Source organism: Coenobita brevimanus, chromosome 95 (genome assembly GCF_032717465.1).
Source record: "Coenobita brevimanus isolate Jiangsu-jjx chromosome 95, ASM3271746v2, whole genome shotgun sequence".
NCBI lineage: Eukaryota > Metazoa > Arthropoda > Malacostraca > Decapoda > Coenobitidae > Coenobita > Coenobita brevimanus.
This window is the reverse complement of record NC_137048.1, coordinates 33,066,827-33,211,005: the sequence shown is the minus strand read 5'-3', so window position 1 is coordinate 33,211,005 and position 144,179 is coordinate 33,066,827. Positions and strand designations below refer to the sequence as shown.

Genomic DNA, 144,179 nt, shown 5'->3' with positions numbered 1-144,179 from the left:
AACATTCTCTCATGAGTCACATCAGAAAGAGCAGGCAGTGCCCTGACTACTCAACTGCTACAACAGACATGCTGCAGCTGTTCCTACTCCCAGTAAAAAGATAACACCAACAACTGAGGGTCACTGTATATTCAACTGCTGTAGTGCTGCCTACTTCTTCCTTAGCCTTTATTATTCTTTTTCTGTGCATGCCCTCCTCTCTTCCTATTTTTCCCATCTTTCCTGTCACTTCCTATTGCTTTTCTTTCCTTTATAGTTGGTTTTACATTGTGTGACAAGCCAAATGGTTTCCTGTAAGCCAAGAAACCATTTACAACGCTGGGTGGTAACCATATAACCAAACCATACGTGCTCCCTACGTGTCAACAAGTGGGTTAGTGCCTCTCCCCGTAAAACAAATAACTCAAAGTCAAATGGCCACCCCTTACGGAATTATGGCGTCTGGCAATAGATAGATAGACATTCTAGTAACGCCTCTCATACATTTTCCTTCCTCTCCCACCCCTGGACTAATTCCCACTCTTGTCAAAGATGACACTGGCTCAAACTTTCTCAACCCAGCTTCCCACTGGCTGGTCCTGATTTAGCACAAACTATGGTTTGTTGACCCTCCAGCTTACGTAATGCATTATTGGTCCATCTTCAGTTAAAATCTTCCCTCCACTCTGCACCCTTATGGATGCAATCCCTTCACTACTGAAGCTGATCACTGAAAAATATCTATCTATATATATATAAGGATCGGCCGTTTGTCTTGCAGTTAGTTATATTACTGGAAGGCGCACTAACCCTCAGCGAACCCACTTGTGGACACGTAGGGAATGCATACGGGATGAGTTGGTTATACCGTAGTGACCACCCACTGTTGTATATGGTTTCCTAGTTTACAGGAGATAATTAGGATTGTAATTCAGAGTAACGCCACCTGAGGAGGAAAGAAGAGTTATAAAGAGTGACAGGAACGATGGGAGAAATAAGAAGAGAGGTGGACGGACAGAGAAAAGGAATAAGGTGAAGGAAGATAAGTAGACAGCATTATATTTAAGTGTGTGGATGACGGCCACCACCAACTGAAAAATTGCAGTGGAGTGGCATGATGATACTGTGTCAAAAGAGGATAGTATTGTATAACTGTATTCATGTGGTGGCTAACACAATTGTGTAGAATATATGCATGGCTCAGTCACAAGCGATGTATTCTACACTTGATCAGGAAATCAGGGGCATGGTCTCCTGCAGTGCAGTGGTCATGATGATACTGTGTCAACAGAGGGTAGTATTGTATAACTGCATTCATGCGGTGGCTAACACAAATGTGTAGAACACATGCATGGCTCAGTCACAAACGATGTATTCTACACTTGATCACGTAATCAGGGGCATGCTGTCTTTTGACCGGATGATGGACATACAAGGATCCACTGGCTTATTCATGATTACATTGCCTTCCTGTGCCAAGAGGGCATACTTAATTGGGCTGTGCTATTTCTGTGGTTATTTCCAAGGCATTTTGCTGAAGGATGAAACAAGTGAGACCGTTATCTCTCCAAACTCTTCTTAACAATGACATCTCTCGCTTCGTTACCCTTGGCCTTGCTGCTCCACTTCCACCTATTCTCGCGCGTACAGTACATGTGACGGTGTGACCAGGAAGGCCGTTCAAGTACCCATGTATGTCGTGGTGGGAATAAAAAAACGTGCTCAGTCAGAACGAGCGGCATATGTGTTCCTCAAATTAACTCAAATATCTAGGTTTTCCCTACCTCGGGGAAGAAAAATGTCTGACTAGGCTATGAGCAGAGTTGACAGTCCCTTCAGCACTTGGAGGATGGGAATCTTTTTGCTTGCTTGAACAGTTAGCTGACAATTTGGCAACGGATAACAACGTCTGCCAAAGTCGAAGGAAAATTAGTTGCTGGTAAATAGTCTGCATGAACTGAGAACTGTTATTTATTACCATGTTGAGCAAGTTTACATGACTGGCAGTATAGGTAATAAATAATGGAATATCCGTGTTGAAGGTGAATATTGTATAAATAACTATAGGCTTGTATGTTTGTAAACAAAGTGAGTGGACCTGGGTGGTCGACCGCTTGCCTTGTTGGTTGGAGCAGATAAGCCGCATTTTAGGACAGTTTTGTCTTGACAGAGATATAGACCTTACCTTGTTAATCACAAGATTTTAAAGAAAGATGGATGGGGACGAGGATTATTTAGACTGGAGTGACGACGATATTCCTTGCACCTCTAAGTACGTGGTTAGGTAAGTCTGTCAACTTATCTGTCTATTGCCAGACGTCTTAATCTCGTAATAGGTGGCCGCAAACAAATCGCCTCCATGTCGCTCTGTCTCCCACCTTTTCACCGCTCCCCTCCAGCACACTCCTTCCTCATATACTTCTTCATCACTCCATCACATTCTCGGCCTCCTCCTCCCTCTCCCCCCTTTCACTTCACTCACATACACTCGCCTCGTTAGTAGATTGCTCCCCACCCTCACCACATGTCCAAACCACGTCAGTGCATTTCTAACGTCAGGTAAGTAGGAACTTCATTTATTTTTTACAATCCTTAGCATGCTTATGTATTTGTTTGAATCCCTTGATGTTTTCCAGGAGTGAAAACTGGATTAATTTTTTACCAAATGGGTGCAGCCTTTCCATATATTCTATTGAAATGAGTCTTTCACAGGTTGATTGTTATTATTCCAGGATTAGTACAGCTACTGGACATTTTTAAAAACTTGCCTCTGAAAGCTATAAATTAGGATTTAGAATACATAAATATTCTGCCAGTGTCTGTCAGTAGCTGGCATTTAACATTCTGAACACGCATTTTTTATATTTGAAAGACGGTTGTCAAATGCAAGTGAGGTAAGGTTAGGTGTGGTTAAATCATAATGTTTCCCATTGCCTTGACACGAGATATGCTGACGCATCCAGTCAGTGATGGTTGGTAAACAATGCTGCGTGTCGGAGAGACCATCGGTAATCATTGCTGTGGGCGACCTGGCCACTTAGCTACCCAAAAATAGGTATATTTTGTATTTTCCAATCTTTTCTTGCAGTTGTAATTCAACAGTAAACTATCTGTGTTGCATATGTAGCAAAATTATATACCTTGAGATCGTGAACTTGTTATAATGTACATGGAATCGCCATGCCGATTTGGTAAAGAATTACCAAAACTGGTAGTATTATTTAATGCGCTTTTAACATGAATAAGTATTTTTCTAGTATAATATGGTGTACGGTACTACTTTCTTTAAATCATACCTTCAATTCCTTTGAAAATTAATAAATTTCCCAAGAGTTGAGGATGTGACTTCTGTGTGAAATGATCATTTTCCAAAGGAAATGAAGAACAGAACCTGTAAATTTGCAGTTTTAGTCAGTCATGACTTCCCCTTCCCCCTCTCACCTTTTTTTATGCATCGTCTGACTGAATTGAGGTTGGGTTCCCTTCTCTGTGGATTCTCCATCACAGAATGTTAGTCTATAGTTAATACAAGTGCTCGTGGGCCCTTCGGGCCCCTCGCACTTGTTCCTGCGGACGGCTCTCGTGCTGCTATAATTTAGTTATAGCTTTGGGCAAAAAATTCCACAGAGATCCAATGCCAGGCGCCGGGAGTGGCATTTTTTGGTCAAAATGTGATCACTCATTAAATATAGTAAAAGTTTTTCGATCATGATGGGACCAAGTTATTCCACATCAGCGAATTTTTTGTGATTTTTGTGCCAGTTTTGGTTGCGATTTGAATGTGTAGTTTCAGCTGCCCTAAATACACACACACACACACACACACACACACACACACACACACACATGGCTAGTGCTATAGTATATTATGTAGTTAATATAGCTACTCATAACATGTAATTTCTTTTTCATTTTCAGTTCTGATGAGGATGAGGATCTTCTAGTCATACCAGAGGGTAGAAATATAGCAAAGAAAGGTGAGACTGGAGAGATGTGTTTAAGTGGATAATAGTTCAGTATTTTATGTTCATATGTAATGCTGATACGAACTCTAACGTATGGAAGTGAAGCTCAGACCTTGTTGGAGAAACAGAAGTCAAGAGTGAGAGCGGTGGAAATGAGTTATCTGAGAGGAGAATGTGAAGTTACATGGAGAGACAGACTGACTAATGAGGAAGTGAAGGAGCATTGTTGTGTGGATGTGAATGTGATAGGAAGCGTTAGGAGAAACACACTGAGGTGGTTTGGCCATGTGGAGAGAAGATGGAGAGTGAGAAACTGATGAGGAGAGTGTATGTGAGGGAGGAGAGGGAGGAGGAGGCCAAGGATGAGATGGAGAGATGGAGTGGAGAGGTATATGAGAGAGGGAGGTGTGAGCTGGGAACACAAGTAGAAAGTTCACGAAGGGGGGGAAGGAGAAAGATGTCTGTAGATTCTTGAAAAGGTGGTGGGAGGCGATCAAAGCGAGCCTCTGCAGCTGGGGGGTCTAGGGGGGCGCTGTGAGCCCCCCCATGAAAATTTATGAAAATTAAGTACTTCTAGGGGCTTTCTGAGGCCTGTGAGGGTATGTATCGGATAATTTAGATGATAACTCATCAGGTATAATTATTCCCTTGTACAAAGGAAAAGGAGAAAAAGAAGTGTATGGTAATCATAGGGGCATTTGTCTTCTTAGTGTAATAGGAAAAGTGTATGGTAGGATACTTATTGACAAAGTTGGGGAAATAACTGAGGAATTAATAGGAGAAGAACAGGGAGGCTTTAGGAAGGGAACAGGTTGTGTAGATCAGATATTCGTTCTTAGGTCTTTAGTGGAAAAGTTTCTAGAGAAGGGAAAGAAGTTGTATGCGGCCTTCATGGATTTGGAGAAAGCATATGACAGAGTGGATAGACAAGGATTGTGGAAAGTATTAAGAATATATGGAGTGGATGGGAAGTTGTTGAATTCTGTAAAGAGTATGTATGATGGTGCTAAGGCTGCAGTGCGTGTGGATAGTGAACTGAGTGAATTTTTCTCTCAGAAGGTTGGGTTGAAACAGGGATGTGTCATGTCTCCATGGTTGTTCAATCTATACATGGATGGGGTAATAAAAGAGATACAAGGTAGGGCAGTGGATGTTGGAGTGGCCCTAGTGAGAGAGGGTAGTGTTTGGAATTCCCTGTACTGTTGTTTGCAGATGATACTGTGTTGTTAAGTGAAGATGAAGGGGAGCTGCAGGGCTTGGTGGATGAGTTTGGGAGTGTGTGTAAGAAACGGAATCTAAAGGGGAATGTAGGGAAGAGTAAAGTGATGGTCTTTGAGAGAGGTGAAGTCAGTGAATGTACAGTGAGGTTGGATGGTGAGGAACTGGAAAATGTGAGTACGTTTAAGTACTTGGGGAGAGTGATGAGTAAGGATGGAAGTTTGGAGGGTGAAGTGTTTGAAAGGGTGCAACGAGGAAGAAAGGTTGCTGGTTCTTTGAAAGCAGTGATAAGAAACAGGGAAATGAGCATGGAAGTAAAAAAGCTACTGCCTGACAGTATTGTGATACCAACTCTATGTATGAAAGTGAAGCTTGGACCTTGTTGGAAGGATGCAAGTCAAGGGTGAGAGCAGTGGAAATGAGTTATTTGAGAGGAGTATATGAAGTTACATGGAGAGACAGATTGATAAATGAGGAAGTGAAGGAGCATTGTGATGTGGATGTGGGTGTGATAGATAGCGTTAGGAGTAATTCATTGAGGTGGTTTGGCCATGTGGAGACGATGGAGAGGGAGAGACTAACGAGGAGAATGTATGGGAGTGAGGTGGAGGGGCGGAGAGGGAGGGGAAGGCCAAGGATAAATGGAGGGATGGAGTGGAGAGATATATGAGAGGGAGGAGTGTGAGCTGGGAGCAGGGCAGTGAAATGGCGGGGGACCAGATGAAATGGAGGTGGTTTGTTTGTGGCCACCCTGTATGGGATTTTAGCATCTTGCAATAGATAGATAGATAGATATTATTGCCAATCTCAGTATGGCATTTCCTTTAAGAGGGGAAAGTGATGTCCTTTGATTAATTGATTGATATCGATATGTATTGTTTGACAGGATGTGGTGTACGTGGTAAACAAGTTGGCAGAGGCCAAGATGACTTCGAGAGGGAGATGGCTTCAGAATTATCAATGACAATGCAACACCTTGCCTCTGCCTTTGCAAAGAACAAAGCACAGGGGACATCATCATCAGAATTAACTGAAGACTCTGAAGAGAAAGCCAACAAGGTAGAAGATACTAAGTTTTACGACGATGTGTACTTCGACTCAGATGACTCGGACCCAGAGGGTAATGACTTCTATTGTATGTAAATAACATAAAGAACAAATGTGTGGAAAGAGATGAAGTGAGGATTCCAGGTGAATTAATGGTGATAAATGTGTGGTCATTATCATAGGGCAGGCTGTGACTAGTTATTCCTCTTTAATGTTGATCTCATTTCTCACTTTCTGAACCCTACCCTACCCCACCCTTGGGTGGGAAAAAAAAGATCATAATTTTGCTGCAATAATGGTGCTGTAAGGAATACAGATACTGTACATTTTTTATTAATGATATATAGTGCTGTAAATTGCTGTTTTCTCCTTTTGTAATTTTTTTCCCCCAATGAGGCTTGCCTGTTTAAGGTGGAGCCAAGAATATTGAAGGCTTGAATTATATTACTTTGTTTTATTCCTGCTGTCTTTAGACAGTTTTATATAACTTTGAAGATACTGTTGCAGCTACAAGAGTTGGACAAAGTCTTCATTGGTCCCTTCAGTACAAGAGATATTTCCCATGTTCAGTAAATTAATTTAGATGCAGCAAGAACAAAATGAATAAGTCGTCATTTTGTTGAAAAATTAAATTAGGCCATTTTGCCAGGACAGCCTGAAATGCAGATCTATTATATTTCATTCATGCTTGATCTAGAGTATTCTGTTTTGATTAGGAGAGACATTGTGAACATAAGGGGCAAAGTATAGCTGACCTTCAGTACTGTGTTCACTGAAAGATATCTCCCTTGGAAAAAAGTTGTCTGGTGGTTGCCTGATTAGAATGAAGAAAAGACAATAAAACTGTTGGGGTTAGTAATACAGCATCAGAGTCATAACCCAGATGTGTTCACTTATTGATAAAAGCAGTCTATGTTATAAGTCTGGGATGGGTTGGAATTTTTCATAAAACTTGTACTGAATTTGGGGGGAAAATGGCACATCAGCTGTGTAGGTAGCAGTGATACTTTAGTAGACAATTTCCCTGCATAGTAGTATACTCTGGATTTGATCTTCATAGGAAAAAAAGATTACATAAGTACAGTCAGGTCCCAAGATACAATATCCCTAGATATGATACCCTTGCATAGCGATATGGGTAGAAATACAGGCATACCCCTGTTTAACGATGCAGTTGGTTATATAAAAACCCATCTCTAGGTGAGGTATCATATCTCGGGGTAGATTTACATTGTAAGGTATGGGGATGCATTTTAGAGTCTTGGTTTCCCCCCAACCAAGTCCTAAACCCACCCAAATGAGTCCAAGAAAAAGTTTAGAGCCAATCTAAATGGCCTAACAGCTTTAAAAGAAGCCAACCTAAGCCTAAAACTAGTGCCCGCCTCACTTGTACCCAGTCAAGATCACTGGAGAATGCGATCTCCGAGTCATATTCAAACTCGATAGAGAAGAAGCAGTAGCATTGTATACAATGCCACCATCAGACGGTCCCAGGACAATTAAATAAACATCTGTTATGCATAATAATAATGTATGAATGACAGCGAATTGTTCAGGTTGCAAATTGTTGTGACGGACAATCGTTTATCAAAGGGGCATTTGTCTTCTTAGTGTAATAGGAAAAGTAAATGGTAGGATACTTATTGACAGAGGTAGGGAAGTAAAGAGGAATTAATTGGAGAAGAACAGGGAGGTTTTAGGAAGGGAAGAGGTTGTGTACAGTACATCAGATATTCATTCTTAGGTCTTTAGTGGAAAAGTTTGTAGAGAAGGGAAAGAAGTATGCAGCCTTCATGGATTTTGAGAAAGCATATGACAGGGTGGATAGACAAGGATTGTGGAAAGTGTTAAGAATATATGGAGTAAATTTAAAGGCATTCAGCTACCTCAAAAAATAAAAACCCATCACAAAACTGGGGGTAGGCCTTTGATAGGCGGGGCAAGGTGGTATTTCTACCCCCATCAATATTCCCAGGTATCGCATCTTGGGGTATTGTAAATCGGGGTTTGCCTGTACCACCCAACCCCACCAAACGATGGCCAAATCCTGGTATAATGAAGTTTTTTTTTTTTTTTTTTACCGATTTTGATTATATTTTACACTTAAATTTTGTGTTTAGGTTGATTTATAAACTCTTTTTAGACTCAGATTAATGTGTTTTAGTCATAGGTGGGGTGAACATTGTCATTTTGGGGTACAGTTTACTAAGTTTGATTTTTTCCTAAATTATTTTTTATGATTTTCAGATTTTATATTTGGGTTTAGTTGATTTATAAACTGCTTCTAGACATAGTTTAGCTTGTTTTAAAGCTGTTTGGGGGTTTAGGTTAGCTACAAACTTGTTTTTGGACTTATTTGGGTTTAGGGCTTGGCTGGGGGGAAACCCAATGCTCAAAAACGCATCCCTATACTTTACACGTTAAATCTACCCTGAGATAGCAAATGGTTTTTACTTACCCGTGTGCATTGTTAAACTGGGGTATGCCTGTACTTAAGTCCTAGATATATGTAGAAACATATAGGCTTTGCTGAAGTAAAGCATCATATGGGTATTTGCTGGAGTGAAGCACCTTGCATGTAAAAATCCAGAGACATGACTAACTAGGCTGCCCTAAGAGATGGTCCCACATCTAAAAGAATTAAGCATTTGATGAGTACTTACCAGGGTAATTTATTGTTAGCAGGCAGTGAGCCCAGTAGTCAGCCATCAGGGAGGAAGAAAAAGAAAGTCAGACATCGGGTCATGACAAATGATGAACTTCTGTACGACCCAACCCTTGATGACCAGGACCAGGAATGGGTCAACAGGCAGAGGAGGTCATACCAGGTCAAGCAGAAGAGGCGAGTTATTGTATGATATGTCATATTTTATGGTACTGTACTGGGTGAATTTGACGAGTGGCCCCATCTGATAGGTTAATGTGAATCTCCTTTATAAAAAAAGAACATCTCCACACTATGTGTGAATGGTTGTGACTGTGATATGGAGTCAGGGTTCTGGGGTCGTGAATGGTTGATGATTGATTGTTAGGCCCATTTCACTAAGCATGCTGTTAATTACATGTTTATTGTGTTATGCTGTTTTAGAACTAATAAACACTCTTCATTTAATTTTGGGTAGGGCCTGTTTGGTGTTATAGTACTTTCTGATGGGGTAGGTACGTTGCCCACCGGAACGCTCCTCTGTTTTTCTCACTGATTCTTAACTTCACACTTCAACATATCACTTTTCGCGAGGTTTTGGCGGAACATCTGACCCATGAAAAATGAGGAGATACTGTATATATATATATATATATATATATATATATATATATATATATACAAATATATATATATATAAATATATATATATATATATATATATATATATCTATCTATCTATCTATATCTATCTATCTATCTATATCTATCTATCTATCTATCTATATATATATATATATATATGTATATGTACTTGTACCTGAAAAGACATTAGAAATGTTGTAAAGAGCTGTAACACCAAAAATCCTTACCAGAAATAAAGTGAAGACTGGCTTGAGTGGCAGGTGAAGGTGTGTTGAGGGTGGAAGGGCTAGTTACTAGGTGACATAGGCTGCTGTATCAGTAGTCTCAAGATGGCCACCAACAAATGAGCATCGGTACGCATCATCTGATGAGTGTCGGCTGCCAGCTGGGAGCGTCGAAGTCCGGGGAAACCTGCAAAGTGTGAAACAACTCAGAAACTTTTTTCTAGTGTAAAAAATGAGGCATCGAAGTAAAATATGTCGAAATACGAGGAAATACTATATATATATATACAGTACAGTAAAACCTCGATATAACGGACTTCAATAGACCGGAATTCGCTTTTATCGGACTCGAGGAGCTACCAGACTAAATTTCTATATATCGGAAAATGTCTGATAAAGCCAGGAGCAGTCCAGACTGCCTGACCATTTCAGCTGTGTTCACTACAATAAGGTAAATAAAAGACATGTTTATCAGTGTACAGTACAGTATTATTATATATATTATATCATTTAATGAATGTAGTGAAGTTATAACACAGTACAGTACCGCAGTGGTAGTCAAAACAGTTTAAAAACCATTCATGTGATCCGGACTAATGTCTGATATATCAGAAAAAGTCCGGATTAGCAGGGGGAAGTCCGGATGTCGCTTATATCGGAATTTTGCATTTTTCGGGATGGTTTGGGCCCCAATTAGTCCGTTATAGTGAGATCTTACTGTATATATATATATATATATATATATATATATATATATATATATATATGTATATATATATATATATATATATATATATATATATATATATATATATATATATATATATATATATGTATATATATATATATATATATTGTACATATATAAAATGATGCACATCCCTCAGGTACATGAAGGCTGCAGATAGTGAAGGAGGAGACAAATCCAGCTTCCTCCCACCACTTCCTCCTAGCGATGCTGTCCTGAACTGTCCTGCATGTCTCACCACCCTTTGTATGGACTGTCAGAGGTAAGTCTTCAGATGGCAACATTACATATTACCTGCGTGGGAAAGTGAATATCTTTGCAGTACATTTGCCAGAAATTCTATCATACAGGAAGTCAGCGAGAACTTCCCAGTACTAGAACTTGACTCTCCCAAAATTGTTGCACTTAAAATACAGACAAGATACGTAAAATCCATCCTAGACAATTTACCAACCAACAAAGCTCCAGGCCCAGATGGAATTCCTCCAATTGCTCTGAAAAAGTGTTCCCCAGAACTTTGCTCTGTGCTAGCTAAATTATTCAGGCTATGCATACGTACTTCTTCATTCCCTAATTCATGGAAAGAAGCCAATATCCACCTAGTTCCAAAGAATGAAAGTTCCTCTGACCCCTCTGATTACAGACCAATAGCTGTCACATCTTCTCTTGGCAAAGTGTATGAAATTTTAATTAATAAGCACATAGGTATATAGAGGTGAGTTTAGTCACTGACCTGATAAATAGGATTATTTATGAGTGTGTTGTCCCAGATGATTGGCTGAAGAGTGTAATTGTAAATGTGTATAAAGGGAAGGGTGATGCCTGGAAAGAGGAAATTATAGAGGTATAAAGCTTTTAGATCAGATAATGAAGATAATGGAGAGAGTTTTAGAAGGTATGATTAGAGAAAGAGTGAATATTGATGAGATGCAGTTTGGGTTTATGCCAGGTAGGGGGACCAATGATGCCATATTCATTGTTCGACAGCTTCAGGAAAAATATATTGGTAGGAGAAGGGATCTTTATTTTGTTTTTGTTGATTTGGAAAAGGCCTATAACAGAGTCCTTAGAGAGGTGGTGAAGTGGGCAATGAGAAAGCTTGGCTTGGAGGAGTGGCTGGTTAGGGTGGTTATGGCCATGTATGTGGGTGCACACACCCAGGTGAGAGTGAATGGAGATTTGAGTGATGAGTTTTCCGTGAATGTTGGTGTGCATCAGGGGTCAGTCTTGAGTCCCATGTTGTTTATCATGGTACTTGAAGCCCTTTCACATGACTTTAGAAACGGACTCCTGTGGGAGTTGTTGTATGCTGATGATTTGGTGTTGATTGCAGAGAACGAAAGGGAGGCGGAGGAAAGGTTTAGGAAGTGGAGAGATGGTATGGGGCAAAAGGGTTTAAGGGTAAATGCAGATAAAACAAAATTGATGATATCTAGGGTTGGTGGCGGTACTGTCAAAGACGAGGGAGAGTGGCCATGTGCAGTTTGCCACAAGGGCGTGGGAAGTAATTCCATCTTGTGCGGTGTGTGTGATAAATGGATGCATAAGAGATGTAGTGGTATCAGAGGTAGACTGCGAGATAATGCTGATTTTATGTGTGTGGCGTGCCGGGGTGAGCAGGTGGAGATTGTCAGACGTGAAAGGATTGAACTTGCTGGTGAATCTCTTGAGTGTGTGGAAGAGTTTTGTTATTTGGGAGACATGTTGTGTGCTGGAGGTGGGGCTGGAGCTAGCTCTGTGGCTAGGGTGAGAAGTGGTTGGAAGAAGTTCGGGGAGCTCTTGCCTCTCCTGACATTGAGAGGGCTCTCCCTACATGCTAAGGGGTCTTTGTATGCAGCATGTGTTAGGAGTGTAATGGTGTATGGCAGTGAGACCTGGGCAGTGAAGGAGGAAGAGATTCGCCGGCTCAGACGTACAGAAACGACAATGATTAGGTGGATGTGTAGTGCGTCCCTGCGTGCAAGGTCCTGGGGGGGCTGGGTTTACGATGGAAGAGTTGAGAGGTAGGATGGGACTGGAGTGTATTGGTGTTGTGATGAGGAGAGGTAGATTGAGGTGGTTTGGACATGTGGAGAGGATGGGGGATGATAATTGGGTGAGGAAGATGAGAAGTGTTAATATTGGGGGTGGGGTTATGAGGGGTAGACCAAGAAAGACATGGGATGAGGTCATTAAGTGTGACCTTAGGGTTAAGGGACTGAACAGGGAGGCTGCAATGGATCGTGCAGCGTGGAGAGCCGCCATTAGGTGACCAAGGCCGACACATGCAAGCATGTTGGAGCCTTTAAAAACGAAACGAAAACGAAACGTATAGGTAAACATCTTGAATCCGACAACTTAATTAGTGATAAACAGTATGGTTTTTGCCACGAAAGATCCACCATTGACATACTCAGTCTCCTGACTCATGCCATCCATCAATCAATCGACCAACATGGAGAAACTCATGCAGTAGCCCTTGATATTTCTAAAGCTTTCGACAGAGTATGGCACCGTTCCTTGCTGTCCAAACTCCCTTGCTATGGACTAACATACTTTGCTCCTCTGCTTTCCTCATAACTCAGCAGCAGAAAAATAAGAGCAAAAATAGATGATGTATATTCCTGTTTCCACTCATTTAACACCAGCATGCCACAGGGATCAGTTCTGGCACCAACCCTGTTTCACCTTAAAGAAACTTGGATTATTATACAGAGTCCGTACCTTCTTCATTGATGAGCAGTTAGCTGTAATTTATAAGAGTCATGTGCACTTTCAGCTTGAATTATTGCTCACCCTTGTGGAATGGATGTGGAGAGGTTGCACTAAAACAACTAGACAAAATTCAGAACAAATCTGTTGGAATTATTAATAACCCAGCCATTATAAATAAACTACCTCCCCTACAAGTAAGAAGGAATGTTGCCTCCCTTGCATTATTTTACAGATATTTTTATGGCAAATGCTCAGACGAAGTTGCGTACTTTGTGCCACCTTTCCATGCCTTCCCTTGTGCAACATGGGCATCTGGTAGCACTCATGACTAGAATATCACAGCCATATTGCAGAACTTCTGCCTATCAGAATTCATTTATTCCCCAAACTACATCTCTCTGGAACTCACATTCCCGGAGTTGTTTCCCACGAAGCTTCAACCAACAGCTGTTTGACTCCAAATGATACAGATCATTTTATGAATAGATGACACCAGTAATCTGGTGTATGGATTGTTTTTAATTATTAATTGGTTTTTCCTTCCTTTGTTATGTTAAAAAAAAAAAAAACATTACAGGAAGTTCTCATTATATGTTGCTTTTTAAATTTGTTTCATGCTTACTAAATCCACAGTAAATCACTGCAGATCTTTTTTGTTTGAGCTTTACTATTAAGTTTAAAGTGTATTTTACTAGTTATCTCTAGCATATGGTATCAGTTTTATGGAAAAAGTTGAGAAATATTAAAATGCATAACTTTGCATATAACCAGATTCATCATCATCATCATCATCATCATCCAGACCTCCTTTCCCACCCTAGGGCAGGGTGAGGAGTAGCAACGTCCAGACTGGCCAAATTTGCCCTGTCCAATGGACTGCACTTCCATTCACTCACCATTCAAGCCCCCGGAATCCTGGCTCTATCTGATACGCCAAAAACATTCACCACAAACCATAGCTTCACATAAACGTATTCAATGGAGTCAAGTAAATACATAACTTTGCATATAACTAGGACTATCTTTTCTTCCCTCCAGCCACTTCATTCTGACAGAGCAATCAGATGATATAGCATTGTTATTATGCATGTGTTCCAGCATGACTTGGTGGTTAGTTGTAGTCAGATTGGAGGCCTGATTTGACTGATGACTAAGTAGATACCTGTTTCTTAACTAAGCATCCAGTGACCCAGGAAACCATTGATAATGCTGGGTGGTAACCATATAAGCAAATTATGGGATGATGTGGAAGGACTGAATAGTGAGGCTACCAGAGATTGAACAGTGTGGAGAGCAGCCATTAGGTGACCAAGGCTGACACATGCAGGCATGTTGCAGCCTTTGAAAATGATATGATACGATACAAACGATACGACATGGACCCTTCTATGGTGCCCCATTTAACAGGGTGGAGAGACACAAATACAGCATCAGTCCAGGAATCAAACCTTCATGCCCTTCCCTGCACCTTGCTGTGGTGAGGTGCTGTCCACTGCAAAGAAACATTGGTTAACTGCATGGGATGGCCCTGCAAGGGTGGTTGCTTGCCTGCAGTTGATGGATCTGCTCAGCCAGACAGACCAAGATTATTCAGCAACAACAAAAAATGTACCTGTAGTAATGAAGTACAGTCATACATAGTGTGTCCTCGATTTAATGAACCATTTTGGATGTTCAGTTTTGTTGTAAAATTCACACACACACAAAAAAAAAATTACTTATTTACAGTCAGCTACTAAAGTCATTGTATCTTGGAACAGATCCCTGACTTAATGAGGAAGGTTACTCTCATCTTAAATGTCAGGACCAACTTGTCTAGCCCCGGGCTGCTATGCTCCTCATGGGGCAACATAGGATTGGATGATGAATGGATGGATGGATATATTGTTAACTGTAGTTCATAATGCATGTTGCAAGATGTATGTTAATAGTGTACAGTGGTTCCTTAGGTGACCAAGTATCACATTTACCACTTGGTTTGATAAATACGGTATTAGGTCATCATTGTTTTGTGTTCCTTGTGTGTACAGTATTTTTATTTTGCTCCCTGTGTTGTACTTGAGAATCTGCAACTGCATTTTTTTTCTCCAACTCTTTGAACTCTAGGGTGGTTGAAAGATACATGGGAATATAACAGAAGTCATTACAGTGGAACCTCGGTCCTCGAACGTCTCACATGCCGAACAAATCGGAACTCGACCAAAAAATTCAAGAAATTTTTGCTCCAGAGGTCGACCAAAATATCGGACCTCGACCAACCTGAACGTTGCCAAACGAAGGGAAGCTGGCCGACCGACAGTCACGTGTCCACCTTTGTTGTTCGTCAACGTGGTCGTCCTGCTGTGCGTCACATTTTTCTTGATTCAGTGCAGTATTAGCCCCTAATAATGGCTCCAAAGAAAGCAAGTTCATCCAGTACGGCTACTGGCAGTGAAAAGAGGAAAGTAGTGCGGAAAATAATTGAAGAAGTGGAAATATTATTGCTTATCTTCATCAATGAGAAACAGTTAGCAGGAGACAGTGTTAGTGAGTATATAATTTGTGAAAAGGCAAGAGAAATATACAGTCACCTCGTACAGGAAAGCACTGGTACCAGTGCTGAAACTTAAATAGGTAAGCATCTGGGGTCTTGGAACGGATTAAAATGATTTACATTATTTCTTATGGGGAAAATTAGTTCGGTCCTCGACCAATTCGGTCCTGGAACAGCCTTCCAGAACGGATTGTGTTCAAGGACCGAGGTTCTACTGTATTTGATTATATGATGAATGTGAAGCTGCAGAATGTGGTGGATATTTTTGGCGTATCAGATAGAGCCAAGATTCCTGGGGCTTGAATAGTGTAGCCCATTGGAGTGGACAAACTTGGGCTTTCTGGACATTGCTACTCCTCACCCTGCCCTAGGGTGGGAAAGGAGGTTCAGATGGTGATGATGATGATGATGATAATGATGACGATGATGATGATGATGAATGAAATTAATATAACTGAGTAGGCCATGGAAGTGTAGAGTACTCTGTGATGGGATGACTGAGGAGGACTGAATTAATAATGTTGTACTGTATGTAATTCTTTCCCCCTTTACTGTATAATAATGCATATGCTAATTTCCTAGGCATGAAATCTATCACAACCAATACCGAGCTATGTTCGTCTTCAACTGTACAGTGGACATGGTGGAGAGCCTCAGGTTCCCCTGCAAAAATCAGAAGAAAAAGGAGTATTTCAGGAATAAGAAGAAAAATAAGGGACAGCGGGGGCAGGAGACATATCAGAGTCAAGAGGCAGGAATATTTACACAGGAGGGAGCTGACAGTGGTGGTGCTCAGGGTGATCAGCCTCCAGCTCTGTGTGATGAAAGTGTAGCATCTCCCTCAGCTGTTGACTCTAATGCAAGTTCATTCACAGGTGGTGGCATTGATGATGTTTATCATCCAGTTATGTGTAAAATTTGTAAGACAAAAGTTGCAGTTTATGATAAAGATGAGGTTTATCACTTCTTTAATGTTGTTACAAGTTACTGATTAGGCAAAAAAAAAATTCCACACATACATGTAAATTTTCTCAGAAGTTTGATTCTGCATTTTTATTTCTATTTGCCTGTTGCATGATACTGTATCCTGCATTTTTGTGTGCAACAGAAATATATGCAAAATTTTGTATGATACAACTGTATTACAACTGTATCTAATATTCCATCCTAGACCAGTGTTCTGCATACAGGCCAATTCCGTAGTCCAGTCTTTGCATTTTAGTCAAGCTTCCTTTCCTCTCTTCCTATCATTCATGCCACTGTTGTGCATTCGTATGTATAATGCAACAGCAGTTTTATTGCTCTTAGTATGTAGAAAGTACCGGTAGTATTCTTGTGGCTACGCCCCGAACAGTGCATACCTCTCAGTCTACAGTGTCACAATAGTGCTCTATCACTACCTAGTGTATAACGGGACTCTTATACCCGGATTGTGAAATGCGCAGCCCTAGACCAAAATCGTGTATAAACTCCACACACCAATTAAGCAGTGTCCATCCTGTATCTTCGTGACTGGAAGTATCCTGCTAGATACCTATACCTTAGCAGCCAGTCCGAGTCCCTAACCTGTCTAACATCTCCTGACATTGTATAGTGTATTGTGTATCCTTGTATTGTATTCTGGAGAATATAGTAATATACGAGTAAGGTAGTTGCCCAGAGTTTTTATGCTTTGTTCCTCTTGCGGTGTATCCTAGCTCCGGTCTAGACAAAGGACCTAGCTATACAATAGGTGTTTCTAGGCTGGGAAGCCTACCTAAAAACACCTAGCATAACAACAATAATGTACACTAATACCACTAATGTACACTATTCTGCAATATAACGCACTTTGTATTGTATAGCACCTCAATAAACTACCCAATATATTGAAATAACTCAATTATATGAAAGAGAATGCTTAATTCAGTTTATTTTGCGAGTGGCTGAAAGTTAAAAATATGGGTGATGTTAAGGGTGCCGTGGTCGGGCACAAGGTATAATACTCTGCTTATCATGTTTAAAGTACTGAAGCTAGAAATTAGGAAGCAATCAGTAACAACCATATGATCGACACCAATATAGTAATATTACAACGCTGACAAGGGCGACAAAATATCTTAGAAAATGGTGGTAATTTGTCGCAGTTATCCAACCTCTTTATTTGTTTTCTCTGTACCCCCAGGAAGGGTACCCTGTGACGTCACAAAGATGCGCGGGGAGGCACAACAATCTTCTCACTAGACCTTGGTCGGGCCCACCCTTTTAGAGGCTATCGTAACTCCAGCTTCCGTAAGGTCTCCGAAAGTGTTTAGTACATACAAACATCCGAAGGCGCTCCTTTTTCCCTCGCCCACAGTGTAGAGACTCAAACAGTGTGCTCATCTCTGGACCAAAATAAGGTCGGTTTTGTGCAGGTCGTCTATGATTGGTGGCCTTGACCCGTGACGTCACTTGGATAGCTGTCTCGCTCACAGGATTAGGAAAACAGTGTGTTTTTACCAGCCATTTGTGATGCATAGCCTGCTTTATTTTATACATTTCATCAAGTTAAAATACTTTTCACGATGTGCAGTGTGTTCAGGTGTTCAGGGAAGACATCTGATGGCAAGTTTCTGAGACACTTTCGCATGCCAAATGATAAAATCAACAGGCAAAAGCGGATACATTTGTGTGGACAGAAGAACAAGGTTTCTCCCACTGGCCGTGTCTGTGAAAGGCATTTCACCTCGCAACAGTATGCAAGAGATCTGCAAAGCGAGTTGCTGGGGACACCACCACCAATCAGAAGAAGACTGCTAAAGTCAGGAGCAGTCCCTGATCAAAATCTGCCTAATAAGCAACAAAGTATTCAGTGAGTGAATAGTTTTATGGTGAAAAATAACTGACTACAGTAAGATTAATACTCATTAGGGGATTTATGTTCAAGTATGAGCATCAAATGTTCACCTAAGATGCTTAAAGGATTTTCTTGTCCCTGTGCAATGCATTATCACGGAGAACCCAAGGGGTGTGTGTAACAGGCTAAATAAATGAATGTGGACCCAGTCATGTCAAACGTACCTCTAGGGCATTATCAGTGCACCAAAACTATATTTTCATTTAACATACAATTATTTATACAATTTTCATGATGAAATTGTGATAGATCCATTGTAATATGAGTGAAGCGGTTAAGTCAGTAGTTCTCAACTGGTGGTCCATGGACCACTGGTGGTCCACGGTGATTTTTTGGGTGGTCAACAAGACGTTCACTATATTTGGTAATAAACTAGAGATTGGAGCATATATTTTTAAATTTATTGAAATTTCAGTAGAAAAATTTTATCAAAATAAATATTTGGCCATTCATTTTATTGTATTATTCCTATTGATTATTCCAGTATGATTGGTACTTACCCAAATCTGTCAACACATGCAGTCAGATGTCTTCTGCCATTTGCATCAACTTCCACGTGTGAGAGCAGATTTTCACGTTTGTTGCACATTAAGTCCAAACAGAGGAATCGGCTTGCAGTGGAAAGCGATATTCATTGTGCATTATCAAGTACCACTTCTAACGCTGAAAAGCTTGTCAGTGACAAGAGAATCCAAAAGTCTGGTTGCAAAGAAAAATGTTAGTTGTATACTGCTACATAATTTTAAAATTCTGTTTGTTAGAAATAAATTTCACAGCAAAATGTTAGAGAAGTATTCATGTATCTCCTGCAAATTATGTTTGGAAGAAATAAATTAGAGACCAAAATGTCAGCTGTCTACTATTTTATATAATTTCTCGAAATTCTGTTTGTAAGAAATATATTTCTAACCAAAATGTTTGTCATCTATGCTTTATTTATCATTACTCAAAAACGAAATGGTCCACGATATCCATTTTAATTGGGTTGGTGGTCCATGGCCTGAAACGAGTTGAGAACCACTGGGTTAAGTATAACGAAACAATTTGTAAATGCAACAAAATATTAATGCTACCAACCTATATACAGTATGTGACAATAATTCTTGTAACAACTTTACATTAATTCAAACCCTTAAAAATACCGACGGAAAAAACAGAAGTGTTAGGAAATTACAGTGAGAGGGAGAGAGAGAGGTATTCCCCTGACGCTTGAGCTTGGCAAATACCTGCAGGTGAAATAGGTGCAGCATCTCTCTCTCTCTCTCTCTCATGATGCAAACATAGCTTTACACACACACACACAAACATATATATATATATATATACAGTATGTATATATATATATATATATATATATATATATATACAGTATGTATATATATATATATATATATATAATATGACCGCCCCCGCTGCCGGACCCCCCACACTGCTACGGAGCCTCAGCCCTACCCCCACCCCCAGGAGGACACTACAGCAGGCCAGGTGAATGCGGGACCGGCCCAGAACAAGACGGTCGCCCAGACCTTGTGTCCCTCTTCCCCTCAACCTACCCAACCACGACATCGCAGGAATGCGGCACTACTTCTCAACCAGACCAGCCCTCGGCAGGATTGGAGTGGGACTGCACCAGATACAGTCCCAGGCAGTGCCGCAGTAACAGCCATCATCCGTACCGGGGAGGGAATGGCCATCATACGTCCCTCAGCTGTTTCCCCCTGCAGCGCCGCTGTAACGGCCATCGTACGTCCTTCTGCTTTAGCCACATCTGGTGACCGCCTCGGCGAGTTAACTATTGATCGCTCACTGACTGGCACAGGAAGGAGGAGTGGGACCATGACGATGGTCATCATCTGCATCAGGGAGGGAACGGCTATCATACGTCCCTCACCCACTTCCTCCTCCTATGGGAGAAGCCCTGGAGTCGGTAAGTTAGCTATTGAGCGCTCACCGACAGAAGACAGGAGAGGTGGAGCCGTGGTAACAGCCATCGTCCATACCGGGGAGGGAACGGCCATCGTACGTCCCTCCTCCTCCTCCTTCGGGAGTAGCACCGCGGTAACGGCCATCGTCTGTACTGGGGAGGGAACAGCCACCATACATCCCTCAGCTACTTCCTGTAGGGCAGGCAGAGCCACGGTAATGGCCATCGTCCGTACCGGGGAGGGAACGGCCATTGTACGTCCCTCATCTGCCTCTTCCTCCTTTGGGAGCAGCGCTGTGGTAACGGCCATCGTCCGTACTGGGGAAGGAATGGCCACCATACATCCTTCTGCTGCTACCCCAGAGGGCTGTGGAGCCGCGACGACGGCCATCGTCCACATCGGGGAAGGGACAGCTATCGTACGCCCTTCGTTCACAGCTCTTGGGGTTTCCCCGAAGGGGAAGGTTCCTCGCGCGACCGGCCCTCCACCCTTGGGCTGCGTGGGACGCCTGTCTCTCTCTCCCTCCAGGTGTGGTTCCTCAGAGGCGCTGCCGTTTTTGGAGTGGTGGCAAGGTCCTGTCGCTAAAGGTGAGGTCCGCGCCCTGCACCTGGCCCCTGGATGACGCCAGTTCCTGACAGACGCCCCGCAGGCGAGGTGCTGCAGCCAACCCCTGACGGTGCCCCAACCTAAGGGCGGCCGCAGCTCCAAGTCTCCCAGGGCCAGCCAGCAGACCCCAAGGCGGGACAGCTCTGGCCCCACTTGCTGTCGGCCCTCCGCCGGGAGTGAGAGGTGGCAGGCCCGACTCCTGGCCCTGTTCGGCCCTAGTCCCGAGGGCCACCTACCAGGTCGAGGCCCTAACAAGGAAGGGCCTCTTTGCACCCCAGACCAGACATGCGCCTGGGCCACGACGCCCCCGTGAGTGATCCAGTGTCTCCTGCAGGAGGACTCTCCGGAAGGCCTCCCTCCTACGCCCGGGCGCCACCTCAGGTAAACCCAGACCAAATGATACAGTGACGACGCCCTAACTCCCAGTGTCGTGTGAAATTAGTAGTGACAGTGACCTCCAGTGATCCAGGGCAGTGGGACAGAAATAAAACCCACAAGGGTTGCTACTCCAGTCAACGCCGAGTATTGTGCCTATAACTAAGTTCCCTAGAAACAGAGCGGACCCCAAGACTCGGGGACTAACATATTAACAATAGTCCAGTGAAGTAAGTTGTATAAGTGAACGTAACCACAACTCTGTGCTATTCACCCCCACACTAACTCAGGGGTAAAGACTGTGCCCATGATACAGTAATACTAAGTCCCTTGTCATTTTATCCCAATCATATCCATTGTACCTCTGTATGTATATTGAAAGGAAACTGATCCAAGACAATAGATGTGTTAGTATCCTGCCGAGTTTTTATGCCCTGTTCCTTTCTACTTCCGGTCTAGAAAGAGGACCCCGCTCAGTCGCTGGTGTCTGGCGCGAGAAGTCGATCTAAAGACGACCAGCATAATATATATATATATATATATATATAAAGCCTGAGAGGAGCCATATTCTGGGGTCGGAGTAGAGCTGCGAATGAGCACACTGACAGTCTGACTCTCTTCGCTGTGCCCCCGCCTGTAGCGAGTTACGGGACCGCAAGTTCCGCAACTGCGTTAGTGCACACCATTTTTTTTTTTTTTTTTTTTTTTTTTTTTTGCATACCTTTCATGTTCATTACACAGTTGCCGTTCCATTTTTTTTTTCCCCCCCGCGGCGATTGTTAAAAAAAACTTCTAAGAAAACGAGTGGTGTCGATGTGCCGGAAAATTTACATACTTTCGTTGTATTTATAAAATGTTTGCAGCCTTTTTAAGTACCGTCAACATTTCATTTGCAGCTAGTTTAAGATAAAAATCAGTGACTACTCGGAGAGCCATGACAATGAAACGCTCATAAGCCGACTTTTATTGTGCCGAAGGTATCGTTTTCGATACCTCAGTGGAGGTAAACAAAGGAATACGGTGTGAATCTAATATCTATTGTCATCCTTTCATTGGACGGTCAGGCAATGAGGTAATCCTTTTTTTTCTTTTCCTACTAGACAAGCTATAATAGTTGTGGGAGTACCTGTACGTTACTTTTAATAATCTTTGTGAGTTGTGTCCCATTGACCCAGTTTCTTATTTACCGTCGTCAGCTATACATAATAATTTCATTGCCAGGATTTTGGATACAAACACAGTGAGGTTCAAAGCCGGTGTCATATGCACAGAGTGACTATGCAGAAAGTTACCGTTCCCTTCCCTATTTAGCCTAAATTAATCTAACCTAACCAAACCTAAACTAACCTGACCTAATCTTATCCTAGATCAGCCTAACCTAAATTAAACTAACTTTAATTCACGAAATGACTAATTTCACAATCTGCCTGTAACAAGCATATGTACTGTATTTTTATTTATAGATAACTACCGTACATAATGACCTATAGTTACTTATAGGTCGATAAGACTTCCAACTATTTCCCTGACACATATATCACATAAAATGTTGTTGATAAATGGCACAATACTCTAGATAACATGCGGATACTTTCAAAAAAGCGCACTAGCCGCATATGCACTGAGCGAAACAGTAACTTCCAGCATATGTCATTCGGTGCGTACGACACTTTAAGAGGATTACTGAGGAGAAAGTAGGGACTGCCTGACAGGATATATAACATAGGGTAACGTCACAGTACTTACGCTAAACGTCAGTCATTGCCATTGAACATAACATTTATATTTTCAGTGCATATGTGGAATGGGAGTGCATATATGGACTGTAATTTTTGTCTTTTACCGCAGTTTCTTAAGCACAGGGTGCAGAAAAAGAAGTGAACAAAATGAGCATCCTCAGAAAACATGCAAAGCCTACATGTGGTGCTGGCAGGCATCAGTCTTTGAGGAAAGTTTTATAATGTTATTGTTGCCCTCTTATGTGTTATCAAATGAAAGATTTCAAAAACAGATGATAATGGGTAAAACTTTATTACACAGGTGCTTACAGTGTTACAATCTTCAGGAAAGTAATTTTAGTACGGTATAGTACCGGTATGCAACACAGCTAGTTATCTGGTTATTTTATACTGGAAAAGTATAGAGGAAAAATAAAATATACCTATTAATGGGTATTTAAGGAAGCCATTAGTTCACCTGTGGCATACTGTAGCTGAGTGGTCATGGATCCCTACCATCTTGCCAACAGAATGAGTCAGTTTATCGGAGATTGAAATCTGTAGGAAAAGTATATATCCAACTTAATCTAACTCAACCTGACTTGGGGTCTTTGTCCCTCCCAGACCCCCTTAAACTTAACCACCAAGTATTGTCTCTTAACCTAACCTAGAGCGCCCCCAAATACCTATCAGGCCAAACCCCTGGAAACATAATCAGATCTATCTTAACCTAACCTGTCCTAACTTAACTGAAATTATCTAAACAATATCGGTAGAGAATCTTAAATTATGCCAGAAGACGTGTTTGGAGTTTGGCAGCAAGTTTTGCTCCTGGTGGTAACTTCAGCAGTGTGACAGTATTTGTGATATAAACAAGTCTTTATGTGTTTCACAGTTAAAATTTTAAAAATGCCTACTCACTTGTTGTAGTGCTGCCAACTGTGTCCTTCACCCTATCACTCTTTTTCTGTCTATCCTCTGTCTTCCTGTTTCTCCCATCTTTCCTGTTGCTTTTTATTACTTTTCTTTCCTTTTCAGATGGCTTTACATTGAGTGACAACCCAGATGGTTTCCTGTGAGCCAGGAAACCATTTACAGTCCTGGGTGGTAACCATATAACCAACTCATACATGTTCCCTAAATGTCATCAGGCGGGTTGGTGGAGAGTTAGTGCCCCTCCATGCAAAACAACTAGCTAGCTCGAAGACAGACAACAACCCTTTACGGGATTATGGCTTCTGGCTATAGATAGATAAACCTATGGTAGAGGAGGGTGGTGATGGTTTGGGCACTTATTTTTTCCATCTACAGTATCTGTCTATTGCCAGATGCCTTAATCCCATAAGGGGTGGCCACAAACAAACCGCCTCCATGTCGCCGTGTCCCCTGTCATTTTACTGCCCTTCTTCCAGTTCACATCCCCCTCTCTCATATACCACTCCACTCCATCCCTCCATCTCATCCTTGGCCTCCCCCCATTCACCACACTCACATACACTCTCCTCGTCAGTCTCTCGCTCTCCATCCTCTCCACATGGCCAAACCACCTCAGAGTGTGTCTCTTCATGCTTCCTATCACATCCACATCTACACCACAACACTCCTTCACTTTCTTATTTGTCAATCTGTCACTCCATGTGACTTCACATGTTCCTCTCAAATAACTCATTCCACTGCTGTCACTCTTATTTCCCTCCAGCAAGGTTCCGGCTTCACTTCCATACATACGTTAGAGTTGGTATCACAATACTGTCATGTAGTAACTTTTTCACTTACATGCTCACTTCCCTGTTTCTTATCACTGCTTTCAAAGAACCAGCAACCTTTCTTCCTTGTTGTACCCTTTTAAGCACTTCACCCTCTACATGTGGAGAGAATGGAGAATGAAAAACTGACTAAGAGGGTGTATGTGGGTGAGGTGGGAGGAGGAAGAGGGAGAGGTAGACCAAGGATGAGGTGGAGGGATGGAGTTGAGAGGTATATGAGGGAGGGGGGGGTGAGTTGGGGGGAGGGTAGTCAAATGGTGGGTGACAGAGCGACTTGGAGGCGTTTTGTCTGCGGCCACCCTTTGCGGGATTAGGGCGTCGGGCTATAGATAGATAGATAGATAGACCCTCTATATTTCCATCCTTACTCATCACGCTCCCCAAGTACTTAAACGCACTCACATTTAACATTTCCTCCTCGTCCAACCTCACTGTATTCAGTGACTTCATTTCTCTTGAAGACCATAACTTAACTCTTCCCTACATTCACCTTAAGATTCCATTTCTTACACACACTCCCAAACTCATTCACCAAGCCTTGCAGCTCCCCATCGTCTTCACTTAATAACACAGTATCATCTGCAAACAACAGTACAGGTAGTTTCCACACACTGCCCATTCTCATGAGGGCCGCTCCAACATCCACTGCCCCACCTTGTATCTCTTTTATAACCTCATTCATATACAGATTGAACAACCATGGAGACGTGATGCATCCTTGTTTCAATCCAACCTTCAGTTTAGAAAAATTCACTCAGTTCACGGTCCACATGCACTGAAGCCTTAGTACCCTCGTACATACTATTCATAGTATTCAACAACTTCCCATTTATTCTGTATATTCTATCCACCGTCATATATTTTCTCCAGATCCATGAAAGGCGCATACAACTTCTTTCCCTGCTCTAGAAACTTTTCCACTAAAGACCTAAAAATGAATATCTAATCTACACAACCTTTTCCCTTCCTAAAACCTCCCTGTTCTTTGCCAACTAATTCTGCTGTTATTTCCCTAACTCTCAATAAGTATCCTACCATATACTTTTCCATTATATATATATATATATATATATATATATATATATATATATATAATAAAATGTGCATTGAGGTACTGGGTATGCTTTACAAGACTGATTTTCCTTACTTCAGGATTATGGAATAGGATAGATTAGATTTTGTTAATTTTTAGCATGATGATTTGGTGTTGAGTGAAGAAATGATGTAATTAACCCTTAACCCCTTATGGGTGGGCAACTTACCAATTAGCCTATATGACCGTGTGGGGCAGCATATTTTCGGAAAAATAAAGTATCAAGTAATAAGTCTAAACATGCATAAATCAATGAAAAATGGATGCAAAACAAAAGCAAGAGGTGTTATATGTGCGGTAATACATCTCTGCTGGCTGTGGGAGGAGTGAGGGAGGAGGATGGGCAGGCAGCTTATCACCAGGCGCACCTGGGGTGAGGCTGCAAACTATTCACTCATTTGCTTTTTCTTCACCACTGAACACCATATTTATCATTTATGCATTCTTTTTACTATTTATTGTCTTCAAAATCATATGTATGTGTTTTCTATTTTACTTGAACACTTATAACTATAAAACTTACGTGCGTTTATGGTATTTTACTTGAACAATTATAACAATACAACTTATACAGTATACTATGTATATTCTATTTTGCTTGTTTTAAGACTTGGGAGACTAGAGGGCAGGACAATAGGTGACAAGGATGCCTTATCACCCAGTTTCACCAATAATTTAGGACTGAAAATGGCTGGACGTTACGTAACGTCGCCCGCCTCCTCACGCACGGATGTTTTGTGACGTCGCCCGCCTGTTAGGAGTTAAAAGACAGGTGTCCGCATGTGCAGTTCAAGAGTACTAGTGGCAAAGAGATGAGTGTCTGCATATGCAGTCCCACCATTTTTCAAAGTACAGTACTGTAGTTTGGGCATTGAGGGAGATTCTCATGATCTGTGAAAGAGTAGGATGACAATAACAAACCCTCCCCAACACCCCCGCACCACATCGCACCTGCAAAACCAGCGACACACTCAGTCTTTGTCCAGCATTGTGACTGAGAATATGTTGCACTCTACGCCTGTCTTTAGGGGGTTAATAAAAGTTGTTCAGGCTTATGAAGAAAATCTTCTTATGAGCTCGTTTAAAGGCCACCTTTGGTGGCCTTTCCGCTTGATGTCAGAAGGCCAGAAATAAGTCATAACTCGGGAACAGGTGGCCTGATTGGACTGGAAATTGTTTTATTCTTCAACTTGGGGCATTTTAATGATACTTTCCTATAACAAAAATTGCACTACATTCTGTACTTTTGGCTGTGTTATGGTAACTTCAGTGCCCACAAAGAAAATGATCTGCCTAAAGGCTGCCAAGTAAAAGGCCACTAAAGGCTGCCAAGTAAAAGGCCAGAAATGAGTCATAACTCGGGAACTAGTGACCTGATTGGACTGGAAATTGTTTTCTTCTTCAAGTTAGAACATTTTAGTGGAACCTTGTGCTAACAAGAATTGCACTACAATGCACAGTTTATGCTGTGTTACTGTCATGAACAGACAAACTAACAAACATACAGAAATAGGATCATTATAATGTAGAGAGGATTGTTGAGAACAGTCAAGATTATTTCAGTTAACTGTGGTTTGGTTGAAAGAGTAGACTTCCATGAATAGCTTAATTATCATACTAAATCTTTGGTTGTGCTGTAGATGGGTGAGAAAATTCGGCGAGGCCAGCTGAGCTATTGGGTGACTCTGAGTGATGCAGCTGAGGTCACAGATCCGAGGGCACAAAGAAACTCCTCAGCTTTGGAGACTCTGCCTTACTTCTGTACTTCAGCCAACATGAAGAGTGCTATAGTGTACTTGTCACAGGTATGGCCTGCATCTCTGTCTTGTGAATGGCTGGTTGGCTTTTGTTGGTGAGAGGGAAGGAAGAGGAAAAGGTTGGTTGAGAGAATGTGAGAGATACAGAAAGATGAAGTAGCCTGGAGGGTGTTCATCATGGCCATTCTGGCTAGAGCATCCCACTAGAGAGCAAAGCATCAGAGATAATTATGATGGTGGTTGTGGTGGTGTCTTGTGGAAATGTGGATAATGTTGATAAGAAGTAGTTAAGAGAGAACTATCCAAGTTTCATAAATTTCATTTAACTCAGATTTCTTACATCAAGGCATAGTAAAAGACAAATTTTTTTTATGCGATGATGATGGGAGTGAATATAAACTGCTAGTTTATAAAGTCAATTGATTGCAAACACTTGGCTTCATATACTGGTTTTTCATTACCCACCTTTGCCTCATCATTCTGAAGGCCACTTGATTTTAAAGTGTAGCCTTTCATCCTTCATATTCAGTCTCTGTACTCCAGAATATAACCTATTATATTCCAGGAGTTGCAAGGTCTGGGCCTGAGCTGTCCCCTTGTAGAAGCAGGGGGGCAGCGTGTGAACCTGGTGGCTTTGGTCAATGCCAGCTGGGAGGTTACGCAGCTTTATCGTGCTGCTGCACGTGATACATCCACCTTATATGACCAGAGGAGAAGGGACGCTGCTGACCTAAATCACTTTCAGGTAGCTACTTGTTTCTTTATAATAGTGGATGCAGGTTACTGAAATTACTTCCAGGTAGCTACTTGTTTCCTTATGATAATGAATGATACTGACTTAAATCATTCCAGGTAGCTGCTTGTTTCCTTATTGTTGTGAATAATACTGACCTAAATCATTCCAGGTAGCTACTTTTTTCCACAGGTGGTAGGTGGGGACACCCATCATCCACTCACTTGTTGGCATTGATGGAGGGTAGAGTTGTACGCCATGCATTACAGTACAGTGCACGTAATCCTGTGTGGACTTGGTACCATGTGTCCTGTAATATTAGAATCACAGTAGAATACTAGGACACAAAGCACTGAGAGGCCACAAGCTTGCAACAACTAGTGAGTGAGGCATGGGAGGCCACAGCACCAGGGTTTTGCCACCATGTGGTCACAAGAGCAGATTGCATAGATATGTCTTCACTGTCTGAGATCCACAGGAGAGAATGAGAGAGTGACAGAAGTCTCGATGCACTGGGTGGATCTCTCCCACAACACGTTTTGATTGACTGGCATGTTGCAGGGTTTTCCCGGGTGCCAGTTGGCTCCCATGTCTAAGCCAGATCATACACCTCGCCAGTGGATATTGCGTAGTACCGCTTGCTGCTTCTTGTTTTGGTGCCAGACATTGCTTTAATAGAGCCAAGCAAAAAGTGCTGGATATTGCTTTGAGCCAGTCATTGCAATGATGGATGATTGAGAGTTTACTGTATTCATGTTAAAGTGAATCTTTCTCACTTTATCTTGTATAAGAGAACTGGAAATAGGTATTTCCTTTCATCTTTCTAAGTACACTGCCAAGTCTGGATCTTCCAATTTGGGCCAATGAAGAGTACAGTAATCCCTCTATTATCCGATGTAATAGAGCCAAAGGTATGCCTGGGTAATGGTTCCGTCCGGATAATGGACGTCTCCCCTGGCCCCCCTTCGTACATAACCTAACTTTGAAAGCCAGTGTAAAAGGCCACTACAGTACATCATATATTGAACACTTGTTCCTGTTTAACACTGCTCTATCTGGTCAGCTAGACCTATAAACCACAGCCAAGCAGTTACCATGGTCAAGGAGACCCATCAGCCACAGACAAGCAGTCACCAGTGCAGGGCCAAAAAAAGAAAAGAAAAGAAAAAACAGGCTACACAAGAAAAATGCAGTGGGCACACAAAACATAATGGTAAAATAGAATAAAATCGTGGTACAGTACAATAAGCTAGAATAAAATCAACGTCAACACTCATGATTCAACCATCCCACATGAGTCTTACCTAGGATCTCCCACTTCTTCAGAGTCGGCACTACCTTCCTCCTTTTCCCTCATGAAGGGGCCATCATGACACACCCAAGGAAGAGGCATGCAAGGTATAGCAAGGCCTGAAGCAGGTAGGGAACAACCACAAAAGCCACCTTGTACACTGCCATGACAACTGTCCAAGAGGAGCTGTTCACTACACTGTCACTGCACGGGAACTGAGAATGACTGAGGCGGTATCTAGTGGATGTTGGGTGAACTACCCAGCCAGACAGGATGGTGCCACTGGGCTATTCCCGCCCAGCCAGACGATAATGTTCGCAGTAATTTCCACCTGGACGCTTGCATTTTGGCTGGATAAATTGGAAAAATGTATGATTAATGGTTTCAAACAGCCAGACCACAGTGTCTGGGTAATGGATTGTCGGTGTAATGGACATCCGGATACTAGAGAGATTACTGTAAGCCTTTTTTTCAGTGGACTTACTCGTCTTGCTTTTCACGAGAAGTTCCTTGAGCTTGGGTTCCTGGGCCTCGATATCATAAATCATTGAATTTTCTACATTATATTCACTCATCAGTGTTTTTATAATGTTCACCCTTTTTAAGTCAGTTGCATAAGTTCAGCTTCTGTTTTTAGGTGACCACAGTGCACTTCCATTTAGTTTGCACTTTAGACATCACAGAATGTAGAAATTGCCATTTATCATGACAACACAACAGTCAGAGAGTTTGTCTACTGACTGGTGGCAGTACGCAGACTGGTGATTTGTGGAGGATGTGGAGGTGTGTAGGGTGACTGAATTAGAGGGAGGAGAGGGGGTTAAAGTAAGGGATTAACTGGGAAACAACCTTGACTGGAAATTCCTTAACCCCACTTTGCCTGACTTCACCAAGTCTCACATGACAGGTGGCTATCCCATGGTGTGGCAGACATTCATAGTGGCGTGCAGTGATATTTTTACCAGTCCGTGAATTTTCTCACTTATCTGACTTTGTAATCCCAGTTCTCTGGATACAAGATATCCAGGATTGTACTGTAGTAATAAATGATAATAACCTAAGTCAGTTCCAGGTAGCTACTTGTTTGCTTGTAGTACTGAATGATGCTGACCTAAATCACTTCCAGCTAGCTACATGTTTGATTGTAGTTATATATATTACTGACCAGTTTTACTTCCAGGTAGCCATTTTTTGTCTGCACTGTAGTAATGAATAATGTTGACCTAAAACTTTGAGGTTGCTACTTGTTTGATTGTAGTAATGATTGTTGCTGACTTAAATTACTTCCAGGTACAGGTAGCACTTTCCTTCTTTATAGTAGATTAATTTGGAAGATGTATTATTAAGTAGCAAATATAGATTATATATATATATATATATATATATATATATCCCAGAGCAAATAAGCATTTTTTTTTTTTTCCTCCATAGTCCTAGCTCAGTTCTGTGTAGTGTAGCTGTCATGAGCAAGTAGCCCCTTTGTATCATGGATTGATATGAGATTATTTGGTTTGAGAGCTGCATTTTAGAATCACATTCTTCCTTTTTTAAATGACTTCATTTTACTGACTGTAGAGTTGTAATTTTATAGTATTTCCAGAGTAGTCTTATTTTTGTTGCCTTTTTTTTTTTTCTGTGAATTAAACTGACGTTGTGGACAATAAGTCAGGAGTTCCCTATGACCTGCAAGTTCCTGATAGAGTATACCAGAAATAAAATACCAGTTTAAGGTGCTGCCGTTGTATTCTTTATGGCTTTATATTCAATAAAATTATGATTTTATAGGAGGGAAGAATCATTTCCAGTGAAGAGCTTGATAATCTCTTCAAACATACTCTTTACTTATTGAACCCTTGTAATAGTAGAGCATTTCCCAGTCCTTCTAATGGGGTTCACCCATTAAGACAGGGATACATATTCATAGCACAATGATTTTTAGAATTATACCAGTAGCTGTTAGTTCTGTTACTGTTCCCTCTGACACTAACTTGATACACATGTGACAGAGCAGTGTACGGGAACTGCAAGGAAATGTAGAGGACAGGGAGCGGCAGGTGTGTGATGCTCGGGAGAAGGAGCGCCAAGCTGTCTCTCTCAGCAAGACATTGGCTGCCAAACTTAGAGCAGAAAAAGATGAGGTATGTTGCTGATCACTGCTACTATATTATACTCAGATTTTTTTTATCGAGGCGAAGATGCATTTGACAGGCTGGTGATGACAGGGTGAATGCATCATCTCTGAATAACATCATTGCATTTCAAATAATTACCTGTAATGTGAATCAGAACTTACTAACTCAAACACAGTGATGTTACTTGGGCATGTTGCAGTCAGCCAGTCATCACCAACCTGTCAAGTGCATCGTTGCCTCGATAAAAAAAAAATGAGTGTGGTATTCTGTTCGCTTTAACTTAGCCTAAAATTGCCATCTGTCTCTCTTGAATGCTGAGTTATAGTGATGGACTAGGACTGGAATAAGCCTATAGTCATGAAGAAGCGGTATGGAAAGAATGCAGCACCATAGCTGTGTTCATTTCTGACATTGAGCTATGTACAGTTTGCTGCAAAAGGACAAATATGTGGGCCAGTTTAAGATTAAAGAACTAGTTAAGGAGAGAGTTTAGAAAATACCTATATATCATCACTACAGATGTATAAAGTATGTCACCCTGTAAAGCACACTTGCTTTGTTGTAGCTGTAATATTGTTCAGGGTCTCAGAAGATGCTTCAGTTAATGACACTCCTCTGTAATATAAGTGTTCCATTTCTATATTAGTTACACCAGTCATGTTTTCTTCAGGTTCGGAAGCTGAGTAATGTGGTGCAGCAGCGAGAAGCCCACCATCAGCATGAAATCAGGAAGAAGGAGGTAGGTGACAGGAAGAAGAAAACTGAGAAAGACCAAAACCAAACTAAAGAGGGGAAAGGACTAGTTTCATTTTGTTTCGTTTTTGAAAGCTCCCGCATGCTTGAATGCATCAGCCATGGTCACCTAATGGCAACTCTTGATGCTGCTCGATCTCTGGCAGCTTCCCTGTTCAGTCCCTCATCCCTGAGGTCACAATCATTTACATTATCCTGGGTCTTTTTTGGTCTACTTTTCGCAACCCTATCCCAAACATTAACACTTCTCACTTTCTGCACCCAGTTATCATCCCACATCCTCTCCACTTGCCCAAACTATCTCAGTCTACCTCTCCTCATCACAAGACCAGTACTCCCCAGTCCCATCCTACCCCTCAGCTCTTCCATCATAAACCTAGCCCCCCTTGGGCCTCACATTCAAGGATGCACTGCACATCCACCAAATCATTGTCATTTCTGTACACTTGAGCCTGTGAATGTCCTCTTCCTTTACTGGCCAGGTCTCGCAGCCAATAGCATTACACTCCTAACACATCTATCTATCTATCTATCTATCTATATACCTAGGCTGCTGCCCCCAAAGAAAGGGAGGTAGCCGAGACATGATGACGCACTTCGAATTTACTCATCCAAACACACACATTTTTTTGTCTCTTAGCCCTAAGGGGAGAAGGGACAGATCCTCAGCGCACCACACTGCGTGAGAGTCAACTGCGCAGCGCAATTAGCGACATCCTCAGCAGGGCCTGACAGCAGAGCTGGTTTACCCCTGCCACATCATAATGGACCCATCCCCTTACCCACACCTGACCTGATCAGCTGATCAGACCAAATGTGGGAGAATAACCCCTCGGGGCCGTGTCATCATTTATTCATTCACAATTTCTCTCCAGTTATTCCTATCATGCGCAGCCACTCTTCCTTGCTCAACAGACATCCCTCTTGCATCCAGTGCTCACTTCACATTGTCCATCCATTCTCAGCCATACACCTGTCACATCCGATCCAGTTATCTTTTTCACCAGTCACACATCATCCATTCTCTCAGTATGCCCAAACTATCGCAACACTCTCTGCTCAACATGATCAGCCATCTCTCGCATAACTCCAGTTCTCCTTCGCACTTCATCATTTCTCACTTGATCCATATGCGTCACTCCACACATACTCCTCAGACACCTCATCTCCGTTACATTCAAATTTTTCCTCTCTGCTACACCCATATTCCATATTTCAGGCCCATATAATGCAGTCGATACTAGTACAGTACGCTCTTATACAGCCTTCTCTTTACATCAGTTCTAAGCGAACGACATTTAAACACTTTTTCATTCCTCCCAGCACCTTTCCTACTTCATTCTTTCTGAACTTCACTTCTACATTTATTCTTCCATCCACAGCAACATGTGACCTTAAATACTAAAAACACTGTACCTCCTCGAGCAACTCACCATTCAAAACTACAGTATATTCATTCTCCTACCGTCTACCAAACTCGTACACTTCATCGCTTTACTCTCATTCTCATTTACTTTCAATTTCCTCTTTTCACACCCCCTTCCAAAATCCAGTACCAACTGTCTCAATCTCTCCTCTGAATCAGCCACTAGTGCAGTATCATCTGCAAAGCGCAGCTAATTCAGATTCCACTTTCTACCATCAGACTCAAACCTCCACCTAACACTCTCACATTCACCTCCCTTACAACACCATCCATATAAATATTAAACAACCAAGGTGACATCACACATCCCTGCTGCAGCCCCACTCTCACATGCTGCATACAAAGATCCCTTAGGATGGAGGTAGAGCCCTCTTAATGTCAGGAGAGGCAACAGCTCCCTGAACTTCTTCCAACCACTTCTCACTTTAGCTACAGAGCTAACTCCAGCCCCACATCCAGCACATAACATGTCTCGTAACTAACAAAACTCTTTGACACACTCAAGAGACTCACCAGCAAATTCAATCCTTTCATGCCTGACAATCTCCACCGGCTCTCCCTGACACACTGCACATATGAAATCGGCATTATCTCACAGTCTACCTCTGATACCCCTGCGTCTCTTATGCACCCAGTTATCACAGACACTGCACAAGATGGAATTACTTCCCACACCCTTGTGGCAAGTCACACATGACCACTCTCTCTCTTCATTGACAGTACTGCCACCAGCCCTAAATACCATCACTTTTGTTTTATCTGCATTTAGTCTTAAGCCCATGCACACAATACCATCTCTGCACTTCGTAAATCTTTCCTCCTCCTCCCTTTCATTCCCTGCAATCAACACCAAAGCATCAGCATACAACATCTCCCACGGGAGTCCACTTCTGAAGTCACTTGATAGAGCTTCAGGTACCATGACAAACAACGAGGGCTCAAACTGACCCCTAGTATGATAGTAAATTGTACTTTACTTTCTGTAGTGTAATTTTGAGATATACTAAACCCTCAGCATGCAGCAAGACCTTTCTGTTCAATTGGTATTGAAAATTTGAGTAAACTAGAGAAATAACTTTATGCTGGAGCAGTGCAGTCTTGTTGAAATTGTCCTGTGAATTGTTCTTAGTCAAATAGCAAGGCATCTTATAAACAAAAAATTACTGCCCATGACAGCAGTTTTTATGGCAGCTGTTTTTGTGTGCGCATTCTATCTTACAATGTTGTTGTTGCTGGAGGCTCATCTGTATGTGAACCTAGTGAACTGCTGGCTTAAGTTACCCTTTTCCTGCAGTCCATCTTCCTCCTTTCAGAGAATAAAGATGGAGTAAGGAGATGTTATATAACTGCTCCATTACCCAGTTGTATCAGTTCAAATGCATGAAGAGATCCCTCTCCAGCACCTTTTCTTACTCTTCAGACTGAGAACAGCCGATTACGTGATCGTCTTCATCGCATGGTTTCTGGAGAGAGGTCTTTTGAGGTTCGCCAGTCTGGTATTTCTCTGTCATCCTCCCTGACTCGTCACAACCACTCTCGTGCCAAGTGGAAAACAGACTCGGCAAATGCACGGTTAGTTGGGAGGAATGCAAAAATGAATGGAAAGACTGACATAATTATTGTAAATAGAGCCTAAGGCTAAGATATCTCATTTTGAACAGATCTTGATTATGGCTTCCATCTATTTAACTTTCTATGAAGACGATAAATATGTTAGAATCCTAATTGAATTCTTTGCCTGAAGTACCAACCCATGAGCATATGGAACTACTGTAAATGCACATGTCACTCATTGTTATGTTATACTGTGTATATAATGGTTTTATATATATGCAGTATACAGTGTATATATATATATATATATATATATATATATACACACACACATAAAGAATGTGGTGAATGTTTTTGGTGTATCTGATAGAGCCAGGACTCTGAGGGCTTGAATGATGAGTGAATGGAAGTGTGGCCCATTGGATTGGGCAAATTTGGGCTGTCTAGACATTGCTACTCCCCACCCTGCCCTAGGGTGGGAAAGGAGGTCTGGATGATGATGATGATGACTCAGTGTAGTAAATGGCATGTATCCTGGCGTACAGGAAAACATTTGGCTTGTCACTCAGTGTAGAGGCACCCATAGACAGAAGGAAGAGAAAAGAGAGAAGGGAGGAAGGACATAAGAGGAAGGAAGAAAGATGGTGGAGAGGAAAAAGCAGCCACCCAAGAGCAGCACTACATTGAGTGGGTGGGTGGTAGGTGCCCTAAACATATTGATAAAATCCACTACAGTTGAGATTATATCACTTTCTGGGTCATATTGGTCACAATGGATATATATATATATATATATATATATATATATATATATATATACAGTATATATATATATATATATATATATATATATATATATATATACAGTATATATATATATATTTATATCCATCCATCCAACCATCATCCAATCCTACATTGCCCCAAGAGGAGCGTAGGAGCCCAGGGCTAGGCAGTTGATCTCGACATTTAAGATGAGAGTGACCAGCCTCACTCATCCCTGAGTGGCATTACATGGGTAATCAACCCCAACCATCCCTTGGATATAAACCTTCACTGGTTCAATCCGACTGGAGCGCAGTAATTACCCACTAAACCACCAGGTGCCAAAATTTGGTTATATAGTTACCACCCAGCTTAGTAAATGGTTTCCTTGTGTACAGGAAACCATTTGGCTTCTCACTCAGTGTAGAGTCACCCACAGGCAGAAGGAAAAGGAAAGAATGAAGGAAAGAAAGACAGAAGAGGGAGTGTAAAGTCACCCGTAGGCAGAAGGACAAGGAAAGAATGAAGGATAGAAAGACAGAAGAGGATGGAAGGAAAGAAGAGGAAAGAGCAGACACCTGAGAGCAGCAATACATCGAATGAGTGGATGGTGAGCGCCCCCACCTACCACTATTATATATGTAAATATATATATATATATATATATATATATATATTTATGTATGTATGTGTCTATGTATATATATACAATAAAAGTTCATTAATCAGAACACTGATAATCTGAAAATCCCAATAATCCGAATTTTTGAAGAAGGCTGACGAAAACTTCAAAAGCAAAAAGAAAAAATCAAAATTATAAAATTCAAACTGGGCATCAAATGTGCTGAAGTGCCGAGCGGTGTGGTCATGGAAGTTTCATGGAAGGAAGCTTCTGTATACTTTGATAAAAAGGTGCATTTCGTTCAACAAAATAATCATTACAATGGGGCAGAGGTGATCAATTTCCATACCTTGCGAAACGAGTTCTACAAAAAACGTGCGCAGGCTGTCAGGCAGGCAGATATCCGTGACTGTACAGGGCCTTCAAGAACAACCTCTTGAGAGTTACTGATGTAATATGCGGTTGGACTAGAGGCCCACCAAGACATAAAGTAACGTGGTGGTGGGATGAGGGTGTAGAAGCTGCAGTTAAGGAGAAAAGAAGGCTGTTCCAGGAATGAAAGAAGGATGGTAACAAGGAAGAATACTTTGCTGCCAAATGTAGGGCTAGAAGAGAGGTATACAGGGCGACGTCTGAGTCACAGAGACTTTTACCTGATAACCTAAATCATGGGGAAAGGAAAAATATGATATTTAAGGTGGCAAATCTGATGAAGAGGGATAATCGGGATATTATAGGTGAGCAGTGTGTGAAGAATGATGAAGGAAGGGTAGTGGTGAACAGTGGGGATATTAAAGATGCACGGAGAGAGCATTATAACCAGTTGTTGAATGAGGAGTTTGACTGGGACAGGGAAGGTTTGGAGCCAGCGGATCTAGTGTTTGGCCCTTGGCCATTGATTGACGCTGCTGCTGTGAGTGAGGCAATAGGCAGGTTGCAGGTGGGGAAGTCAGCGGGCGTGTTGGGGTTGACTGCCGAAATGTTGAAGGCCGCAGGAGATATAGGGGTGAAGTTAGTCACTGACCTGATAAGTATGAATATATATTTGTTGCCTCAGATGGTTGGTTGAAGAGTGTAATTGTAAATGTGTATAAAGGGAAGGGTGATGCCCTGGAAAGAGGAAATTATAGAGGTATAAAGCTCCTAAACCAGATAATGAAGGTAATGGAGAGAGTTCTGGAAGGTATGATTAGAGAAAGAGTGAATATTGATGAGATGCAGTTTGGGTTTATGCCAGGCAGGCGGACCACTGATGCCATTTTCGTTGTTCGACAGCTTCAGGAAAAATATATTGGGAAGAAAAGGGATCTGTATTTTGATTTTGTTGGTTTGGAAAAGGCCTTTGACAGAGTCCTTAGAGAGGTGGTGAAGTGGGCAATGAGAAAGCTTGTCTTGGAGGAGTGGCTGGTTAGGGTGGTTACGGCCATGTATGTGGGTGCTCGCATCCAGGTGAGAGTGAATGGAGATTTGAGTGATGAGTTTTCCGTGAATGTTGGTGTGCATCAGGGGTCAGTTTTGAGCCCCTTATTGTTTATAATAGTACAGTACTTGAAGCCCTCTCACGGGACTTCAGAAACGGACTCCCATGGGAGATGTTGTATACTGATGATTTGGTGTTGATTGCATAGAACGAAAGGGAGGCAGAGGAAAGATTTAGGAAGTGGAGAGATGGTATGGGGCATAAGGGCGTAAGGGTAAATGCAGATAAAACAAAAGTGATGATATCTAGGGTTGGTGGCGGTACTGTCAAAGACGAGGGAGAGTGGCCATGTGCAGTTTGGCACAAGGGTGTGGGAAGTAATTCCATCTTGTGCAATGTTTGTGATAAATGGGTGCTCAAGAGATGTAGTGGTATCAGAGGTAGACTGCGAGATAATGCTGATTTTATGTGTGTGGCGTGTTGGGGAGAGCAGTTGGAGATTGTCAGGCTTGAAAGGATTGAACTTGCTGGTGAGTCTCTTGAGTGTGTGGAAGAGTTTTGTTATTTGGGAGACATGTTGTGTGCTGGAGGTGGTGCTGGAGCTAGCTCTGTTGCTAGGGTGAGAAGTGGTTGGAAGAAGTTCAGGGAGCTGTTGCCTCTCTTGACATTGAGAGAACTCTCCCTATGTGCTAAGGGGTCTTTGTATGCAGCATGTGTTAGGAGTGTGATGCTGTATGGTAGTGAAACCTGGGCAGTAAAGGAGGAGGATATTCGCAGGCTCAGACATACAGAAATGACAATGATTAGGTGGATGTGCAGTGCATCCCTGCGTGCAAGGCCTGGGGGGGCTGGGTTTACGATGGAAGAGTTGAAAGGTAGGATGGGACTGGAGTGTATTGGTGTTGTGATGAGGAGAGGTAGATTGAGATGGTTTGGGCATGTAGAGAGGATGGGGGATGATAATTGGGCGCAAAAGGTGAGAAGTGTTAATATTGGGGGTGGGGTTGTGAGGGGTAGACCGAGAAAGACGTGGGATGAGGTCATTAAGTGTGACCTCAGGGTTAAGGGACTGAACAGGGAAGCTGCAATAGATCGTGCAGCATGGAGAGTGGCCATTAGGTGACCAAGGCCGACACATGCAAGCATGTTGGAGCCTTCAAAAATGAAACGAATATATATATATATATATATATATATATATATATATACTGTATATATATATATATATATATATATATATATATATATATATATATTTTAATGGTTTCTGTCCCTTATTTGTGTGAATAGGATCTTAAATAGGTGCTGTGCATGTCCAGTAGGGAGTTATTTAGGTGGCTTTCAAAGTGAGGTTGGGTTGGGGTCTGTAAGTACCTGTCCAGGGGGATTTTTCCCAAGTCCCAGACAAAACCAAGTCTCAGACATGCCTTTGGCTCTGTTATGTCGGATCTTGGAGGGATACTGTATATGTATATATATATATATATATATATATATATATATATATATATCCATTATGACCCTTGTGACCCAGAAAGTGATGTAATCTCAGCTGTAGTGGATTTTATCAGTATGCTTGGGGCACTCACCATCCACTCACTCGATGTAGTGCTGATCTCAGCTGGCTGCCTTTTCCTCTCCACCTTCCTTCTTTCCTTCCTTCTCCTTATGTCCTTCTTTCCTTCTCTTTTCTCTTCCTTCAGTCTATGGGTGACTCTACACTGAGTGACAAGCCAAATATTTTCTTGTACACTAGGATACCATTTACTACACTGAGTGGTAACCATATAACCAAACTGGGGCGCCTGGTGGTTCAGTGGGTAATTAAGGCATTCCAACTGGATTGAGCGTGTGTCAGTTTATATCCAAGGGGTGGTTGGAGTTTGTTTATTGCTCACGTAATTTAGGGATGCGTCAGGCTGGTCATACTTATCTTAAATGTCAGGACAAAGTTTCCTAGCCCCGGGCTCCTACGCTCCTCATGGGGCAACACAGGATTAGATGATGTAGGTATGTATGATGTATGTATGTATACAGGAAGCTTCTATACCAATAGTATCAAGGCTTTACGGCATTGTTGGAAGGGTAGGTAAACTTGTGTTAGGTCTGAGTAGAAATGTTAGTTATTCTGGTAGGTAATCATCTCAACAAAGACCATGCTAAAACTGTAAACTTTCATCTAGCGAGTGTCGCTTGTATTTTGCTGATGCCTTTCTCCTTTTAGAAATTTTTACATAGAGATTGGCCATAGCAAAAGACTTCAGGCTGCCATGTACATTATTTTGAAATCTCTCATGGAAACCACCCTGATTTGTAACCTACTTTACCAGAGTTTATATTGTACACTTCTTTTATGTTAGGTATAGACTTGTAAAGAAAAGACTGAAACATTGATGACATTGTTAATTTTTTTATTAAGTTATGAAGAAGACCTGCAGAAGCGAGTGCTGAGCCAGTATGAGTCATGGGTGGGACAGCTAAATGACGAGAATGATCAGCTCAGGTCACTTATCTCTTTGGTGTCCTCACAACTTACGAAGATGACTGCAATGTATGCCAAGGTAAGGAGATGTAGAAATGGAGGAAGAGTACTGTTCCACACATGTGACATTGTTTTCCAGTTCATCATTAGTCCATCATTAGTTCATCATGTAATTTGAATGTGTTTTGATAGCCATTTCTCTGGTAGGAGTTTTTCATATTGAATTTGCTTTTTCCACTAAGAAGCTACATTGATTTTTTTTTTATTTGCACATTATTAATGACTTTGATGTAGGGAAGCTTAATTGTCCACTGCCAGTAGACATGTGTATTGTAGCTCTACTATTTTTTATAATTCGGATTCCTGTGGATGCATGTAAGGTATCCCATAGAAAATAAGAAGTTGAGGAATATTGCCTTATCCTGCCAGGGAGTTTGTAAAACTGGGCAGACAGATATAGCTGTGTGGAATGTAGCAAAAATGTTACTGAAGAATTGAAAAGGATAGAAGCAGTGGGTGTATTAAGTGAAAGAAAATGTTATATAAGATATACAGTAGTTGAAATCTTGCTCTTGAATGTTGCTGACTTAACTCCATCAGTATGGTGACATCCTTTCTCGTTCATTGTCTAAGTCAACTGACGTGTATTTACCTCAGGAGACACATTTTAAGCTAGAGGATTTAGATATATTTCTCATTTGCTCCATCTCCCATAAGCTGAATAAAAGAATCTGATGCTACCAAGAACAAAAAAAGGAAGTAGCTACATCATCAGAGTGAAGTTAATTCAGGGCTAAATTTCGGATCCAAAAATGAATGACAGGGTTGAATTCCATCATCATTGTATTACCTACAGGGTGAGACACGGGCAAAGAGTGATGAGCTCAGCACATCCATGAACTCCTCTACATACAGCACTGACAGCCTGGAGAATCTGGTGGTTAGCCTCGAATTCCCTGCCTTCAAGGATAAGATACAGCACACATTTGACCAGAATCTGAAAACTCTAATGCAGGTTTTGGAGGAGAGGGGTACTGGTATGTGTTATATGTGGAAATTATGTTATTGTTTTGAAAGAATTGTACCCATGTAGATATATGGAAATTATGTACAGTATATTTAGTGACAAGGCAAATGGTTTCCTGTGCACTAGGAAACCATTTACTATGCTGGGTGGTAACCATATAACCAAATTATGGCACCTGGTGGTTTAATGGGCAATTAAGATGCTCCAGTCGGATTGAGCCAGTGCAGGTTTATGTCCAGGGGATGGTTGGGGTTTATTGCTCATGTAATGCCACTCAGGGATGAATGAGGCTGGTCGCTCTCATCTTAAATGTTATGACCAACTTGCCTAGCCCCGGACTTCAATGCTCCTCATGGCGCAGGACCGGATTAGATGATGAGTGAATGAATGTATATTAAGGAGAGACAACAGTTTTGGCCCAACTTCAACCTGATGTACAAGATCTTTTATTGTTTTGGTAAAAAATTACTTATCAGAAAGTAAGCCTTAGAATGGTTTTAAAAAGTCTTTGCTGTTTACAGTGTATACCCAGATTTTTTTTTGTATATATCATTTTAATGGATGCAAGAGCATGCAGAGGTTGCGGGAGTCGACTTTCTGACCACCACTTGGTGATGATGAGTGTCAAGGTTTGAGTGCAATGAAGGAATAGGAGGAGGGAAGGACAGGAGGAAGTAGTCCATACAAGGAGGGTAGAAAGGTTGGAAAAAAGGCAGAATACAAGAGAAGTGGAGGAGCAATCGTGTAAATATAATTTGGAGCAAGTGGGGAGGTGGACGATGTGTGCAAGACATTCACAGAAGAAATCCGTGCAGCATGCGGAGTGGTGTGTGGGGTGAAAACAAGAAGCAAGGGGATGCAAGGAGCAGCATAGTGGAATTAGGAGGTGAGGCAAGCTGTGGTGAAAAAGAAGGAAGCATATAGTGAGTGGATGGGAAGCAGAGGAATGGAGGAAGTTGAGATACAGTAGAGAGAAATGTATGTAGAGAGGAATAGAGGGATGAAAAGATTAGTAAGAAGAAAGTGTATGAGGAGGGAATTTGAGTGTAAAGTGGAGGGAATGTAAGAAAATGTTCTGGAAGGAAGTAAAGAGAGTTCAGCAGGGTGATAAAGAAGTTAGTAGGGAAGTGAAAGATAAAATGGTAGATTGATAATGGAGAAGGGAGAAAAAGTGAGCAGATGGAGAGAACACTTTAAGGAACTGTTAAACATAGAGAATGAAAGTTATGTGAGTATAAGTAGCTGGGGATTGATTGGGAAAATGAGGATAGTGAGAGGGGGGGAAGAGATCAGTAGGATGGAAGTAGTGGAAGCAATGAAGAAAGTCAAAATGGGGAAAGCCCCAGGAATAGGTGGAGTGTGTTGTGAAATGATGAAGCATGGAGGAGAGATAGTAACAGAATGGATGTGGAAAATGTGCAGATTGGCCTGGGAGGGAGGTAGAATCCCGGAGGATTGGAAGTCGGGTATGATTATTCCCCTGTACAAAGGAAAAAGGGAAAAAGAAGTGTGTGGTAATCATAGAGGCATTTGTCTTCGTAGTGTAATAGGCAAAGTTTATGGTAGGATACTTATTGACAGAGTTGAGGAAATAACAGAGGACTTAATTGGAGAAGAACAGAGAGGTTTTAGGAAGGAAAGAGGTTGTGTAGGTCAGATATTAATCTTTAGGTCTTTAGTGGAAAAGTTTCCAGTGTAAGGAAAGAAGTTGTATGTGGCCTTCATGGATTTGGAGAAAGCATATGACAGAGTGGATAGACAAAAAATATGGAAAATATTAAGACAGTGGAGTAAAGGGGAAGTTATTGAATGCTGTGAAGAGTATGTATGAGGGGGCTATGGCTGCAGTGCGTGTGGATAGTGAACTGACTGAATTTTTCTGTCTGGATGTTGGATTGAAATAGGGATGTCATGTCTTCGTGGTTGTTCAGTCTGTATATGGATGGAATTATAAAAGAAATATTATGTAGGGCAGTGGATGGAGTGGCCCTAATGAGAGAGGGCATTGTTTAGAAACCTCCTGTATTGTTGTTTGCAGATGATACTGTATTGCTTAGTGAAGACCGAGGGGAACTGCAAGGCTTGGTGAATGAGTTTGGGAGAGTGTGAAAGAAATGGAATCTAAAGGTGAATGTCTATATACCATAGACATGTTAATGTCTATAGTACGAGTATATAGTATATAGGGAAGAGTAAAGTACTGTATATAGGGAAGAGTAAAGTTATGGTCATCTAGAGAAATGAAGTCACTGAGTGTACAATGAGGTTGGATGATGAGGAAATGGAAAATGAGGGCATTTGGTAGGTGGCAGCACCCACCATCCACTCACTCGATGTAGTGCTGCTCTCGGGTGTCTGCCCTTTCCCCTCTTGCTTCTTTCCTTCCTTCCTCTTCTGGCTTTATTTCCTTCATTTTTTCCTCTTTCTTCTGCCTATGGGTGACTTTACACTCCCTCTTCTGTCTTTCTTTCCTTCCTTCTGTCCTCTTCCTTCTGCCTGTGGGTGACTCTGCACTGAGTGACAAGCCAAATGGTTTGCTGTACACCAGGAAACCATTTACTGTATTTGGTTGCAACCATATGACCATATTATGGCACCTGGTGGTTAAGTGGGTAATTAAGGTGCTCCAGTCGGATTGATCCTGTGTAGGTTTATATCCTAGGGGTGGTTGGGGTTTATTGCTCACAGAATGCCAATCAGGGATAAGTGAGGCTGGTCACTCTCATCTTAAATGTCAGGACCTATGCTCCTCATGGGGCAACATAGGATTGGGTGATGAATGGATGGAGTGCATTTCAGTACTTGGGTAGTATGATGGAAGTTTAGAGGATGAAGTGCTTGAAAAGATAGAACAAGGAAGAAAGGTTGCTGGTTCTTTGAAAACAGTGATAAGAAATAGGGAAGTGAGCATGGATGTAAAAAGTCACTGCATGATAGGATTGTGTCATCAACTCTAATGTATGGAAGTGAAGCTTGGACCGTGTTGGATGGACACAAGTCAAGAGTGAGAGTAGTGGGAATGAGTTATTTGAGAGGAGCATGTGGAGTTACATGGAGAGACAGACTGACAAATGAGAAAGTGAAAGAGCACTGTGGTGCAGATGGGGATGTGATAGAAAGTATTAGGAGAAGTACATTGAGGTGGTTTGGACATGTGGAGAAGGTGGAAAGCAAGAGACTAACGAGGAGTGTATGTGAGTGAGGTGGAAGGGAGGAGAGGGAGGGGGAGGCCAAAGATGAGCTGGAAGGGTGAAGTGGAGAGGTATATGAGAGAGGTGGGTGAGAGCTGGGGGAAGGTCAGTGAAGTGGTGGGGGACAGGGGGACACGGAAGCAATATGTTCGTGGCCATCCCTTACTGGAGTAAGGCATGGCAGTAGATAGATAGATATATTTTTGAATTGTGAAGGGAGAAGGCATTCATGCACAGTGTATGATTAGGCTAGTTGAATGCACTTCCAGCAATACAGTTTTATTTCATTGTAGTATTATTCCATAGCACTAATTGCTGTCCTGACTATGTGTTCAGTTTCTCTTACTGAACTTGTCATTTGCTTGTTGAAGAATATGTACTTCATGGTCAGTGGTATTGTAAGATATTACTTGGGAAATTATGTACACACAAATTCTCTGTCTGTCAATACAAGAAGCTTGGTTGCTGATCTGTTTGTCAGGCTTACTATACAGTACTGTTGTTTTCCAGTAGTGATTGGTATTGAGAGTGCATTTCTCATTAAAAGTTATTTCAGTTTTAAGTTCAGTTCTTTGTTGATTAATTCCAGTTTCTGTTACAGTTGCTTTTGATCAGCTTTGAAGTACTGTAAGATATTTTTTTCATATTTATTTTTTGCCTGAATATCTTGAAACATAAGCCAGAAAAATGTCAGTCACTAAGTTGATTGACATTTATTTTAGACACTGAGTATTTTGTGTAATGCAGAGTACAGTACTTATATTAACCCCTAAAGACCCATGTCTGCCGAACAACAGTATTGGAAAGTGTAGCATCAAGTCCTATGTCTGTTGATGGTACAGAGCCTACCAAATACTGGCGGTAGGTAGCACCGCCTCTTTTATGGCATATATGGGACCAAGCCAATGAGAACTAAGGTATCTGGTGGGCTATGGCCGGATTGGACCTCTAGAGGGAGAGTGATCTCCCCCCCCCCCACCCGGCCATCTCTCAACCTACCTCTGTCCCACTGGCCGTCTCCTAATTATGGCCTCCCAACCACCCATACCCCCATATACCCCCTGGATACCATAGCTGATGTGCATAGCAAACATACTTCCTTTCATCTTCCACTCCTCCTCACCCCCGGCATCGTCCTTCCTCTCTCCATCCACCTCCACACTCCCTCCATCTTCATCCTTTCCCTTTATTTCCAGGCATGTGGAGTTTTCCCATGCTACGCACCACTGTTAACTTTATTTTCTTTTCATGATCATTATTTCACATTGTTTTCTGCCAAGGGATATATATTGTTGACAATTAGGCTATATGTATATGGTTAGTAACCATTTTCTGGTAGCTATAATTTATAAGAGTCATGTGCGCTCTCAGCTTGAATATTGCTCACCCTTGTGGAATGGTTGTGGAGAGGTTGCATTGAGACAACTGAACAAAATTCAGAATAAAGCTGTTAGAATCATTAACAACCCTGCCATTACATATAAACTACCTCCCCTGCAAGTAAGAAGGAATGTTGCCTCCCTTGCATTATTTTACAGATATTTTTTTGGCAAGTGCTCAGACGAGGTTGCGTCCATGGTGCCGCCTCTCCATGCCTTCCCTCGTGCTACACGGGCATCTGGTAGCGCTCATGACTGGAATGTCACTCAACCATATTGCAGAACTTCTGCCTATCAGAATTCTTTCATTCCCCGAACTGCATCTCTCTGGAACTCGCTTCCCCAGAGTTGTTTTCCTCCAAATTTCAACCCACAACTGTTCAAGTCTAACTGTTACAGATATTTTATGAATGGAGGACACCAGTAGTCTGGCTAACTGTTACAGATATTTTATGAATGGAGGACACCAGTAGTCTGGTGTATGGATTATTTTTTTTTCCCCCATTTGTTTTTCTTTCCTCCATTCTGTTATTAAAAAAAAAAAAAAAAAAAAAATTCAAGGGTAGACTTTTTTTTTTAATTTTTGATGGTCGCTAGTACGGTAACCATTTGACATATGAGCATGAGATATACATTTTCAGGTGTGTAAATTCAAGCTCTTGAAATCTGTAAGAAAGAAATTACAATCCAAGAAAGTAAAAAAATTGGACCCTAATTGTGGTTCTTGGGAATGGTGGTCTGAGAAATTTGCAGTCTTTAGGGGTTAACAACAGTATTGTGTGTAATGCAGGGTACATATATTAGTGACAGTATTGTGTGTAATGCAGAGTCCCTATATTAACAACAGCCAGAAGAGATGAAGATGTTACTGGCGAGGTTCAGCCAAAGAAGGAAGTTGAGAAACTTAGGAAGCAGTTATCAGAAACCAAGCAAGAGTTGGCATCCTACAAGACACCAGAAAGTAAAGGTATGTTCAGTACAGGGAATTGCTCTTACTTCAGTTATTTGCAATTTGGTGCTGATGAGGTGTATGCAGAGATAATTAAGTGTGATGGAACGAGCAGAATGAAGTGTTTGTTGGAGATACGTAAGAAGGCATGAATGAGTGAAACTGTGCCAGCATAGTGGAAAAGGCTGTGATTGTACCCCTGTACAGAAATAAAGGTGAGCGAAGTGAGTGCAAGAATTATCGTGGCATAAGTTCATTGAGTGTATTAAGGAAGGTATATGGAAGAATTATTATAGAGAAAGTAAGAGAGATATCAGAAATCCTAGTAAGTGATGAACAGGGTGGCTTTCGGGGTGACAGAGGATATGTGGATCAAATATTTGTAGTGAGACAGATAGTGTAGAAGGCATGTGAGAAGGACTTCAAGGTGTTTATGGCATTTATGGATCTGGAAACAGCATATGACAAAGTAGACTGAGATGGACTGGGAAAGGTTTTGCACATGTATGGTGTAGATGGTAAGCTGCTAGGTGCCATCAAGTGTTTTTATGATGGTAGTGGAGCATGTGTAAGGGTTAATGGGTATCTAAGTGAATGGTTCAGAGTTGGTGTAGGCGTGCGACAAAGTTGTGTGATGTCCCCATGGTTGAATATATATATATATATATATATATGGATGGGGTGATGAAAGAAGTAAAAACACGAGTAATAGAGAGAGGGGTGGCGCTGATAATGAATGGTGATGGTTGGAATATCTCAAATTTATTGTTTGCTGATTATGCAGTGCTATTTGCAAATACCAGAAAAGAACTTGGTAGACTAGTGAAGAGTTTTGTTGTTGTCTGTGAGCGTCGTGCCTCGAGAGTAAATGTAGAAAAGGGTAAAGTAATGATAATGGAGAGAGAAGGTGACTCTCAGTGTGATGTCAGAGTGAATGGAGAGAGATTGGAATTGGTGAGAGAGGTCAAATACCTGGGTACAGTGATAGAAAAGAGAGGAAAATTTGCAAAAGAAGTGGAAAGTAGAGTGACACAAGGAAGGAAAGTAGCTGGTGCTATGAAGGCCTTGATAAGAAACAGAGGCTTGAGTGTTGCACCTGCACGAGGCTTACATGAAGGAATACTAAGTGCCAACTTTACATACGGATGTGAGACTATGGTGTGGCATGAAAGTGAAAAGTCAAGCATGAGAACAGTGGAGATGGGACTGCTGAGGAATGTATGTGAAAAACAGAGAATGGATAGGGTATGAAATAATGTGATCTGTGAAAGATGCTGAGTGAGGAAGTCTGTGGACACCAAAATTGAAGAAAGTGTACTGAGATGGTATGGTCATGTGGAGAGAATGGATAACAATAGATTGGTCAAAAAGGTATATCTGAGTGAATTTGAATGAGGGAGGAGGTGAGGTAGGCCAAGGAAAAGGTGGAGGGATATGGTGGATGAGTGTGTGAAGAAGAGAGGTTTGGAAGTTGATGAGGTTAGGGGACTGGCAAGAGATCAAGTTGGCTGGATGAATTTTGTGAGGAGAAGTGCATGATCAGGGATTTGGCACCCCATTTTAATGTGGCTCCATCCACATTGACTCGATCAGATACGTTTATGTGAAGCTACAGAATATAGTGAATGTTTGTGGCGTATCTGATGCAGCCAGGATTCTGGGGGCTTTAATGATGAGTGAATGGAAGCGTGTCCCATTGGATTGGGCAGATTTGGGCTGTCTGGACATTGCTACTCTTCACTGTGCCCTAGGGTGGGAAAGGAGGTCCAGATGATGATGATGACAATACCTTTAAATAAGGTACTGTTTTCACTCTCACTTGACCCAAATTTTCAACCTTTTGCAGCTTATTTCACATATGCAGGGGAGGAAGACAATACTACAGCGCTGTGTTCTTTCCACAGCACTTCTTCTTGACTAGCATCATATTCTAATGTTAATCTGGCAACACAAATCATCATTCTTGCTGGAGAAATGGCAATTATAGACCAAGCTAGATTGAAAATAAGTTAGTATTTACAGTACTGATATACATCAGTACAGATCTCAGGAAGAGCATCATTTTTGATAACTAAATGTGTACAATATTTTGTTTCTTCTATGCCCTCTTCTGTGTTAGCATGTCCTGTATTACCCATGTTCTGTACTGTTTTTATTTTTCCATCTGCTTCTCCTTTAGGTTTTGTTTTCAGTGTCTTTTTATGTTTAGTAGTTCGTCCCTTTATTTTCCATCTATTTCCTTAATTTTTCATCTCTCTCTCCCTCCCTTTCTTTGATGCTACAGAACGTGGTGATATTTTTTGTGGTCTGTCTGATGGAGCCAGGATTTCGAGGGCTTGAATGATGAGTGAATGGAAGCTGGCTCATTGAATTGGGCAAACTTTGGCTGTCTAGACATTGCTACTTCTCACCCTGCCCTAGGGTGGGAAAGGAGGTCAGGATGATGATGATGATGATGATGTTTTCTTCTGTTTGTTTCATTTCTTCATCTCCTATCTCTTCTGTTTCTCATATTTCATCTTTTGTTTATTTCACTTCTGTATCCCTTTCTCTTCTTTTTCTGTTTTTTTCCTCATCTTTTACTCTTCTTTTTTTTCTTATCTTCTATTTATTTCACTTTCTCATCCCTTTTGCATTCATATTTTTCTTCATTTTACCATCTCTTTTCTCTTTTTTTCCCCCTTTTTTTTTTTTTCTTACTACTAGTTGTTTCATTTCCTCATCTCTTCTGCTCCTTTCCTGTTACCTTTTCTTTTGTTTGTTTTAGTACTTCGTCTCTATTTTTTCCTGTCCTTTTCTCTACCCTACTCATGTTTCATTTCTTCTTCTCTCACATTTCTCTCTCTCTCTGTACTTCTTTTGTTTGTATCGTGTCTTTGCCACTCTCTCTTTCCTTTCGAGCTTTGCTCCCAACTACTGCTTCTGTTTATTTCATTTCCTTATCGTTTTTTGCTTTCCTTTTCAGTCTGACTTCTTCCTTTTTTTTTTTTTTTTTTTTTTTTTTTTTTTTTTTAAATATCCTTTTCATCTCTTTCCTTTCCTATTTCTCATACTTGTGCGTATATATGTCATTTCCTCGTCTTTCTCTTTCCATTCTTTTTCTCCTATGGCTTCTGTGTATGTCAATTCCTCATCTCTGTCTCTTTCATTTCCTGTTTCTCTTCTTTTCATTTGCTCATCATTCTCTCTTTCCTTTCCCAGTTCCTCATCTTACTTCTCTCTGTTTCTGTCTTTCTCTTTGCTCTCTTGTTTCTTATTTCGTTTTCACATTGCCTTATTACCCCATCCTTCTTTTCCATATCTCAGTATCACAGAAGGAAGATGGCTTTGGTCCCTCTTTCTTGGTGGACAGTCAAGGTGTGGAGGAGGGAGTGGCCCTGTCCAAGGCATGGGATGCAGTACGAGCAGAGAAATGTGCTATGCAGCAGGAGCGTGAAAAATTCACCGAAGCCACCATCAGGTTGAACAGAGAGGTAGGTCAGGACAGAATCTGAATTACCAGTACTGTTAAACATTTAGCCACTACATTAGGTGGTAACCATATAAACTGTAAATGTGATGTCTCATATTTTAGTGATTTAGGCTGTCCAACTAGATCACTTAATGCCACTCAGGGACAAGCGTATAAAAGTTTACATCCAAGGGAAAGTTGGGGTTTATTACTCCTACTTCTTCCTTTCCTTCCTGTAACTTTTTGTCACTCTTCTTTCCACTTCAGTTGGCCATACACTGAATGACAAGTCTAATGGTTTCTTGTAAACCAGGAATCCATTTACATTGCTAGGTGGTAACCACATAAACAGATCACGGGGTGAAGTGGAGCCTACTGTGGTGCCCCTGTTAACTGGGTGGAGATTCAGATGCAGCATCCGCCAAGGAACCAAAGCTCCACACACTTTTCCCCACGCCACACAGAAAGGGAACATCGGTACACTGCGTGGGATGGCATTGCATGGGTGATTGCTTGCCTGTGATTGATGGGTCTGCTCAGCCAGACAGAGTGGGGTTGTTTAACAGCAACAACTCGTGTGATTTCACTAGTGGACAAGGAATTGATCAAACTTGTCTAAAATGTCTGAAATGATTAGCTTTACCCAGGATCCTTCTGTTCCTGATGGGGCAATAAAGTGTTGCGTGATGAATTGCTGTACTCATTTCCACCTCTTGGTTTAGTGGTACTAGTCACCTTTCATCCCTGTTATTGTATCTTATCAGATATAAAATGTTTGCACAGTAGCAGCAGATAGAGCCCGCTGCGACCATAATCATATTATATACAAAGGTAAATTGGTGCAGGGACAAATTCCCCTCTATAGTAAGTTTTTGGTGTAAATGCCATTTGCCCCAGCTTCATCCTACAATCCATAATTTATCATAGACTAAATTGGTATTCACAGGCTAACCATTGGTATTGCTTTTTGAAATTAGTATTAAATTGATCAGAGGGTTAGGAATTGGCCAGATTTCAGCATTTTGGTTGTGATGTATGTATTGGTTTTCAGTATGTTAATTTGTGATAATGAGTTGTACATGCAGAATAGTTACAGATAGGTGCTGGAAAGGGATACCTTCTTTATTAGCACCAGTAAAACCAATCAGCTCTACTGTCGGGTTACACGTATGCCCATCAGCTTCCTCCCTGTTCTGTGAAAGGGAGATGGACTGCAGGAGAAGGGAAACTTCAGTGTACAGTCCACCAGGTTCATGTCCAGACTAGCTTATGGTCATAACTACAGCAGCAACACAGCTACAGTTAGATACCTGTATGCAAACTTTGTTTTATCCAAAGCTGATTTTGACTAAATATACTGTTCAGTATAATACTTGTGATACTAGACTTCTTCAGTGGAGCACTGATGTTCGTAACATACACTCATGATGGAGCTTTGTCCTAGTGTGTGATACAGTATAAATGTACAGTGCTTGTTGAGCCTCTTCAGTATGAAAATTACCTGAATTTAATTTGTGCTGCAGTCAGAGTAATTTATTTGTCTTTAAGACCCATGGCAGTGATGATGTCAGTAATACATCAGTCTGACCAGTATTGAAGACTGGTGGTGGTGCTGTCAAAGAAAAGGGAGAGTGGCCATGTGCGGTTTGCTAGAAGGATGTGGGAAGTAACTTCATCTGATGCAATATTTGTGTTAAGTGGGTACCTAAGAAATGCAGTGGTATTAGACTTCGATATAATTTCTGAAAATGTCATTGTATTGAAGGGGTTATTAGGCTGTTTCCCCCATAGTTTACCATACATCAGTAATGGTCAATTACTGTACTTTATAATATGAAATTCTGTTATGGCAAAGGTGGATTGGAGCTACATTATATTTATTATTATTAGTGGTAGGTGGGGGCACTCACCATCCACTCACTCAGTGTAGTGCTGCTCTGTGGTGACTGCCCTTTCCTCTCTTCCATCATTCCTTCCTTCCTCTTCTGTCTTTCCTTCACTCTCATCTTCCTTCTGTCTGCGGGTGACTCAACACTGAGTGACAAGCCAAGTGGTTTCTTGTACACCAGGAAACCATTACTATGTCAGGTGGTAACAGTTGAACCAAATTATGGCACCTGGTGGTTTAGTGGGTAATTAAGGCACTCCAATCAGATTGAGTCTGGGCAGGTTTATATCAAGAGGGAGGTTGGGGTTTTATTGCTTATGTGATGCCACTAAGGGATGAATGAGGCTGGTCACTGTCATCTTAAATGCCAGGTCCAACTTGCCTAGCCCCTGGCCCCTATGCCCCTCGTGGGACAGCACAGGGTTGGATGATGAATGAATTATTATTATTGTTGTTGTTGGTTGTTATTGTTATTACTGTTACTTAGTATTGGAGCCTTCACTTTTATATTAATGGTGTATTTATGATGTGTCTTTACACCAGAGAGCATCATTTGAGGCTGAGAAAGTAGAGCTGTTGAAACAACAGTTCCTGATGGATCTTCCCTCCACACTGTCTGATGCAGCAAAGGATGCACCCCAGACTGCATCTGTGAGTTAGAATTACAGATTTTCTGTTATATTTTTACTATATTTAGATAACCCTAGACTGCTTCTTAGCTGTACACTACAATTGATCTTCAAAAACCTAAATAGTTTGGATATAGCAACAATAGTGTGGAAAAGACATCATCACACTCTTCCACCAAGAAATCATTTAATAATTTGGGTGGTAACCATATAACCAAACTATGGCACCTGATGGTTTAGTGGGTAATTAAGGTGCTCCAGTCGGATTGAGCCTGTGCAGGTTCATACCCAAGGGGTGGTTGGGGTTTATTGCTCATGTAATGCCACTCAGAGATGAGTGAGGCTGGTCACTGTCATCTTAAATGTCAGGACCAACTTGCCTAACTCCGAGCTGCTACGCTTCTCATGGGACGACACAAGATTAGATGATATATGTATGTATGTGCAGGTACACTATCTTTTAACCCGTGAGCAAAAAACCAAATCTCTCTGAAAACTGCCCATTTTCTCAGGTAAACAACAAAAACACATAAATTCGAAGAAAAAATTGAAAATTCAGTGATTTTTGTGGTTGGTATATTTGCCACTTTGTTTTGGTGGCGCTGTGGTGTATCCCAGCTGATTCACACAGTAACTGGGTGACTTCTCTGTTCCCGCCCACTCAGCCACTTCCTCAGTCATTCCCTCCTGCTCCCTCAGTCAAGGCTTGAGTCATTGTGCTGCTTGTTTAACCCCCCTATAGTGTTGCACATCTTGTCAATATTCATGAGCTCACCATGCCTAAAAGACTTGGTGAAAAGAGTGAGGGCCTTGGTGGTGTAGAGAGGAAGCACAAGTCACTCCATAATGGGAAAGGTGGAGATATTAAAGAAATTTGATAGGTGCCTCCGGGAAAGCACTTTTTTTTCTTTCTTTCTTAATTTTTTTCTTTTGTAAATACAGATCACCGCTAACTCTGAATATTTACTACAAGCTGTTACAGTGATTTAGAAACCATAGGTTACATTTTTCCATGGCTACTTTTTTTTCTGTAAGGAAATCACCAAACATTAACACAAGTTCCTATTATCCCAGTCATTTTCATTTCTTATTCTCCCTTTCATTTTCTGATTACATAAAAAAAAAAAAAAAAAAATCACCCTGTACAGTGTTGCAGCAGCTATTTTATTAGGCTGGAATTGTGGTTGGGATTGGTGATGTGGCTGCATGATGATGGAGGAAGCACGGCTTGTCCACGTTGGTGGCCACGCGGCGGTGCAACTAATTACCGAATATGTGGTCATTTACCGAAACGGCACTTTTAACCCCTAAGTGCCGGGTGACAGTTATATCCGAAGCGAAATCGGTGGATTCAGGGGTGCCAGGGGACGGCTATAACCGCAGTTGTTTTCACGCCACAGTTTGAAGTGACTGCCACTTGATCTCATCACCAAAGAGTGGGGATAGCCTCCCAGCACCCGAGACAAGCATACCTCAATCGTCCCTGCGACTCTGTCAGGTGTAGGACAATGGTTTTCTTGAGTCTCATGTCCGATTCCGTTCCTGCCAAGCCTCTTTCCAAGGATACTAGGAAAGGGCTGAGTGATGGTACCATAGGGCATGTCTTGGATACAACTGTATCTAGTTTATCAAGTAATGGAGAAATTATCGTGCTGAGAGCAAAGCAAAAGTCGGTGCCACGCGCACATGCATGAAAACAGCCTGCCTTGCAGCCAAAAATGACGTATATTCATAACGTCCTTACACATCAGTGCAACCACCTACAAACCCGGGGATAGTTTTATTTGCAAGAAGAAGATTTGGTGAGTAATGTGGTTTTTAGTTTGTTTTCCCTAACTGCTATGCTTTCCGAGATATTAAGGTTTGAGAACAAGCAACTTTGGAACAATTGCCCATACTGAGTGGGTGACAATGGTATAAACAGCCCGGTGCGGAGGGGTTAATTTATAATTTTTATCGCCATATAGATTCATACACACCTAATTATCTGAAATCAGGTAAAAAAAAAAAAATGTGCATAATTTAACCATCCATCCATTGATCATCCAATCTTGTGTTGCCCCATGAGGAGTGCAGGAACTCAGGACTAGGCAAGTTGGTCCTGACATTTAAGATAAGAGTGACCAGCCCCATTCATCACTGAGTGGCATTATGCGAGCAGTAAACCCCAACCACCCCCTAGATATAAACCTGCCCAGGCTCAATCCAATTGGGGCGCCTTAATTACCCACTAAACCATCAGGTGCCATAATTTGGTTATATGGCTACCACCTGGCATAGTAAATGGTTTCCTAGTGTACAGGAAATCATTTGGCTTGTCAGTCAGTGTACTGTAGAATCATCCATAGACAGAAGGAAGAGGAAAGAATGCAGGAAAGAAAGACAAGAGGAAGGAAGGAAAGAATGAAGGAAGAGAGGAAAGGGCAGTCACCCGAGAACAGCATTAAATCGAGTGAGTGGATGATAATTTAACTATTAATAAAAAGAAGTCAGGATTTAGACCAAAAACATGCTAAAGCTAGCTGATGTTTCCCTTTTATATTGCCAACATGCCTTGAAAGATGTCTGTTTGCATAAATATTGAATTAAAGTTCAAATAAATGTATGTGCATTTTAATTCAATATTTGTGCAAAACAGAAATTTGTTAAGGTGAGTTGTGAGCAAAAGGCAAAACACTTCTGCTAACTTTGGCAAGTTTTTGCCCAGAATCCTGAATTTTTATTACTGTAATAGTTGAATTAAGCACAAATTTTTAAAACCAAATTTCAGATAATTTGGTGTGTATGAACCTATATGGTGATAAAAATATATTTTCTAATGAAAAGTGCTGAGTCAGTAAATGACCACTGATGTGGTAATCCATTGCGCCATCCAAGCAGGGGATGGTGAGACGCGTGATGTGAGCTGTGCCTGTTAGCTATACACTGCAACCTACCAAACTCATTTCAACAGGAATTTAATCAGTACAGTACAGTATACGGTATTATACAGCAGTGAAATGGCGGGGGACAGGGTGACGTGGAGGCAATTTATTTGTGGCTGCCCTGTATGGGATTAAGGTGTCAGGCAATAGATAGATAGTATAGAGTATTGCACTCTTTCCTCATCCTTCTGCCTATGGGTGACTCTACACTGAATGACAAGCCAAATGGTTTCCCATACACCAGGAAACCATTTACTATGCTGGGTGGTAACCATATACAGTAAACCCTCATTATACAATGCCTCATTGTACGATATTTCGCTTATACAATGTCAAAATTTTAGTACCCTATGCCCACTATACAATGGGAACGATTTGCAACAATGATGGATCATCCGCGGCTCAGTGAACAGCGAATGTGCAAACGCAACAAAAACGTCCTCACACCGTCGGCATTAGACCACACACACTTGTCCACCGGTCCAGCCTCATTAGCTAGCCCTGCCCAGCCAGGCAGTTCTGACATTGGAGGGCTGTGAGTCCCTGCGACTGTGAGGCCGAGTAGTGACAATTTGCCGTCAGGACGATTCCCCATCATTTATTTACGTATCAGTTTATGTAGCAAGTACACTAGTTTTTTAATTATGTAAGTTATAAAAGTGATGGTGGTTTATTGTTTATATAGTAAATGTAAAATATGGCATCAAATCATGGGCATTAAATGAAAAATAATAATATATTGAAACGTGAATCAGCTGATTTATGATCGATCCTTCATCTTAGCATAAGGCTACATACGAGACATTGGCATTTATATAAATGCCTAATTACCTTAAGTGAACAATCGACATACTTTGGAATTACAGTATACAAATAATCTTCATGTTACGTCTATATAAATGTTTCGGGATATTTCGCCATCAAGTCAGTTCGCCATCACAACAATAACAAGACAATTCGCCATCGGGACTTTTCGTCGTCAGGATGATTCCCCGTTGTTTATTTTCATATCAGTTTATTTAGGAAGTACACTAGTTTTTTAGTACTGTACTTGTACCTCTTCAAAGTCGTTTTAAAATATACCCAGGATGTTGTAGTACCAATGGAAATTAATGAAAACAGCTGTGGGTGATGCTAGAACATAATTCAAAGTCAACTACAGCAAGGTAGAAACAAGTTAAATATTGTCTAAAAGTGCAACTTACAAATGATATCCAAAGCCAATGCTATTGAATGAAAATAGACTTTGATAGATCCCCCTGAGAATTAGTTATTAAATTATCAGTTAATCAGTAATAAGTATGTTTATAGAATGACGGGGAATTGTCCTGACGGGGAACGTCCATATTATGACGACGAATTGTCGACTTCATGGCAAATTGTCGACTTCATGGCAAATTGTCTAGGAACCACATAAACAACCGTTGCTTGCTTCAGTAAAGGTAAGATCTACTGTATACTGTAGTTTTCATGCTTTTGTCTCTATTCACTATTAATGTGTTACTTTAAATGTTTAAACATAAGGATATTTCATGTATGTGAGTGCTAAAGTGTGTGTATGTGAGTGTTTAGGCACGTCTGGGAACGTATCCCCATTGACTCCCTGTTATAATGGGATTGCTATACGATGGATTGCTTTACGATGGGGTTTTCAGGAACGGAACCCCATCGTATAATGAGGGTTTACTGTAACTATATTATGGCACCTGGTGGTTTGGTGGGTAATAAAGGTGCTCAAATCGGATTGAGCCTGTGTAGGTTTATATCCAAGGGGTGGTTGGGGTTTCTTGCTCACATTATGCTACTCAGGGATGAGTGAGGCTGGTCACTTTCATCTTAAATGTCAGGACCAGCTTGCCTAGCCCTGGGCTCCTGCTCTCCTCATGGGGCGGCATAGGATTGGATGATGGATGGATGGATGGATATACAGTATTTAAAACCTTTTATACTGTTTTCATTACCCTTGTTGTAATTACAGTATATACATTTGGTAATGATAATACAGGTATACCTCTATATACGATACCTGTAGATGCGATACCCCAACTTACCAATGGGGGTAGAAATACCACCATACCTCTGCCTCCCTTTCATTTTCTACAATCAACACTAAGTCATCAGCATACAACATCTCCCATGAGAGTCCATTTCGGAAGTCACGTGAGAGAGTTTCAAACATCATGACAAAAAATAAGGGTCTCAAGACTAACCCCTAATGCATGCCAGCCTTCACAGAAAACTCATCCCTCAGATCTCCATGCACTCCCACCTGGGTGTGAGCACCCACATTCAGAGCCATAACCACTCTAACCAGCCACTCCATGATTCCAAGTATTGGACAAGACTAGCTGGATGAAGTTGTGACTTGCCAGTCATTAGAGTCAGGGCATTATCTTCCTCACCACCCCTCCTGTTTCCTCTGATAATAGTTATTTCTGTTTTACTGTCATTCAGCTTAAGTTTCCTCTTTGTCATCTGGATTTTAACCCTATGACTGACAATTGTCAGTTTACAAGTTTGCCACGTAGAGTCCTATGACTGATGACTGATGATCATAGAAGGTCTGTCAAAAACTGCCGAGCACTAAGCCAGCCCCTTTTATGATGTAAATAGTTCCTACCCAATCAGAACTAGGGGATGAGGTGGTTGGAAGGAAGATCCCACCCCCTCACCAGGTCTGTGGTGGGACCTCTTCCAGCCATTACTCTCCCTCCCTCTGGCTGATTGGATACAGCCTGCCCTGTCCCCTCTCACCCAAACTACCCACCAATACCACATCTACATTGTATTGGGGGGTGTCTCATGCCTGCAATCCCCCCCCACCTTCACCTCCCTAATCCCCCTCTATATTGAATGACACAGCAATTTACCTGCTATGATCGCTTTGTGTGTTTCCTCCCACCATAATATCCCCACACACCTCCCCTGCATTGGGGGTGTGTCTCACCCCCCCTCACCCCTACCAGAGGCCCTCCACCCCACCTTCACCTTCCTCTCTCCCTGTCCTTAGTCCCAAATATGGTGCAGTAATTTCCTTGCCATGAGTGGCTTGTGTCTCTACTCACACCAAAGTAACCCTCCACACCACCTCTCCCCCGCATTGGGGGTGTCTCACCCCCACCTGACACCCCCCACCCCACTTTCACCTCATTCCCTCCCTGTCCTTTGTACTGAAAATGATGCAGTAATTTCCCTGCTATGATTGGCCTGTGTCTGTCTACTCTCTAAAATTACCCACACACCACCTCTCCCCCACACTGGGGGTATGTCTTACCTCCACCTGAGACCCCCCCACTCTACCTCCACCTCACTCCTTCCCTAACCTGTGTCCTGAATATGACACGGTAATTTCCCTGCAATGATCCACTACTAATCCTTACCAAATGACACTGATGCCTAGAAAGGTTTGTTATAAGTTTATAGTAATTTATGTAAGGTTATTAGCTCTCAGGCTGGCTCCTGCACCTAGTTTCATCAATAGAAACATATTTTACATTGATTTCATTGATTTTGGTAAGGTTCTTTAGCAAAAATTAGTTTTTTGCCAAATTTTTTGGTTGGATTTTTTTTTTTTTTTTTTTCTTCCTCTTGCTGACTCCTACACCTAGTTTCATGAATAGAAACATATTTTACATTACAGTAATTTCATTGACTTGGTAAGGTTCTTTAACGAAAATTAGGTGTCTGCCAATTTTTTCCAGTTTTCTCTCTTACTGCAGTGGGGGGCTTTTATAATCTTTGACGGGCAGGTTTGTGATAACCATTAGACTTAGGGGACTGAACTTGGCATTTTTTGGTGTGTAAATTCAAGCTCTTCAAATCTATAAGAAAAAATTTTACCTTGGTAAATGTTGAAAAATCAACCCTGAATTGTGGCTGGGGTGGAACATAGCTTCAGAAGTATGTGGTCTTAAGGGGTTAATATCAGTCTTCTCTTTGCCATCTAGATCCTAATTTCAGTTTCGTTTTTGCCCTCCAGATTTTTATATCAGTCTTTTAGGTTTCCAGCTTATTCTTGTTATCATTAATATGTGTCATCATAACATAAAGCTGAATGTCATCAGCATAAAAATACTAGAACACATCATGTGCATCAAGAAGAGACAATAAACTCACTATAGGGTGAATTTCTAGTTGAGTGTTAGGCTATATATGGACCACCATGTATGATCCCTCAGTTTGAAAAGTCTCTACTAAGGTGAAATAAATTCACCTGGAGATAGGAAGAATAAAATACAGTATAGTACAAGATGCATCATCAGACTGGAGGGGTTACAGCTTTACTGATTTATTCTTCCCCAGCAGGATAGTGGTGGGAGCTTATCAAGTGGGAGCTTAGAAGCATTTGATTCCCCTCAGCGCTTATTGTACGCCATCCCCAACCTTACCCCACCCCAGGGTAATATCACTCATGTTCAGGGCGCCACACTCCCGGTCGTGGGGCCTTCTGTGCTCCCAAAACAGCAACAACAGTAAGTATTTATCTGTTGTTGTATGAGAAAAGTAACTAATGTTTGTGTATTAATCCTTTAACTGCTTACTTGCTTTGATTTTTTTTTTTTTTTTTTTTTTTCCCCCACCCTGAGTTTGAGAGCAGCGTGATGATGCAAATTTTTGCAGAGTAAAAATAGAGAGAATGGATGTCATTACAGCAGTAGAAAGGATATATGTGAGTGAGTTTGAAGGTGGGAGGAGGTGTGTTAAGCCATGAAGAAGGTGAAAGGATATGAGAAATAACCATGAGAAAGTAAGGTATGGAAGTTGATGGAGGTAGGGAGTTGACAGAGGGTTGAGTTTGTTGAATGAATTCTGTACTGATGAGCACTTGACAAAGGTTTGTTAACCCTGTTTGATTTGACAGTCGACAGATTGACTCTGGTAGTTTCCAGTGCTTGAACTGATTCTTTAGCCCATTTTACAGGGCATGCTTGATAGTTCTTCAATTTTTTTTTTCTTTTTTTTTCCTACTTTACTTCATTTTTAGGTGGAAAAAAGTCCAGGATGATGATGATGATGATGATAATAATTTCATATTTAAATATAATATAATAATAGTTTATTTTATAGCACAATATTTCTGGCTGTGAAAAGTCTCAAGCAGTTCAAAAACTCATAGCTTGAACTAAGTAACTCATGGGAAAAATTACATCCTTGCCAGACCCACTAGAGACTCCAATTTTACACCCATTTTAACACTATTTTCACTCCATGGGCACCACACCAGCAGTGTCATAACATTAGTATTAACCACTTCACTTTAATGAGTTTACCTTCTGTTATTGCCATCACCAGACAGTATCATTCAGTTTGGAGAAACTCTTAGAACTGGAGACTAGTTATAATCTTCATAAACCCGTTAGTACTAGAGGTCCATCCCATATAAGTTTGTGTGGCAGTAGCAAGAATTTTTTAAAAGTCAGTAGATTGACAACGTTAACAAGGGAGACAGGTTGTTAAAAAGATACTATAAGAATTATGACACTGCTAAGCACATGACATGATTTGTTCCTCCTCAGATGCATGACCTCCCACTGCATCACAGCAGAGGAGTGTGGTGTGCTATCACTTTTTAAAAGTTCCCCAACCCTTCCCTGCCAGCTTTGATGATGAGAGGTGTTATGTGAAGTATTTTTAGTTGATGGCAATATTAAGCACACATTGGCTCTCTCTCTCTCTCTCTCTCTCTCTCATTCATGCTACACCAGACCAGACGATATTTTCCTTCTGCCGTTTATTGGATGGAACACACCTGGTAGTAGTAGGTGGTTAGGTTAGCTTGGTGGTGCTATGAAGATTTAATCATCATTGATTTATTGGTTGGGTCAGTGTAGGATAATATAAAATGAAGTGTCAGAAAGATGTTCACTTGCATGTTAACCTCATAACCCCTAGGATACACAATTCGATCAACTGAACTTCCCTGAAAACCTGTATATGGAACTAATTTTTTGACTCCTACAGAAGTAAAGTTTTATACCCAAGGCGTAGAGCTTGAATTTAGACACCTTATGCCGCAAACCAGAGCATTTTAGACCAACCTTTTCATGAGGTATTGCATGTCAGAACTGAAAAAAGCTACCCTTCCTGGCAGGGCAGCTCCAGTTTTCTGTGTTCCCACCCCCATCCCTCCCTCATTCCTCCCCTCCCATGACCTTCCTTACCCACTCCCATCACCCTGCCTCTCTTCTTCCCCTCCCCCTACCCCACCTTCTCCCTACGTGTCGAGTGGGGTTGGTGGAGGATTAGTGCCCCTCCCTGTAAAACAATTAACTCTAAGCCCTTGGCCACCTCGTTTGGGATACATGGCGTCTGGCAATGAATGAATGAATTATTTTTTTTTTTTTTTTTTTTTTTTTTTTTTTTTTTCTCCAAATAAAAACATGCACAATAATTATGTTGGTGTTCCTCACTCCCTCCCAGTACACTTCCCCCCCCAACACTTCTCCCCTTCCCACCTTTCCTCCCCCTGTCCCCTTCCCTCATAGCTGTGTAGCTGTGCAAATAAAAAAAAAAAATGAGCAAAAGCATGCAAAATCTTTTCCTTGGTGTTACTCACACACTCCAGCACCCTTTACCCTCACCCCTTCCCCCTCATCCCCTCCCTTCAGAGCTGTCAAATCAAGTAGCTGTAAGAATTTCGAGGGGAAAAAAACCAAGAGCTACCCCCTTCCTCCCCTACCCCCTTCAGAATTTTCCATCTCTCTCTCTCTCTCTCTCTCTCTCTCTTTTTTTTTTTTTTTTTTTTTTTTTTTTTTTCAAACAACAGCATGCACAATAATTATGTCGGTGTTCCTCACTCACTCCCAACACCCTTCCCCCCAGCACTTCTCCCCTCCCCACCTTCCTTCCCACTGTCCCCTTCCCTCATAGCTGTGTAGCCATCAGAATAAAAAACATACATGAAATAACATACATTCTATGTTCGTGCATCGTTGTATGCAGTTACACAAACAGTAGTCTGGTATTGAATGAAAACTCATGACGTGAATAGTAACAACGACATGTAATACTCTAGGTGGGGGGGGGGGAGGTAAGTGGACTGCATACTACAGGGGATGGGGGTGGGGGCGGGGTGGGGAGAGGCTTGGAGGGGTGGTACGGGGGTGTATAAAGGTGGGAGACAGACACACAAGACAAAGAGGACAGGCAGAGAGGGAGTACAGGGGTGTGGAGGGTGGGTAGAGGGGATATAACCCTCCCCAGGGAGACAGGGAGGGGGGGAAAACGGGGAAACCATGGTGGGATGATATTGGTTGGGGAGGGGGAGGGAGGGAGGAGGAGGTGGTCAGAGGCGAGAGAGGGAGAGAGGGAACAAAAGTACTGGGGTAGAGGAAGGTGGTGAGAGGGCGGTGGGGGAATCACTCCCCCCTACCATGGGTAGGGGCCCAGATCCTCCCCCCTCCCTACTCAGGACTTAGTTCTCATTGGTTTGCATCGATATATGTCACAATCGGGCTGAATCCTAGCATCTGCAGATTTTTTACAAAGGCTCCTCTGTCAATCACTTTCAGCATCTAGCATAATCCTGAAAAAGGATTGATCGATCCTGTTAGTACTTTAGGGGTTAATAGCTGCCGGCATTGAACGACACTTTACTGCACCGGTGCTTGTGACATCGAGTTAGCGTGAGCTATAAAAACCTGTGATCAATTATAGGAAGGGAACAAAGGTCGCTGGTATGTTTACATGACCCTACTCTACCATCCCATGCACTCAGGCGGTCACGTCATCTCGGATGTTTTCGCCCATATGTTTACGGTACATATTAATGGCACCTTTGCCGTAATTTTATGAATTCTTCTGTGAACCATAGGGAATCACACAATAGGTTTAGGGCGCTAAAATACACACAGCCAATTGTGCCAAATGATTCTCTTAACATCTGTAAGAAAAAGAAATTGATGTAAGAAATCTAAAAAAATGGTTCCAGGGCCGGCCAGGAAAGCACGCAAATTTCTGAATGCACGGCCACTGAGGGGTTACTGATTGAAATCCTAATACTGGTGCTTGAAATTTTCATGACTTTGTATAACCCTATTGACTTTGAATTAAATACTCAAATAGCTTTGCTAGCTGTGGTGATAATAAGATTTACGCTCCATTTGCTGTCTCTTTCTGTGCATAGTAAATTTGTGCCAAATCTACTAATATTTATGAAGTGTTGTATGTCTTTCATTTTAGAATTAATGTAGCTCCGTAGTGCAGATAGTAGTTTCATTTTGGAAGATGTAATATATGACACCTGCACACACTTCTTCGTAGAATAACAGCATCTGTTGTTATATGTTAATAGCTGTCTTTAATTAAGTCATCATTAGTAATTAGTGTAATTATTGATGCCACATTTTATGTTATTAGTTTACACAAACACTTACACACATGCACATACATTTATTTTGTTTTCTTTTGTTTATAAAGGCTACATCATGCTTGCATGCATTGGCCTTTGTCACCAGGTGGCAGCTCACTGTACTGCTTGATCTCTTGTAGCCTCAACCCTGTCCTTGACGTTCACGCCTTACCTTCTATACCCAGTTGTCATCTTTCACCCTCTCAGCATGCCCGAACCATCTCAATCTATCGCTTCTCATCACGACACTAATACATTCAAGTCCCATCTTTCCTCTTAACTCTTTAATTGCAGTCCTAAACTACTCAGGCCTTTTATTCACATTCTCATTATTATCATTTGAGTCTATGAATATCCTCTTTCTTTACTGGCCAAGTCTCACTACTGTACAGCAATACATTCCCAACACATGCTGCATACAATGACCCCTTAGCATGGTGTGAGAGCCCTCTCAATGTTAGGAGAGGCAACAGTTCCCTGAACTTCCTCCAGCAACTCCTTACCCTAGCCATAGAGCTACCTTCAGCACATAAAATGTCAACCAAATTAAAAAAACTTCTACACATTCAAGACACCCTACAGCAAGAACAATCCTTTCACGCCTCTCAATCTCTGCATGCTCTCCCCATCATACTGCAGACCAGGGTTGGATCAAATACTTTTTTTTTAGAGGTCAAATACAAATATAAATACTTCTGAAGTTGATACAAAAATACAAATACAAATACTTTTTTTTCCCATTCATCCTTCCATCATCCAATCCCATGTTACCCTATGAGGAGTGTAGGAGCCCTGGGCTAAGCAGATTGGTCCCGACATTTAAGATGAGAGAGACCAGCCTCACTCATCCCTGAGTGGCATTATGTGAGCAATAAACCCCAACCATCCCTTGGATATAAACCTGCACAGGCTTAGTCCGATTGGAGTGCCTTAATTCCCCCAATAAACCACCAGGCGCCTTAATTTGGTTATACAGTATGGTTACCACTTAGCATAGGAAATGGTTCCTGGTGTACAGGAAACCATTTGGACTGTCACTCAGTGTAAAGTCTCCCATAGGCAGAAGGAAGAGGATAATACAGTTACAAATACAAATACCTACATATCAGAATTACATTTTATCATCATTAATGCATGGAAAATTTCACAAATTGCCTGTAAGTAACAACACACAAAACAGTATGAATAAATACAAATACAAAATACTTTTTTCTGGGTGCCAAAAATACATTTACAAATACATATACTTAGTAAATGTATTTAATACACTTCAGATACAAATACAATCATATTTGTTCCACCCCTGCTGCACACACATGAAGTCAGCGTTGTTTCGTAGCGTGTTTCTAATACATCTACCTCTCTTATGCTCCCACTTATCACAAACACTACACAAGATGAAGCTACTTCCCATGCCCTTATGGCAAACAGCACATGGCCATATTTCCTTTGCATTGGCAAAACCACCACCAACCATAGATATCATCACTTTTGTTTTATCTGCATTTACTCTCAAACCCTTGTACCTCGTTGCAGCTTTCCACTTCCTAATATTTCCTCCACCTCTCTTTCATTCCCTGCAGTCAACATCAAATCATCAGCATGCAACATTTCCCATGGAACTTTATTTCTGAAGTCAAGTGAGAGAACTTTGAGCACCTGGTATACAATATGGGGTTCAAGATGGCAACATTCATGGAAAACTCATCTCTCAGATCAATTCTAGAGGCTCGTCAGGGTCCAGGGAGGCTGGAGGCTGGGTGCCTGTGGCTTGAGGAGACTGGTGGTTGGAGGAGACACAGTGACTGGAGATATGGCAGCAGTCAAGGTTGATGAGGACCTGCTTCTGACAAAAGATTTCTTTTAAGACAGCACCCTTGTCCTTGGAGGTTGGAGTCTTCGACTGTGGGATTCCTTACAACTAATGGATGGACAGTTGTGGTTCAAATGGTGGCAGTTGCATTGGAGTGAACAGCTGCATGCATGTTGTCTACATTGTCTTGGCCCTTTTTTGTAGTTATGCACTCGTTGCCTCCTTTTAGCTTAGCCTTGCACTCCAGAGCCCTATCCATTTGTGGGTCGTGGTCCGTCGCCAGGTCAACTGTGTGTTTGGCAGAGTCTGTGATGTCTGCCAGGTGCTTTGTGGTAAGCTCCTTGGCTGGCAGCGGCTCTTCTCCTGACTCTTCGCTTGCCTCTTGGCTCCGCTGCTTGTCCAGGAGGAAGAGATTCTCCTCTGTAGGCTCCTGGGTGTGCAATTTGAGGTCTTCCACATCAAAATTATCCACCTCGTGAAAGCCAGCCTCTCGTGTCAAGGTAGCTGTCTGCTGGTGAATACAAGGGACTTCCTCTTTTGGGAAATCTTGAATATCTAATGCCACCTCAGGCCACAAGGCTCACCACACACCATTCTTATTGAAGGATGTCACTTCCTCCCATGACAGTTTGATGTTTTCAAGGGCTTGCTTGATAGTACACCCCTTCCAAGACACCTTGACTGTCTGCTGCCACCATCAAGTCCATCATACACCTCCTCATGTAGTATTTTTTTTTATTTATTTATTTTTTTTATGCGAGGAAGAAGGAACCAAAGGCTGAGCCCGCAAAACGTTCCTTCGAAGAAAAAAAAGAAAACAATACAAAAGAGAGTCAAATTCAAAATCCATTCATTTCGAGATGAACGTTGTGATAATGTTCAGGTCCGTCGGCTGCAGGAGAGAGGTGGTGTTCAGTGGCAGGAAGACAAACTCAACTTTAGGGTACACGTCCACAATTGTCTTTGGATGTCCTGGGGTGTTGTTGAAAACAAGGAGACTCTTGTTTGCAAAGTTATTTGCTCATGTGACTTTCTCAACAAACAGTGAAACAAAGTCTATTATACAAAAGGTGAAAAGTAGTCATTCATGTAGTCCATGAAAACGACTGCATCATCCAGGCCTTCGCATTGAAACATCACTCGTCCAGTAACCTCTGCTTAATGTTTCCAATGAGTACATATGGTGTCTCCGAATGATAGATGAGCAGCGGCTTCAGTTTAACATTGCCCTCTGCGTTGCCACTGAACAGTTAGGCGATCCTTGATAGCCCTAAATCCTGGCACAGACTTTTATTTCCTGGAGATGCATGTTTGGGATTGCATTTTCTTCCAAAAGAGGCAAGTCTCATCCATAGTGAACACCTGTTTAGTTGATTACTCACCCTTACTTACGATTCTGGTAAACTTCTGGAAACTGGTTTGCTGCCTCAGTATCTGTACTTGCTATTTCTTCAAGCATTTTAATATTGTGCAGATTTGCACATCTCATGAAGTGGGAAAACCAGCTTTCACGTGCTGCAAGCATCTCACTGACTGGGATAACCTGGACCTCTGATGGTGCACCGTATGGCCTTGCACCCTCACCACCCTGACCTGCATGCACACTGCTAACACCTTCTCCCACAGCAAATGTGCATCATGTTCAGCCGTGCACTTGTGCCACAAACTACATGCCTTTTCTTGCATGAAAATCTTTAATAGCACAATATGGACTGCTTTCTGGTTCTGCAGCCACATTGTTAGCAGCCATTCCATTTCCTCCATCACATCAACATGGGAGTGAGTTACCTTCACCCGTGCAGTGGATGCTGTGCCTGCTACCATTTCCCACACTTTTGCACGTGGTTGAAGTATGGTGCATATGGTGGAGGACGAAAAGTTAAAGGCATGGCACAGGCTGGACATGCACTCACCACACTCGTGACGATTCACAGTTCCCAGTTTCACGACTAAAGTAATAGGCACTCGTACATGCCTGATAGGCACTGCACTTGCAGAGGTAAGGGTGCACTTGGAAGGCATTACGTAAGCTTTTTGAGCTCATAGCACAACACTAGAGAACAAGAAAAACTCTTGTTAATGGGTGCATGTAAGGTATTTCTCATGCCCATGGCAGCTGGTGTAAGAGAGTGAGAGAGAGAGCAAGTGAGATGAGAAGTGGAAGGAAAGGGCAGAAGGTGGGGGGGGGGGAGAGTGGATCTCGCAAGTACCTCTGACCCACCTCTGTGTCATGGCCCTGCTGAGACTGTGATGGGACACAACAATCTTCTCGAATTTTCCACACGTACCAAATAATTTTCACACTACATCGGATTTTTGTGCTCACATTATTGAATTTGGGTCTAAGTTGCCTGTTCTCTTATCATTGGTTTCTTGTGTAGCAGATACTTGTGTAACAGTACCTGTCTGTATATTTTTCAAGAAGCTGTTAGACAGTGAATATTGCATCAGTGGTCCCTTTGCCTGGCATAAAACCAAACTGCATCTCATCAGTAATCACTTTTTCCCTTATCATACCTTCCAGGATTCTCTCCATTACCCTCATTATCTGGTCCAAAAGTTTTTCGCCTCTGTAATTTCCTCTTTCCAGGGCATCACCCTTCCCCTTCTCCGCATTAACAGTCACACTCTTCAGCAGATCATCTGGAACAACACAAATATATAATCAGATTTATCAGATCAATAACTAAACCCACTCCTATATCTTCAAAGGCCTTCACCATTTTAGCATTCAACCCAGACACACCCACCGCCTTCCCTAGCTGACTCTTGCTAGTATCCCTGCTTACAGTAACAGCATCAAAGGCCAGGGTCTGAACACTGGATCTGGTGAATCCCAAACTTCCTGTATGTGTGTGTGTGTTTAACATAAAATTTTAAACATGATATGCAGTTGGCTTCAGTGGATGATTTGTCATAACCCACAAGAAATTGTACATGTTTTTATTTATTGGTTTGTAAAGGCCTGTAGAAGCTTACATGTGTCAGCTCTTTCATCATTTGCCGGCTGTTCAGAGTTTCTTTTTTCTTGTGAGTTATTGTGGTATCAGTTAAGTGGTTTCTTTTTAATAATTTTCCCAAAGGGAAGAATGTTGAAGACCCACTTCATGACTGTTTTAGAATTAGATTTGTGGTTGGGCATATTGACAGGGTGAAAACAGAACAAAAATTTTATTTAGTGGATTAATGTATTGAGAGTTTGCATTGTTGTGTTACTAACTAGCTCTTTTGATTGCAAGGTCATCATCTTGTACTAAACCAGCCTGACCCCTTCTCTCCCCCCTGCAGTTTTAGCGATACTAAAAAGGGATGGCGAACCTCCAGACGGCTGTAGTTAGTAGCGGTAAGTTTTTCACATGTAGACTCTCAGACAGTGCTTTTTTGCTCTCTTTAAAGTATTACACAAGCATTTATTTTGGGATTCTATCTGTGCAGGTTGTAAAAGGAAACTAAATGGAGATGGGGCCTTGTATTCTCCCAAACATAAGTTGTACATAGGATTGCTTTTTCATACTTTTTTCATTAATAAAGGAACCAAACACTGCACATCAAATATTGAATATTGGAGTGGAAAGTATGAGAAGTAAAACAGCTTATAATAATAGTTAAATGTTATGGGGACAGTCTTGTAAATTGTTGGATCAGGTATAACTATGACACCTGGGCTTTGTACTGGTGTAAGAATGCAGTGACCCTACTACTGAACACTGGTATGCCTTGCTGTTGCTGTACTCAACTCATTTGAATATGGGAAGATGATGATGGAGTATATCAAGTGTGATAAAAAAAAAAGTTTTGACGGTGATTGGCAAGCTCAGCTTTATTGAAGATTAGGCACATATTTCAATATCCCCTTCAAAGTAATCACATTCTGTATCCACACACTTGTTCTCATGTTCTTACCTGTGATGGAAGCATCAGTGAAACTCTTCTCTTCAGGTTGCTAGTGAGGTCCCATTTCAGATTGGATACCTTCATTTGTGTCAAAGCTATATCCTTTCATAATGAACTTCAGTTGTGAAACAGTCAGAAGTCACAAGGTTGCTGAGTAAGGTAATTAAAGTGGATGTGGAACTTATGGAATTTTTTCATGGGCCAGATTCTGCAGAGTAATAAGCATTATATCACTGGGTGTATTGCAGTTAAACAACCACCTGCCAATCCATATATCATGTTGGTTGCATTTCATGCCCCAGGCAAATGTTTCAGAACTTTCAGGTAGAAAGCTGCAGTAACAGTAATGTTTCTGGGGAAAAATTCTTTGTGCGCAGTTTCTTCCATGTTAGAAAATGCAAGTCACCTGACCTTTCCCTGCAGTCATGACCGATGAGCATTGGTAGTTTCCACTGAAAGTACAGTAATGTCTTTTGGTCTCTGAGTCATTCCCATATTCTAAAGTGTCATCCTGTTATAATCTTAGATAAGAACATTGAAGCTAATGTACATTGACCAGTCAAGTGGGAGGAAGAAATGTTTTTAATGACCCTCTTAGTTATCTGTGATGCTGTGATCATTTTGAGCACCAAAAAAAAATTAGCAGTGAATGGGTCATGTAAATTTCACCTTGACCATGCTGTGGTGCACTGGAATGTGTTATTGTGTTGTGTGATACTAAATGACAACTTGAAGGGGGCAGGCAGCAGCATGAATCACTGGCCACTTATTACATAATTGGTGAGTCCATTATCAAAACTCCTTAATCACATATTCTGTTTTACTTTGGTGTGGTAGTAGATTCTTTTGCAACAGTTTACATATACAGTTCTTTTCTTTTGACTCTGCTGACATTTAACTTTTGGTACTGAAAATAGTTATATCAGGTACTATGTATATGCTCCTATTATGATTTCCAAGTCAGTAGATGATACTGTCGTATTAAATAAACAGCGCTGAGCATGACATTTGGCAGATAAGAAGTTATGTGAGGTCTGATTGAAAAGTATCCGAGCATTAGCTGGTGAAATAAAACAAGCTTACACACTCAGTTCAGACTTTAATCCCATTCAAAGCATGTCCCTTGAGGCTCAGCACACTTAGCCCAGTGGTCCTTTTATTGCTGGAAGCATTTTGTAAAGTCAGTTTTTGGGATCGCCAAGATCTTTGCTGCATTTGTCTTTATATCAAATCTCGAACCTTGCAGTTTCATCTTCAGTTAAGGAAATAGCCAAAAGTTGCAGGGAGTCATGTCAGGAGAGTAAGGAGCCTGCCAGACCTGTGTGATCCTGTGTTTGGCCGAAAAATCCAGGATGAGATGGCATGATTTGGCTGGAGCATTGAGGTGGAGCTGTCAGTCCTGTGCTTCTTACAACTCTCATCTGTTGCAATGCACTGCATTCCGTAGGCAATGGAGAACTCGTAGGTAGTACTCTTTATTGATTATTTGGATTTCTGGAGTGCACTTGTAATGAGCAACACCTGGTAGTAAAAAAAAAAAAAAAAGAAAGAAAAAAAAAAAACTATCAGCACCTTGCTCAGAACCTGCCATGCTTTCTTTAGCCATAACTTCATTGCCAAAAGCCTGCTGAATCTTCCTGATAGTTTCAGATTGCATGTCACCAAGTTTAAAAAAAAAATTGATGCAGTAACATTACTCAGTTCACTCAGTCATCATGACATAAAATGAAAATGCAGTGAGCAAGAAGAACACATCCTCATACACATGCTGCATGGCAATGACTGGGCTGAGCAGCAGCACTGAGCATACTCGAGCATGTGCACAATGATTCAGGGTCGTGCTTCACTGAGTCGCATTCCCTTGCTTCTACTGGTTTATGAGAAAAAAAATATGTTTGGATACTTTTTAATCAGACCTTTTGTGCTGTAACAGAGTAGCCTAGGTCAGACTCTTGCTAAATTTTATGTGAATTTTCGTAGAAAGGTATCACAGTAGCCTTGTGTTTTCAGTTGCAGCTACCGTGGTTCATCTAGTCAGAGGATTCCTGTGTGTCGTTTGAGATCTGCCCCAGCAAGCAGAGCCTCCTCCATTCCTCGCCAGTTTGGTATTGGTGATGATGAACACATGTCCAGTAGAAGCCTGTGGGGCAGTCCTCAAGTACCATTTTCCCGTCCTCGTACTTTGGAACGTGACAAACCAAAGTGGCATTCCAGTGCAGTTACACATCTCAATAGGAGCAGAAGTCAGAGCAAAGGAGACCTTACCAGGGAGGATGGATTTGGAAGGAGACTGTTCAGTTCTTCTTGTTCCCCACACAGACAAGCCAGTAAGACCCTCAGTCCCCCGAGAATACCAGTAAATTTCCAGGATTACAGATGCACTCCACACCTGGCTGCGAAGGAGGCTGTGTGCAGAATCTGTACAAACCATCAGGAGAACAAATGCAGTCATTTTCAGCCTTGGACTTCCCCTTCTCAAGTGTCTAGGAAACTGATGCTCCCAGTCTCTGGTTGTGAGCTGTACCAGTTTTCAGGACATTGTGATGAACAGGGCACAGGACCCAGCAAATCAGTAGAAGCCTTAGAGCAAGATCTTGTTGACTTGATGGATCAGATTGCTCAGAGATATTGTGAAACAGCCAACAGCCCATCTCTTCCCCGCTCACACAGTCCTCCACTCTATGAAGAGGCCCCCACATCAGAGCCTTGCCCCAAACAGATCCTATCCTTCCTGAAGACCGCCCCAGACAGCTTGTTGGGGAGTCGTGGGTCTAGTCAGGATCTTGGCTCAAGTGAGAATAGTCCAAAGAAGACATCCAGGCATACCCAGAAGACTAGTCACTGCTGATAAAATGGTATGCCATGTGTTCATATACTGGTAGTTTTATTCTAAATGCAGGGTAGTGAGATGTTCGGCATTGAGTAAGATTAATTTGTATTTTAGCTGTAATTGAATAAAGCACTTTTTTTTTTTTTTTTTTTTTTAATATATAGTGTATAACCTCGTTATAACGGACTTCAGTATTGGGGAATTCACTTTTATAGGACCTGAGGAGCCAACTGGACAAATTTCTTATGCATCAGAAAAAGTCCAAAAAAGCCAGAAGCAGTCCACCTCTTGGAATAATGAATAAACAAACAAACGGAGGAGATACCATAACATCGGTCCCTCCTCCCTCTCTCTTGTCCTCCAATTCTTCTCTTCCACCCCGAGATGGGAGAGAGAGAGAGAGAGAGGTGAAGGTGAAATTGAGAATGAAAATTAAAGTAATTGTGAAAATGAGTGTAAGGGTGAAGGTGAAAGAGCATGGAAGTGAATGTGAATGTCAGAGTCAGCAGAGAGAAAGAGAGAGAGGGAATAAATACGGGAATGACAAGTGGCGTCCCCTTTCCGATAAACAAATGAGGGAGATAGGCATAACATTGGTCCCTCCTCTGTCTCTGTCTGTCTCTCTCTCTCTCTCTCTCTCTCTCTCTCTCTCTCTCTCTCTCTCTCTCTCTCTCTCTCTCTCTCACTTCAGGAGAGAGAGAGGCGAAAGTGAATTTATAAATGAAGGTCAGTGAAGGTAGTGTGAAGGTGAAAATAAGTGAATGTGAAAATGAAGTCAAAAGTGAAGGTGGAAGGTGAAAGTGATTGTGAAAGTGAAGGTGGAAATGAAAGTGAAGGTGAAAGTGAAATCAAAAGTGAAAGTGAAGGTGAAGATTAGGTGAAAGTGTGGGTGAAAATGAAGGCAAAAGTGAAGGTGAATGTGAAAGTGATGGTTAAGATGAAAGTGAAGGTGAAAATAAATGTAAAAGTGAAGGTGAAAGTGAAGGTGAAGGTAAAAGAGGTGAAAATGAAAGTGAAGGTGAAGGTGAAAGTGAGAGGTGAAAATGAAAGTGAAGGTGAGTGAAGATGAAGGGGAACGTGAAAGTAAAAGGGAGGGTGAAAGTGAAGGTGAGTGAAAGTAATTCTAAAGGTAAACATGAAAGCAGTATTGCAAGTGAAGGTGAAATGGAAATTCAAAATGAGTGATAGTGAAAGTAAGTGTGAAGATGAAGGTGAAAGTGAGCAAGGAACTGAATATGAAAGTGAATGTGAATGTCAAAGTGAACTGAAAGCAAAGGCTAAATGAATGGGAAGGTGAAGATGAAGGTGACGAGGAAGACAAAAAAAATATGAGGTAAAATGGAAGTGCCCAGTGCGAGAGAGAGAGAGAGAGAGACTGTAGAATAAATGCATGAATGACAAGCGCTTCTCTTTGCATAAGGAGGAGGAACTCCAGGGAGGAGTCCAGATGTCTCTTTTATCGGACTTTCGCTTTTTTCGGACTGGCTTGTGCCCCAATTAGTCCGATATAGTGAGGTTTTACTGTATACCAGTACTCTAGACTTTACTTATTGGGTACTCGTAAAGTACCATGTAGTACCTTCTCTTAACTCCGTTAATCCTTTAATAGGAGGCAACTGTTGTAGAAACAACCATAGTACTGTACAGTATTAAGATATGAAGAAATAATGAAAGTACAGTATTTTTGTAGGTAATGAGCTGTTATGGAGTACCATGTTATAAAGGACATCTGTTGAAGGCCATGTGCTGGAAAAGAAAGTTAAACATAAGTAAGTCATATATCCAGCACACTGAAATATGTACAGTATATTTTCATGGTGCTGAGAGACCGGAGAATATGTTGCAAGAAGGTAAACTCATTATGTAATGGAGAGTTGAAGGATTCCCGGTATGGTTGTTGCGTGAGGGTTGAAAGAGGGCAGGGGAGAGGTTTGATCACATGACTAGTGTTCAAAATGAATCTGAGGAGTGTGAAGGAAACTAGATGAGAGAAGTTTCAGCATGAAAAATCTGCAAAATAAACCAGGAGGCTTTAAGTGAACTGACATTAATTCAGTTCAGTACGGTATCAAGATCATTCTTCTGGAGGGAAACTTAACAGGAGCTGAAGTGATGGCCTGAAGACTATTCTTCCATGTGTTGTATTAACCCTTTCAGTCCAGTGATGTACATCTTATTATATTCCTGCTATCTTTGCATGACTTTATTCAACTTAGGAAGGATCTGTAACAGTGAAGGTTTCAGTTAAGGCTATAATTTAGATTCACCAGTTCAGAAAGTCTCTCCCAAGCTGAATTTAATCATTAGGAGAACGCAAGAGAAAACCTTAGTGGACTTCATCAAAGTGAAGTGGAAATCTTCAGTCATACAATGTCTCATTTAATCTTGTGACAACCAGTTCATTTTCTTGGAGTTTGTATCAGTTAAGAATTAAAAACAGTCTTCAGTACCCACTTCATTATGAGACAACTCCCCTAAGCTGAATAAATTTTTGGCAAAAGACTATCATAAACATGACATCATCATTGGGAAGTAGAAACTCCATCATCCTGAGGGAGTCTCTTTGGCTGAATAAAATGGCTGAACTTTATATGGAAATGTAACTCAGAGTATGTCATTATGCTGAAAGGATTAAAAACATTTTAGGTATCTGTGCAGTGTCTGTGTCGATATACCATCTCTGTATTTCACTTTATCCATTCACCAGTGTCACATTTTACTGGTGGTAGGTGCTGGCGACTATCATCCGCTCACTTGATGTGCAGCCTACTTCTTTCTCACCCTTATCATTCTTTTTCTGTGTCTGACCTCCTCTCTGTTACATCTTCCTCTTCATCCTGTCTCTTTTTATTACTCATTATTCCACATCAGATGGCCTACTCAGAGTGCCGAGCCTAATGGTTTCCGTGGTTACAGGAAACCATTCACAGTGCTGGGTGGTCATCATATAATGAAGTAATGAGGTGATGTGGAGGCTGCTGTGGTGCTCCTGCTAACTGGTGCAGAGATGCAGATGCAGCATTCATCCAAGAACCAAACCTCTACACTTTTTTACCCATGCTTCTCTGTGGCAAGGTGCTGTCAGCTGCTAGGGAACATCAATTCATTGCACAGGATGACCCTACAAGGGTAGTTGCTTGCCTGGGATTGATGGGTCTGGCAGTGAGGCAGACTGAGTTTGATCAAGTGCAACTCTTATTATTGCCCATTCATCTCATAAATTTCTCTGATACTTTTGCCTTTCATCCAACTTATGCCTGCATCTGCATTGAAAAAAGTACTGTAGTTTCAACAGCTTAGGCTTTAAAAGTTTAGCATTCAGTGCCAACATTCATTCTACAAAACTAAGAAACACACTACATTCCCTGTAAATAATAATTCATCTTACTGACTTTACCTGGCAGGTAATGTGGAATGCATCTACTGAGGAGAAACAAATGCTTACAAAAAAAAAAAAAAATAGTGCAGAGACTAGTTGAACCTGTGAGGTAGAGTCAGGATACCAATGGTTTGAATGGTGAGTGAATGAGTGTCTGGCATGTGATGTGGTGTGTGGGATGAAGAGAAGATGGAGGGGTGTGCAAGGAACAGCGTAGTGGAATGAAGAGGTGAGACAGGCTGTGGCACAAAAGAAGAAAGCATACAATGAATGGATGAGAAATAGGGGCGTGGAAGAAGTTGAGAGGTGGAAGAGAGAGTTATATGTAGAAAGAAAGAAAGAAAGAGGTGAAAAGATTAGTAAGAGAGAGTAAGAAGAGAGCAGATGAGGAATTTGGAAGGAACTTTAGTGTAAAGTGGAGAGACTGTAAGAAAATGTCCAGGAAAGAGGTGAAAAGAGTAAGACAGGGTGGAAGTGAAGTTAGCAGGGGAGTGAAAGATAAAAATGGTAGATAACTGTAGTCGCGGCGCGTAACTCTGAGGTTGTTATTATCATGCTCTGGCAACCTACCATTCAAAAGTGTGTCTGATTTCGTGTATAATATGAGACGCATGTGATTCATGTATAATATGTTTGTGTATAATAATATATGTGTATAATATATTCGTGCATAATAATATGATTCATGTATAATATGACATGAAATCGGACGCACTTTTGAATGGTAGGTTGCCAGGGTACGATAATGACAACCTCAGAGTCGTGCGCCGCGGCTATAGTGGAGAAGGGAGAAAAAGTGAGCAGATGGAGAGAACACTTTAAGGAATTGTTGAACATAGAGGATGGAAGTGGCTGGGAGGAGGAGGGAGGTGAGAAGACAGGAAGAAAGCAGTAGGAAAGAAGTTGTGGAAGCAATGAAGAAAGTTAAATTGGGGAAAGCCCCAGGAATTGATGGAGTGTGTGGTGAAATGCTGAAGCATGGGGGAGAGACAGTAATAGAATGGATGTGGAAAATGTGCAGATTGGCCTGGGAGGAAGGTAGAGTCCCGGAGGATTGGAAGTCAGGTATAATTATTCCCTTGTGCAAAGGAAAAGGGGAAAAAGAAGTGTGTGGTAGTCATAGGGGCATTTGTCTTCTTAGTATAATAGGAAGAGTGTATGGTAGGATACTTATTGACAGAGTTAGAGAAAGAACAGAGGAATTAGTTGGAGAAGAACGGGGAGGCTTTAGGAAGGGAAGAGGTTGTGTTGATCAGATATTCATTCTTAGATCTTTAGTGGAAGAGTTTCTAGAGAAGGGAAAGAAGTTGTATGCAGCTTTCATGGATTTGGAGAAAGCATATGACAGGGATGATAGACAAGGATTGTGGAAAGTATTAAGAATATATGGAGTAGATGGGAAGTTGGTGAATGCTGTGAAGAGTATGTATGATGGTGCTAAGGCTGCAGTGCATGTGGGTGGTGAACTAAGTGAATTTTTCTCTTTGAAGGTTGGGTTGAAACAGCGATGTGTCATGTCTCCATGGTTGTTCAGTCTGTACATGGATGGGGTAATAAAAGAGGTGCAAGGTAGGGTAGTGGATGTTGGAGTGGCCCTGGTGAGAGAGGGTAATGTTTGGAAACTCCCTGTACTGTTGTTTGCAGATGATACTATGGTGTTGAGTGAAGACGAAGGAGAGCTGCAAGGCTTGGTGGATGAGTTTGGGAGAGTGTGTAAGAAATGGAATCTAAAGGTGAATTTAGGGAAGAGTAAAGTGATGGTCTTTGAGAGAGGTGAAGTCAGTGAATGTACAGCGAGGTTGGATGGTGAGGAATTGGAAAATGTGAGTACGTTTAAGTACTTGGGTAGTGTGATGAGTAAGGATGGAGGTTTGGAGGGTGAAGTGCTTGAAAGGGTACAGCAGGGAAGAAAGGTTGCTGGTTCCTTGAAAGCAGTGATAAGTAGCAGGGAAGTGAAAAAGTTACTACATGACAGTATTGTGATACCAACTCTAACATATGGAAGTGAAGCTTGGACGTTGCTGGAAGGACACAAGTCGAGAGTGAGGGAAGTGGAAATGAGTTGTTTAAGAGGAGTCTGTGGAGTCACGTGGAGAGACAGGCTGACAAACGAGGATATAAAGGAGCGTTGTGGTGTGGATGTGGATGCGATAGGAACCGTTAGGAGGAGTACATTGAGGTGGTTGGCTATGTGAAGAGGATGGAGGGTGAAAGACTGATGAAGGGAGTGTATGTGAGTGAGGTGGAGGGGGGAAGAGGGAGGGGGAGGCTGAAGATGAGATGGAGGGATGGGGTGGAGAGGTATATGAGAGAGGGGGGTGTGAGTTGGGAGCAGGGCAGTGAAATGGTGGGGGACAGGGCGACGTGGAGGTGATTTGTTTGTGGTCACCCTGAACGGGATTGAGGCGTCTGGCAATAGATAGATAGATAGACTTTACCCTATCCTTATCGATGAACTTAGCCGAGGGGATACCGGTAGATTGGATGGAGGGATTGTAGGTGTATCATAGATTAATGGCTTCCCCTCTATCACCAGAGGAGTGTAATGTGGGCCGCTGCTAGTAAAATGGTGCGTCGTTGGGTAGAGTGAATAGGTAGGTCTCTTTCTTTCTTACCTTTCCCCTCTGTGTATCATAAGCGACGTGAGTTATAGAACACTCTTGGGTTACGGAGTTTATTGTACACAGTTATAATGAAATGTGATTGACAGCGTAATGTAGTGTGACGGCAAACCTCCTAGCTGACCCTGTCTCCTGCCTTCTGCCCTCGATTGTACTCTCAGGCTCTCTGACTATGCTCTCTGAAATCTGAGAATATATATGGCTCCATGGGGATGTAGTGTCCAGTAGATATCCATGGTTAGTTTCCATGACGTCAAGTAACTGGCTCAGTCTGGTTAACCTGTACGTATCTTGAAATTCTTGTATTGTCTGGACTATGAGAGATTGTTTGAGATACAGACAGGTCCCGATCTTATGAGCTAACTGGGAGCAAGGATTTTGCTCGTTAGTCGAATTCTTGTTAAACAAAGTGAAGAACTTATGGGAAAAATAGGGTCAGGGAGCAAGGCCTCCGAGCAACCTCCCCCAAAACCACCAAAACTAACTTTGTGATCATTTTAACCTGGAATAAGGGGTTAATATAAGAGGGTAATACACTTGAAATATAAAAACAGCATTAATATAAGCAGAATAACATATAGGTAAAATAGGGATGGGGTGAACAACCAGCCAAGTAACCTCCACCGACCACTATCACCTATGACAGACAATTTTAAGCAGGAATAAAGGGTTAATATACATGAAATACAAAAAACAGCATAAGAAAATGGACAGCTGCGGTGCAACCCTCGTCTCGATTCTCGTAAGTTGGCATTTTGGGGGATTTTACCTGCTAATTAAATAGGCGGTGGAGCAAATTTTAAGACCTCGTATTAGCAAATTCTCGTTAAGCGATTACTCATTAACCGGGACTTGCCTGTATGTCATGTGTTACGACATTCTTGATGGTCTGGAACAACAGGATTGTGGCTATACATCATGTGCATTGACATTCCTAGTAAGATGATGATTTGTGAAGGATGCGGAGTGAGGAAGTCTGTGGACACCAGACTCGAAGAGAGTGTACTGAGATGGTTTGGTCATGTGGAGAGAATGGATGACAACAGAGGGGTGAAAAATGTATATCTGAGCAAATGTGAAGGAGGGAGGAGGCGAGGTAGGCCATGAAGAAGATGGAGGAATATGGTGGATGAGAGTATGAGGAAGAGAGGTACGGAAGTTGGTGACGCTAAGGGACTGACTAGAGACCGAGCTGTATGGATGAATTTTGTGCAGAGGAACGCATAACCAGGGATTTGGCACCTCTTTTTAATGTGACAGCATTTGGATTGGCTCTGTCAGATAGGTATATGTGAAGCTAAAGAAAATGGTGAAATTTTTTTTTGCCTATCTGATGGAGCCAGGATTTCGAGGGCTTGAATGATGAGTGATTGGAAGTGTGGCCCATTGAATTGGGCAAACATTGGCTGTCTAGACATTGCTACTTCTCACCCTGCCCGAGATAGGTCCAGATGATGATGATGATTATTATCAAAAGTGTCCAAACCATCAATGTTCTCCCCTACAGTATGCATATACAGTACTGTATACAGTATTCTTTTTTAGTCCTATATGATTTCACAGTGCATTTAAAACTTTATTGCAAAAAGCATGCACTCTGAACTCATGTTAAATGAGAAACTACTGAACAGTGATGAAAAGATAACATTAATACCATATAAAGTTGTCATATAATTAACAAGACTGCTTACTATATTGTATTGTTTTTAAAATATATACTGTAGGGTAGATCCAATAACTCACCATAAGCATGTACCCAATAGGAGACCCAATAGGAGTGTTCGCTCGCCTGGCGAAATGCCAGATGTCTCCAGTATTTTAATTTTTCAGGTGAAAAAAAAAAAAAAAAAAAGTCAGGCAATAATTGAATGTCCTTTTCATGCATCTTACATACTGTAAAAACACATAAATATTTTATTTCTTCTCTTTAAAACAGTATTGTGTCAATGCAGCATGAACAAAAGTAATTATAAAAATATTCCACAGTGGTTGCAGCCTGGTTTATGTATGCATAGAAATATATATCCTTATCCAGTAACAGAAATTAGTTATAATATATACTAACAAATTAAACTCCCTGTGAGTAAGAATAAAAGTTAATTCACTTCAAGAAAGCCTGTTGATATTTATATGCTGCCTCCGGTAAAACAAGTTTTCCAAGCAAGCCATGGATGCTTTTGCTTGCTTCATACGTCTGGCAGCATTAAGCTTTGGTATGCCCTAACATTTTTGAGTCTAATAAATATTAAACTATGGTTAGACCATATGTGCCATTTTTTGTACGTCAGATTATATACAAATGTCAGTATTCATACTTTTATAGTCCAGAAACCATCTTTTTGGCAAATACAATATAGTTCTAATCTTCTTAGGGAAGAAAATACAAAAGTACTATTTTATTGGCGATATTTTGGTTGAAATAGCATAAGTAAGAGTGATTTACATTTTTTAAAGCAATTTGCTTAACCAATATCATAATTATCGATCAGAAAAATAACACTGAAATTTAACTAAGACCCCCTTAGCCCGTAGAAACAAAAACGAGACATAGTTTCTGGCAGTGTCTGGCAGATTTTCCACCTCATGCGAATGCTATAATATTAGAATGGAGGCAAGTATTTTCATGAGTAGCTTTAGGAAGGTCATTACTGTGTGAAAAAGTTCCATATATGACAGCATTCCTTTAATCTCATAAACTGAAAGTGTAAATTACTTACAGAGAAAAAAATGATCCCTAAACTGGTCAAATTCTAAAAGAGGCATACATGGACTTAAAAAAAAGACTACTGTAATTCCAGAGTTGCTTAAACTTGGGATACAGCAGATTTATATTGCATTTGCTAGCTGCTATATAAGTGGGTACAAAAAGGTAGCTGCTAATGCCATACCACCTCCTTTGAGGTGTAAGGCCCTGAAGCTAGGCTGTTGTTGTCCAGCACATCCAAGGGCACATAGCCACCAACTCCCCTTGGTGGTACAGGTATTACATGATTAAAAACCATCCAGTCACCTCTTGGAGACTGAATTCTAGCACATGGCACAGCTGTCACATTAACTGGGGCATTCTAACCACTAGACAACTTGATGTCTTCACAGCAGGTATAAGTAAACAGACCATCTGCCAGTACTTGCTAACAGGCTTTCAATTGCATAGTGTATAATTTCAACTGCACTGCGTATACTGTACTTATGAAATATTTTACAGATTACCCAAGCAGTTATCACACCTTGTGTACTGTTAAGTAATATTTTTAGAACAGACAGTTCAAGGAATATTTCTTAACAGAATACCTGAAAAGGCAAATATATAAACATTACAAAACTTCAAATTTTGAAAGTCACATTCATGTCTCATGTTGACTGTCAATTATTACAGTTTTTCAAACTTTACATAGCACATTATGAAACCCCCCAATCACATGTCTTAAGTTACTTTGAGTGTGGTAATGAAGACCTGATGCGCAGCATTTACAGTGGTCTTATACAGTCACCACTGCCTTGCCGATGTTCTCACCATGGAAGAGACCAATGAAGGCCTTGGGTATGTTCTCAAACCCTTTCGATACTGTCTCCTTGTACTTTAATTTGCCCTGGGGATAGAGGGAGAAAGTAAAAATACAAGTGTATTATCAAAGAAATTACCAAATGACAATATTAAGATGCACAAATATAATGTTCACCTTCTAGGAATAATATCTTTGGCTGGTTGGGAAAAAAAAAAGTGTCGTTTCCAGTACAGTACTGTACTTAAGAACTACACCAAAGATGATTCTTTGTTCTCTTTTACAGCAATATTTTTTATTCCTTCTGTTGTAAAAAAAAAAAAAAAAAAAAAAAAACGCTACTGAAAGGAGTTGTTATTGTTGCTCTGTCCTGGCCTGTCTGTATACAAGCAGTTCTTGTTAAGAGCTTTTTTTTTTTTTTTTTTTTTTTTTTTTTTTAAATAGATCAGTTGAAATTGGTCTAAGCCTTCTGGACCTACTAAATGTTCACAAGAATGGATTTTAGACCAGTTCTATCCTTAATGCTGCTCCTATTGGCTGGAGGACCAAATGGGCAAAGCCATGAAGGAATCAACTGAGTTATATAAACAGAAAGTATGAGATGATAATTTACAAATACAGCAAGCTCCCACAGTGTGCAAGTGGATGGGTGGTCCTGGTCCTCGTGCACTGTGAAATAGCGCACTGTGAATACATACTCTTACGGGAAAAATTACATAAGGGTGGTATCCCCTCATACCTTGACATTTTTTGACCCTTAAAGACATAATATAGGGAAACTTTTTCAGATATACTCTAAACATATAGCTACAATAACAAAAATATGGTCAGTCACCTTAACAACAGTAGACAACAGGCATGATGGACTTTAATAACGGGTTCCAAGGCATGGCAACACACTTAGAGTTCCCCCACCACTGCCCCAGCTGCACCACGCTTGTTTAACAGTTGCCAGTGTTGTATTATTCCAGGCTTTGACGATGAAATTTATGGTTTGTCGAATGTTACACTTCTTCCAGAATGCAGCAACAGTCATTTTAGTGCGGGTTGCAGGTATGCCAGGTGAAGCAAGTGGGGCTGTGGAGGTGGAGGGGACGATGGCAGGCGAGTCATAGAAGGTGGTGAGGGGAGGATCCTCCATCTCCTCCTCGCTACTGCACACTTTTTTGGCAGTTTCCTTCATCTCTTCTTGTTTGTTTCATTCCTCATCTTGTTATGGAAGTATTGGCAGTACTGTATAACAGTTTGGCATTCATGAAATAACCATCATTGAAGTGAATCCAAACATTATTACAGAAACTGGGTATCTATTCTAACTTACCGTTATTGCTGAAAATGTTACTGTCAAAGTCGTTATTGGCAAGATCTTACCGCAGATTCCTCATGAGCAACTTCCTCACGAGCCTCCAAGTCACTATTGGCATGTCGTGCTGGGAGGGGGGGTCGCATAGTCAGGCAAAATAGCAGTTTTGGGCCACTCCTTGCCTCTGCCTCGCATATTGTGGGCTAAACTTGTGCAATGAAGGATTTTTGGTTATTATTTTTGGTCACTGGCGTACTATGCGATTCGCATACTCTGAGCTCGCGTACTGTGGGAGCTTACTGTACTGCCATTATTAGCATATATAGCAGCCATTTATCATCGTCATCATCATCCAGACCTCCTTTCCCACCTTAGGGCAGGGTGAGGAGTAGCAATGTCCAAACAGCCCAAATTTGCCCAATCCACTGGGCCACGCTTCCATTAACTTACCATTCAAGCCCAGGGAATCCTGGCTCTATCTGATATGCCAAAAACATTCACCATGTTCTGTAGCTTCACATACATGTATCCGATCGAGCCATTTCTATGTCACATAAAAGAAAAAATGTGACAACTTGCCAGTGTGTCGCTGTCAGAATTATGATAATGGGTTCTTATGCCATGAACTGAAATAAATGTGTAGCTTACTATTTCAGTGGAAACAGAACTGTAATTAACAGAGGTAAAGGGGTACAGTATTCATCCTTAAGATATTTCTACTGAGAAGTACCATAGCTGTAAGTGCCAGCATTTCAATACAATAATCTGTACAGATTCAGAAAATATGCCTCTCTCTGCAGACATTTTCATCTCTCTAATTCAGCCATAACTGATTCACTTCATCAGCTGTTACCCCCAGGCACAGAATGCTCATGGCTGTCCTTCTTGCTCAGGGCTACCATGCATCCTTTTGTGATCCTGTCCAGGTTCTGGGGTAGGGCCAGTCCCAATCAGCATAATTTGAAACTGTCTCACCAGAACAGCCATGGGACTGGTCAAAACAGGTCTATACCAATCTCAAAGCCTCACGAATGTGCTTAAGTGAGGGTTATGTTCCAAAATATAACTTTTCAAACAACTGGTACTGTAAACTGAGGGGCTGGCAAATCAACTTTAAAGGTGGCAATGGGAATGTTATTTTTTTTTATATAAGGAGGACTTAATAGTGAAAAAGAACATAAAGGTGTCTTGCAATGATGATTCATTGTACTGTAAAAAGATGTAGTCATTTCATTAGTGATTTCAGAACCTAAGGAAGAACATGGAGCATGTGTTTATTTTATTTATTTTAAGCTTACTCAAAAGGCAAGAAGACAATTTAACTCAATGGATGATTTAAATTTTTTTTGGATGATGTTGGAGCTAATGCTTCTACCAAATGATTTTATTCAACTTAGGAAAGACCTCTTATATTGAAGGAGTTTATTCCTGATGCTACCAAACAATTTAACACCTTGAGGGACACCTGACTTAACCCGTGGCGTGAATTAACATCCACACATTTTGTCACTGCCAATCCCATCGACGTACATAAACGTGAATCAATTGCAAGGTCCCTAATTTGCACAATTTTCAATTTTCGCGAGTGATTTTTGGTACGTATACACGGGATACCTTCCTCTACAAGATGCCAGGCAGGGACAATGCCTTACCCAGCATGACCTCCTCCTCCCCCCTGCACGCAATTGTCTCAGCAATTCACCTGTTATCAGTGACCTGGCCAGTAAAGCCATGTCATGCCACGGTACGAAATTCAGGGCGAGTGATTCCCCAATCAATGACAATGTGGAGGACAAACTTTACATAGCATTAGAGGAAGAAACAGTCAGAAATGATGATCAGGTAATGTGGCAAAAAAAGGTCAGATATGGTGATGAGTTCATGAGTGAAACAATGCTTCTAATGCCCATATTACTGTTTGAAAACCAATATACTCTCGTACTACATATAAATTCGTACCAATTAAATAAATAAATACCGTTTATGAGTGGTGTGAAATAGTTACCCTCCCATAGAACTCGTTTTCTTTGGTGCCAGCCTGTTAGAAAACCCAGTCAGGTAAGGAGGTACTGCTACCTGGATCGATTATTTTAAACCTCAGGTGAGCAATTTCTCTATGAATTTTCGATGTTTCTCACCAAAAGCGGAGGTTTGAGCCAAAAAAAAAAAAAAAATCCAAAAATGGTCAGGATTGGGGGGAGTCAGTGGTGGAAAAGTGGTCGGGATGGGGCGGGTTAAACTCCCAACTGTCACAATTATTTGGTGGTCACTGCTTTGAGAAGGGTGGTCAAAGCAGGGCTGGAAGGCTAAAATACAAAGTAAGAACTGGAAGCACATACACGCAGTGTTCATCAGTGTACAGTTATTTCCCAACTTTAAAAAAACTGTGAAGTGCATTTGTGTCCCTCAAGGTATTAATTCAATTTCATGAAGGTCTTTCATGATGAATGGGTTTAATAAGGCTAGCGGTATGTCTAACACCTGTAGCTTACTGCAAACATTTTGAACTGGAGGAGTTACAAACAGCATTAATAAACCCCTTTAGTATGACACACCTTTCCCATGTTGAATAAAATAATTTGGTAATCTCAAGCAGAAACTAAAAATGGTTTCACCTAGTTTCAAAGGTACGACGCAAATAGGACCTGTAGAGAATACAGAAAGTCCTTATTCCAAGTCACCCTTTTGATTATTAGGTCTACATTGATTTTTTTAAAAACTGCCTATAAGTTCCACTGCTACCTTTAAAACTGAGTTGCCAGGGTCACCCAATTTACAGTACTGACTGTGTGGGAAAAGTTGTGATGTTTTGGACCACATTTGACTTGTAGAAAAATTACAGAAAAATTGCCCCTCCCCCTCTTTTAATATTACCATTTAAGCTGATCTGCCTGATTGCCAAATTACAATACTAGTTAGAAATAGTTGTGATACTCTAGAATGGATTCTGAAATATACAGTGGGCTCATTACGTGGGACTGGTTTTGGAATCCTCATTCGATAACTGCGAATTGTGAAGTCCGAGTACTGGTACAAACTTAATTTATGTGAAAAATTCACATATGACTAGCTAGGGTACTAATTATACAATTTTTTACACCCCATCCTACCTAGCCACCAACTACATTCTAACACCTTTGGGCATTCAGTACAGTAGATAGTATTACATGGGATTACATAATATATGTAATACATTACGGTACTCAACACAAATAGAATAGGCTAGTGTGTATAGTATTCAAGCAGAGATGAGTGTGGGGATTGTGTGGTGGGGTGGGTGGGTAGTTGTGAAAGGTATACTGGGCCCAACTTGATTCGGCTTTCTCCAGAAAGCTTTCAAAATCAGCAAGCAACAGTACTGACTATCCATCCATCATCCAATCCTACCTTGCCCCATGAGAAGCGTAGGAGCCCGGGGCTATGCATGTTGATCCTGACATTTAAGATGAGAGTGACCAGCCTCACTCATCCCTGAGTGACATTATGTGAGCAATAACCCCAACCACCCCCTGGATATAAGCCTTCCCCGGCTCAATCCTATTGGAACGCCGCAATTACCCACTAAAACCACTAAGTGCCATAATTTGGTTATATGGATACCACCCAGCACAGTAAATGGTTTCCTGGTGTACAGGAAACCATTTGGTGTGTCACTCAGTGTAGAATTGCCCACAGGCAGAAGAGAAGCAAAGAATGAAGGAAAGAAAGACAAAAGAGAGTAGAGTCACCTCCGGACAGAAAGACGAGGAAAGAATGAAGTAAAGAATGACAGAAGAGGAAGGAAGGAAAGGAGGGAGGAGAGGAAAGGACAGACACCTGAGAGAGCAGCACTACATCAAGTGAGTGGATGGTGATTGCCCCCACCTACCACCTCCTACTCAAATTTAATTCTGCGGGATTCAAACTTTATAACTGCCAAAAGAATTTGCACATAACATATACCGTACTTCAGACTGATTTCCCAAAAGTCAAACTTATTTCTGTGCGGTCCAGTCTGAAGGCTGATGTAAGAAGTTGCATGTAAAGGGTAGTCTGGATGTTTTGTGTTAAGGAAAAAAGAGAACTGTGAAAGTTGTATCTGCATATGATGACAGCCCACTGTATAAAAAAAAAAATTGCTTAAATTTCCACTGCTATCTATAGGTAACTGATCTGCCAGTTTCCCCCCCAAAACAGTACCAACTGTATGGAACATGTTAGTTATATTATAGAACATATACCTGAGCTATAATGAGGACTTCAGTTCATTAACTTTATGATGAAGACTGACTGCACAGGAATACCACATACCTCAATAATCCAGCGCTTCATCTGATTAATTCCTTCAAGCCAACGGTTATCCCAACGAAACACCAGGAAGCCTTCGATGCGCAGCTGCTTCCAAATTACTGTACCTTCATTGAAAGGACCTGAAGAAGTTAAATTATATGAATATAAGTGTATCATCATTCAGTCTTTGGCACAAATGATCTGTCACTTGATTACCAGTGCCCTTTTGATTGTGCAATAACCAACTTAGCATTTTATTTAGGCTAATGTCCGATGATTTTATTAGGTTTATGAGAAACCAAGAGCACCAAAATTGTCCAAATATATATATCATAATGAACATCCTGTTTGAAAAGAAATCTGTATTTTATTTTGGCTAACAAGACAATATATTCAACACGTAAACTCACAAGCCAAAGAGTTAAATACTGCCCTAAAACTGATTACAGAAAACTTATGCATGTTACAGTCCTGCAGTTCACCCCTAGGACATGCAATTCGATCGACCGTACCAGCGTGAAAACCTGTATATGGTGCCGATTTTTCGACTCTTAGAGAAGGAAAAACGTGTTATACCCAAGGTTTAGAGCTTGAATTTATGCACCTTATGCTGCAAACCAGAGCATTGTAGACTAACTGGTTCATGAGCTACAGCCTATCAAAGTTGAAAAAAGTTACCCTTCCAGGCGGTGCGACTCCCATTTTCTATGCACTCCCACCCCATTCCTCCCCTCCCTCCATCCCGCCTATTCAGCACTTAGTTCTGATTGGTTGGAAGGGATATACTGTGCATCACAATCGGGGCAGAGCATGTTTTCCCCCGTTTTTCCCTGAGCCCCTCAATCGATCACATTCGGTATCTTGTGCAATCCTGGAAAAGGATCGATCAATCGTATTAGCACTTTAGGGATTAATGGTACCTGTATATATCCATACAGTACATACCTGCCTATATCTAATGTCTATTCCAAAGATACTCTTTAAATGTAAAGTACAAGTACTGTATAGTATTTGTAAGCATAATAAAAATTACAATATTTGCAGCTTCAAAAGAGATAGTTAATTTGGTTTCAAAAAGATCCTTCATTCACCAACATTAAGGTTAACATCTACATTAGTTTTTTTTTTTTTTATAAAGGCTCCAACATGCTTGCATGCATTGCCCTTGGTCACCTAATGACAACTCTCCATGCCGTTTGATTTCTGGCAGCCTCCCTATTCAGTCCCTTATCCCTGAGGTCACACTCTTATGACCTTGTTTCGGGTCTTATTTGGTCTGCCTCTCGCAACCCTAACCCCAGTGTTAGCACTTCTCGCTTTCTGCACCCGACTGTCATACCCCATCCTTTCCATGTGCCCAAACCATCTCAATCTACCTCTCCTCATCACAACACCAATACACTCCAGTCCCATCCATCCTCTTAACTTATCCATTGTAAACCTAGCCTCCCCAGACCTCGCATTCAAGGACACAGCACCTCCACCTAATCAATGTCATTTCCATACCTTTGAGCCTGCGAATATTCTCTTTCTTTACTGCCCAGGTCTCACTACCATACAGCATTACACTCCTAACATGCTGCATACAAAGATCCCTTAGCACGCAGGGAAAGCCCTCTCAGTGTCAGGAGAGGCAACAGTTCTCTGAACTTCTTCCAACCACTCCTCATTCTAGCCACAAAGGTGGCTCCAGGCCCACCTCTAGCACGTAGCATGTCTCCCAAGTAACAAAGCTCTTCTACACACTCAAAAAACTCACCAGCAAGATCAGTCCTATCATACCTGACAATCTCCACACCCTCTCCCCGACACACTGCACATATGAAATCAGCATTATCTTGCTGTTTATCTCTAATACAACATCTCTTATGCACCCACTTATCACAAACACTGCACAAGATGGAATTACTTCCCACGCCCTTATTGCAAACTGCACATGGCCAATCTCCCTCTTCTTTGACAGTACCACCACCAACCCTAGAGACCATCATCTTTGTTTTATCTGCATTTACTCTTAAGCCTTTTTGCCCCATACCACCTCTCCACTTCCTAAATCTTTCCTCCACCTCTCTTTCATTCTTTGTAATCAGCACCAAATCAACAGCATACATCTCCTATGAGGGTCAATTTCTGAAGTCACATGAGAGGGCTTCAAGCATCATGATGATTGTACATATGTATGTTTGCATGTTCAAGTTCAGCTGCTACCTATAAAGATGATTTACCTATTTCCTCCAGTTTACAGCACATACCCATTGTACGGTACTGAAAATTATGTGATACAGTAATCCCTCAGCTATCCGATGCAATAGAGCCAAAAGCATGTCCAGAAAGTGGTCCCATCCGGAAAGTGGGCCCCAGCCTCCTGGACCTGTACTTATGGACCTTAACCTGACTCAGAAAAACACCTATACAACTCCCTACTGGACATGCATAGCACCTATTTAAGACCCAATTCACACTAATAAGGGACATAATAGACTGAAATAAATGCAAAAAAAAAAAAAAAAACAGAGAATGAGGTTTTAGATGTGAGTTTATGCAATATTAAACATTCTGGGTACTTACAACAAGTCCCTGGCTCCTGGACTGGTACTTATGGACCCTAACCTAGCCTAACTCAGCAAAACACCTCCCTACTGCACATGTATAGAAAGAAGGGACATAAAAGAGTGAAATGAGGTTTTAGAGGTAAGTATGGAAAATACAGTTCAATATGAAACATTCTCGGTACTTACAATAAGTCCCTGGCCATCTCAATGAATAACCCGCCTCCTCTCAGACTCAGACAGAAAAAAGGAGTACCTGAAGCACCTGCAGTACACTGTACATGAAGTCATGCACTGAACTTAGTCATTTGCACTCAGAATTCCTTTCTCTTAACGCTGCGCACTCTAGTCTTACTTGCGCCCCATTGCACCTTAATGAAATAAGTGTTCCGCTCTGCACTTAAGTCTTTGCACTCATAAATCCATTTTCTTAACACTACACTAATCTAATTTGCGTTCCATTGAATGTCAGTAAAATCAGTGTTGCAGTCTGCACTTAAGTCTTTGCACTCAAAATTCTAATTTCTTAACACAACGCACTGTTTTTTTTCACTGCACAACACTGTAAATTCCCATGTGGTCTAGTGGCGAGTTCTTGCTATTTATTCACTGTCAGAGTCTGAGAGTAGCTGATGCAGGTGGCCTAGGGGTGCGTTGCTGGGTCATGGTGATGGATTACCCACTGCAGACAACTCTGAAGAAAGGCGCAAACTCACCTCCAGTGGTGACTCCACCATGGCTGATGTGCTGGGCTGTGGCTCAGAGGATGAGGGCCTGTCTTGGGGAGGCAATGATGTGGAGCCAGGGCTGGGCACAGTGGGGGTCACGGGTCTGAAAAAGCTGTCAATGGTTGACTGACGCAAGGAACGACGATTTTGGCAATTAATGATGCGCTGCCTGAAAGCGCACACTTCCTCCACAAGTCCCAAGGGCCCCATCTCCCTGTCGCAGTCCGGGTGTTCCAGGTAGTCGAGAACGAACTCTACGTGTTCCCAGAGTGCGCTCAGCTTGGGGATGGCTGGAGAAGTGTCACGCTGAGAGGAGTCCGCATCATCGTCGCCGTCCTCGTCGGAATCTTCAAGCTGGGTACTGACACCTGCAACTGAAGATGCGATCTTGATATCGGACATGGTCTGATACCCATGATCGCTCTTGTCGTCATCCAACCACTCACGCACTTTGTCCACATCAACATCGTCGCCGTGCACATGTAGACATGCATGGAAGTCATCCACGTCAAAACCTAGGAAATCGTGCTCCACATCCGTTCCAAGAAGCAGGAGACACCAACCATTTTCTAGAAGCTTGACAGAGACTTCCATGCACTGGCCCAGTTGTAGATTGTAGACTTGATGTTGTAGCGGCGAAAGTTTTCCAAAGTCCGCTGGCCTCAAGTGTCCCGTCCCTCCCTGTGTTCGTCCTCGTCCTCGAGAACAACCATCACCTCATCCAGAAACTTCCTTCGTACTGCCTCTTCATTACCATGGTCACTCTTGGTCCATTGGTCGGATGAGATCAGTCATATTAGGTGGCATAAACATGCACCTAATGCGCCCATTCTCAGCCACCAAGTCCTTGTCGCACGGGTGGGCAGGTGCATTATCAAGGAGAAGGAGGGCCTTTACCTGGTCGCGCAGGATTCCCAGTGTCTTCGTCTGGTAATTGATGACCTCCTTGACGAAATGGTGGTGGAACCAGTCTTTGAAGATCTGGGCTCTGAACCATGCCTTCAAAGAATGGTACCAAATGACAGGAAAGACATCCATCACCCCACGAAGACACCGAGGCTGCTTTGCACGGCCAACAATAACTGGCTTAAGCCGGTGCATGCTGTTAGCATTGGCACAACACAAAGCAGATATCTGTTGCTTGGAGAGCTTGCGGCCAGGTATACGCTTCTCCGTCTCCTCGCCTAGAGTGTTCGTTGGCAAAGAGCGATAGAATAAACCAGTTTTGTCTGCGTTGTAGACTTGACCAAGAGTGAGGCCTTCCCTGTTGATTAAGGCCTTCACCTTGTGCCGAAACTCCTCTATTCCATCCTCACTGGCGTCCAAAACTTCGCCATGAGACTTACAGTTGGTAAGGCCATGTCGTAACTTGAATGTGAAGAGCCAACCCTCGCATGCCTTGAAGTATGGGGCGTCGTGAAGCCTTGTGAACTTCTCAGCAGCAGCCTTCAGCTCCGTGCCATGCACCAGCACACCAGTAGCACATTGCTGTCAATACCAAATCAACGTGGAGCGGTTGATTTCAGCATACCGGGGAGTAAACATCATCTTCCTCTCCACGTTGCATTTGTTCTTCAATGAGAAGTCAGCCATGTACTGCATGAGTTTGTCGCTGGATCCCCTGATATCAAACAAAGTAGATCGGGCCAGGTTGAATTAACAGAGGATGCGTGAGGTTGACCATCCCGTGTCCACCTTGTCCTATATCTCCCTCTTCTTCTCCAGAGTCAAAACCACTCTCTTCCTCTTCTCAGCCAGCAGGGCCATCATCACACACACTAACAAGAGGCAGGAGAGCCTGCAGCCAGTAGGGCACCACCACAAAAGCGAGCACGTTGGCGGCCATGATGACGAGTGGGCACTCACAACAAGAGATGGGTGGTAAGTGGGGAGGATGCAGGGGCGCTCTAGCGGACGGTGGCAGAACTACACACCAAAACACAGCTGGTCTGCACCGCGCGCGCTGAGTTCAAATTATGGGGGGGAAAAGTCGCATTTTTTTCAAATTTTTTGCAATTTTTGGGCAATTTGGGGAAAACTGAATCCCAGGACCAAAATGTTTGGTAAGTGGGGTGTCTGGAAAGTAGGTGTCCGGATGGTACGGGGATTACTGTTTTTTTAAACACACCTGCACGCAGTATATGATGACTTCTAAAGTATAGTACTGGTACATCCTCTGTTCTCCTGTTAGATGGACAGGGGCAAGGAGCTAGGCTACTTAAAGGCAATAGTGACCAGCTCCTCATCCATGAGTGACAACGTGAAAAATAAAACTCCCATCCCCATTTAATTCGTTCAAGCTGATGATGTATTTTTCATTTTATTCTGATGTTTCCTAACAGTTTAACTCACTTTAGGATAGACTTTTTGAACTATGAGGGTTAGATACTGCCTTTAGTAACCCTCTCACTATTCTGGGGCTCCCCCAAGTTGCATAAAACTGTCAATGCAGGTGCCAGGATAAAAGAAAAATACAGGTATGTCATTTTAGTGAAAGAGTTAAACTATTATAGGAGCCACATCTGGCTCAAGTGCCTTAACTCACTAGACCACTGGACTTACTGCATTTATTTCTGTTTCTATGACACAAGTATAAGGGAAAGGGAAATGTTCCCCCGAGCTAGACCTTACTAGATCATATAGCCCTCCTAGGTGACAGGAGGGAGCTACCCCTCCCAGCATGGCAGGTACTGGGCGTGGCTCAAACTCACGACCCCTCAGTCCTGAGTCCAATGCTCTACCATTGTGCCACCCTGCCCCCTGACACAAGTTTAAGAAGTCCATTTTAACAACCATGATTTCCATCCTTTTGCAGTTTACAGTAAAACCTCAATATAATGGACTTCAGTAGACCGGAATTCACTTTTGTCGGACTTAAGAATCAACCGGACTAAATTCCTAAATATCAGAAAAAGTCCGATAAAGCCAGAAGCAGTCCGGACTGCCTGACCATTTCAGTTATGTTCACCACAATAAGATAAATAAAAGACATGTCTATCAGTGTACAGTACAGTATTATTATATATATTATACCATTTGATTAATGTAGTGAAGTTATAACACAGTACAGTACTGCAATGGTAGTCAAAACAGTTTAAAAACCGTTCATATGATCTGGACTAATGTCTGATATATCGGAATTTCGCATTTTTTGGAATGGCTTGGGGCCCCAATTAGTCCATTATAGTGAGGTCTTACTGTATTTCTATCCATATATCTAAAGCCAGATGCCATAATCCCATAAGGGGTGGCCGTTTGAGTTAGCGGTTTTATGAGGAGGGGCCCTAAGCCCCCACTAATCCACTTGTTGACACATAAGGAACATGTGTGGGTTGGTTATGTGGTTACCAACCAGTGTTGTAAATGGGTTTGTGGCTTACACAAGATTATTTCACATAACTCAAAAGCAAAAAATTCTTTCTATAAGAATTCATCATGATTAGCATCATATTCTAGCATTAATCTGTTGTTACAAGTAAGCATTCAAGATAGATATGGCAGTTCTGGGCCAAGTTTAAATAAAATGACTGTAGTACATTACAAAGTACTCTGTACTCACTTCTCGTTCCTACAGGTCCAATGTTCCTCTGATCATCGTTATATGTGGAGATGGCCCCACACACAGATATCCGACCAAATTCTGCCATGTGGGGTAGTGCCTCAGCTGTGAACTGTCCTCCAACCTGAAAGGGTACAGCCTTTACAGATACAGTAAGTCCTTGTTATGAGTCACCTTAACTGATTTTTTTTTTTTTTCCCTACAAATTCCTCAGTAAAAGGGAAACACACTTCTATGTGAGATAGTGCCTCAGCTGTGAATTGCCCTCCAACCTGAAGAATTACAGCTCTTGCAGACACAATAAGTCTTTAAGTCTACTTTACTGAGGCTCTTTTTTTAATAATAAATCCCAGGTAAATTAGGAAACAATAAAAAATTGCCTACACATGGACACCCACCCATGCTCTGTCACATGAACTGCCCTCCAGCCTAAAGAATTACAGCTTATTTAGATACAGTAGTACCGTTAAGTCCTATACTGTAGCCAGTTTGTTTTTACCTTACTTAACTGCAGCAGTTCCACAGCTTGGGCAATTCCACAGCTTGAATATTCTGTTTTGGTTACATGAAACTCTATGAGCCTTAGGAGACAGAAACGAGTTGGCATGGATATTAGGTAAGTGGACCCTCAAATCTGACTACACTTGGTCATCAACAGAGTTGAAATATGATAGAATGCTTTGTCAAGTTCAGTTTCATTTCATCAGTGTCTTCCTTACCGACATACTTGTTTTTTATTGAAATCTCCAGTGAAATAAAGAAAAGTTGTCTATGTAGTTCCTCTTGCAGAACACAACATTTTGCGAATTATTCTTCTTCCCTGAGAAATTCTTTCACTTTTATGTCTTACCATTTGTGTTTCCATCTTGCACATTAGACCTCCTAGTTGTTTAAAACTCTCTACATCGTCCAGTATCTCATTTCCCATTCTTTTCCTGTCATTGAAGTAACTTTTTTGTATACTGACAAAAAGAAAAAAAAAACAATTCTAACATTTACTCTTAATTTTCTTCTACATACACCCACTAAAATATTTATCGACACCCCATGGTCTGATACCCTTTGCAACTCGTACTGGAACATACACGGTAATAGTTGGTGCACCTGATTCTCCCTCTCTCTCTTTTGTCTCCACCCCTGCATCTCTCTCTCTCTCTCTCTCTCTCGCCAGATATAGTATAACTTACCGTAATTTCATGTCATGTAGCCTATAATGAATAGTTGATAGCAATGGACATAATACTGAAAGGAGTATCTCAATGCATTTTTCAATAGATAATATAGAAATCAAAGTGCTGTTATTCTGCTTTGCACCCAAGGTATCTAAGGTTACCAACTTAGGAATTTCTGACATGCTTTGATACAGTGACAGCCACCATTAGGATTTAAAGAATGGGTTGATGGCAAGCTCCACTTAACACATCTGCTTCCAAAGAAGTATACTACAATGTTATATTTCTGAGCTGCCTCTTTTTTTTTTTTTTTTTTTTTTTTTTTTTTTAAATCACCACATCCTTCCCCTTCAGGAATTTTAAGTTGTATTATTCCCTCCTTAGCACCAGTCTTTATGTCATTCTCACTTATCAGCCATTTTCTTTTAATGTTCTGTCATTTCGTACTATATTAGTTTTGCATTTTTATTGAAAAGTTTCTGTAACTGGAGTCAAATTTTTTATAGGGCCTGTCTTTTACCCTCATTCACAGTGATGATCCTACATCACAGCCTATTGTTGCACTTGAATTTTATTAATCAGTTATATTATGCATTACACCATCCAGGGACAGATCGGCAGTCTCTCAGCCATTAATATAAAGGTATGACAAGAAATCACGACTACGGTATGGTACTAACCACAAAGAACTTTACTGGACAATATGGTGAGGTGTAGGATTGTCCATTACTAATGCCATTAAGTTAATACCCTAGAAAATTATACAAATTCCGTTACATTAAATGAATGAACATCACCTGTAGATACAAGCTAATTGCATTTTCCCTTAAGGAAAGTTTCATAGTTTATGTCCGTCAGCTTGAAATTGTTATACAGTATTCCAGACACCCTTAGACCTACTGAAGCTAATTCTGTAGCAATAAATAGGCGATTAATATAGCAGTATTATGTAAGCGTTCAGCCCACTGAAAAACACACATTACTGTAGTTTAAATAACAGCTCAAGATAACATACTGATGGCAGTCTCATATACTGTATGTATATACAGTAAATCCTTGTTTTTTGCAGCTTGGATGTTCCGCCAAAACTGCGCAAAATGCGAAACGTCAAAGTGTGAAGTTGAAAATCAATGGGAAAAATAGAGGAGCGTTCCGGTGGGACATGTACCTGCCCTATCAGGAAGTACTATAACACCAAACAGGCCCTACCCAAAATTAAATGAAGAGTGTTTACTAGTGCTAAAACAGCATAATACAATAAACATGTACCTGAAAAGACATTAAAACTGTTATAAAGTATGTGCAAGTTTGCACATACTGTACCTAATACACCATATCTGGGACCTGAAAGCAGCATAAAATATCACAAACAGCTGATGACTTGCCCACACATGAGTGTGGACAAGTCATCAGCAACATATTTACCCCAACTTCTAACAACCATACCCATTAAGTTCAGTCTTGGCTCCACAGAGGGGCAATCTGCGAATCTGTGAGACCTGTGAAAGTTGATTCCACAAATGTGGAGGGCCTACTGTATATACATATATATAAAATTCGCTAAATGACGTTTCAGGGTGCTAGAAATTGCCATTCTCGCGTCAAAATGGCAACGCAGCCAGTTAAACACAACTATGGAGTACTCGCACCGAGGGCTTTTATTCAAAATGACTTCGGGTCCTTTCGTAACACTTCTTGGATAGCGATTTATTCTGTACATTACACATCAACGACCTCGTTTATAACTTTAATGAAAACTGTGTTAATACTTAAAGCCTTTAAGCATCATAAACACATTTATAATAAGTAAAACAAATGGCTCAGTAAGTGGTGATACGAAGTCTCCAATGCCACTAGGCATAGGGGCCTAAGGCTTAGCAGATCAGGGATACCAACCTGGCATGTTAACTCAGGAGTTTGTTTTCAGATCTCTCGTTCGGTGTGTCATATTTTATCACGGTGAAAGAGTGCCAATAATTTTTTTTTAGGGGTACATACATCAATTTGCCATCTATGCCATCATTCTTAACAATCTGTAACTACAATACTGGTATATTCCTATACCATCCCAATCTCCATACTCTCATTAATCTCTAAATTCACTCCTTTCTTTACTCCATATCATCCCAGCCCTTATTTCCACGTAATTCTAACCTCTTCCTCTTTTAATCATTCATCTCACAATTTCATAATTTCCATTTCACATCCACTAGCTTACCATTAGTTCTTTTTCTTGTCGTCTAATCTGCTTACTTTAACCCCTTCACTTGCAAGGGTCTCTACTAAGGTTAATGAAATTGTCAGGCATTAGCTGGAACAAAAATGCTGAGTACAGGACTTCCTTGGACAGAAGGCATTACATTCCTTCACTATGAGGGACATTGAATAAATAGTAAACTGTTAGCAAGATTAAAAAATACAAGATATGTCCTAGAGCTGAAGGGGTTAATTATTCTTGTTCCACTCACATTATCAAAGTAGCAGTTTATGCCTTCTGGTGCTGCCTCAGTCAGTGCCTTGCCAACATCAGTGGTTTTGTAGTTGAAGCAATGGTCAGCTCCCAGCTCCTTCACCCAAGCTACTTTCTCATCTGATCCAGCAAATGCAACCACCTTGCAACCTGTGGTCATTACAGTTTCTGACATCAGCAGGGTATTGTACAGTTCAATACAGCAGTTCATTAGCTGCATCTTCCTCATACTACAGTATTTTCTGTGTTCACATGGAATGATGAGATCCAATGCAAGGCTCCTTGATTTCATATAAAAAACAACTCCTAGGAGAAGGAATCAACTGTTCTGAAATTCATGAAAGATGTACACCCTATAAAAAAAGAATCGGGACCCTTACTGCACGATACAATATGCCACACCGCACGAAGGAATTTGAAGCCCCAACTGAGTTCTGGTGCATATCAGTGGTCATTGCGAGACGCATCAGCTCATGGGGTCCCAATTCTTTTTTTATAGGGTGTACATTATAAATGTCTACTGAACAATGGTTATGCAAAAATGTTCTCAGACAGTATGGTCATACAGAGAATGGATATCAACAGAATGATGAAAAGGGTATTAGTAGGTGAGGCTGAGGGTGAGGGGAGGTAGGGATGATTAAGAAATCTAACACAAATACAGTACTCTGCTCAGTGCATGATAGGCTAGAAAGCAATCAGACAGCACATACTCCTGCCAATGCCAATATGATTTATAAACCAGCCTTCATTTCATGCCGTTGGCAAAGTTAATTAGTATTGAGGTTTTCGTCTGCTCTCATTACTCATTCACAGTGGAGACATACCTCTGCCTGCACCAGTAAAATTTCTGGACTCCCATGGGAGATATTGTATGCTGATTACTTGGTGCTAATTGCAGAGAATGAAGGGGAGGGAAAGATGGAGAGAGAGAGAGATTATTTTTTTTTACCAGATGATGCACTGGATGTTTATCTTCAAGTTTATAATAAACAGTAATTAAAAAAAAAAAAAACTTTTTTTCCTTCATTTTTTTCGCACCACGGGGTGGGATAAAAATAGGTAATTGCGCAATCCACGGGTTAACATTGGTCCATGCAGTGGTCTTGTCTCGTGATGATTATTGTACTGTAATTCACTGTGGATTGGTTTTACAAATAATATACAGTACTAACAAAAGTTCAGTTTGTGTTGAACAGGTCAGCACGGCTAATCTTTGGTCTCCCCACGAGAACCTCGACTACCCCATTCCTAATTTAGCTGCATTGGTTATGAGTAAAAGCTAGAACTGAATTTAAACTGTGTCTTATTACATTCAAAGGTCTTATGTTTGGTGAACCGAAGTATCTTGCTGACTTGTCAAAACTCCCATCGGCACAGCCGGGTGTGATGTTACATGGTGAAGATGATTCCTTGCGTCTTGACGAGCCTGGAGCCATTCACCAGTCATCTTTCTGTGATGAGAGACCTCGGTTCGATTCCTGGCATATTGGTATATATTGGATGATTTTTCCTGTGTAAAGTACAGGTTTCTCTCTTCATTCTGACTTGCCATGAGTGCTTGGGATAGATTAAAGGCATCTACTTGCCCGAGTGCCAGGGCGTTATCTCAGCCTCTTCACGCCCACAGCGGGGGCAGAGGGACATTGGTTACAAGATTGTGACAATGTGAGATAACTTTTACTTGGTCGTGGTGTAGTGGTGTGCTGCCTGGCTCTCGCCTGAGAGTCCCGAGTTCGATTCCCAGCATATTGGTAATATAATGGATGAATTTTCCTGTGTAAAGTACAGGTTTCTCACTTCATTCTGACTTGCTGTAAGTGCTTGGGATAGATTAAAAGCATCTACTTGCCTGAGTGCCAGGGAGTTATCTCAGCCTCTTCAGGCCCACAGTGGGGAGGGAGGGACATTGGTTACAAGACTGTGACAATGTGAGATAACTTTTACCTGGTGTAATGGTATGCTGCCTGGCTCTAACGTGAGAGTCCTGGGTTCAATTCCCAGCATATTGGTAATATATTGGATGATTTTTCCTGTGTAAAGTACAGGTCTCTCTCTTCATTCTGACTTGCTGTAAGTGCTTGGGATACATTAAAAGTATCTACTTGCCTGAGTGCCAGGGGGCTATCTCAGCCTATTCAGGCCCACAGTGGAAGTGGAGGGATATTGGTTACAAGACTGTGACAATGTGAGATAACTTTTCCCTGGTTGTGGTGTAGTGGTATGCTGCCTGGCTCTCACCTGAGAGTCCTGGGTTCAATTCCCGGCATATTGGTAATATATTGGAAGCATTTCATCGCTGGTTTAGTGTTATTTCCCAACGACCAGCACGGAGCTTCTCTGCTATCGACGACTTTTTAACCGCAGTATGAAACCTTCTCGTGATTGCTGCCACACTGCTTCATCATCGTATTTTAGACCTGCATTGCAATTCCAGTTCCACTTGTCTCGTCACCATGTTCTGCCCATTTTGTCACCAGTCATGCAGGCAAAATTAGTCTTTCCTTCAGCTGACACTGGTGGTGGCATTCCTTGTATTCCAGCTGTTATGTCATCCATAATGGTGCATTATATCCACTATTCCCAGCCTTATCTTGACACTAGTATTCTGCAGTAATAGCCTTGTCCTGTTACTGATGTTGCAGTAGCCTGAGAGTTCGTTGCAAATGGTGTTTTTCTTCACCTGAAACCAATGTTTGTATTTTTACTCTCTGTACTCTGTTCCTGTCAGTGTGTGTGTGCATGTGTGCATACCTGGGTGTGTGGGGGGAAGGGCAGCTTATCAAGTCTAAACAGACAATTTCATGTCTCATAATTTAGGCTGTGTTACTTTATGACCATTTGTTTTAACACGAGTCCTACAAAAAGACAATGTTTTGTTTATTCTAGGTGGGGTGAGTGTGCATCGACATGATCTGAAGGTACAAATTTATGAGGCAAGGGACACTAGGCATCCCTCTGTTATTCTGTAGGACCAGTGTAGGTCAACCATGCAGTACCCAGCAGCAGCAACTTGTTTTCAGGGTGTGCTTGATGGATCACTCCCAAATTTTTAATGTCAAAAAATGTATTTGTAGTTTGTGTGTCCCTCAAGTACCAAACTAATTTATCCCATTGAATAGGGAGGCTGCCAGAGATCGAGCAGCATAAAGAGTTGCCATTAGGTGACCAAGGCCGATTCATGCAAGCATGTTGGAGTTTTTATGAATAAAACAACACGAAACGAAATGAAACGATACTTGAATTTAGTGCAAAATCAGTTTAAAGTAAGTTCCTTTGTAACCTATCTCACATAAAATTGGCACCCCTTTGTACTGTAGTTCTGTAGTGCTGTAGAGGAATGCCTTCATGCAGTGGCTGTGAAATAACCAAGTTGGAGAGATGCTCAGTTATATGAAGTCCCTCACGTCTTCCTATCCTGATATGAAGACTGTATTTTGCACAACAGAAGTAACTTATGCAGTGCACTGGTAAGACCAAAGATAATTTTTATGGCATGTTCATGAGTGTATGAAAGGGTACTGAAACTAATAACACAAACTGAATCCCAGTACAAATTCCCCTAGTAACAATGGGATATAACCCTGCAATATCAGGGCTACTGTTACCAGCTCAGTATGTACAATATAGTGGTCAGTTGGCCATTACATTTAATTCAGATATTTATGTGAGTAACAATGGCAACTGGCAGTTAAATGATACTGACCTTTGATTTTGGCAATCTGAACCACTGCACTGCCCACAGCTCCAGCTGCCCCATTTACCAGCACTGTTTCTCCAGCCTTGGGCTGGCAGATTTCGAGGAACCCAAAATATGCTGTATTCCTATTAACAGAGATTAGATGATATATACCAAGTAATCTACAATCTACTCTAATGTTATACTATGTACAATGGCTGATATACCATATTCACTTGCCGTGTGATTTTTACACATCTAAATGATGACAAGCCACTTAAAATTCAATTTCAGTGATAGTTATTGTAGCACAGTTCAGCATACCAGTTGTATACTCACCCTGGCATCCCAAGGATACCTAACCCAAGGCTGTTAGAGAGGCCCTCCATATCTGGTAATGGCTGCATACCAAAATTTTCACCACTAGGGGCAGAGAGTGACTTTGATGTGATGAGTGTGTGTGTGCGCCAGCCTTGGTAGTGCACCATCAGTGACCCCACCTTCCATGCACTATTCTTGCTCTCAATCACACGTGCCACTTGGGACCCAAACATAACAGAGCCAAGGGGAAGTCCTCTTGCACGATACCTCAAATATGGGTCCACACTCAGAACTAAAGCCTCTGTCACAATGTCTGCCCATGGAGATGGTGAAAAGAATATTATCTGTCTGATGTGATTATCCAGTTTTATGCTCAATGTGATGCTCTGATTAAATAATATTAAATTACTTTACTACAGTATAAAGTAAGCAAATGAAATAACTGTAAGCCCTTGTTAACATTCAAAATTACCAGTACCAGAACTAGTTTTAAAAATTATCATTACATCTATTAACTTGTACTGCATACTGTTTTCATCACTATTATAGTTAACGAATACACTGTACTGTAACTGTCAAAGTCTGTGCTAAGTACAAAATGCATGAACAAGAGCCTTTTCCAACATGATTGCAACACAGTAGAATACTGTACAAAAATACAGTAAGATATGGACTCAGTTGCTGTGGCTGAGTGGTTAATATCGGTGACTGCGAAGCTGCTGGCCCATTAGCACCAGGGTTCGAATCCTGGTGTGAGCAGCTGGCACCAGTCGACTCAGGTGTCCATCTGTCCTTTGTAGGTTGGAAGGTAAAATGAATACCTAGGGTAACACCTGGGTGAAGTATCTGTGGTAACCTTGATAATGTAGTGGCCTTGCACCCCAGGATACTGAGTAAAATAAACCGCCACAGGCTCAAAGGACTATGTTATGGAGATAACCACCACAACTAAGTGCCTTATGGTGTTTGCCCCCACCTTTATCTTTTCTTTACCTTTATGCATTTAAACATGCTGGTGCTATCCAAAACTATGAGCCTCACATAACTGAGTAAATCCTAAATTGAACCTTCAAAATTACCAGTACAGTAAAACCTCGATATAACAGACTTCAGTAGACCGGAATTTGCTTTTATCGGAATTGAGGAGTTACCGGACTAAATTCTTATATACAGTAATACCTCAATATATGATACCCCTAGATGCAATACCCCGGCTCAACGATGGGGGTAGAAGTACCAACATAGCCTACCCCACCTAACGATGGCCAAACCTGGTTTAATGATGGGTTTTGATTTTTTAAACTGATTTTGATGATATTTTAGACTAAAACTGTGTGTTTAGGTTGATTTATAAACTTTTTTTAGAATTAGATTAATGTTTTTTAGCCATAGGTGGGGTGAACATTGTTATTTTGGGGTACAGTTTACTAAGCTTGATTTTTTCCAGACTATATTTGATCATTATCAGATTTTATTTGTTGGTTTTAGTGAGTTATTTACAGGTGTTAGGCTTAGGTTAGCTTCCTTTACGGCTGTTAGACCATTTACATTGGCTTTAAACTTGTTTTGGGGCTCATTTGGGTGAGTTTTGGGCTTGGCTGGGGGGTAAACCCAAGGCTGGTAAACGCTTCACATTACTTTACATGTTAAAAGTACCCTGATATATGATACCCTACCTAACGATGGGGATTTACCTAGCCAATTACATTGTTAAACCGGTGTATGCCTGTATTGGAAAAAGTCTGATAAAGTCAGAAGCAGTCCAGGCTGCCTGAGCACTTCAGGTATGTTCACCACAATAAGAGAAATAAAAGAAATATTTATCACACACAAGTCAAGAGTGAGGGCAGTGGAAATGAGTTATTTAAGAGGAGCCTGTGGAGTCACATGGAGAGACAGGCTGACGAATGAGGATATAAAGGAGCGTTGTGGTGTGGATGTGGATGTGATAGGAAGCGTTATGAGGAACACACTGAGGTGGTTTGGCCATGTGGAGAGGATGGAGGGTGAAAGACTGACGAAGAGAGTATATGTGAGTGAGGTGGAGGGGGGAAGAGGGAGGGGGAGGCTGAGGATGAGATGGAGGGATGGGGTGGAGAGGTATATGAGGGAGGGGGGTGTGAGTTGGGAGCAGGGGAGTGAAATGGCGGGGGACTGGGCGACTCGGGGGCGATTTGTTTGTGGCCACCCCAAACGGGATTGAGGCATCTGGCAATAGATAGATAGATAGTTTATCCGTGTACAGTACAGAATTGTTCCATATACAATATTATAATATTTGATTATTGTAGTGAATGTATAATACAGTAAAGTACTGCAGTGGTAATGAAAACAGTTTAAAAACTGTTGGTGCAATTCGGATTAATGTCTGATATATTGGAAAAAGTCCAGGTTAGCAGGGGTAAGTCCAGATGTCACTTTTATCGGATTTTGCATTTTTCGGAATGGCTTGGGCCCCAATTAGTCTGTTATAGTGAAGTTTTACTGTATACAGATATCATATCAACTGGAAACATAAAAGTTCCATACCAGAAAAAAAAAAAAAAACTTTGGGTTATGTTACACATCTTTAACTGAAATAATTCCCTTGTTACCTTCACAGAAATCAACTGCACCCTTACCTCCCTCTCCACATGGCGGCAGTTCTTCCTGCTCTAAAGCAAAGTCCTCTGCTGCTGGCATTCCCTCGGGTCGCCGCACCAGCTTCCACACCTTTGACATAACCATGATGCTGTAGGGGATTCTGTAAATGAGTACTTTATTCAGTTACAGCCACAGAAAATATATGTGTACAGTTTCTGGCAGTGTTCAGTACAAAGTACAGTACAGGTATTTGTCATAATATTAAGTGCACTGTGATAGCTTCTCTGAACTGGGAAACATACCCTGCAAACTATTGGTCTGTTTCTCTATCTATTGCCAGTAAAACCTCACTATAACAAACTAATTAGGGACCAAGCCGTTCCGCAAAAAGCGAAAGTTTGATAAAAGCGACATCTGGCCTTCCACCTGCAAACCTGGAATTTTTCCAATATATCAGACAGTCCGGATCACACCGACGGTTTTTCACTACCATCCAGTACTGTGCTGTATTATACATTCACTACAGTAATCAAATGGTATAATGTTACATATAATACTGTACTGTACACTGATAAATGTCTTTTGTTTAGGCTACCTTATTGTGGTGAACATAACTGAAGTGGTCAGGCAGTCCAGGCCGCTTCTGGCTTTATCAGACTTTTTCTGATATACTGTATGAGAATTTAGTTCAGTTGGCTCCTCAGTTCTGATAAAAGCGAATTCCAGTATATTGCAGTCCATTATATCGAGGTTTTACTGTATATAAAATTTTCCAGCTGTTGCCGGGTAACGTTTATGTGCCACAATAATAGAAATCACGTATTGTATGGGATGAAACTGAAACCACCATTGATGCATTTGCAATGGAAATGCCATCAGGAAGACCCCCACACCATCTCAGTTCAGGGAAATAACATCATAGAGCACAGACATTAATGGCAGCCATTGGGGCAACAAACAAAAATTTTTCGGTATTATTGTGCTTTTGGACACCCAGTTTTTTAGGTTAGGTTAGATAATTTTTTGTTTGGTTAATGTAATTCTGTTCAGATGCAGTTCATGATGAAATTGTTTTACTGATGGTTTTTGATGTGTTGCGGAGGAATTTTCAGCTTCATTCCTACCAGAAGCTTTTTTTTTTTTTTTTTTTTTTTTTTTAATGCGAGGAAGAAGGAACCAAAGGCCATGAGCCCGCAGTAACAGTTCCCTCAAAGAGAAAAACAAAATACAATAGAGAGCCAAATTCAAGATCCGATCATATTGAGATGCCTGGACACACTGTGTTTGAAAGACTGGAGATCATAGGCAGCAGAAAATACAGACAGAGGGAGACAGTTCCAGAGCTGACCTGTTGCATAAATGAAAGACTGGGAGTAACGGTTAACTCTTGCATTAGAGAGTTGGACAGAAAAGGGATGAGAGTTTGCTGCCAGACGGGTCGTAGAGGTGGAGGAATGCAAGCAGACAGTTCAGAGGAGCAGTGACCATTAAAGTAGCGATAGAAAAGAGATAAAGATGCAACAGTGCGGCGAAGAGACAGAGGTTGAAGGGTCGGTAAGAGGAGGAGAGTTAATGAGACGAAAAGCCTGGTAGTTTCACTAGTTCTCTATTTATTAAACCCCTCATAATCCCTGATCTTCAAAGCCCTCCCTACTTTAGAGGGTTTTAAGATTGATGGTGGGTTGAAATAGTCAGAAACTACTGATTTCCGGTAAAAATAAAGGTCAAATTTGTCTGAAACTCAACGAAGACCATTGAAAAAATATGATTTTGTCTTCAAAAGAGGTGTTGTCTGAAATGGCAGATTTACCAGTTATTCCATGTTAGGTTAGGTTTGCTCAGTTTAACTTATCAGGGTTAGCCAGTGCTGAAAAATCCATTAAAAATGAGTATCACATCTAACAAAGTCAGGTGTAGGCATTAGCACTGAATTATATTAGCAATATAACAGAATAATACCCCATCCACACTAAAACAGTGGGAAATCATGATGCACTGGGATGAATGATCATGTTCATGAAATATGCCGAGGCAAATTAGGGCACCAATAACCCCGACTTTCATTTGTAGACGCTGCATGTGTCAGCATTATGTAATGTACACAGTATCCTTCTACAGTTTAATTGAGTACTTGAACCCCTTTGTCAATTTAAGACGAGTCCATTACATTATTATTATTATTCTTGTGGGTTTAAGGGACGCTGCCAAAGCCCACTGCATTTTAATTAGTGTAAAATGACATGACTGTACATGTTTACGTCGCTTACTCTCCGTCATGATGACATGTCAATATCGAAAACATTTGAAATATTTAAATATTTGTTTGCAAGAGGATTATCCAAGAGAACTGATAGCTGAAATCTATGGCATTTCAAAGTATTATTTACATATACAGCCCCTGCTTAGTGTTGGTCGACTTTTATTCATATTTCAGTACGTGCCCGAACCCAACTAGGCCAAGCAGGAATGGATAAAATGAATGCAGCCGACGTTTAAGTGGTCTCAGCACTCTTCCTGTTCCTGTTATTGTTAATGTAAAACGCCACCAGATTGACAGATCCGAAAATACTAACCACAACGAGAGGAGTACAGCCACGTCCAGCTTTGGGGAGAGGTGAGTGCTGACTTGGACAAGTGTTCGGCAGTTATCTTTAGAAGTTGAGAGATGTAACGTCACGAGTAGGAGGGGGTCAGGTACGGACGAAGGGGGGATGTACCGGAGTGAGGACTGAGGAAAGAGATGAAGAGATCACTTGAAGAGAAAGAACAGATGATGCAAGGGTGCGTGAATGTGGGAGTAGCAGATATGGGTGGGGAGAGAGAAACGAAATAGGAAGGGAAAGGGCAGAATGAAAAGGAACAGAAATGGTGAGATGGAATTAATGGTTAAAGGAGGAAACAGTAGCATCCGTGAGCGATGGGTGGATTTTATTTGAAATATTTATTGTTGTAAAAGATAAGTCCTTATACAACAAAAGGTGGTGGGTGTTGCCACGCACCTTCTTCAGCCGATAGTTACATACAGTTAGTGATTGTACATTCGTGGGTGTGGTTCACTGTGGACACACTGTGGTTATACATATGGGTGTAGCCACACGCGCTTTGATAAAGTTACATTATATATATAAAATACAGTGGTATTCGTAAGATGGATTACATACAGAGGTAAGGGGTACTATTATAGTAGTAAAGAGGACTGTGAGAAATTCAGTAAGCATAACAGTACCAGCCCTGGCCGAAGGTGATGAAATAGCACCGCCTTATCGGTGAGTAATGGCCACAACACCGTGTACCACTATCACAACCGCAACACTCTCCGTTTCAGATCTTCACTACTTTTAGTTGTATTTATGTTTCTTACATATCCTTCACTGGTACACAATAGAACGTTTTTCTTACATTAGCTTGAAGCGATACATTTGTCAGCAACTATGGCTTGGTAACATAAGGCACAGATACCCACTGACATCACACCCTCTCTCCGTTTCAAATAATCACAAATGCTTAGTTGATCATACAGTTTATATGACCCTCATTTGTAGATAATAGTATTTTTCCCATACACTGATTTGGAAGTACATTTGTTAGCGGCTGTAACTAAGTGGCGAAGTCCTTGAATGTTGCTGATCAGTGTAAGATAGATTGAAGGATAGCAAGTGTTTGTAAGTGTAAATAAACATGTTTGAGGTAGTGCTTGTTGGTATTGTGGTACATATTCCGGATATTTACGACCGTTGGGGAGCAGCAGTTTTTCATTCATTAATCATGTGATTTGTTCAGTCAGCGTCAAAAGTTGGGAGTTTCTATACGTAGCAGTTAGTGACATTACATTATGTTGATGCAGTGTGTGTGCCGTCGGAGCCCCACACATTTCACATGGTACTGGATCTTCGCTGGTGAATTCCCGATAATATTTATAGATTTAGTCGCAGTCTCATGACAACAGCGTCATGAAGTCCTTCTCTTTGACCATATGTTATATCAGTATTTTGAGCCATATATACATAATGAAGAGAGCTAGTGCTGCCCATTGCTGTGTTATCATTAAGCTGTCTAGTATTGGTTGACAAGAGAGCTAATCACGCTTTTGACAGTAGTATAACTATATTCAGCAATTATATCAGGAGAGTCGTAGGCCGACAGCAGAGTATGGACTACGTCGACAGCCTTTTCGTTGAAGGATATTGTAATGACCAGACTGAAACTTAACAAATTAATCACACTATCCCGCCCGAGATGCGATCTCAGTACCTCGTGCTTCACAGGCGCGCACGTTACCACTGAGCCAAAGAGAGGATCCCCACTTTGCTTCTAAGCAACGTTGGCTTTTATAGACCCCATTACATCACTCTTTTCTCCCTTGGTGATTAATTTGGTCAGTTTCGAACACACGTGGTAGCGTAGCAAAAGAGGCCACCAATGGGGGCGCTGCGGACCACACCGGACAGCTTTCCCCCGGGATAAGACGCTGTCAACAACGTCATCGCCCTCCCTCTCCTCACATTCCCCACCGCTGCCAACCAATGTAACAACCGGACTGAAACTTAACAAATTAATCACAGTCCCGACCGAGACGCGATCTCAGGCCCTTGTGCGTCATAGTAGTGCATGTTACCACTGAGCCAAAGAGACGTTCTCCGCATAGCCTCTAAGCAGTGCGGGCTTTTACAGACCCCATTACAATATCCCTATATGGGAAGGAACCCATGTGAGGTTCAATACACCGGATGGTTGATAAAAATCTATTGAGAATATCACAGTCTGTGGGAGTAGTAGACTGTTTCGTATAGAGCTCCTTGACTGTCCACAAAAAAGTAAACATCCCTAGATAAAGACACAACACAGCCTAGTCCCTATCCTATCGAGTATAATTCTGCCCATGTGGAGGAAAGTCAGGGAGTCTTTGAAATTACAGTGTCCACGCACTGTGTGGGCGACTCATACTCCCTAATGAACAGCCCACACCCAGACTTGGTGTCATCTACTGGCCTGTCAATGTATGTGTACCCATTGGTGACGACCTATCGTCTCCAACTTTGTCATGAAGTGGAATTTAAGTTCACAAGGCAGCCAGTGATCTTTGGGCAGGGAGAGTTAATGTCCACAGTCACTCTACGAGGACTGCAGGTGGCCTCGACCCTGTGTTTGTATCTGTTATACTTGGACTTTTCTAGTCCAGTGGGGTTCTTCCAAACAGGGAGGAACACCAAAGCGGGATTCAACACACCTTAAGAGTACAGGATAGACACAGAAACTCCAGATGGCAAGGCGAAAGATTTATTATTTCACTAGCCTCTATATACAGCTCTACATCCAAGATCGTGAGATACATCTACAGGAAACTGTAAAGTAGGGCAAAGAGGAATCAGGAGGGGAGATCTGGAGGGAGGTGTCCCACATATTACACTTACACTCGCCACTGGGGTATTCTCTGGAAAAGGAAGGGGGCCGGGGTTTGGCTCTACATCTGTAACGGGTGTTGTAGTGTAGTGAATCAGTGACAATAGGGCTAAGCTGGAGATAGGCTACGACCCAGGCTCTGGAAAGTGGAGGCCCGATGTCTGGCTCATCTCTCAGCCTGGCAATAGGGTTGTGTGGTTTGTGCCCACAGTGGGTCTAGCGGTGAAGTTAGAAGGGACCCAAGACAGTCGGGACAACAAGTCATATTGCTAAGCCTGGGATTCTTTTTCCAGGGGCAGGAGGGCACTCTCTACCAGTGGGAGGGGATGTGTGTATGTATGGAGGGGGTGGGACTTACTCCAGCTTCAGCGTCACGATGGGGAAGCCTGCCGGACACCGGGGAGTGTGTGGTCTAGAACTCCTGCATTTTGCCAAGCTGCCTCTAGCAAACTCGGCCATGTCGCATCTAGCAAGCACTCTGGAACTCCTGCATTACCAAGCCATCTCTAGCAGTCATGGTTGTGCAGCATCTAGCAAGCACACTGGAACTCCTTCTGTGTTGTCAAGCCATATCAAGCAAGCTCGGTTGTGCTGCCTCTAGCAAGCACTAAGTTGACGAGCCCTCGCCGCTGCTGGCACTGGTGACTCGGTTTGCGATGGGTGGTGTGGCAGTTCCAGGCTAGAGGGACTTCTGGCCGCAGGATACGACGGCTCCCTGTGTCCTTCTTGGGCGGACACTCGTATTCCCGTGATTCGGTGGCTATTTCTCCAGGCATGCGTATTTTCTATGGCTGCCTTTGGAGCCAGGACTGCCGTAGATCTTTTAGTCTGTTAGGTTTGAGTCCCTGGTATTATAGTATTAAATTAATGCATGGAGTTATGACACTGAAGTTGTTCAAGAGTTTGTACATTCAACCGAGGTATGTGTTTGGAGGACAACGAGCACTGTTATGAAAGGTCGTCAGGGAGTCTTAGTCTTTCAGACCCATATTTAATCATCCTGACTACTGGTAGTGGCGCAATTTCCTGTATCCTAGTTACGATACTTGGGAGTTCCAGTTCAGCCCACATGACCTCAATTTTTGCTGTCTTGTGACAGTCTAGGACTAATTTTATTGCTCATTTTGTACAATTTCTAATTTCGTTTTTTTTTTTTTTTTTTTTTTTTTTCGACTCTTGTACCAAGACACTCATCCACCTACCCACTCAGCCCATCCAACACAACCCACCGACCCCACCCTGGCCACTCACTCTACCCAGCCACCTGGGCGACCCACCGAAACCACCTATCCCGGCCATCCACCCTGCGCACGTACGAATACCACCCACGAAGCTCATCTAACAGTGCCACCCAACACATCCACCCAGTCACCTACCCACCCTGAACCCATCCAGCCTCCCAACCCACCAGCCTAACCACCCATCCAGAGTATCCTAACCACGCATTGTTCTCGGTCACCTTGGCGATCCACTCTTCCCGCGCATGCTGACGACTCATCTTTACCACAGACCCCGGCCACCCACCCTCCCCACCCACGAACGCCACCCACCCTGCTCACCCAACAATGCCATCCATCACATCCTCCCACCGTACCCATCCATCTCTCCCTGAATATACCGCCACCCTACCTACCTACCCAACCCAGTGATCCCATCCATCTTATCCACCCATTCCTCCCACCGACCCACCCGCCCATCCAAATGCCTAACCAACCTTCTTACCCAAATCCATGTCCCCCTCATCCCACCCACCCTTTCGAAATCCACTCATCTACCAAATTCATCCCATCCAAACCTAACTTACCGATCCCACCCATCCAGCCACTTACCCACCCAGCCCACCCCAAGCATCCACTCACCAACCCATCTACCCCTACAACCCACCCCAAACCACTCCACACACCCCACCCTTACCAACCATCCTGCCCATCCACCCTGGCGATGCATCGAGCCACCACACCCACAGATCCAACCTCATCCACCCCACCTACCCAACCAACTAAATCCAACACACACACACACACACACACACACACACACACACACACACACACACACACACACACACACACACACACACACACACCAATCCCAACAACAAGAGCGCCTACATCCATCCAAAACACCTCGACCTCTTCATTATAATTCAGGGATAGATGAGGTTTGTTTAATATCGGAAAACACATTCGACAGTCTACAACATCAAACCGATCCCTATAGGAAAATGGAAAAAAAAAAAAAGAGCCTTAAAAAAGAAAACAAAACAAATTTAACAAATCATTTCATTTTCCGGAACCCCCCCGGTAGGATATGATCATGTAAGGTAGAGTTAGCCTTCATGGAATTGGTAGTGGCAGAAACGTCTCCTCTTGTCTCGCAGGAACGTTTCGTCGTCTTGTTTCCTGTGGTCAAACATATGCGTCCTGTACTTGGATGAGTCATATCAGAAACCCCAGCCTTACGATGACGTCTTTTTATTCTTGGTGCAGCAAGACATTTAACTTAGTATGGAGAGAGCCCTTGAAGTGGAAGGATTAATGAAGAGTAATTCCTCCATTTAAAGATGATAGATATATAAAACCACCTGAGGAGAGCAAGAGTATTGTTGCGTCACCATAAAATAATAAAGCCAATTCAGTCCTTCGAGTCAGACCCTCCCTGTCTCTTTCACCGTTTTTTTTTTTTTTTTTTTTTTTTTTTTAGAGAATTCTTGCTAATTCAAAGCAATTTGGTTAACTTTGGAGAAATCCCTTTATAACTCGAGTTCTATCCACTAAATAACTGCCTGTCGCATAGAGGTAGAGAGAATATAATTAAATATGCGTCAAGGGACAGCAGGTCCTTCTAGCGATGGCAGAAGACAACCTCAAATATGACTACAGTGATGCATTTTGTGTAAACGATTCTTGCTATCTCCAGACGATTATATAACGACGGAGACTATTTATGACCGGTAAATGGAAACTCTTGGAAACTGAATAAAATCGTCTGGTAGCAAAACTAAGTAACCTACAGAAAACTATATATACTGAAGGGATATATTATGAAATCAACCTGTGCAAAGCCGGAAATGACTGCCGAATTCCTCAACATTTATAACTCAAATCTTATATTTTTTCTTTTTAATTATTTTGTGAAAATAGGTAGGATGTTTACTGCATGTAAGTTGATAAATAAAAATTTTCTTTTATTATAAGTAAATCTTGGTTTCGAAAATAGGGGGTAGGCCCCCACCCCCTCCTAAATTCGTGTCAGGACCTATGTATTATTGTTCTTACTACCTTCAAACATTTATATTCATATTGAAGTTTTGGAAATGAAATGGATAGTCATAGTTACAGGCAGCGCACAGTATCAGCCGTCCCTCCTCTCCTAACTGATAACACAATCAGATAAATTTATTGTTCAGTGCAAGGACGCCTTTATTTTCTCTCAGCTGCTACACGATTTTACGTAACTAAGAGGGAAACGTTTCATGATGAGGGTGTTGCTTGGTTATCTTTTCATCCCTTAACTACCAAATGGCTTTAGCTGAATAAAGCTGTCTGGTGGTGGCAAGATCATGAGATAGTCTTGGCAGTCGTGTTAAATGGGTTAACTCCCATTAGTACACTGTTATTGTTATTATTATTATTATTATTATTATTATCATTATCATCATCATTATTATTATTGTTGTTCTTGTTCTTGTTCTTGTTACGTCATAGTGAATAAGAGGCACTCGTCAACCACCCACTTGCGCCCCTCTCTCAGCCCGTGCGTTAACATACAGTACGTGCCTGAGAACACTTCACTCTCTATGCAGTTATTTGTTATTCCTCTCCTCCACATTCTTTCTTCTTTTCTTTGTCGTAACAACAATATTAATAATAATAATAATTATTATTATTATTATTATTATTATTATTATTATTATTATTACTGAATGGTAAGTGAATGTGTGTGACCCTTTCAACTGCGCAATCTTTGACTGGGCTAATATATGGCCCGAGCCTCCCAAAAGGCGAGGCAATCTATAACAACAACAACAGCAATCTTTGGTTGGCATCTTATGCTATCAAGTTTCTTGCCGCACCCAGATACTGTATAGTGTTTTGTCACTGTGTCACTTCCTCCCTCCCTCAAAGATTTACTTCACATTCTTGAAGAATGGGATTCGGGCCTCATGGGAGGAGTGTTAGGAAAACGCAATTTTGCACAGTGGTAGACCTCCCTCTAGGGCAGGTTTTAGGCGAGGGGGACCCCCGAGGCCTGCTCCCCACGAGGGCGGCAGCCTCCGGGTGTTCCACACAAAATCTTTAGGCATGGGCATTGTTTTTTTGTTTTTTTTAAATACCTCGGGTCACGAATTAGTGCACAATGGCAGAGCTTCATTCGTGCCAGGTAGCCTAAAAAGCATGATGGGACCCCCAAGCTCCCCCCCCCAGGGGGTGGTCACCGGTGGTCTCGGCGAAAGTCGTTATGCACAGTCAAAGTTTTTAACCAAAGAATATGAAATTTTGCGTATTGGTAGAAGTTCACCCCGCCCATGTTGTAGGAAAGGTGGAACCATCAAGGGTCGTATCTCACGGGGGTGGGGGCGGTCCCCAGGGGTCCCAGCAAAGTCATGCACGGCGGTAGTTTTTAACGTCGTAGCACCACATTTTGCATTTTAGTAGGCGTTTACTCCGGCCGCGTTTTAGGCCGAGTGGAGCGGTGGAACCTCTGATGACTACCCCCCACGGGCAGAGAGGTCGTTTCGTGGGGGACAATGCCGTGATTTTTTTACTTAAGAAATAATGCACACAACTAGATATTTACTGGGGCCACGTTTCAGCCTGAGTAATACCCCCAAAGGCCACCCTCCTATGGTGAGAGGGGGGAAGGTCTGGGGGTCCTGGACAAAGCCTGTACGCTCGGTGATTGTTTTTAATTTAGGAATACGAATTTTTGCATCCTGACAGACTATCACTCCGTCCATGTTTTAGACAGGATAAGACCCACAACTGCCACCCCCCACGGGAGGGGAGAACTGTCCTTGGGGGAACAGCGACATAGTGTTTCCATAGGCATACAAAATTTTTCACGCAGTAGACCTTCACCCAGACCAGAATTTATAGAGGGTGAGATCCCTGGGTTCGCCCTTCCGGCTGCCCCGTAAGTAATTTCTTTCCCTTTACAATATTTCAGGAGTGGGTGTGGCTATTATAGATGTCCTTTGTCTTATTGTGGCTCTTTGGACCCCACCTCATTGCAGCCTTGGGTCAGAATGAAGGTCTGGATGATGATGATGATGATTTACTGTTGCTACCAACAGACAGTTTTATTCGGTACGGATTCATGAAAGCTGTATCTAACCCCTCCAGGTGGAAAAAATCTGTCCTAAGATGAATAGAAGCGCCAGTAGTTAGGAATCATTAACACACACACACACACACACACACACATTCATCTTACATCATCATCATCTAATCCTGTGTTGCCCCATGAGGAGCGTAGGAGCCCTGGGCTAGGAAAGTTGGTCCTGACATTAAAGATGAGAGTGGCCAGCCTCACTCATCCCTGAGTGGCATTACATGAGCAATAAACTCCAACCACCCCTTGGACAAAACCGACACAGGCTCAATCTGGTTGGAGCGCCTTAATTACCCATTTAACCACCAGGCCCCATGGTTTGGTTATATGGTTACCACCAACACAGTCAATGGTTTCCTGGTGTACAGGAAACCATTTGGTTTGTCACTTAGTGTAGAGTCGCCAGTAGACAGAAGGAAGAAGAAAGAGAGAAGGAAAGAAGGGCATAAGTGGAAGGAAGGAGAGAAGGAAGAAACAGGGAAAGAGCAGCCACCCGAGAGCAGCTCTACATCGAGTGAGTGGATGGGGAGCGCCCCAACCTACCACTACATTACATATGGTTATAATCATATCCACACTCTCGTTTTACACACACATATACTCACACACACACACACACACACACACACACACACACACACACACGTACTGACTGTCTCACCTTCATCTAACACACACACACACACACACACACACGTACTGACTGTCTCACCTTCATCTAACACACACACACACACACACACACACACACACACACACACACACACACACACACACACACACACACACACACACACACACACACACACACACACACACACACACACACACACGTACTGACTGTCTCACCTTCATCTAACACACACACACACACACACACACACACACACACACACACACACACACACACACACACACACACACACACACACACACACACCTACAATTAGGTAAGAACACACACACATATGCTCACTCTCGCTCACTCTCTCTCTCTCTCTCTCTCTCTCTCTCTCTCTCTCTCTCTCTCTCTCTCATCTTACGGTAATACTCACTCCCACACTTTTGTCTTACACACGCTCTTACTTACACCCACACACACTTTTCACAGTTATAATCACCCTCACTAACATTACCCCTCACACTCTCCTCTCATGCTACCATACACACACTTTTATCTTACATCCACACTTAACGCGCACTACCGGTCACACTTGTTCGTACACACACACTCGCACTATCTCCTCACACACATGCTTCACCCACGCTATGACTAATACCTTACCCTTGCATCCCACGTCCACACTTACACTTCTCTACATTACACACACACACACACACAGATTTAGAGAGAGAGAGAGAGAGAGAGAGAGAGAGAAGCACGTAGTGGGGCAATGGCGCGTAGATCAGACTCACTTTATCAGATAAGAAACGGCATTGCATGATTACGACGAGCACTGAGAATGACATCACTCGCTTTATCACCATCATCATGACATTGCCTAAATATCGAAAGCGGTCATTCATAGACGAACTTGAGATCCATTTGCTGTTGTAACTATGATTTCGTATTGCTGGGACACGTCTTATTAGATGCTGAGCGTCTCTAGGAGCGGCCCTGTCCTTATGTTATTTGCTGAGGTTTTTTTGGATTGGAGGTATTTTGACTCCCGTAGACTAGTGAAGGAAATATTACGACCCTGTTGGTTCCCCGTCTGTCTAGTATTTTTGTAGTCGTTTGATTTGTTCTTGTTATAATATCTGGTAGGTTTAATTTAGATCAGGGGAAGCGTTTCCAGCTGGAGGGATTATTTTGTAATGAACCCCTTCACTATTTCAAATTCTTCGTAAGTCGAATAAAATTGTTTGCAGGCAGAAAAATCAGTGAGGAAATACGTCATCATAGCCAAGGGGTTAATTGTTACCATTAACCCCTTCACTATTTTAAATTCTTCGTAAGTCGAATAAAATTGTTTGCAGGCATGAAAAATCATTGAGGAAATACGTCATCATAGCCAAGGGGTTAATTGTTACCATTAACCCCTCTTATGATCCTGACAACTCCTGCATTTTACGTCAGCCAACTTCAGATGGTCATATTCAGTTGTGCGAGTCATATTACCATGAGAGAGTTAATCAGTGGGTTCAAGAGTGTTTAAGTGATATGGCCTTGAAGCAAGACTAAGCACCAGTCGTCAAGGCCTCTACTACCTACATGCAAAATTTCAGTGGCAGGTCAACTCGGGATATGTGTTTTGACAAAATAGGTGTTACTTTTGTTTGTTTGTTTGTTTTTACCTTACCTCATATGGAAACGTTGACCAGATACCGTATCATACGCCGGGATGGACTGGTGGGGAAGAGATGCAAAGAAGCTTCCTATGCTGAGGAGAATACGGTGGGATATGTGAAAGCTGACAGTGATCGTGATTACAAAGGATGTGACATTTTGTACTGAATGCGTGACATATAGAGCGCCAAAAGTGAATGAACGAAATAAACAAATACATAAATAAATATATAAGTAAAGTAGGTAAGTAAAATAAAACTGGGGCAGATGGAGAAGGAAATTGAGATGAACATTGGATATAACTGGCGTCACAAAGTGTTTCTGTTGGATAAACCAAAAAACCGGTTAAGACATGGGCATATTGAAGGCACACGAGAAAGAAGACAGGGAATATAACTAGCGTAACAAAGGTATGGGTGACAGGCGGACAGATATTACACAGATAAAGTTAAATTATAACAGCGGCAGACGTTGAAAGCAAGTGACTGACTACATTGAGGAACGTCCATGGAGTGAAGGAGAACGGGGGATATACGTCAAGTTACAGAGGGCATCTGGTGGGTGACATTAGGACAAATATGGTGGGAAAAAAAAAAAAAAAGCGGTGGAAGATGTAGAAGGCAAGCGAATGGCAATAAGAAGGGAAAGGGTTATAGGAACCGCGAAGTTAAGGGAAACTCAGCTTAACAAAGGGCTAGGTGAAGGTGAGACAAATGTAGCGCCCCCTTCCCCTCAAAAATAATAAATGAATAAGTAACTAAAAGTTGAAAGCAAGCGAGTGGCTTAGGGGAAGAAAAGGGTAATGGGATCAATGAAGCCAAGAAAAATAAGATAAGAGGGCTTCGTGAAGGTGGAGCACATTTGACGCCATTTAAATAAACAGATAAAACAAAAGTCAGTCAGCAGCAGATACTGAAGGCAAGCGAGTGGCAGAGGGGAGGGAAGGGCGTATAGGACCCGCGGAATCAAGGAGAGCATGATACCCTATACCATCGCAACAAGACGAGTCCACTGTCCGAGTCTGTTCTAAATACTGGCCTGGCCATTTGCACTGGATCCTACATGGTCTAGAAATAAGAGGGCTGCTTATGGGTGCGCGAAAACTATACACTTTTTACTCAAACAGCATAAAATTGCCATCCCTCCATCTTCACTGCTTATTTGTAAGTAGATTAACACTAGAATATGATGCTAGTCACAAAGAAATGTTAAGGAAAGGATGTGTGGGGTTGCAGTGTTGTCTTTTTCTGTCACTGAGGTACGTGAAATAAGCTGCAAAAGGGCGAAACTGTGGGCCAATTGAAGAGTAAAAACAGTATAGTCTTTCGCTATACACGATGTCACCCAAAGATTTACAGGACGCACCCACACAGTCCGATAACTTATTTTTTTTTAAAATTCAATTCCGGCCCAAGTATAAGTGATTTTACTGATATTCTACACAGGAACAGAACTTACGGACTTGGCGATATTTCTGTTACTTTTAGCCCCTTATACGAGGACGTTAAACTTTATTCTTCTGTGTGCTGTCTCCGGACAATTGTATTCTGCTCAAAAAGGACAAATCTGGCAGTTGTATTAACACTCCACCCCTCCTCTATTTTTTTTTTTTTTTTTTTTTTTTTTTTTTTTTGCCACCACCAGATGAGTTTATATTTAGCTTAACAAAGTTTGCTAGTAGTGAAAGGTTAACTATAGTGCTGTGTTTAGGCCATCCAGTCCTGAGTTGAGTAAAATCATAAGGAATAAAAAGAATAAAATGAAAAAATGTGTTATCGGACCGTAAAGGTAAAAAATGCTTCACTACAGTGGCGATTGTCTATTGTATTTGTTTATTTATTTATTTATTTTTAGTGCAAGACAACTTTCATGCATTTCAGGGAAAGCCTCTCTTATTGAAGAGATTTAAGCGCAATCTTTAGACGATATTATTCTCATTAAGAGATACTTTTGGCACGGAACATCTCAGGAAAGCGCCTCCCATGAAAGGATGAATATGTTATCTTCATTCGAATTTATTTACATTTGGGATGACGTCGCACTAGTATCTTTTGTTTTCTTTTTCTCCATTTTTTTTTTTGTTACTTTGCTTTTCTTTTTTCTTTTTTTTCTTTTTTTTTTCTTCATTAGGAGGGATTTCTTTCTGCCTGGAGTTGTTAGATAAAACCCTTCATTAAAGCCTTCATCCCGGGAGCATCACTTTCATTCTTTCAGCCATGGGACGATTAAGCTTAGCGCTCCACTGTATTTACGGGTCAAGCGGTCGTATTAGTACTAACTTCGTGAGTCCGATGACCTTATTTCATTAATGTGTTCATGGTATCTGTAGACGATTTTATTCACTTTAGAATAGACTTTTCGAACTGGAGGTTTTATACATGACCTTCAATAACCCGTTTAGTACGAGGGACCTTTACAAAGTTTAATAGAATACTGTATGTGAATCCTTCGAAACCATGATATTTATTCTTCTTTCCATCAGACGAGTTTATTCAGCTTAGGAGAGACTTTTCACACTGAAGGAGTTAGATACTGTCTTTATTAACCCCATCGATTTGAGAGGTCTCTCTTGGCTGAATAAAAACGTCCGTATTTTTTTTTTTTTTTTTTTTTTACGTGTCCGACTCTGGGCAAAGGCTCCAGGGCATATTTCTCGGGGACAGTAACCTATCCCAAGGCCCAGTAGTCCTCCTACACCTCCACATGTCACCACTTCGGCGCTAACACTCACCATCCATATTGAATACATGCTAGGGTTGTCTCATTAAGGACTGGTGTATTGGTATTAGCGGTGGTATTTTTACATGTCGGCGGGTCATTTGGTAGATCAGGAAAGTCTGCTTTTAGGAAATTCAGATCCTTAAATTGTTCCCTGCCCCAGCCGGGATTCGATCCTGGGTCCATTAGAACTGCAGGCCGCCTCCCCCAAAGACACAAAAAGACATCTTAGGGTTGAAGGAAATGAACCCATGATAGAGTAAGGCGTATTTGTCGTGTACCACTCTGCTGAATGCTTAAACATGGCATGCTAGCTAAGCAAATGTAACGCCCAGGGTTGTTCCAGATATAACCCTCTGAAGCCCCAGGTTGCATGCACCTTTACCCTGAAATTTTTAATTCCTTCAGTTCGGTAACGTATTCCATATTTTATTTTTGCTACTTTCAGTCGATTTTATTCGACATAGGGAGAATAATAAGGCTGTGAAAGAGTTAACGCAGACTTTCTAATCCCGTCGCTACATATGTTTTCTCCATAGTGGAAAAGGTCGTCTAAGAGAGAGGGAATAAATGATAGTATCCAGGACTTGTATTAGGTTTGTGGTTTATTCATGCTGCTGCTAGACTTTTTTTCAGCTTAGGGATGAGTTAGTGGTACCGTAGGTGGGGGTCCCCACCAACCACTCACGTAATGCAGTGCTGCCTTCGGATGACTGTACACTGAGTGACAAGCCAAATTAATATTTTCCTGTAAACCAAGAAACCATTTACTATCTTGGCTGGTAACCATGTGACCAAATGACGCCTGGTAGTTTACTAGTTTAGTGGGAGGTGCTTCTGCCGGATTGAGCCTGTAAAGGTTTACATGCAAGAGATGATTGAAGTTTATTGTTCACATAAAGCCACTCAGGGGGAAATGAGGCTTAAATGCTAGGAGTACGTAGCTTGGCCCCAGTTCCTGCGCTCCTACTGGGACAAATGAATTGAACAACAGATGGATGGATGAGTAGGGGAGACATTTAGACATGGAAGTGTTTTATATAGACTATAGAGCATTCATTGATCTCTTCGCTACTAGGAAGCACTCGTAAACTGAGTAAAATTGTCTGGAGATAGCAAGACTGGAGTGAAAATACGTCATCATATTGAAGGTGTTATTTGACTGTTTTCCTGAGGCAGATAGGTAGAATAACAGTTACTCTTGACCCGAGGACGTCTTATTTATTATATAGTTACGCCTTAATTACTAGTACCCTGCGCTCACTCTCTGTATTGAAGTTGTACGGTGATGCTGAAGGTAAACCAAGTATAGAATGTTCTCAGGTTTATGTATAGAAACTTTACTAAAGGGTATATGAGAGTAAACCAGAATTTGAATGTTCTCATACTAATTATCGAAACTTCACAAAAGGGTGAATGTTAATAAATCAAAAGTAGAATGCTGTCATATTTACTAATCGAAATTTCACATAAATTTGCATGAAAATAAACAGAAGCTAGAATGTTCTCATATTTATATACCAAAAGTTTGCAGAAGGTAATATGAACTTAACCCTTGTATAGAATGTCATTATTTATCTTAGTGTTGCAGAAGGGTATATGAAGGTAAACCAAAAATAAGATGCTGTCATATTTATTTAGCGGAACTTTACAAAGAGGTATATGTACACTGTATACACGGACTATGAGACAAAGAATATTTTGATGATTCAGTTCTCGTCGCTGTCTTGAGAGATGCTTGTGCCCTCCATGGAGGAATCTGCGGCAACCATGGACTTGCGCACCGAAGCCAGTGGCCCTTTAGGAGTAGCAGGGGCAGAGTGGGGACGGGCAGCTGGAGCAGGTTGGGCAGCAGGAGCAGACCGGGGAGCAGGGGCAGGGGCAACTGGAGCAGCGGCAGGGGCAGGAAGGGGAGTAGGGGCAGACAGGGGACGGGCAGCAGAAACAGGCAGGGCAGCAGGAGAAACTAGAGCCATGACTTCTTTGGAGTCGTCATCTGCATACTGGACTGACCGCATCAGCTGCATGGAGGGAGCTGTACGGGTGGCTGGTGCAGGAGCAGCATTTGGAGCAGGGGCGGCAGCTGGAACAGGGGCAGCAGCTGGGATCCGACGAGGGGCAGGGGCAGGGGCAGCAGCTGGGGCTTGACGAGGGGCAGGGGCAGCGGCAGGGGCAGCTGCAAGTTGCAAGAGAGTGGGCTGGATGGCAACAGTCGCCACTGGTACAAGCTGCACAGCCTCAGTTAGTGGCACTGATACCATCTGGACTGCTTGTCCAGTTGCCGGCATAGGAGCAGGTGCAGCGGCAGCAGCAGGAACAGGTGCAGGGGCGGTGGCAGGGGCAGGGGCAGCCTTAAATGTGGCAGCAGCCTTGGGTGCTGGGGCGGGTGCGGCTTTGGGCATAGCTTTGTGTGTGGGTGCCGTTTTTGGTGCTGGTGCAGCTTTCACTGTAGGAGCAGCACTCTTCGTCAAGACAGCGGCGTCGTTCAGGACAGACAAGTTCAAGAGGTCGGCCTCGAACTCAGCGTCCACCTCCTCTCCACGTTGGTCCTCATACCTGCAGATTCCATATATGAAAAGGTGAGGTCAACTAAGACATTAGCTGGCATAAGTTTCCATGAAATGAATATAATTATTTGGTGTGGCCCAAAATCTAATTCTTTTAGTGTACCTCGTCTGTGGCTTTCAAATGAAGCACTGTAATGTTTCTATTATCCTAACCTCTTAAATGCTGTGACGTATTTCTTTACTTATTCTTCCTGTCACCAGTCAGGTGAGAATAGCCCTCTCAAGCTGAAAAGGTTAAATAGAAACTTTGTTAAACCATTCACTACCAGGAGGCACTTCCTGATTGAAAAGAATCGTCTGGAAATATCAAGAATAAACTAAACTGGACGTCACATGGATTAAAATGATTAAAGCTTCAAACATTGTATTAGCATGGACTCACGTATATTGGATGGTAACGTCTCTAGCCTTGTTGCCTCCAATAAGAGCGGTGCGGCAGCTCGCCAGTCCCACCAGCGCCAGCAGCACGAGCTGTACACAACCAGGGTTCATTAGCGACAGAAAATAGAACCAGGATTTCTGAGATGGTTGAAGGAAATAAGAAAGGGAGGAAAAAGAAAAACAGTTTGATGCATAAGGAACCGGGAACAGAAATTTCAAACAAGATGGATGAGAGAAATGAGAAAGATAATAAAAAACATGTTGATTTACAATATTAAAGAAAATGAGGCAGAAGGAAGTGAAGAAAGAACAAGTGATCTGAAGCAATATCAAGAGCCTCTTGTTGAGATGAAGGTAGAAGAAGCGAGAGTATAGCAAATGCATAAAGAAATGAACACACTCGCCTTCACTTACATTTTTCATGAATGCATTGCAAGTGGATTGGGAGGTTCTGTAGCACCTCTTCCTAAGAAATTTTCTTTGATTATTACACCTTAACATTGTCTTATTTGCTGTATAAATAGTTTTAATATAGATATAGTTTGCTTCGGTAACCAACGACACAAGTGGATATTTAGGGGTAGTGTGCAGATTTCGAGGTGAAGGGAGGCGTGTTACGAAATTTCCAAATCCACTTAGAATGTAACCCTTAGATATGTCGGGGAGAGTCAGGTGTGTGTTGTTCTATTATAGTGATGAAAGTGGGCAAAGCATATGTTTAAGATGTTGATATGATGATGGGCCACTTACCCACTTCATGTTGCAGAGAACTTGGGGAGGACCACCGGAGGAACTAACTCGAAGGAGGAGGACCTGAGGCAACTGACACAGCTTGCTCTGCGTTCTCTTATATACCAGCAGAAGGTGAGCTGAAACCAGAGGGACAGGTTGCATCAAGGGCGGGGCTAGGTGGAGAGAGAACTGAATCTGGATTTACAGACAGACTTGTGATCAAATTTCCTGTCGTACGGTAACTATTGTTGTTGTGCCTCGGACTCATCTGAACGCTAACCCGGTAGATTGTGGGCTGAAATTACCTTTATCCTGCAGTCCACCATCCTCTTTTTAGGGGCTGTGGAGGAAACTGATGGACGTTTGTATAATTGTGCATTGGAGTCACCCACTTATATCGTTCCCACCGCGTGAATGTGTCCCCCTCTATTATGTGTCCTAACTGTAATTTGTTCTTATAGAAAGAACAAATTACAGGTAGATTCTGCACTATTCTTTTTCTTACTGCAAAAACATGACATAGTTTCCAGAGTGGGGAATGGGCTAGGTCTAGGCTCACACGCAAACTTAGGATGAAATTTCCTGTCGTAACTGTGTTCTATTTTTGCAGAAAATACACGAAAAGAATAGTGCAGAGTTTTCCTATGTTTCCTGGTCCTCTTATAAAACACAAATCTTAGCTATGGGAGGAAAATCATTATAGGTTGTATTAGTTTTCTGCAGGAAGAAAAAGTGAAGGAAACTGCAGAATTTTTCCCATATATGTAGCCCTGTCCTTAAAAACAAATCCTGAGTTACGATATCGAATCGATGGTAAATAATTATGTTTGTGAATCCCTCCTCTTGTAGTTCAGTTGTACCTGATACCTCCTGATTCCCATACCTTTTCCTTGCCTGACGAAGACATACTTTTATAGAAACAAAGATTATGAGCTCATTTTCCTTCCTACAAAGACAAAGCAGTTGCGACATCACGTGTGTTTGTGAGTAGGGGTCCTGACAGCTTACTTGTACCTGACACTCCACGGCTCCTATACCTTTTCCTTGCGTGGCACTTAGGCATAGTTTTACTCAGAAAATACGAGTCTTGGAGAGAATGTGCACTGTCCTTGACCATCCCGCAGCTACAAGACAGTTACGACATCGCAAGATTGTGAATCCCTCCCATTGTGGCTTCGCTTTACCCAGTGCCCCCGAATTTATTCCTATTCCTTGCGTAACAAAGATAAATTTTTAAAGAAGCAAAGACTGTGCTCTCTCCTTCTTACAAAAAACAAGGAATAGTTACGACATCGCAAATACGTGAATCCAAATCCTTGTGGCTTCATTTTACCTGGTACCTCCTTCTCCCTCTCCCCCCTCCCCTCCATACCTCTGTCTTCCTGTTATATGATCACTACTGGGGAAGACCCGATTTTTCTGGTTAAAGGAGTTGGCAAACGAGTCGTGTTAGTAAGTTTTTGGGTGCACGTATACCACTTTCCCTTTCAGCTTCTGGTGTGGGCTTTTCATCTTGGTGAAGGGTACTTTCCTCTTATGTTCAGGACAGCTCCAGTATTGTATCTTATCCAACGCCAGACGATTTAATTGGTTGAGATTACCGATACTGTCACTTTTAACTTTCTCATGGTCAAGACATTTTCAGTAAGCTATTCTTTAGCTAATACCAGACAATGTTATTCGTCTGAGAATGCCAATAGTCATTTTTATATCCTTTCATGGTTGGGGCAACTCCATTATTCTATTCCAGCTAACGCAAGACGATTTAATTCGGCTGAGAATGTCGTTACTGTCACTTTTAATCAGTTCATGGTCAGGACAGGTCCAGTGTTATTCTATAGCCAGCACCAGACTTTTATTTAGCTGGGGGTGAGTTTAGGAGTCTGAGATTGTTAATTCTGCCACTGTTTACCCTTTCATAGATAGGACAACTTTAGTTTTCGATTTCGTCTAGCGCTAGACGATTTTGTGTAGCTAGCAGTGATTACAGGACCCTGAAATTTAACATGATTACAAGTTGACAAGATCGGAAAAATCAATTTCATATTTTGACTGATATTTCATATTTTCTACACCTGCAAACTTTCCCTATCGTGTTGTGACAATATGCTTACTTCTTCTTGTTGCTCAGCCTAGGTCCGTCTGATCGAGCAGACCTGTCGACTGCTGGTAAGCAACTGCCCCTCTGGGGTTGTTCCATAGGTTCCCTACACCATTGATGTTGTGTCTGCGTCTTAGTATGGCATGCGCTGTTCAATGCTCCATTTTGTGTTGTTGTGTGAGCCCATTCTACAAGCTTAGCACGTATCATCTGTGAATCTACCCAACCCATATCTAAGCTGGTAGCTGAGCAGGGCTGGGTGATGTCCTGCTCTCAGTCCATGTAGATGGGCTCGATTACTTCGATTTAAGGACACCCCTGATGGGTGTACGTCAGGAGGGGGTCTTGTAGTATGGTGTTGTGATCAAGTTGTATTGCCCTGCGCTTGAAGTATGTCGGCGTTTCTTTAATGCCGGTGTTGGAATGTCAGGAGGTGGGATATTGTTGTAGAGGGTTTGATAATGTTTTTATGGTGATTGCTTTATGTGCTCAGGTGTTATGTGTCTGTCATGCAATGACAGGGTATTGTATGTTGGCACATGCTGCTACATACGAGTAGAACTGTATGCCCCTCAGGAGAAAGTAGTCTTTGACAGAAAGGACTTTTGTTGTAGAGTGCAAGTGAGAACTGTGGGAATGGTACTGGCGTAGCCTGTGGTGATGCGTAGAGCAATGTTCTGTATGATCATCAAGGTGTTGTAATGGGTAGTTGATAGGATGGGAATCCATGCCGGGAGGCATATGGTATCACTGATCTAATATATTGTAATTTTGTGGAGTTGGGAAAGTATTTCCTTTTGTCACCCAGATTCAGGCCCTGTAGTTGCTTTGTGTGCACGGAGTATGTGGGTGTACCACCTCTTCATGTCTTGTACATCGTCCTTGAAGGCGAATCTGGTGTCATATGTCACTCCAAGTACATGGTCCTTGATGGTGAGTATAGTGTCCTATGATATTCGAAGTACATGGTCCTTGAAGGTAAGTCCAGTGTCAAATGCCACTCCAAGTACATGGTCCTTGAAGGTGAGTCCGGTGTCATAATGTCGCTCCAAGGATCTTGGTGGAGGGTGTGTTTGGCTCACGTACATTGTTAAGTGTGATATGGGGGGAACACCTGAGTTCATGTTTACTGTTGGTGATGAGTGTGGTGGTCAGTTTGGCTGGGGCAGGCGTCAGCCTGTTGTCCTCGACTCAGCTGTGCAGTGTGTTGAAGTAGTCCTGTTGCAGTGTACAGGCTGTGTCTGCAGTGTGGTGTGTGGTTGTTATGGAGATGTCGTCTGCATATGAGGCAATGTATGTGGGTGGTTGGGGTGTGGGAGTATCATGCATGCATAGGTTGAAGAGTGTTGGTGAGAGAAGAGAGCCCTGTGGAATTCCGTTAGGGAAATTTTGTGTTCGTAATGAGTTGCTGTGGAATGTAACATGTACATTTCTACCAGACATATAGTTGGCAAGCCAGCGTTTGGTGTTGTTTTCCATGTTTCTCTTGCATATCTTGGCGATTAGCTTTCCTCGGGGGATAGCATCGAAGGTTTTACTAATATCTGTTTTGTGAGAGGTGTACTTTCTGCCGTCTCCAGCGTGGGGACAGCCGCTCCTTGCGCCTTTATATATATATATATATATATATATATATATATATATATATATCATCTCATCTCATCAGTCGTTTGAGTGTCCACTGAAGGACCGGCCTATCCCAACCGAAGCGGGGATGGTACAGTCAATGTATCTCTACGAAGTGGCTTAGGCTGTCTGATAGAGATTTATGTAGGGTGAGAAGTGCTTGTAAGTGTATTGTAGTGTTGGAGTGGCTTTGGATGTGTGTGTAGTCTGTGAACCAATTGTAATCGGCCCACGCAAGCCGACTGGGTGCAAGCATACTTTATAGTACGCGACACTGGTTCAACCACAACACCCCTGATGTTCGCCAGTGCAGTACGTGGCCAGAAGAACGCTCCCAAAGTTTATTACCTTCGGTGTACGAAAACGCACACTTTACCACTGTACCACAGAGGCTCCATATATATATATATATATATATATATATATATATATATATATATATATATATATACGAGGTATATATCGTAGAAATGTCGCTTTTCTTAATACGAAATTCGATAAGAACTGTATATTGAGCTTTGTGAGCTTGAAACCACAATAACAGTTTTCACGTATTCATTACTTCCACAGTCATCATCACAACCATAACTACCATCACCACCGCAACAGCGGTAATCACAGTCACAGTCGGTCTTCATCACCATCATAACCACCAGAACCATAGCTACTGTCATCATCATCTCAATCAATTACCATGATGATGATGATGATGATAAGTACAAGAACGACGATGATAATGATGATGGTGATTACAAGAATGATAATGATAATGTGTTGATGATGACAGCAGTTAAAAGTACTGCCCCCAACCATTATTTAATACCTCAGCTGCGGGTACCCACACTGAAAGATATAGCCCCTCAGCCATAGTATTAAATTCCCAGAGGCGACTTCACCTCATTATGTTAAAACCACAATTGCCACCTGAGCCACCAGTCTCTCTCTCTCTCTCTCTCTCTCTCTCACACACACACACACACACACACACACACACACACACACACACACACACACACACACACACACACACACACACACACACACACACACACACACACACACACACACACACACACACACACACACCTGCAGTCACGCTCCATAATTCCTCAGTATGCTTGGAATTCCGAACGAAGAAAATGAGATTCCAGCCCATGTGATTACGTCCATTAACTTTGCAAGGTCTCTCTCTCTCTCTCTCTCTCTCTCTGTAAACGAACTATCGACCGCAATAGTATCACCCTTACTTCCAGGTTGCCCACTTTTTTTTTTCTTTGCACAGTCCCGGAGTTCATCCAGGGTAAATAAGATAAACACACACACACACACACACACACACACACACACACACACACACACACACACACACACACACACACACACACACACACACACACAGCTCCCCTATCAGCACTTGTTTGAACTCTGTCACATTTCCCCGTTGTCAATTTTCCGTTGTTTCACTACTCTATAGTTTTATCCTTCCATCTCGTCCTAGATCTCCCTCTCTTTATTCTCCCGTCTTCGGTTCTTTATGGTGTGTTTGTTTGCTTTATTTTCTTCCCTCTTATGCTTTTCTAGTGTTATTATTTCCATCCCGTCCTCGGTCTATCTCTCTTTATTCTCCTGTCTGCTTCTCAGCAGAATATTTCTCAAACTTTATTTATTTATTATGTACTCGTATGGATTAACCTCATCTAAACGACCTCTCCTATCTTCTTCTTGCTAACGCCAGACGGTCTCCCACTGTAAATTTGTTAGCATAGTTCATTTATTTAAACTAGGCAGAAATTTTTTGCCCTTTGTACAACTTATCCCACGTAGCTCCTTGATAGAAAAAGACAGTGCAGTGACTCAACATCATTGTCTTGGCACTCCTTCGAGACTAGCATTATGTTCTTGTGTTAATGTATTTGTGCAACTCAGCGTTTAGGAAGAAAAGATGTCAGTTTCACGCCTTAATGAAAGTGAACAGAGTATACTCGTATGTCCATTAACTCATTCTACACGATGCCGGCCTACCTCTAGTTGATCTGCCTCCGTTTTGGATGGAGGGTGGGGACCGCTCTGTGCAAATCAGGTTCACTCTCAAACACTTCTCCCACCCCTAAAACTGGCTGTATCCATGCACGGTATATTACATCCACGTGCAAGGCAAGTCTTGAACCCAATAAGGATGTGCACCCGCGTAAGCTCTATATTCATCAGGGTCCACTTTTAAGTTAACGCATGAGGTTGGGGACGCCCACTAATGATATTGCCCTTTTAAGCGTATCCTCCCCGTTATATCCTAAACTCCACAAACAAGTGAGCCCGGGGGCGGTCGCTAATGATACGGCTCATTTGACTCTGAATGTATCCTTTCCGTTACCTCATAAAGTTTACGAACACGTGGGTCTAGAGGCGTCCACTAATGATATTGCCCATTTGACTCAGAATGTACCCTTCACGGCACATCATAAACTCTACAACACGTGAGTTGAGGTGCGTTCAATAATAATTTTACCCACATAACTCCGACTCTATCCATATGTTTATATAATACTCATTTTACTCATTTGACTCGTGTGGCATAAAAAACTCGTCAGGCATCAAAGTACCCTAACCTCCACTCGATATAGCAAGCTGATTTAGTTGAGCTTTTACTACAGGTGATTCATAAGAGCCTGAGTAGCCTGAATGGGTTTTATTCTCTTTGGTTTAGGATCTTTCGTAACATCCGCTTCTCAGTTATTTATTTTTCCCATTGAACCTCATTTAGCATCAGGCGCCGAAGAATCCTACCCTGATGTAGCCAACGTTTCCATATCTATACGTAGCGGGTAAGGGAAACATTTGGACACCATTTTAAAAAAACATATGTAGAGCTGACCTATTATTCTGAAATATTGCATATAGATAGAAGAGGCCAGGACAATCATGTCACTGTTGAAGGAAAGGGGTCAGGGTCTTCAAGGGAAGTACTTTGCAGTCGGAGCCGGATCCCACATTTCGACCTTCATGGCGGACGATTTTACATCGTATCTTGTTTAATGTTATTGATGTAAACTGTGCTGATTTAAAAGACAAAAAGAGTAAGAAAAAGACTGTGAACTTCTTCACTACGTTGACCTTCTCTTTGTTTTATTCTTGGTATCCCCGAACGATTTTCTTCAGCTTAGACTGTTCCAACTGGAGGGGTTAGATATAGCTTGCGTTAACTCCTTCATTGCTAGAGGTGCTTCCCAAGCTGATTAAAATCGCTAGTAACATCAAGAATAAATTTAAAAATCGACGTCACGGCATTGAAGAGTTATTGGCAAAGAGTATATGAGTTGAAAGAAAGTGCTTTGCGAGAATTTGAAAAAAAAAAAAAAAAAAAAAAAAGGCGTCAGGATTTAAGGATTTAAAGACAAAATAATCTTTTAATCTTGCAGAAACTGTGCTATGCAAGAATAATATATGAAGAAAAAAATGATGTCGTGGTATTGAAGGGTATTTGGGGGAGAGAGTATATCATTGTTGTAATTGTAATAAGTAACTATAAAATCATAAAAAGTTACATTGTCGACGGGTATAAAGGGGGAAAGAGTCAGTGTGCATTGAAAAAAAAAAAATGTTATTAAAAAAGACATTGCAGAATTGACGAGTATAAAGGGGGAGAGAGTCAGTCAGCGTTGCAGAGAGTAGGTACCGTATACGAGTTAAAACAAAAAAAAACAAAAAACCAAAAAAAAGCGACGTGACGGTATTGAAGGGTTTAAAGGGGAAAGAGTGTGTGAGTGTTGTAAAAAGTTGGTACCACATGCACATTTAATGTTGTCCTTGCCTCTGTTGTACCTTTGCCAAGTTTCCAAGTTTAGTTTCGTAGATTGCCAAGAACTAAACGGGCTGACCACATGCAGATTACTTGTTGTTGCTTTTATTGTTATTACTGTTAGTAGTATTTATTATTATTATTATTATTATTATTATTATTATTATTATATTATCACTATTACTGCTATTACTACTGCTGTTACTACTACTACAATTACTGCAGCAACCACTACTCCTATTTTATGATCAGCAGAAAGAAGAAGAGGATTTAGAATAGTCCCTGCACTACAATGACGTATTAGTTCAATATATGCTTGCTTCGTCCAGATGATGTTTTCACCTCAAGAAATACCTCTCGTGCCAGAGGATTTATCACGGGTGTTGATAACTCCTCCATTTCGAAAAATTTCCCCAAAGCTGAATAAAATCGTCTGAAAATGGCATAAATAAATTGAAAAAGGTCATCGTATTGAAAGAGTATAATTACCAACTGATAGGAATTTTGATTAACTGTCCGTCTTTCGTGCTGTGTAAAATTCTTATAGACAGATCGAAGATTGTTAAGGACAGGAGGAGCTATAATGTACACACACACACACACACACACACACACACACACACACACACACATCGAAAGACAATAAAATCAAACTTGTTTTCCTAGAAGATTGTTATGGACAGGAAGGGCAGTAATGTACACACACACACACACACACACACACACACACACACACACACACACACACACACACACACACACACAGGACATTTTGTACTGATCTGCGGTGAGAGGAAGGCATACACTGATACCTATCGACAACACGAGGGTCATTAACACTCTAAGGCTCCAGTACTTTCATAGCTGCATAAAATCGTCTGGCGTTAGCTGGAATGGAATACTGTACTTTAGCTTTCTGATCTTAAAACTCGGGCTCCTATGATTCACTCAGCTGAATAAAATCATATGGCGTTAACTATAATAGAACACTAGAGAGTCCGACCATGAGGAGGTTAGTGGCAACAGTATTAAAAGTCAGCTACTTTGACTCATCTTTATTGAATAAAATCGTGTGGCGTTAAATGCAATAGAGTACAACAGTTGACTGACTTCTAGAGGGTGAAGACAGTCACTTTTCGCCAAATCCCAGTTCTCCTTTAGAAAACAAACCCGCAGTAGTCGGTTTTATATCCAAGTCCTCAGTTGTGGTGGCTGGTGAAGAGGGGAGTAGACGGTAAACAAATTCAGAGGCGATATTGTATGCTTGATTGATTTTCTTCATTCATCTGTCCAGTCAAAATCGCCAGCAGTGTCATAACTTCCGCTACCTTCACCACCTCTCTTGATTTACTACGTCTCACCAGCCGTAGAGTTGAATTTCATTGATATGCCCGTATAGCAGGAAGATATAGGTATCGGAGGATGTTGGTGTGAAATAGGTGTCCCTTTCACTCCTGCTCCACCCCACGCCACTCCTGTTTCAACCAGCCCTATACTCGCCCCAGCTCACTTTGTGCTAGTATATAAGAGGTCGCAGGCTGGGCTGTGTCAGTTGCCTCAGGTCCTCCTCCTCCAAGTTAGCTCCTCCGGCGGTCTTCCTCAGTTTCTCTTCAACATGAAGTGGGTAAGTTGTCCACCATCATATCAACATTTTACACAGCTGCAATCACCTGCATCACCTACTCCTTCGCCACTACAAGGTATTGGAACTACCACCGCAACACACACCTGCCTCACTCACTCTTTCACCACTACATGTTACTGGAGCCATCACTGCAACACATACCTATCTCACCCACCTCATCATTACAAGTTAATGGTGCCACCACAGCAACACACCTGCCTCACCCATTCCTTCACCACTACAAGTTATTGGGGCTACCACAAGAACACACGGCTGCCTTACCCACTCCTTCATCACTACAAGCTATTGTTACCACCACAGCGCGCACATCTGCCTCACCCACTCCTGCACCACTGCAAGTTTTTGGAACCACCACCGCAACACACACCTGCCTCACCCGCTGCACCACTACAAGTTATGGGAGCCATCACAGCAATACACACCTGCTTCACCAACTTCACCACCACAAATTACTGGAGACACCACAGCAGCACACACCTGTCTCACTCCTTTACCACCACATGTTACTGGGGCTGCTATAGCAACACACACCTGGCTTTCCTCGACACTGATGAAATATATTCATGATGAAATAACTAAAGCTGCCTTGCTCTAGACGTGCGTGTTAACGTGCTGGTTATGTACAGCTGGTGCTGTTGGCGCTGGTGGGACTGGCGAGCTGCCGCACCGCCTTGATTGGAGGCAACAACGCCAGAGACGTCACCATCTATTACACGTGAGGATTTGGGCATAATTTTTATACACTGATATGATTGTTCATATGAAAATGCCCACTTAATGTTGAGTGGTCAGGGTACGCTGGTGAACGAAATATTTGTATAATATGAGTCCAGTAATACTTCTGTCATTCACATTTTTCTTCTTTTGGCAACGTCGTGGATGTGCAGGTATCAGGATCCGCATGGGGAAGATGTTGACGTGGAGTATGAGGCTGACCACTTGAACTTATCTCTTCTCAAAATTCCCTCCGTTGAACTTACCAGGAGTGCAGCACCCACACTCACAGCTGCACCTACACCCAAACCTGCAGTGAAGGCCGCCGCTCCCACTCCTGCACCCAAAACTACACTTGCTTCCAAACCATCACCCACACCTACACCTGTACAAAAAGCTGCTGTTGCACCCGTGATTCAGCTCGTGTCAGTTCCACTGACTCCGTTTGTGCAACTTGTGCCAGTGACAGCCTTCGCTGTCCAGCCCTCGTTGGTGCAGCTGGCAGCAGCTCCTGTTCCTCCTCCAGCCCCTCAGCCCAAAGCAGCTGCCCTTAAGGCTGCTGCCCCAGCTGCTGCTCCTGCACCACGTCCTCTGGCTGCCGTCCGTACATCTATGACCGCTATGGTCCCACCGTCATCTGAGTCTTCCAACAAGAGCTTGGAAGATAGTGATGAGGAGTGATTCTCATATTTTTCACAAAAACATTTGTAAAAACTGTCACTTTCACAGAGCTGTAAACAAACTTTTTGTCATCCCTTTCATAAATAAACCCAATGTAATAATGAATGCATCATAATTATTACCTTTGGCTGAATATATCGCATTCATTGTTGGTAAGAAACTTGAGTATAGAATGTTCGGTGAATCGTGGACATGAGACTGGACATGTCTTATAAAATCCCAGTTCCGGTGTGTAGTATTTCAAAGGTAATGTGATATAACAAAACATTTTTTTTTTTTTTTTTTTTTTTTTTTTGAGTGTTTGTTATCTGAAACATGTGCGATTGCTACTCCTGATATTCTTTACCATATGTATTAATATTTAATGTTTTTTCTATACCGAGACATGTGGTAGATCAAGCGTCTGTGTTTATTTAGAACCGAAGAAGAATGCTGTAATAATGCACCTATAGATTCGATGCACTAAAGCTAACCATAAAAATGCTTACTTGTCTTTGTATTATATTTCCTACAAATTATCATCTGGAACATTATAGTGATAGCTTAATGAATGCCGTTGAAGTGTGACAAATGAGAACAGGATCCTGTTTAACCCGCACCATTCCGACCACTTTTCCACCACTGACTCCCCCCAATCCCGACCATTTTTGGAAAAACTTTTTGGTTCAAACCTCCGCTTTTGGTGAGAAACATCGAAAATTCATGGAGAAATTGCTCACCTGAAGTTTAAAATACTCGATACAGGTAGGAGTACCTCCTTACCTTACTGGGTTTTCTAACAGGCTGGCACCAAAGAAAACGAGTTCTATGGGAGGATAACTATTTCACACCACTCATAAACGGTATTTATTTACTTGGTACGAGTTTATATGTAGTACGAGAGTACTGTATATTGGTTTTAAGCAGTAATATGGACATTATAAGCATTGTTTCACTCACTAACTCATCACCATACCTGACCTTTTTTTGCCACATTACCTGATCATCATTTCTGACTGTTTCTTCCTCTAATGCTATGTAAAGTTTGTCCTCCACATTGTCATTGATTGGGGAATCACTCTGGCCCTGAATTTCGTACCGTGGCATGACATGGCTTTACTGGCCAGGTCACTGATAACAGGTGAATTGCTGAGACAGTGGCATGCAGGGGGGGGGGAGGTCATGCTGGGTAAGGCATTGTCCCTGCCTGGCATCTTGTAGAGGAAGGTGTCACATGTATACGTACCAAAAATCACTCGCGAAAATTGAAAATTGTGCAAATTAGGGACCTTGCAATTGATTCACGTTTATGTACGTCGACAAGATTGGCAGTGACAAAACGTGTGGACGTTAAAGAACGTCAACGGGATGCCACGGGTTAATAATTAATATGTAACTCCTTCACTGTAATGACATATTTGTCTTAGTTTTGCTCTCTGCATGCACTTGATTCAGCATAAAAAAAAAGAGATGTTCAACAGGAGGGTTTTATACTCATAATATAGCCTTCACTAACCCCTTCATTACAAGGGGGCTCTTCTTAACTGAATACAGTCTTCAAGGAGCATGAAAAATGAAATAAAAATGTCATTGTAGGGCCAAAAGAGCTAAGCCTGACCTAACAACCTAACCAGACCTGAACATATGTAACTAGACTTTTTACACACCACAACTCCTGGTGGTCTAATGCATAAAGGTGTTCTGACTGGCTGTGGCCCATAAAGATTTTAAGTTTAAGGGATGGATGGGGTTTACTGCACACATTCCACTTAGTGACATGTAACTGGTCATTCCTTAAATATCTGAACTAAATATCCTATTCCTGAGTTCCACCACTCTTAAGGGGGAACCAAAGAATTGGATGATGGAGGTGGTCTTTCATATTAAGCGTTGATTCCTAAAGGTAACAGTAAGCAAAGAGGAAAAACAATTAATTGTGAATGGATAATTATTTTGTTGAAATGCTGTATAGTCATATCCATGATTCCTTGTTAGAAATACTCTTTTTTTTTTTTTTTTTTTTTTTAATGGAAGAAGAAATCAAAGGCCAGGAGCCTGCATGATTGATCCTTCCAAGGAAAAACAAAAACAAGATAACAGAGCCAGATTCAAGATCTGTTCATTTCGAGATGTCTGGGCACATTGCCTTGGAAAGACTGGAGATCATAGGCAGAGGGAGATAGTTCCAGAGATGACCTGTTGCATACATGAAATACTGGGAGTAACGGTTAACCGTTGCCTTAGAGAGATTGAGAGAAAAGGGATGAGAGTTTGTTACTAGACAGGTGTTGTCCGTCTGCTGTAGTGGTGGAGTGATGCAAGCAGACAGGTCAGGGAAGCAGTGTTCATTGAAGTAGCGATAGAAAAGACATATAGATGCAACAGTGTGGCAAAGACAGTGGTTGAAGGGAGCCAGTAAGAGGAGGTTTAAAGAAGATGCAGGATTGAGTTGGATATTGTTAAAATATTACTTATATGTCATATTTGCACATTTTCATACGGTATGCTTTTTAAGGGGAATAAATGGAACAATTTCTTGCATATTACAATTTATTTGATATTTTTTACACATGCCTGTAGCTACGTATAATGTATATCAATGATGAAGGGAGAAATGCAGTGTCTGATCTGAAGTGATAGTGAATCAGTTCAGGTCACAATCGCAGTCTTGAAGGTCCATGTATGTAGTGGACACAAAAGGATCCACAGCAGCCATCGTTTTGCGGACTGCAGTGATGGGGCGGGCAGCAGCATGAGCAGAGAGGGGAAGAGCTGCAGGAACAGGGTGGGGAAAAACAGCAGAAGCAGTGAGAGGAAGGGCAGCTGGGGCAAAATGGGTAGCGGGGGCAGGACGGGCAGGAAGGGGAAAGGCAGAAGGAGCTGCAGGGGCAGCAGGACCAGCAGGAGCAGGGCGGACTGAAAGGGGAAGGGCAGCAGGAGCTTTGGGGACAGCAGGAGCAGAAGGGGCAGCAGGAGCAGTAGGTGAAGCAGGAGCAGTAGGGGAAACAGGAACAGCAGGAGCAGAGAGAGGGAGGGCAGTAGGGGCAGCATGAGCAGGGCGGGCAGAAGGAGCAGGGCGAGCAACAGGGGCAGCAGAGAGGGGAAGGACAGCAGCAGGAGCAGGAACACTAAGTTCTGCAGAGGCTTTGCGAGATACTAAATAAATCTGAGGGAGAGGAGAGGAGACAGCGGGGTCAGGGCGGGCAGCAGGGGCAGGAATGGCAGTACGGACAGCAGGAGCAGAAATGGAAAGAGCAGTAGGAGCAGGGCGGGTAGTAGGGGCAGAGTGGACAGCTGTGGCAACAAGAGCAGGATGAGCAGCAGGAGCGGGAAGGGCAGTAGAGAGGGGAAGGACTGCAGTTGGAGCAGGATCAGTGAGCTCAGAGGAGGTGTCGTGAGATGCTAAATAAATCTTTGGGAGAGAAGCAGGAACAGCAAGAGAAGCAGTAGGGGCAGGGCGGGCAGCAGGGGTAGTGCGGGCAGCAGGAGCAGAGAGGGGAAGGGCAGCAGCAGGAGCAGGAGCACTGAGTTCTGCAGAGGTCTCGTGAGAGACTAAATAAATCTGAGCGAGAGGGGCAGGGGCACTAGGGGCAGAGCTGGCAGCTGGGGCAGGATGGGCAGCACGGGCGGTAGCAGCAGAGATGGGAAGAGCAGAAGGAGCAGGACGGGCAGCTTTGGCGGCAGCAGTAGAGAGGGAAAGAGCAGCAGCAGGTGCTGGAGCACTCAGTTCTGCGGAGGTCTTGCGAGAGACTAGATGGACCTGTGGGAGAGGGGCTGGTGCCGTCTTCATGAGGGAAGGCTGAACAGCCAGAGTTGTAATGGGCATAAGTTGAACTGCAGGAGTCAGAGACATCGGCTGTATCACAGCCATTGGAGTAGAGTGAAGGACTGAAGTTGCTGCTTCAGCACCTTTGAGTTTTAAAGACATTGTTGGCTGTGGTGTGGGTTTAGCTTCAGCCATGGATGTGCGTTTGGGTGCAGCCTTGTATTTAACCTCTACATCTTCATGATCTTTATCCTTCTTATCAGACACTTCCGTCTGGTCGGCTTTGTATCTTAACTCCAGCACACCGTCGTGGTCCTTCAGGTCTTTCAGGTCCAATTTATCGGCTCTGTATTTCACCTCCACAACTCCATCGATGTCCTTCAGATCAGATAGGTCCATGAGGTCGGCTTTGTGTGTCGTCTCCACATCTGCATCTTTCTCCTTGTCATTCATGTCTAAGTCGATTTTGTATTTCATCTCCACATCCTCTACATCTTTGTCCTTCAGGTCAGACAGGTCCATGTGGTCGGCCTTATATTTCACCTCCACGTCTTCTCCATCTTTGTCCTCGTACCTGTCCGGCAAAAATGGCGTTGTTATGGAGTCAAAGGAATGAAATGTGGTTGTATTTTAATGGGTGTTGATTAACCAGATGAGTTTATAACATACCGGTACTGGTTTGTGTTACTTCATTCACTCTGAAACCTACTGGCTTTGGTGTAAATCATCATGAAGAATTAGCAGCACATACTGTGCGTAGTATATTAGGAGAGCTTGGGAGCAGGGCTTAGAGGGCCTTACATGTAGTAGATGGTGACATCTTTGGCTTTCTTGCCTCCAATGAAAGCGGTGCGGCAGCTCGCCAGTCCAACCAGCGCCAGCAGCACCAACTGTGCACAACGGGGGTTCATTAGTGACAGAAATTAGAACCAAGATTTCAAAGAGAAAGGATAAGAGGACAGAAAGAGAAAAAGAAGGAAAATAATGTACTATATATAAAAACTAGTATCAGGCTTTCCGAGGAGATGGGTGAGAGATGAGAAAGAGAATAAGAAGAAAACACTCGTTTATAGTATAAATGAAAGTGGGACAGAAAGTAGCGAAGAAAGAAAGACAGATGATTTGGAGAAATGTCAAGAGTTACTGACAGAAACGAAGGTAGAAAAAGAGAGGATAAGGAACACTTATAGAATGGGGACTAACACGTGACCTGATAATCACGCGCCCACCTACTCAGACGCCCACTTATATATTTCATCTTGAATGTATTGAGTCACTGTCCAGGAGAGGCAGGTGTGTGATGCTCGCGTGACTTGTATAGTTGCTTTGTTTTTACCTGCTGTAACATTGCTATTCCCAAAGCTTGAAAACTAAGTTGTTGTTGCATGAAACTGAATTAACCTTAGATATGAGTTAGAAATTAGTCTGCTTGTCTGACCACAGTTGGCCATCATCTGAGCTGGAAGGGATTAAAAATCTTTGTCAGTTTAGAACAAGCCCGCTATAGTGGTGAGGGAGTGGATGAAGCAGGTGATAGCAGATGTGTAAAATGTTGATATAATAGTGGACCATTTACCCATTTCATATTGCAGAGATGTTGGGAAGGACCACCGAAGGAAGTAACTCAGAGGAGGAGCACCTGAGGTAACTGACAGTACGGCCTGCGTCTTCTTATATACTTGCAGAAGGTGAGCTGGAGGGAGTGTACGGTAGATGTCAAGGGGCAATGGGTATGGTAGGTATGTGTGTGTGGAGAGGGGGAAGGGGGGTCATACCGCTGCACCTGACATTTATCTCTAAATTAACGGTTTCCCGCTTCATGGTCGTCTTAAAGGAAACCAGGCTCTCCTCTTCCAACAACAAAAGACTTACCTGAGAGTACGGTAGTTTGCTGTTGCTATGATCACCGACAGGTATGTTTAAGAAAGCTTTTATGAAGAACCACAGTCGTCTTAAAGGAAACCAATCCCTCCCATTTCCAAAATGCCTGACAACAAAAGACAGTATGAAGGTGGTGTTTTGTTGCCACGGTAGCCGACAAGTAAGTTCAGGGGAGCTGTTATGAAGACAGATTTATAGACCCACCACTCAGCACACGCCCTTACTCCATCATCTTTCTGTTGCAGCACTCTCGGTGGATTTCCAATTATTATACAGTCAGCTCTCCATGTAAGTCAGGGATGTTATCTAATATACCACGACTTTTTTTTTTCATACAACTGGCACTGTAATTTGGGGGAGTCAGGAAAATCATCTTTTAAGGTAAGAGTAGAACCTTGATAATTTTCCTGCAATTTTCTTTGGATTTAATCCCGAACATGGCCCTGAAAATGTGACCGTGGTAAGTCATGGGAGTGATCTGTAGCTGGAGTCTCAGGCTTCTGAATCTCTTTCAGAAATCTTCTTTGAGTTTCTGTGCGTATTCTTGTCTACTGAGTTCGAAGGATTAGACTTAAGCTTTTGAGAGTTGCACTGATGGTCTTTTTATTGGAAGCAGTGACAAACACAGTGACCGGAAATGTAAAGTCACCCGTAGGCAGAAGGGAGAGAAGAGAATGAAGGGAAGAAAGACAGAAGAGGAAGGAAGGAAGAGAGGAAAGGGCAGACAGCCAAAGCAGCACTACATCGAGTGAGTGGATGGTGAGCGCCCCCACGTACCGCCGATAAGTGATCAGTCAACTTTAAATTCCCTTTTCTTCTGTTATTCTGATAAGTCTAATTCCTTTGTAAGTGTGTGCATATTATTAGATGTATTTCCGGTTACCGTTGGACACGCTGAGTGAACTCCTGCATAATCCAAATTCCATTTGATCTAAACTGAACCCTTGTAATCGAGGGTATGTATGATTTTTCTCTAATTTATTCGTGAAGTGCAAACTAGCCACATATTCAGTAAGTGCAAAGTAACGAATTTTGACTTGCTGTTGTGTTTTTGTATTTAAATAGCGAAATAATTTCATCGTTTCCATAACCAGAAGGTCATGTAATGTCAACATGGGTGAAGAATAGAATAATGTTATTATTAAATTTATTCGAGTAGTATACGAAAGATTATACAGTGATCTATGTGAGGTGTGAGTGAGTCAGTTCTCCTCACTGTCGCTCGAGTTTTTGTTGTCTGCTGGTGTAGACATTGGGTGGTCCATGGTGGCCATGGTACTGCGGACAGCAGGAAGGGGCCGGGCAGCAGGAACAGGGAGGGGACGGGGCTCCGGGGCTGAGAGAAGTGCGGGGGCTTGGCGAGGGGCGACAGAGGGCTGAGCAACAGGGCCGAGAGAAGCTTTCAGCTCCACAACAGAAGGCAGGACGGCAGCAGTGGCCACAGGCAGGAACTGCACAGCTGGAGTCAGCGGAATGGGCAGGACTTGTGCCTTAGGCGCGGGTGCAGTGCGAGGTGTGAGCTTAGGGACGGGGCTGAGATTGGGTTTGGGAGAGAGAGGGGTTTTAGATTTGGGTGAGGATGTTGCTCTGAGTGCGGGTGTGGAGCGGCGTTCTTGGTCTGGACAGCAGGAAGGGTCTTTAGGGCGGACAGGTTGAGGTGGTCGGCTTCGTACTGAACGTCCACATCTTCTCCACGCTGGTCCTCATACCTGTGGGTTGACAGTGGTGTTATAACGCAATAATGCTCCGGAAGACTGAGTTCTCTCTGCCACTAGATTATGAAATATTGTCCTGAATTTTGATAGAAATGAATAATACATACGTTACACGTTTACTTGTTTCAACTAACGACACAGTTTAGGATATGGTATGAACTCACGTGTAATAGATAGTGACGTCTCTGGCGTTGTCACTTCCAATCAGGGCGGTGCGGCAGCTCGCCAGTCCCACCAGCGCCAACAGCACCAGCTGTGCAGAACCAGCACGTTAACACTCACATTCTTACCTATGTCTACTTCGCTTGCATATATTGTGCTTGCAGCACCAGCTGAACACATCCAGAATTCCGTAATGACAGAAATCAGAAGCAAGATTTCAGAGGCCATGGATGAGAGAAACGAGAAAGAGATGATTATGATGGTGGACAGCTTACCCACTTCATGTTGCCGAGAACTTGGGGAGGACCACTGGAGAACCAACTCGGAGGAAGAGCACCTGAGGCAACTGACACAGCCCTCCCTGCGTCTGCTTATATATCTGCACAAGGTAAGGTGAGGTTGGGTGAAAAGGGGGCTGGTATAGTCAGACTAGAAAAGGGAAAGCCCAATACTGAAAGGAGGGCGGGGAAGATTGATGAGGGGAGGGCAGGAGCCAGAAAGATTGGGGGGATAGATGGATTAGATGGACTGTAGTTTGTCATCACTTTCCCCAGGCCTCGTCCCTGTGATGATTGTTTCCTGAAGTGCTGCCTAGGGTGAGAACCGTCGACTGTTATTTGTAAAGGAATTGTAACATGAGACCAAGATGAAGGTAGTTTGTTGTTGCTACGATAATAGACTGGTTTTAGACGATGACGGGTTTGCAAGAAATGGGGAATGCTGGACCCCCTCCACACTTTCATGCGCGCGCGCGCGCACACACGCACACACACACACACACACACACACACACACACACACACACACACACACACACACACACACACACACACACACACACACACACACAATTTCGTGTAGTATCTTCTATCAGCGAAGTTTTGTTCGTGATTATACTGTACATCAGAAGTGGCTAAAATAACAGTTAATTGAAGCTTCTCTTTTACCACAAGCGACTATACCAGTGTACCTGGACGACTGTTGAATATATGGTTCTCTTGGACCATTCATTTATAAAGTTATGAGAAAATATATTTCACGAAATGTACAGAGAAGTAGGGATGACAGTAAAAAAAAAAAAAAAAAAAAAAAAAAAAAAAACCGCGTTATCCCTACATCTTTCTCACGTTTTTGTACGTTGGTTGAGTAATAGCTGTACCATGATCAAGGTACTTTTCAGGTGTCTTTATGCTTGAATATTTGTCATACAATAATGGCACATATTGGAGTTTAAACG

General features: G+C 42.1%; 5 protein-coding genes across 11 annotated transcripts; 3 read left to right on the top strand and 2 right to left on the bottom strand.

Annotated features, from left to right (window-relative positions):
- The first annotated feature begins 2,113 nt into the window (after positions 1-2,113).
- Positions 2,114-17,314, top strand: LOC145413127 (E2F-associated phosphoprotein-like). Of its 4 annotated transcripts, none has more exons than XM_080282842.1 (6): positions 2,114-2,263; positions 3,898-3,956; positions 6,049-6,282; positions 8,895-9,051; positions 10,610-10,732; positions 16,280-17,314. In XM_080282842.1, the coding sequence occupies exons 1-6, from the start codon at positions 2,193-2,195 to the stop codon at positions 16,686-16,688; spliced, it is 1,053 nt and encodes a 350-aa protein (XP_080138968.1). In that variant the 5' UTR covers positions 2,114-2,192; the 3' UTR covers positions 16,689-17,314. The 4 variants fall into 4 exon arrangements, with proteins under 4 accessions (XP_080138968.1, XP_080138967.1, XP_080138970.1 ...); XM_080282841.1 differs by having other exon boundaries at positions 8,892-9,051; XM_080282844.1 differs by lacking the exon at positions 3,898-3,956 and having other exon boundaries at positions 2,142-2,258; positions 8,892-9,051.
- A 10,384-nt stretch (positions 17,315-27,698) lies between these two features.
- On the top strand, positions 27,699-73,440 carry LOC145413222 (afadin- and alpha-actinin-binding protein A-like). The gene is made up of 12 exons (XM_080282952.1): positions 27,699-27,863; positions 28,381-28,560; positions 31,846-31,977; positions 32,642-32,710; positions 35,571-35,722; positions 40,931-41,072; positions 41,850-42,030; positions 47,438-47,557; positions 50,846-51,012; positions 53,422-53,529; positions 60,737-60,903; positions 72,499-73,440. The coding sequence occupies exons 1-12, from the start codon at positions 27,699-27,701 to the stop codon at positions 73,334-73,336; spliced, it is 2,421 nt and encodes an 806-aa protein (XP_080139078.1). The 3' UTR covers positions 73,337-73,440.
- A 6,884-nt stretch (positions 73,441-80,324) lies between these two features.
- LOC145413208 (prostaglandin reductase 1-like) lies at positions 80,325-108,149 on the bottom strand. 3 transcript variants are annotated; one of them, XM_080282935.1, is made up of 9 exons: positions 108,028-108,149; positions 105,493-105,614; positions 102,890-103,184; positions 102,578-102,696; positions 98,870-99,021; positions 95,230-95,353; positions 88,415-88,533; positions 82,752-82,908; positions 80,325-82,609 (listed from the first exon to the last, which is right to left on the bottom strand). In XM_080282935.1, the coding sequence occupies exons 2-8, from the start codon at positions 105,596-105,598 to the stop codon at positions 82,798-82,800; spliced, it is 1,026 nt and encodes a 341-aa protein (XP_080139061.1). In that variant the 5' UTR covers positions 105,599-105,614; positions 108,028-108,149; the 3' UTR covers positions 80,325-82,609; positions 82,752-82,797. The 3 variants fall into 3 exon arrangements, with proteins under 3 accessions (XP_080139061.1, XP_080139060.1, XP_080139062.1); XM_080282934.1 differs by having other exon boundaries at positions 80,325-82,908; XM_080282936.1 differs by having other exon boundaries at positions 80,325-82,908; positions 105,493-105,602; positions 108,028-108,080.
- A 14,679-nt stretch (positions 108,150-122,828) lies between these two features.
- On the bottom strand, positions 122,829-134,686 carry LOC145413140 (uncharacterized). Of its 2 annotated transcripts, none has more exons than XM_080282859.1 (4): positions 134,576-134,686; positions 124,895-125,013; positions 124,146-124,234; positions 122,829-123,752 (listed from the first exon to the last, which is right to left on the bottom strand). In XM_080282859.1, the coding sequence occupies exons 1-4, from the start codon at positions 134,607-134,609 to the stop codon at positions 122,906-122,908; spliced, it is 1,089 nt and encodes a 362-aa protein (XP_080138985.1). In that variant the 5' UTR covers positions 134,610-134,686; the 3' UTR covers positions 122,829-122,905. The 2 variants fall into 2 exon arrangements, with proteins under 2 accessions (XP_080138985.1, XP_080138986.1); XM_080282860.1 differs by lacking the exon at positions 134,576-134,686 and adding an exon at positions 134,306-134,399.
- On the top strand, positions 133,982-135,818 carry LOC145413141 (uncharacterized). The gene is made up of 3 exons (XM_080282861.1): positions 133,982-134,023; positions 134,671-134,759; positions 134,932-135,818. The coding sequence occupies exons 1-3, from the start codon at positions 134,015-134,017 to the stop codon at positions 135,437-135,439; spliced, it is 606 nt and encodes a 201-aa protein (XP_080138987.1). The 5' UTR covers positions 133,982-134,014; the 3' UTR covers positions 135,440-135,818.
- Positions 135,819-144,179: the final 8,361 nt, after the last annotated feature.

What these genes read in the sequence shown, in the direction of transcription:
- LOC145413127 (XM_080282841.1), top strand. Translation starts at nt 2,193, where the DNA reads ATGGATGGGGACGAGGATTATTTAGACTGGAGTGACGACGATATTCCT. An exon ending in TAGAAATATAGCAAAGAAAG is followed by an intron (nt 3,957 to 6,048) that starts GTGAGACTGGAG and finishes ATTGTTTGACAG; the next exon opens with GATGTGGTGTACGTGGTAAA. An exon ending in TACCAGGTCAAGCAGAAGAG is followed by an intron (nt 9,052 to 10,609) that starts GCGAGTTATTGT and finishes CACATCCCTCAG; the next exon opens with GTACATGAAGGCTGCAGATA.
- LOC145413222 (XM_080282952.1), top strand. Translation starts at nt 27,699, where the DNA reads ATGGGTGAGAAAATTCGGCGAGGCCAGCTGAGCTATTGGGTGACTCTG. An exon ending in TGACTGCAATGTATGCCAAG is followed by an intron (nt 41,073 to 41,849) that starts GTAAGGAGATGT and finishes TATTACCTACAG; the next exon opens with GGTGAGACACGGGCAAAGAG. An exon ending in ATGCACCCCAGACTGCATCT is followed by an intron (nt 53,530 to 60,736) that starts GTGAGTTAGAAT and finishes CTTCCCCAGCAG; the next exon opens with GATAGTGGTGGGAGCTTATC.
- LOC145413208 (XM_080282934.1), bottom strand. Translation starts at nt 105,598, where the DNA reads ATGGTTATGTCAAAGGTGTGGAAGCTGGTGCGGCGACCCGAGGGAATG. An exon ending in GCCGCCATGTGGAGAGGGAG is followed by an intron (nt 103,185 to 105,492) that starts GTAAGGGTGCAG and finishes CTCCATGGGCAG; the next exon opens with ACATTGTGACAGAGGCTTTA. An exon ending in GGTATCCTTGGGATGCCAGG is followed by an intron (nt 102,697 to 102,889) that starts GTGAGTATACAA and finishes CTCTGTTAATAG; the next exon opens with GAATACAGCATATTTTGGGT.
- LOC145413141 (XM_080282861.1), top strand. An exon ending in GACGTCACCATCTATTACAC is followed by an intron (nt 134,760 to 134,931) that starts GTGAGGATTTGG and finishes GTGGATGTGCAG; the next exon opens with GTATCAGGATCCGCATGGGG.
- LOC145413140 (XM_080282859.1), bottom strand. Translation starts at nt 134,609, where the DNA reads ATGAATATATTTCATCAGTGTCGAGGAAAGCCAG. An exon ending in TCAGTGTCGAGGAAAGCCAG is followed by an intron (nt 125,014 to 134,575) that starts GTGTGTGTTGCT and finishes CTCTGGTTTCAG; the next exon opens with CTCACCTTCTGCTGGTATAT. An exon ending in GACGTTACCATCCAATATAC is followed by an intron (nt 123,753 to 124,145) that starts GTGAGTCCATGC and finishes TGGAATCTGCAG; the next exon opens with GTATGAGGACCAACGTGGAG.